Here is a 139,319-nt window from a genome sequence, read left to right as displayed (position 1 = left end):
ATTACAGCAGCCCTTCTGAATTAATTACACCAGCCCTTCTGAATTAATTACAGCAGCCCTTCTGAACAGGAGCCTCGCTGCAGGGGCTTGTTTTGCTTGAAATGTTTAGTTTTTGGTGAGGGTGACAGCACAGCCGTTCCCAAATGCACGCTGAGCAGGAATCTGCAACCTGTAGCCGTTGTTGCCGTTATTATATTATTTGGAAGCCGGGAGCTTCCTGCCCGGAGCATCCCCACGGCCAGGCTGTGAGCAGGGTCTGGCTCGGGCAGGAGACAGTCTGGGGGTGCTGGGGGCTCGAGCTGAGGGTCTCAGGCTCAGAGGCTGGTGAGTGCCCAGCCGCAGGTATCAAATGATGGAGAGATTTTGCTTAGCACCGCTGCCCTGGCACAGCCAGTGGACAGGGATCAAGGAAAAAAATATACGCTTAAATGTACACAGTGATTTTCATCCCCAAATCCTCGCAGACAGACAAAACCATCTGCTGGTGGACTTTGCAGCCAGACTGGGAGAGCCCCTGGGCTGGGCTTGGGACGGGGCCCTTGGCCGGAGCAGACGCGGGGACCCTGAGGCGAGGACCGATGCCACAGCTCGGGGAGGTGACACCAATGGGCAAAGCCACCCAAAGCCACCAGCCCAGGCGGCGAGCGCCGTCCCTCCCCCTTCCTCTCCATTTCCCAAACAATTTCCTCATCAGACCTTTCTGTCTGGAGTTTATTAGTGATTCACAGGCCAAGAGGAAATGGTGAGTTTTGGGTCCTGCTCCGATGGAAGAGGTGGAGGCAGCAGCAGCATTCCCCTTCTGCAGCTCAGCAGCAGACAAATCCCAGAGGAAACACCTGCGGGACGCCAGCTCCCCTCTCCTGGCGGAGCACATCTCCCCACCAGGATCAACCCCTTTGGGGGGAGTTAGGGGAGCAAAGACGAAGGAGGTTTGGCGAGGGGGTCTCTCCCAACAGGGATGCGTGTCCCCAGGCAGAGCTGGGTCCCCATCGCCGGGGGCTTGTCCCTCTGGCAGGAGGTTTGCGCACTGGCCCGTCTCCCCTTCCTCCACATCCTCCTCTTCCTCTCATGGTGCCATCCCAAGGGATGCTCCTCGGGGCTGGGAGCTGCTGGGGGAGCAGGCTCTGAGCTCCAGTCCCGGGGAAAGGGTCTGGCCTCTGCAGGAATCCTGGCTCCTCTGAAATCCAACCCGGCTGCAGATTCCTGGCATTTTTCACCAAACCCAGCGCGTCTGTCGCTGCTTGTGGTTGTGATGGACACAGTTTGGTTTGCAGGTAGATGGTGGGGGTGAGGGCCAGCCCGGGCTCTGGGGCTGCAGGGCAGTGGCGGGGGGGTCGCAGGATCCAGCCCTCTCTGCCCCCTCCCCCGCCTCTGAGTGGTGACTGCCCCAGCAAGACCCCTGAGAAGGCAGGGGATGGGGTGGGATGGTGTGGGATGGGATGGGATGGGACGGGATGGGATGGGACGGGATGGGACGGGATGGGACGGGATGGGATGGGATGGGATGGGATGGGATGGGATGGGATGCCGTGTGGAGGGCACCACAGGACAGGGGTGGGGATGGGGACAGGGATGGGGATGGGATGGGGATAGAATGAGGACGGGGATGTGGATGTGGATGGGGATAGAAAGAGGATGGGAATGGGATGGGGACAGGCATGGGATGGGGATGGGGACAGGGATGAGGATGGGATGGGGATAGGATGGGGATGGGGATGGGGATGGGGATGGGGATGGGGATGGGGATGGGGATGGGGATAGGAAGAGGATGGGGATGGGAGGGTGATGGGATGGGAATGGGGATAGGATGGGGTTGGGATGGATACAGGGATGGGGACAGGGATGGGGGTGGGGTGGGGATGGGGACAGGAATAGGGATGGGGGTGGGGACAGGGATGGGGATGGGGACACGAAAGGCGATGGGAATGGGGACAAGAAAGCAGATGGGGATGGGGATGGGGACAGGGATGAGGATAGGACGGAGCAGTGCCAAGGGACAGGGCTCAGCTTCTGCTTCCCCCCCTTGAGGCCAGTGGCTTTGCTGGCCCCTCTCCGGAGAGGAGTGCCAGCACTTGTACAGCCTGGGGTTGCTTTTCTTTCCCTCAGCCTGCAAAACTGACCAAAATCTATGAAAATAAGACCGTTGTTTTTAAATTTTGTGAGGCCAAGAGGACAAACCCCTTACAGCATCCTCCCCCTCCTGCTCCCTCCATCGGCAGGACCCACCAGCGCTGCTGACATGAGGCTCCTCAGCCCCAGCCCTGCAGCCACGGGGCAGCTCGATGGTCCCAGTGGCTCCTGTTCCCACCAGTAACGTCAGACCCGCGGCCAGGAATGTGACACTGCCACCAGCCCAGAGCCATCAGTCCACAGCATCCCCCATGGCCATGGCTTTGTCCGGCTGTCCCAATGCTCGGTCCCCAGATACTGCATGGAGAGCTGCACCCGCTTGGCCACCGGCTCCCCCGGGCCCCCCCAGTGCCCCCCACCCCCCTTGTATTTACCGGAATGTGTTTACAATTACACGGAATGCCGAGCCACCGGTGGCTGCCGCAGCCGGCCGAGTCAGTGGCGGGGCAGCGCGGGGTTGGAGGTCAGCACGCTGTTTACTTTAATTTCTCTGAGAGCTTTTTGGGAGATTTCCCTCCTCCGTTATTAAACTCAGATGAGCCGCTGGGGAGGTTAGGTCGCATGTGGTTCAGGGCACTTTTTCTTTTGTAATTTTTTTTTTTTCCTTTTTTGCAATGTATCACCCTTAACTCTTTCGGGACGGGTTCCCCCTCTCAGCACCTGGGTCCCGGGCTGAGCCTGCTGGTGGGACAGTGGCTCCTGGGTGAGCAGTGTCCTGGGTGGGCTAGTGCCAGGGTGCTCTTGGCCACGACGGCACCTGGCCAAGCCCGTCCCAGCATCGCTGCGTGGCCGAGCACAGCCCCACCACAGCCATCGCCCGCACCAGGGACCCTGCCCAGCTCCCAGGGTGCGCAGCCAGGCCGGTGCCCAGTGCAGGACAGGGTGGGAGATGGGAACCACTGGGAGCCCAGGGAGAGGAAGAATGTGGAAATCTCCAAAAAAACATTTCATGTCCTTCCAGCACTGCAGCCTCCAGCCCACATGCCTCCCTCCGCACACAGCCCCCCCATGCACCAACACTCGCTTGCTCGGCCAGCCCAAGCGCTGGTGTGCCCGCACTGCGTGTGCAGCAAGTGTGCAGTGCGTGCATGTGGGCATGCAGCGGGTGTGCATGTGCATGCGTTGCACACACATACTGAGCAGAGGTGCTGCAGGTGGAACCTGGGGAGCAGCAATGCCAGCACTCGCCTGCTCCGGCACCCCACAGCTCCCTGGCAAGGCCGCGGGGTGCCTGCCCTCAGGGCAGGAGGAGGCAGCCCCTCCGTGATGCTGAAGGCCCTTTCCCCTCCCTCCGCCATCTGGGTCCCCGCCGGTGGGGCTGGACGTGGCCATGCATGGGTCTGTCCCCCCGTGGGCATTGCAGCCCCCAACCCATTCTGCACCAGGTGTTTGAGCTCCGTGGTGCCACCTTCCTGGCAGAGAGGTCGGGCACTCGCCGCGTCCGTGACACGGGGCTGACGTCACACGGGCACGGGGCCAAGCACGAGGGCTTCTTCTGGGACCAATTTTGTTCAAAGCCCGTGGCACGTTGCATCGGTTAGCGGGACGCACGGCAGATGAGAAGCAGACGGCTGCCTGCCCCATGCACGGGATGAGTGCAGGGAACGGGGAGCCGGTGAAGGGTTTGAAGGATGATTTCCACGACGGCCAGTGCCAGGCTCCCCGTCTCCAGTGTTTCCCTGCAGTGGTGCTGGGTCTCCGCTGGTGTGAGGCCCCAGCAGTCATGGAAGTCCCCTGGGTGCAAGGAGGGGGCTCCCGCAGCCAGGACGCTCAGCTGAGGGGAAGGGGGCTGCATCCCGGCCACCAGGGACCTGCACTGGTGGAGGAATGTGGTGCCAGTGCCATCTGGGGCGGCTCTGTGGGGTCACCCCAGCACCCCGCTCCCCTCCAAGCCCCAAGGTGCACTTGTGTCACCCAGGACACCCAGCTCTGAAACCCCAGCGCATCAGGTCCCGTGCTCAGTCTTCTTAAATGATTTTTAATTTCCTGGAGAGAGAGCTTTTAATTTATTTCTGGAACAAAGTTGGGGAAGGGGAGGGGAAGACGACTCTGAAATCCATCACTAAGCCCCCTTCACTTCCAAACTTTCCCTTTCCCCTTGAGCCTGAAGGGATCAGCCAGCCCTCCCCGTGTCCTTGTGTCCCTGTGTCCCCTCCCTCCTGCACCCCGAGCTGGGGGGGCCCGTAGCCATCCCCACTGGCAGCATCCTCAGGGTGAGGGGCGGCGGGGCCGAGGGAACGGCTGGCTCGCAGGGAGCTGTTTTCCTTGCAAGCAGCAAATCCCTCTGCTCTCCATCCAATACGGATAATCCCAGGGCTGGGGGCACTGGGCTGGACCCAAGCTGCACCGGCGCAAAACCCAACCCCAGCGAGACCAGCCTTGCAAGCACCGCTCCTGGCTCCCTTGGCGCACCTGGCACAGCTGGCATTTTTGGGGGGAACCCCCCCGAATGTGGTGGATGTCCTCACCAGTAAGCTGGAGCCAGCGCAGCAGGTTTGTGACGGGCTCCGGCACATCTGCACCCACCAGCCCCACGGGGTGGGGACGTGTGGCGCCCAGGGGGAGCAAAGCTCGCTCCTGCCCCACCAGCCACACTTCGGTCCAACTTGCCATCTTCTGCTCGTGGCCCCGCCGTGCCGCACAGCTGCTGGGAATGCTGAGCGGGTGAAGCATGGCACGGATGATGCTGCTCCAGCTCAGGCCCACACCGGAGCGACGCACAGCCCAGCCCGGAGCAGCCCAGCCCTCTCTTTGCCCAAACTTTTCCCTTTCCTGCCCATCCACAGGCACCTCCGAGCTGGTTTCTGCCTTTCTTGTGTGACGGGAAAGTTTTGTTTCTTTTGTCTCCGGCTTTCCGAGGAGGAGTGCTGCAGCCCAGTGCCCCAGTTATGCCTCTGGGTCCTGCCCCACCGATTCCTGCATGAGAGAGGTATCCGAGGCTGTCGGAGCGGGAGAGGCTGCCCTGGGGTCCTGCCAGGCAGATGGGGAGTGAAAAGAACTTATTTATCACCTCCTAGCATCATTCCACTGCTCGCAACCCTCGTGAAGTCCCCGGGGAACATCTGCTCTCAGTGTTTCTCCCCTATGTCCCAACTCTGACACTCCAGAGCTTCAGAGAGGGTCTTTGTCCACCCTGAAAGCACCTTCATCCCCTCCGTCCTCCCCCTCGCGGGGGGGCTGGGAGGTGCTGAGCCCTCGGGGGGCTGCGGCTTCTTGGGCTGACACTGGGCTTGTGCCACCTTTGTCCCAGAGCCACCCTGGGATGCTGCCAAGGCCACACCGGCTGGACCCAGGGATGGGACCACTCCCACTCCAGGCACCTCCGTGGGTGACAGGGGCTCTGCGGCACCCCGGCTGCCCCCGCCCCGGCTGCCAGCCCCCCAGCACCCCCACCCCCGACCCCACAAAGCCTCTTTTATCCCCCGAAACACTCGTGGTGCCGCATGTGACGCCCCGCGCCGGGCTGGCGCTGGGGGACACGTTTGATGTCGCTGAGGCGCTTCCTTTCCCAGCACCCGGCTGCGGGGGGGTGAAAGGCCCCTTTGAGGACGTGCCCCCCCGCCCCCAGCCCCCTCGTCCCCACGGGGACCTGCTGAGCCCCACGGGACCGACCGGCAGCGCGGGGGGGGGGGGTCACCGTGCCCGACACCCAGCCGGGCTGCCCGCGGCGGGATGCACGGGCCCCACGGCCCCCCCGCAGCCCACGCACCCTGACACCGGGGGGGATCGCGTGTGCGCGGCGCTGGGCACGGGCCAGCCCCCCCGGCCGGGCAGCGCGGGGCGGCGGCGCCGTCGGAAGTGCGGCCGTGGCGCCTCCCCACGCGGGGCCGCTTCCGCTCCCACCCGCGGCGGCGGCGGGGCCGGGCGGGCGGTGAGTGCGCGCTGCCGGGGGCGGGGGGGATGGGGGGCGCGCTGCCGGGGGCGGGGGGGCCAAGACCGGGAAGGGCTCGCTGCCGGGGGGGTCGGGGGGGGGGGGGCGCCCATCGCGGCACATCGGAGCTGCTGGCTGCCGAGGGGGCGGGCAGGCCCGGGGGTCGCAGCCCCCCCCTGCTCCCCGTTATGTTTCCCGGCGCAGTGCGGGCATGGGGCCCTGCCGCCCCCCACCCCCCACCAGGCAATGTGTGGGGCTGAGGGTGCCCCCCCCCGGGTCTGCGCTCCCCCCCCCCCCAGCACGACCCCACGCGTGTGCGGGGGGGGTGTGGGGCGGGTGATAGCGGGGCTGGTGCTGGGTCCATGCACCCGGCCCCACAAGGGGCTGCATGGTGGGTTGCGGGGGGGCTGCTGGGGCACAGGCCTGCGGGACCCCCCGGCTGTGCACCGGCTTCTCGCCCTCCTCTCCATGCGCCATCCTCATCCTCACCGCTGCAAGCAGCACCTCTGTGTCTGAGCCCTCCTGCCCTGGCCATCAGCACAGCACTGTGGGGTCTGCAGCGGGGGGGATGCGGCCAGGGCTGTTCCCCCCCCCCAACCCCGCTTGTGCACTTTCCCAGCCCTTGCCAGCCGCAGCCCATGTCCCGCGCCCCTCCTGCCTCTTCCTGGGATGCGGCCGGGATGCTCCCTGGGCTTTGCTTCGTGTGAGCCCTGTCAGTGTGTCCTCGCTGGGAGGGGGCTCAGAGATGGGCAGGGAGCATGGGGTTACCCTTCCCATCACTGGTCCCATCTGCTCCCAGTCCTGCAGGGCAGGAAGCAGCCCAGCGGGGTTACTGGTTTGGCCGCTGGTGGAGAGCAGACCCAGGGCCCGCAGCAGGGTGCGTGCGGAGGAGCCCAGGCCGTCTCACCTGCTTAAATACATTTTCTTGCTGTCGGAAAACCAGCTCCTTCTAAGCAAACCTTCCCCAGCCCTGAATACCTCGCACCTACCCCAAGCACCAAGCGTGCGGGTGGGCACCTGCACCCGGCATGGCCCCTAGTGCTCACCGAGGGGCGGCCACATGAGCTGGGGAGGTTTGGGCTGGAGGGGGGGGGCTGCCCTCAGCTTCTGCAGCAGGTGAGAAGTTGCCCCTGGGTGATATTGCCTGGGGACACGCTGAGAGCAGCAGCCGAATGCCGGGAAAGGATGAGCCCGTGACTTGGGTTCGGTAGCTCTAAAGAGAAGCAAATCAATTTTATCCCGCTGCAGCTGGTCGGAGCCCTGGTCGTGCCAGCCCAGGTGCCCCACAGACGCCTTATGGTTCCGTGTCTCTCTTGCAGGCAGGAGAACGGCAAGATGTTCGCCGTCTGCCCACCAAACGCCCCGTTCCGGGGGGGCCCGGTGCTGGGCACGGCCATCCCAGGGGCCGGGCACGGGCAGGATTCCAACTCCAACTTCGTGGGAGAGGTGTGTGACAGCAATGAGAACTGGAGCCAGCCAGCGCCGGGGTCCCCGCCGGAGGAGGGCTCCAGCCGGAGCGAAAACACGACAAATCCATCCGATAATCTGCTGTTATTAATGCAGAGACAGATGGTCCAGGGCCGGCTTAGGGATGCCGCCCCGAGCCTGGGCGCCGCGCGGCCCCATCTCCCCAAGCCGGGGGTCCGCAGCCCCCCCGAGGGAGCGGAGGTCGGTGGGGCGGGGGACCAAAACGCTGCTGCTGAGGAGGCAGCCAGGGGATGCAGCAAGCCCCCGAGCTCCCCTGCGGAGGACAACGGCTATGCCAGCAGCTCCCTCAGCATCGACAGCCCTGACAGCACCTGTGGGAACGCCTGGGACACCCCAGCCTCTGCCCCCATCCCTGGGAGCCCACCACATCCAGGGGCGGCCGAGCCTGAGCCAGGGACCCTCTTCCCGGCGCTGGCGGAGGCCGTGCAGCACCTCCAGGACAAGGAGCGCTTCAAGGAGCAGGAGAAGGAGAAGCACCACATCCAGCTGGTGATGTACCGGCGCCTGGCCCTGCTGCGCTGGATCCATGGCCTCCAACAGAAAGTCGTGGACCAGCAGAACCGGTTGCAGGAGAGTTTCGACACCATCCTGGATAACCGCAAGGAGCTGATCCGCTGCATGCAGCAGGGCCCGGCGTGCCCCACCGCGGCGGCTGCCCCCAGCCCCTGAGCCCAGCCCTCGCCCCCCGGCCGGCACGGGGCTGGCTGGTGGCCTCTCCATGCCACATGCCGGTGCACAGCGCCTGCTGGGCGCCTGGGTGCCCGCTGTCCTTCCCATCTCTCTCCAGCGTAGCCGAGAGTCCCCGAAGCATTCATCTCCATTTTCCCTCTGCATGGGAATTATTTTTCTTCTGCACCTTGTCCTGCCGGTCTGGGGACCATGCGGCATTGGGCTGGGTAAACCTCAGGACCTTGGGGTTTGCCGAGCCCAGGGTGACGAGGCTCAGCTTTTAAATCTAATTTATGATCCTTTGTACGAGCCTGGCTGAACCACATATGAGACCAGGAGGGTCTCGGGACAGCGAAGCTTTTAAATGCACCTGGGCAAAGCCCTTCAGCACAGGCTCGGGCACAGGCACAAACTCGCTTTGTGCCCCGCATCGCACCTACGCCGCTGTGCCGGTACCGAGCCAGCCCGGCCGCTGTTAAACGTGTCTTGTGCTGCCAGTGCGAGCAAGGTGTCCTGAGCCGGACGCACCCCGGTGCACCGAGGCATGTGTAAAAGCTTTGCAGATAAGATCTAAACTCATGCAAGGGAGATGGAGAGAGAGAGAGGGAGGAAAAAAATCATTCTGAAAAGTCACCTCAGAATGCTTAAAAATAACTGTAAGTGTCAACTGGTTGAAAGCCAATATGTGTTTTTTCGATTTAGTATTACAGAAGTTAATTTAGGTTTTTCCGCACAGCCAGTGTGCACATCTGTCTGTCGTGGGAGATGCTTTAACACGGTGCATGATCAGGAAGCTGCTTGCAAACTTGTGCTGCTGCTGTCTATATTAATTTATCATTGGAAAGCAAAGAAAATATTTTTTTTCTAATCTGCATTTTACCCAGTGAGGACTGCATACGGAGTACAAAGCACAGGCTTCTTAAATAGAGATTAAAAAGGAGATGCTGTGTGTGTTTGCTGTATTTTACTAAGTGTTAGTATGACGTGTGCTATTTAACTTGCTGATGTGGAAGGAGCAGCGGCGGGGGCGGTTTGGCTGCACGGGGAGTGCTCAGCCAGGAGGGGACCTGGAATTGTTGTGCAAAGCCAGGCACTAATTTTGTTTCTTGTCTGCAAAGGGAGGGTGGCGAGAGATTTCCAAGCTGCCACGTTGCCCCAGCCAAACTGCATCCTGCGTCGGAGGAGCGGAGCTGAGCGGTGGCCATGACTCTGCCAGGACCCCGCTCTGCTGCCGGGGCGCAGCGGCGGGATGGTGGGATGGCTCAGCCTGGAGCCTGGGCAGGTCCCAGCTTCCACCGACCGCAAGATGCTCCTGCACCACCACAACTGACCACGGCCGAGCCGGCAGTGACCCATGGGGCCAGGGTCTGCCCGAGCATCCTCCTGTCTGGCACTGGGCTCTGCTCCCGCCTGGGGCTGCTGCCGCCGGTAGCTAAAGTGAGGAGATGGGCAAAACTCTGTTTCTGTAAAGGACGTTTGGTGGGGAAGAGTACACGGCTCAAAGCAACCCGTGCCAGGGGCCGGGGGAGTCCAGCAGCATCCCTGCAAGGCTGGGGCTGCCTTGCCGCCCTCCTCGCTCGTGTCCAGCGCCTGCTGCCTGTGTTGTATCCCCGTCGCGTGATCGTGGGCATGTTGCGCACCTCAATAAAAGCCTTGGAGGTGAAAGAGCTGAGCCCCGGGTGGATTTGTTCCTTTATTTCCCTTCACAAGCTCGCCAGGCGCTGGCAGTGCTCGCCGCAGGGTGCTGGAGCGTGGGTGGGCAACAGGGCGAGGGCAGGGGTCTTGGCACCCTCCTGCCACTGCTGCATCCCCGGGCACGCGTGGGCTGCTGATGCGCCGGGCCAGCACCGGCAGTTAATTCACGCTGGGTTTAAAAGCCTTTTCGCTTTTTATAATCTCCAGCACGTTGCCCTCCCTGTGGCCGTGGAGCTGGTGCTGAGGCACAGCAGAGGTGCAGGATTTACCCCCTGCCCTGGCAGAGCGTGGCTGGAAGCGGAGGGACCGGATTGCCCGGGCAGCCCAGCACCCTGCCCTGCGGCCCCGGCTAATCGGGAGGGATGGGGGGGCAGCTCCGGGCAGATGGGGCTGGCAGATAAAAACACCTGAGTATTGACCCAAAGGTGACTTTGCCTCAGGCCTTGCAGCGATTAACCAGAGATGAAAAACCGAAGCTGTAGCAGGCCTTTGAACCTTCCTTCACCTTTCCTCCTCCCCTTCCTCCCTTCCTGCTTCTCCTTTACATCTCTGCATCTGTGGGAACCCAGGGATGCAATAGCCCCTTGTACAGACGCAGGGGCTGGGTTAGCGGTTCCTGACGGGCACAGTGGGCACTTCTGTCTGTCCTGCAGCCGGGAGGTTTGTCCCCAGCCCTGGGTTCCCTGAGACATGTGCCCGTGCTCGACTTTAAGACCCCCTTCCCACCTCAGCCGCTGCCCACAGAGCGCGTGCTGGGGCAGGTTTAGGGGAACACGAGCCTTAACCAGCCCTGCAGAGAGACCCAGCGCTTCTCTGTTTATCTTGGTCGAATGCTTTACACAAATAATTATTTCCAAGGTAAATATTGTGAAAATCCGGATTATTTGCTCAAGAAATGAAAGAATAACTGCGGGAGCAGATCAAAGTGGCGGATCTGCTCGGCAAGCAAGAGGCTTCCTCCGCAGTTATTGGGAGCCCCGACGCTCATGCCCCGAGAGCTGGGTTGAGATGGCCAGTGCTGATTTGCAAAATCAACTTCAGACAGATTTTTACACACACACACACACAACCCCACCCAAGCTCCAGTGCCCAAATGAGATTTGGGAATTAATTAAAAATCTGACCAACTGCAGGGGGAAAACCAATAAAGACACAAAAAGCTGCAAGGCTGAGCCTGGGCCAGCTTGGGGGAGCCAGGGCCCTGCTCAGCCCCCAGGCACACACACCCCGGGAGGCTGCAACTCCACAAACCCAGCCTTGCACCCAGCGCTCAGCTCCCTCTGCAGCTGCGGCCCCAGCCTGGCGCAGGATGGATGCAGTGGGATGATGTGCCCAAGGACCACGGTGGGGGCATCTCCATCCCCAGGGATTCCCAAGCCTCGGTGAATAAGGGGCTGGAATCAGCTCACAGATGGGTAACACGGCTCTTGGTGGCTCAGAGGAGATGCTCTGGCTCCAAACTCTTCCCCCCCGCTGCCCCCAGGTCGGTGGGCAGAGGGAGCATTGCCAGCAGGGTCTGGATCAGGCCATTCTGTGGGGCTGGGAAGGAGTGGGGAGCCATGTCGTTGCTTCCCGGCACAGGGGGAAAAGGAGCTGCAGACCCCAGGGCATGTGAGCTTGGATTTCCGTGCACGACAGACAGGGGCCTTTGTTTTTAAGGTCTCCTCTGAAAGTTTAGTTATTATTATATTAAATCCCTGTAACACTGGACTGGTTTTACTGCACAAAGCAAGATTTGGCAAACGTTGCCTTTCTTTGAAAGTTAAAATAATAGCATTAAAAAAAATCAAGTATTTATGAAGCTTTGGAGGGAAATATTTTACCTTGTAATTTGAATCCAGCCCAACTCCTTCCAGTATTTTGTGGGCTTAAAAAAAAAGTCTTTAAAAATAAAATCAAATTATGTGATAACTGATGCCATGAAAGTACAAAAGAAAATTAATCATCTCAGGCCATTAACATCCAGAGATCCAGACTGGGACACACTTAAAGCATCCTGGGATCTCCTGTTTATTATGTCTCGGAGACTTCCAGATCTCACGTGTTCGGTTTACAGCGGGAAAAGGGCTTTTCTTTGCTCTCGGCGGGCAGGGTGACCCCAGCTGGGGCTGCTCCCCTCACCCTAAACGCTGCACCCAGGCAGCACCCAGCACAGTGAGGGGCTCCGTGCCCCCAGTCCCACCGCCACTGTTCCTTCCCACCACCCCCCAGTGTATGGAGGAGTGAGGCTGCCTGGAGAGATGATCTCAGCCCTTATAGGATCCATATGTGCCACCGTGCCGAGAGCACCTGCTGCTGCCTGGGAGGTCCAGGAGGGTGGTGGGGAGCAGAAAAGCTCTGTCCTTGCTGTGCCCTGGGCACGGCTCAGCTGTCCCACACGTGGGCATGTGAGCCAGGCGGCTGAGAGCCTTTTCCACGCAGCCCCTTATCTGGCACGGAGCAGCATGGATCCTGCAGCATCCTTCAGATGGCCGGGAAGCATGGATGGGGGAGGCAATGGGGAAAAGGGAGGGGGTCCAGGGCCAGGGCAGGGGTCAGAGAGGACCTGTCCTGCCCCTGCCTGGCGAGCATTGCCTGTGGGATGCCCAGACAGGCAGCCAGGAGAGAGCTCTGAGCATGGGATGCCTTTGCTGCTTCTGCCCCTTAGATGCTCCTTGCCCAGCCAGGCTTCGTTCTCTTTCAGCCCCAGGAGAGCAGCACCGAGCAGCGGGCACCCAAGGGCCAGAGGCAGGTCCTGAGGGCTCATGTGTGGCCCCAAGCCTCGTACATCCCTCCTCTTCCAGCAGCATCTGCTGAGACAGACCCCCCCCAGCTGCTGGACGCCCCCCCGCAGCATTTGGGGACTGTCCCAGAGTGATGCCAAAGCCATCCCGCAGCCCTGCACCAGCGATGCCGAAGCCATCCCACAGCCCTGCACCAGTGCTGCCCTGAAGCCGATGTCCTTTCTCCCTCAGTGGGGTGACAAACTGTGTCCGGCATCGGGGTCACATCCTGCACCGCGCTGGATGAGGTGCTCCTGCACCCTGCGAGCCTCTACGCAGTCGATGACCTCTGCAAAAGCTAAATATAAACCCCACAGCACTCAGCTATTCTGTGCCAGCCGAGCCAGGGCGCTGCTGACATTTCAGCTTATTGGGGCAGCAAGTATCACGCTGAGGATGCAGACAACACTGCTCAGCCCTTTCCCTACCCAAGGTGCTCCGGTGCATGACTGAACCAGGATTCACATGATTTTTCAGGCTGTTCTCTGATATTTTGAATGTAATTTAAAATGCATTATGTTGGTGGTATAAATACAGTCACTTCAGCTTCCTGCTTGAAACAGAGTGAAGCAGCACCACCGATGCTGAGAGCTCGGCGTGGAAGGGGGCTGCAGGCAGGTTTGGGAATATTGGGGTCTTTTCCCCCTCACACCTGTACTGCTAATGCATCAGGACATATCACAAAACCCACTGCCCTTCCAGGGCATTTCTAAAACCTCAGGATGCATTAAAACCTGGGCATCGTCCCAGCTGGATGGCGCAGGTCACGCTGCTGCCATGCCCCCATGCACGTGCAGCCGGAGCCCCCACGGTCCCACGGAGCCGAACCGTGCTGGGACACGACCCTCCTCGGGCAGGCAGGCAGCTGCATGCCCTGGTGCAGCCCTGGCTTGGCGTGCGTGTCCTCCTCGCCCTGGCTTGGACGTTTCTTTTTTTCCAGAGCTGTTTCCCACTCGTCCTTTCCAGCAGCAGCGGGATGGGCAAGACCTGGAGTGCTCGGCTCTGCCACGGTATCTGATGAAAACGCAGTTTGAGCCTGCCTTCTTTAATGATTCCCTTTGAAATGTTGTTGCTTCCGCACATCCCCCTTCGGGGTAGAATATTAAGCAAGAGCAACTCGGCTGGAAATTCAGATTGTTTTCGTGTCTGTTTTCATTTACATTTTAATGTCGGAGAAATCTTAGAAATCTGGCTATTTGCGGCATGGCTCCTCAAAAGAAAAGGGGAAAAAATCACCTGCAACTATCTAACCCTTGCCCTCTGCAAACGGCACCAAGAGCTGGGGATTGCTAGCAACTTTCTGCGTAAAAATGCTCTTTTCCCCCTTTTCCTGCCCAGGCAGCAGGGATGTCGGCGGGCAGAAATCGGCTCTCGGGCATCACTGCAGCCGCAGGGGCTTTGCCCAGGTGCGGCACCGCGGCACGGGCATGCCGGGTGCTTTGGGTGCTGGTGAAGGGGCTGCGGTGCCAAGGGGCTGGGTGCTCTTTGTTTGGTATGGCTGGGTGCTGAGGCCGAGGGTGCTGAGGGCTGCTCCAGGAGCTTGCTGCACCCACAGGAGGAGGGGGAAAGGGGTCCAGGATGTGCCCAGGTCTCACCGCCTGCCTTGGGCAGCGGTTGGGGGGATTTTCCCGCAGGGATCCACCCCGTGACAGCAGAGCCCCATCCCGGGAACCGGCTGTGCTCAGCACCTCGCCAAGCCTGTGGCTCTTCGGATGAGGCATGGGGATCCAGGCCTCCCCGAGAAAACAGCTGGGAGTAAAGATCACTAGAAGAGAAGCAATAAACTCTCGGTTATTCTTCTGCCATCGAGGCCAATCAAGCTGCAAAGAGTGCCTCAAGGCCGGTTGTACATCATTATTTCATGGAGCGTTCCCTGCATGATGTAGTGGCTGTCTGGCTGGAGGGAATGCCTTCCTGGTTTTAAGCATCAGCACTGAAATATCTCGAGCCCTGGAACCATCGGTTTGAATCCCAGGAGCCTCGATGCTGCACTTTATTCCTCCAAGGGGATAATAATCCGAGTGCCACGCAAGCTGCCTGTCCACGAGCATTTAATCGAGGGCTTAAAAACAAAGGTTCTGCTTGGATGGCCAAGAAACACCTACCCAGGGCTGGCCACGGTGGTCTGCTGGCTCCTTTTGGCCGGGATGGAGGAGATGGTGCCCCGGGGGCTCCTGCACATCAGGATGGGGCTGGGGGCTGCCAAGGATGGGCTCCAGCTCAGCTGTGACACATGTGGGACTGTGGTGTTGCCGCTGCCACCCCAACACGAACCCCTGGGGCTGTGGACCCTGGGAGCTGGGCTCAGCCCGGCTGGAAGCAGCGGACCCCCGCGGGATGGCCAGGGTGGGCACCCAGATCCCTGGGGGCCGGGGGATGCTGCGTGCAGCTGGGAGCAGGGGAGGGCTCTGGTGGGGGTGGGTGCAGGGAGGCTCCTGGCTTATCTGTGTTTAGATTCAAACCGAAACGCTGGCTCTGAACAAGCCCGGCTTGGCTGTGTTCACGGGCTCTATCTGTGTTTTTCATCTTAGAATCTCCACTTCCCTCTATCCTGCCTTAATTTCTCTGCTCCCTGGACAGGGCCAGGAGGGAGAAGGCAGCTTCCAGTTCCCAGTCATGGATGAAGGCTGCATTTTGCAGTAGAGCAAAACAACACAGAAATGCACTTTTTTTTTTTTTTTTTTTTTTAAGTCCGTCGAGGGCTCAGATCATTTTATTTTGCCTTCCAAAAGTCTCCTTCCACCCCACGGCTCCAGCCCTGCCCTGCAAGTGGCACCATCTGTATTTTCACGTTTGAGTGATGCCGGCGGGAGCAGCGGCTGCTGCCAGCGAGCGGGAGCACACCGTGCCACCGGGCTGTGCCAGGACCCGAGCCCAGTGGATCTGATAACCACGCGGGCCCTTTCATCTGCTGAGCTGCAGGAGATTTTTGTTCTTAAGCCATCCAAAAACTTTCCAGGGTGGGGAAGATCCAAGCTGACTTTCCATCTTTGTTTTTTTCCAGGAGGGCGAGGAGGGGGCTGCAATGCCACACGTCCCAGCAAACCCACTGCAACCCGGTGGATAAGACAGAGGCGCGGAAAGAAATAGAAACTTTTTAAAAATTCATGACAAACGAGGAATACAAAGACGAATTAAGAGAAGCCGGTAGTGCTGGGCTGAGTCTGTTTGGTGTTGATACTGTGCAGAATTAAGCCACACTGGTCTTTCTTGTGGCCAGAGGGTAGGAAAAGGGCTCCCAGTGGAGAGGACCCAGCCCGACGCTGGCGATGCTGAGCGGGGATTGATAACCCGGCGCGGGGGGGGGGTGGCGCGGCTCTGCCGAATGCTGCTCCAGGCTGAAAAGCCTGCATTTATCCCAGCGATAGCAGCCAAGCCAGCGCTGCGGGCCTTGGGGGTAAAAAAGGCTTAAAAACCCATCCTTCATTCATCAGGCAGCTGAGACGGAGGAGGGGGAGGAGGGGAAGACAAAAATAATGGAGAACGAATTAAGAGTTGGGGGAAATGTGGTTGCAGGGGGAGGGTGCTGTGCCCTGGACAAGGGGCTTAGCCCTGCCTGGACCCTTGCCCCCAAAACCAGCAGCAGGCAAGAGCCTGGGTGGGGAGATGCCCACCTCACCCCATTCCCAGGAGGGTGAAACCCAGCTGAGATGTTACTTCCCAATCCATGAATATCCCTCCCCAACCCCTGAGCCACCCGCGCGCACCTCTGCGGATGCTGCTTGGGCAGGGGAGCAGCAACGGGTGCTGTGGTCTGGGGTCCCCTTGCCCAGCATCCCCCTTTCTGTGCCTCGGCGATGCCAGGCAGCCACCGGGAATTTTGCAGGCAGGGGAAGGGGAGGGGGGAAGGTTCACCAGTCACTTCTTGTCGAGCAAATAACGCGATGTGACAGTGAAAGGCTGCTGAGCGCAGCTAAGAGGGGATGCACAACCCTCCTGCACAGAAAGAAACCCGCCATGCAGAGACAATGCTGCCTGGCAGCGGGCAGGCAGGGACCTGCCGGAGCGGCATTGGGGCCATCGGGGTGCACAGGGCAGCGGGGAGGGCTCGGGGGGCTCGGGGCTGGCAATGCTCATCGCTGGGACATGCCGACCTGTTGGGAAGGGGGCTGCACCTCAAAACATCCTGCCTGTGGTGGGGAGGCTGCTGCTGCCCGTGGTGGGCTCTGCCTGCAGCCCCCAGCCCTGTGGGATGCGCTGATGGCAGGGGTGGCTCGCCATGGAAAACTTTCAAAAGGACTCCGTTTGGTTGCGCGTTGGAAGAAACCCAAGTTTTAAAACCTTGAACATTTGATGAAATAGTTCTTGTTGCCTGGCCAAGCCCAGTTCTGAGCCCATCGACCATGACAAGAATCAAAGTTGACGTCTTGCGCAGCATGGGCCAAGGAAACTCACTCGGTACCTTCTCCACCAGCCCCACAATTTCTGACAGCAGCGTCGCTTTTGGGAAAGCATCCATCATCTCTGCAGCTACGAACAAGGCCTGGGGCACATCAGTTATCTTCCTGCACCCCCCAAGGTTCAAAAGGGAGATGACCATGGCAGGTCTAAGAGCAGATGTAGAAATCTCCTTCCCTATTCCTCTTTATGGGATCAGACACCTAAAGTACATTCGGGACCCCAGGGAAGATCCTCTCTGGGTGCCAGGAATGAGCTGCTGGCACCCCATGGTGGTCACCCGATAGCCATGCTGGTCACCCACCCAGGAGCAGAAGTGCCACCACCTCACTTGTCCCCGTTGACAAAGGTGTCTCCTGCCAAGTTGCTTAGTAAGGTCCAAAGCGCTAGGATTGCACTGTGGAAATAATTCAAATTATGCATGCGTGTAATTACAGATATTTTATCCAAACAGGAGGAGCTCAAACATCACCGGGTATCTAGGGAATCATCTTGCTAGATGCAAGCGATGGGAAGCGATGTGGCAGAAGGGGGACAGGATCACCAGCCCTCAGCAGCACGATGCCTGCCCTGCCCGGTGGGACAGTGTGACAATAAGTGTCCGGAGCCTGCGGCACTGTCTTGGGCATCCCAGCCAAGCTAATTCAGGTGGCTGCATCTTGCCTCCTGCAGACAGAGCCTTCATCTGACTCCTCCTCTGCTGTCCCTCCCACGGACATGGTATGTTGTGGTGGGACCAATGTCCAGACAGCAGGTACCCACCGAGGACATCTCGCATCCTCAATGCTTGGAGATGCCATGCTCGTGTCCCATCCTGCTCCCCTGCCGTCTCTTTGTTCTCCTCCCTCTCCTCTCCACCACTCATTTTTCCCTCTCTCCCTCTAACTTTATTATTTAGTTTTATCATTCTTAATATTTCTTATAAAAATTTTTTTTATCATTCTTATTAGAGGATCAGGCGTTCAGATGATGAGGCTCAGCTGAAGAGATGCTGTGAGAAGTGAAGCCATGCTGCTGTGCCCGAGAGTCCTTGTGCCACGCGGTGAGCTGGCGTGCGCCAGGCAGGGCTGCAGCCCCCTCAGCAGCTCATGCCACGAGGCCGTGGCAGCCCCCGGCTGTGGGACCTGGCAGTGGCAGAGGTCAAGTCTGGAGACATCCAGGGACCATGGTGGGAGCCACCAGGAGAGGTCTCGCTCGAAGCTGACCGTGCTCCTCCAGGCCAGCCCTGCTCCGGTTTGGCTCTGCGCAGGTTTTGCATGCCCTGGGCTTAGTTGTTTTAGGGTGGTTTTTTTTTGCTTGGAACCAGCCCAATCCACCAAGTTTTGCATGATTTTTCTGCCTCCCGCTCCAGGCTCTCCAGAAACTCAGCCTCTCAGCTCGTGCCAGACGCTTACCGCCGGCTCCCGGTACTGCCAAAACTGCCCCGGAGGCTTGCTTGGAAGTCACCAGCTCGAAGCCTGGGCACGAGCCTCACCCCGTGCCCCACAGCAGCCCTGTGGCTGCGGGGACAAGGTGGGGACAGAGCCCGGGGCACAGGTTCATCCCTGGTGCTCGGGCGGCCGCGGCGGTGCTGGTGCAGAGCGTGTCGGAGCAGGTTCCCCGCAAGAAAGGTGAAACTTGCAGGGAGCTTCTCTCAAATGAAAGGCAGCCCCTGGAGCAACCTTTCCTCAGGAATTATCCCGCTGATTAATCTCTCCCGAAGTCACTGGTGATAAATGAAGTGATTAAGGGACTGACCTGCCAGTGGGGCTGGATGCTCTCGGAGGGGGTGGGCAGGAAGGGATGCTCTCCCCCCGCCGCATTTTGGGTTCTTTGCAGACCTGGCACCTCTATTCTGGCTGCACCAGCCCTCGCCTGGCTCCTGCACCTCGGAAGGGTGGCCATGGCCACCCGCCATGTGGGGGCTGTCCCCACTCAGGGGGGCTGAGGGGATTTGGGGAGAGGGTGTGGAGCAGACCCCGGGGGGCCAGGGCAGAGGGACAGGGATGCTGCTGCTCTCAGCTGCGTTTGGTGGTCCCTGCCTGTACCAGGGGCTAGTGCGTGTGAAAAGCAGATTTATTTTTGCCTACGTTTCATATTCTTCACGCTCCGCAGCGGGAGACAAAGGATCAGCTCTTCAATGGAGTCCTAAGAATAAACCTTAAACCTCATCAAATCCAATCCGGCAATAAAAATTGCCCGAACAAAAGGCCAGGGACTAAGGGTGGTGGCGGGGGCCTTTTCGCCACGATAACAAGTTTTCACAAGACTGTTTATCCGCACAATTCGGAACGACACTTAAAATCTCTAATCCCAATAGGCATGAAAGTGCTTGTCCTGAGCAAGCAGGTGGATTGTCCCGGAGCGGCCGAGTTGCCAGTGATGCTCGGTGGCCGCCATGGTGCCCATGGGGGTCACGGGGAATGTGCTGAGACGGGGCAGCTGCAGCCTGAATGCTTCTCTTCAACCTCAAAGCCTCGGCTCCCCTCCCCCCCCCACCCCTCTCCATCCCACCCCCTATTCAACCCAGTTTTAAAAGGCAGCAAAATGGTTACAAGGTTTAAAGCAGAGGCGAGCAAAATGCTCCACAATAGGGAGGACAAAGGAGTGCTGCGGGGCTGGTCCCTAATCCAGCACCCATGGCAATGCAGCCCGGACCCTGTGGCTGCGAGGATTAAACCCGCTGCCAAGGGGAGGGTTTAGCGGCAGAGCTGGAGGGGGTGCGGAGGGGTGTCTGTCCTCCCCAGCCCACCAGAAGGGGCTTTCTGCAGCAAGAGCCCTGCAGGGTGGTGGTCCCCTCCCAGGGGCTGGATGCAGGCGGTAGGCTGAAGCAGCGAGGCAAAGTGGGGGGTGGCTGCCCCTCTTTCTCCAGGGGGGCAGCACCCAGTCTCAGGCTGGTGTGGACCCTGTGGGGGCTGGAGGTGGGATGCTGGGAGCCAGCTGAGGATGCAAAACCATTGATGCTCTTGGGCTCAGCAGAGATGCTGAGGGTAAAGCAAAAGCCACCAGGTCCCCAGCAGCCTCTCCAGCTCCAGGGAATAACTGCGGCAGCCTGGGGAACCACAGAGCAGGATCCGGCCCCGGCCACATCCCACAGCTGAGACCTTGCACCCAGAGGCTCTCCCAGCCCATCCTCAGTGGCTGCTGCCCTGTGTTACTGCCCATCTGCAGGCACCCACAGTGAGGCCATCGGTGCCACACAGGAGAAAGAAAAAGCGCAAAGACATGAATGATCTGAAATTCATTTGATTTTCATCACAGAGCTGCACCAAGGGGTGGAAGAAGGTGGTAAGGACACGGCAGACAGTGTGGCTGCAGGGCTGAGTCGTGCCCCAGGGAGTCTTTCAGCACGGTGGGACGGTTTGGGTACGGCTGCCATCTCTGACACAGTTTAATAAATGTCTGTCACCCATCACAGTGGGTCACAGCCCCTGCTGACACCCAACCAGCCTCTAATTGCTTTCCCCAAAGAAATCCTTTATTCCTTCTGGTTTTACACAAACCCCTATAAAGTGTTCATAGCAAATGGCGGCTGCTAAGTTGCCTAACTTGAGTCTTCCAAGTTCATGCCATGAGCCACCAGACCGGCTGGTTTTCCCTCTGTTGCCTCCAAGCTCCCAATTCGGTGCCGCACCGGGAACTGGTGCCAACCACAAGGCTACATTGAGTGGGAACATCCCCTCTGGGACAGGGACGGGGAGATGGACACAACCCCCCCCCCCGAGACCAGCAGTCCTGTGTCCGCTAGGACCAGTGACTCAGGATGCTCCCACGCCATTCCCCCACGCACCCCAGGACCCGCAACCTTGCAGGATCCAGCATGGTCTCAGCTCCTGGTGCAGGCTGCCACCCTTGTTTGAAGAAAAGCTCCTTTCTCCGGGCTTGACATTCACCCCAGCGCCCAAGAGAGGAGCTGTCTCTCCCCGTCACATCAGGCTTCTCCTCTGTCTAAAGTTGGTCTTGAAATTAAGGTAATTATTTTTGCAGTCTCCGCTTCTGCATTGCTGCTCCCACGTTATCTGCCGGAGCAAGGCGCCGTGGCTGCCCGACGCGCGTGGCAGACGGCAGGGGCTGCTAATCCCTTTAGCACCCCAAAACCATCACCAAGACAGTAATGGGGCTTGGGAGAAAACCAAGCTGACATCCCCTTCGCACATGGCGGTGAGGAGCCAAGCATCAGCTCACTGAGAAGCAGGGGGGGCTTGGATTCCGCTCGGGAGCCGTGGGGTGTCAGGGGACACGTTATGGTAGCTGTGAAGGATCCCACCGGCTCCTCACCAGCGCTCAGGGTGGATGAGCCTTAGCGCAACGCCACCGAGCCATGCCTGCAGGTGACAACTGTGGCATTCCGAATGGGCACCACTGCCCAAGCCCTGCAACCCACACCAGCCACAGTCAGGGCACGGTTTGTCCGGGATGGAAAGCACCACTGGGCTCGTGGTCAGCAGATGTCTCAGGGGTGGTTGGGACATCCCAGGGGAAGGATGTTAGAGGAGAGGTGAGGGGTGCAGCCAGGGCTCCGGTGTGCTGTGGTCCCCAGCCACAGCTCCGGCCTGGGATGCTCCAAGGCTCCTGCTCACTGCAAAGAGGCATTTAATTAGTGTCAGTGCCCAAGTCCCACAGCATGCAAACTGCTGCCTCCTCTCCCCAGCGATGGGCTGGAGGCAGGTCAGGGCTTTGGGCTGTTTCCAGATGCAGATTTGCAATCCAAAGGGAAGGACCGAGATCCTGGGAGCGTGCCACACTCACCCTCATCAGTGCAGCGTGGCTTGTTTTTAACCAGCAGGTAGTGGAGGGCGTGGGCAGCGACTCGACCCCTGCACAAAGCTGCCCAAGGTGAGGAAAAAGCTCAGCATAAAAATCTCTTACATGCACAACTGTGGACACTGGAACTGTGTATCAACATGCTCAGCCTGAGCCAGGCCACCCTAAAATAATCCGTGTTTAAAACAACCTCTATGAACCAAAGCAAAAGCAATACCATATTTGGCTAAATTACATATTTTTTTCCTTCCCAAGTTCATGGCAAAATGAAAGTGCTTGAATAAAGCTGGGGGGTTGGGGGGGTGGGGAAAGACAGTGAGTTTGTGCTTTAAATTAGCATTAATTTACAAAGCCCAGGCAGACCTACTAAGCAAATTGTGCCCATTAATATATTAACAACAGATTTTCCCCTACTGCTCCTTTGGGTCCAGAGTGTAAACAGGGGCTGGTGATTAAAGCTTCTTTTTTCTTCTCAGAGCCTCAGTGACAGGCCTGGACCCGGACGGCTGCCTGCTTTCGGGAGGGTGTCAGGGTGACCTCAATAAAGTAGGTGACCACAGCACCTCTAATCCCCTCTTTTAATTGATTACTCTCGCCCAGCCCCCGAGGCCATGAGAACGGGGGGACCCACCCTCTATAGATTAGCACCCTTTAGTTTACAGATCAGCCACTTTTTCAGTCCTTTGCCCTGCAGCAATGCATGAAAATAACACTAATCTCATTAAGGACAGAAGGGAGCCCTTCAAAGTTTATTAATAAAGGGAGCAGACAGGGAGGGAGTCAGGCTCTGGGTCAGATTTCAAAGCCGGAGAAGTGGCAGGAGCTTTCCAAGGGCCAGGTTTTGCCAGGGAAGAGGGGTTTTTGCCACGTTTGGAGGCAGGTCTGGAGGCTGCAGAAGATGCCAGTGGGCAGCGAGGGGCTGGGGCTGGTTCCAAGGAGCGCTGGGGCTTGCTGAGCACCTGGGAAGCCCTGGATGGGGCTGAGCAAGGAAGGGCAGCGCTCCAGCTCTCCGCCAGGCTGGTTTGGCCACTTCCAAGAGATTTTCTTGCATTGCACGGGGCTGTCTTCCTCGCAGCCCCCAGCTGAAGAATTTTTTAAACGATTGCAAGATCTCATCGCCTTGAAAGAGACCTGACAAACAAGACCTTAAGCTTCAAACGCCAGAATGAAGAGGACCCACATTAAAGAACAGATTAAGATTTTTCAAGGTTTAAACAACATTGCGGCCCCAGTTTTGGTGCTTTTATCCCTTTTAGGTAGAATTGTAGAATTCCTCCCATCATTACCTTTGCTGCTGGGTTCTGCTCAGCTTCTGCAGCATCCACCAGTGAGGCCAGCGATGCACGGCCCCCAGCCCCGTACCCCTGGCCTGAGAGGAAGCTGCAGGCTTGGCATGCATCAGCCAGACAGGAAAGCAAAGCTTTGCTCATCTCCGAGCAGGACAGGTCTCTGAGCTTCTCCCTCCATCCACCTTTCCATCAGCAGGAATGGGACGAGCCCCCTGTGAAAAGATGCCCCATAGGATCTGCACCATTTGCCCACTCCTCACCCAGCAAGGGCAGAGCACAGAAGAGCAGCCCACCTTGCAGACACCCCTGGGCTGCAGAGGCAGCTGCCGAGCCCCCCCCCATACAGCAAGGAAGAAGCCCCCAGCTCAGTGGCAAAACCCCTGCCCCTGCTGTGCCTCCTATTTCTGCTCCTTCCCCTCCCGCTGCCCAATTATCACCCTGTTAAACTGCACAGCTGCGGGGACTTTCATCTTCAGACTTCTGCACCGCAGGTTTTAAACCAGCCTCGCACCACCGGTGTTAATGGGAGCTGTAGGATCAGCCACCCTCCGGAGGCTCCGCTCCAGCTTTGCAGAGGGGTGGGCTCCTGGAGGGACAAATCCATCTGCCTAAGCTTTTGCCCGAGCGAGGTATTAATTAGCAGGGAGGAACCCAAAGGATGATCTGAAGCCCCCAGGACCGGAGCAGCATGGTCCCCACGAGCCGATGCTGTGCTGTGCTGGGGAAAGGCTGCCCATCGCTGCAGCCCAAAGTGGGATGGCTCCTGGGGGCTTCGGGGGGCCGCTGGCACCCGGCTCCGGGCTTGCTACGTGCAGCTCGCTTCACCTTCCCCTTCCCTCGCCGTGGGGTGGAAGACAAAATACCTTTGTCAAGTGCTTTCAGATCCAGAGGTTTGAAGATGTATAAAAGTGATGAGCAGGCTGTTAGTGCTCCAGCGGAAGCAGTTTATGAGAGATCACCCAATTTCTTTTAAGCTGCCTGAATCCCCACAACAAAGGCCATGCATTTTTAAAGCATATTCCGCATACAGTGTTCCCAGGCTGAGATGCAGTTAAGGGATGAGCCTTGATTTACTACCTGACTTCAAACAGGAGTGACAGTACAAACGCTTTTGCAGAAGCGGGACCTCGGCATTGCCAGACCTGAACTCTGCAGCCGGGATTTTCCAAGCAGCCTGTGGGTTCAGGGCGCTGGGACCCCCCAGCCACCCCTGCAGAATTCCATCAACCCCAGGGGATTTGCAGAGCCGCAGGGAGGCACCTCACCTGCGAGATGGCTGAACAGAGGGAGGATTTCCTCGAGTGGGGCTGGAGCATCCCGTGCCCAGCCGCTGGCGCTCGGAGCTGCAGGGACCACGGAGCCACCCCAAATCCATGGGGCTAAATCCACTGCTGTGCTACCCCCCCACTGGGCTGGGTCTGGGGTGTAACACCAAGGGCTTGAGGGGCGCTTGGAGGGGGGATGAGACGGAGCAAGAGAGGAGGCAAGGTCCCAGGCTGCGATCCCTCCAGGCCTAACCTAATCACCATCGCTCTGCATTATTACCCTGCCTAACGCGGCATGCTTTTAAATAAAATATGCAAAGATTTCTCAAATTATTTCCCCGGGGCAAGTGCGTTTTCTATCTTCGCTCGTGCATGTTAATCTGAAAAATGCAAATTCTGCACACACCCCCATCTGTTGGGGCTCGGCCATTTATTAACTTTTTTTTTTTATGCAAAATGTTTCTTTCTTTTATATATATTTGAAAAAGCAATGAGTTTTGTTATCTCTGCCCCTATTTTATTTCATTTAGAGAAAACAGGTTTTAATGGATAAAAAAATAATAATAATAATAAAATGGCCCTGAGGTGGCAAGGATTACGACTCACTCAGCACCGGAGTTTTAATCAGAGATTGGTGTTGGGGAGGATTACAGCTATGAGAAGGCTGGGCCTGTTTTAAGAAGAAATGCTAATGTTCAGGGGACGAGATTTACTTATTTACCCGGGCTGACTTTGATACTCCGGGGCTGAGCTGATGGCACATCCCGAGAGGCTGGCAGCCTCCTTGCAGCTGCCTGGACCACTGATGGCACATCCCCGGGCTGCAGCACCATCCCCATCGCCTGCCCGGGAGGGTGACTGGCACTCGCCAGGGGACAGTCCCTGGGGATGGCGGTGCTGCTGGGAGCCAGAGCAGCACCCTCATCTCCACCGTTAGGGCTCCCTGACAAAATCATTAAAAGCATCAAGAAAAAAGGAACCACAGGCAAAAAAAAAAAGGGGGGAAGGAGGACCCCAGTGCGGCGTTTTCCCTGACAAGAACCTGATCTGACAGAGCTCGCCATATGGAGCGTAATTGGCAGCCTCTGCCCAGGAGAAGCCCATAGATAAAGTTGCTCCATGAGGAAACGATGCCCCATCCCTGTGCCTCCGGGTCACGGCGGCCGAGGCTGCGGTGGGGGGCGAGACTGGACCGTGGCTGCGGCACGGCCGCCTTGGGGGACATCAGCCTTCACCTGAGTAATGAGACAAAACCCAGGGAAAACACACATGAAAAGAAAGAGAAACTCTTAGGAAATAAGATCAAAGTCCTGCCTTCAAAAATGTTGTCCTGCAGCTACGAAGAAACCCAGATAGCCCTGACTGCGGCAGCCACGCACAGTGCTGGGCGCAGCACAGGAGCAAGCGCTGGCCATGCAGCCGAGGATGGGCTGGGGGGGACCCCGAGGTCCCAGCACCCAGCCAGGAGGGACAGGACCACCAGGGCTACGCTGGCTTTGCTTTATTTTACTTTAGAGTACTCCTACCCACATTGCTACAGGCCCACAGAGCTTGGGAGCGGTGTGCACGTGGGAAGAAACATGGTGCTGGTCCTCGTGCGAAGGGTGGGCGAGGGCGAGCAGGGTCCACACGGGCCACCGTGTGTGAAGGGTGGGCAGGGTCTGCAGTGACCACCTTTAAAGCAGCTTCTTCCAACAATGCCTGTGCATGCAGCTGCAGGGGCTGCAGGTTAAAATAAGCCCTGAATCTCCTGTTACTTAATTTGCAAGCTGGGGTGGGATGCTCAGTCACCAGAGCCAGTTGTGCAGGTTTTAGCGCAGCTAACCCTGCGTTACACCAGCCACCTGCTTGCTCAAGTATGGAACGGCCAGATTTTATCACGTCCTGTAGAAGAACCCTGGTAGGGACCCACGGCACCAAACCCAGTGTGGACCAAGGCTGCTCCCAGCTGCTCCGTGGTGCCCCAGGACCAGGCAGCATTCCTGGCTTCATCACCTGCACAGCATTTCTGCTCCGGCCGCTTACGGCTCCGGAGGGAGGCAGGGGATGCAGCAGGTGCAGGAGTCTGCCCTGCCTGCCTCCAGCACCTGAAACGCTGCCCATCGCCTGCCTGGTGCCAGCATCTCTCCCTCCTCTGCCGTGGTTAGGGAGCGCTCGGAGCCGGCCCGGTTGGGAACAGGCATTAACTTCTTATGAAGCAGTTTTGAACAGCTCATCCCACATTTGCTGGGACTTTAGGAAGAGCCCTGGCTCCTCCTCTGCCCTCAGAGGGGGACACTGCCCAGGACACTGGGATGGCGGTGGGTCCTTGCCCACTCTCCCACTGGGTGCCCCCAGCTCCCCATCCTGTGCCAGCTGGCCGTGACTTTTCTAAGGGACATTCTTGCGTGGGTTTTTTCTTTTTTTCTCACGGGATGAAGGAGCAGAGGGAAGCTGCTGGCTCGGGATACCTTACACGTGGTATTTAACACAATTTAAGACAATTGTATTAAATACAATTCTATTAAAATAGTTCCCTCTAGACATTTGAAAAAGAAACATTGGATAAAACCCATGGCCAACTGCTTGGACATGATTAGAGTAGGTTTATGCATGGGAAATGGTTACAAAGGAGAACAGAAAAGGAGCTGCCTGGAGCCACTGGGGGAAAAATTCTCCCTTTTGGTAAACTGCAAACAACCTCCAGAACTGAAGCTCTCCCAGGCTCCCTGTGCAACTTCCCGAGGCAGGACCAAGTGATGGAGCAGACGGAGCCCAGCCCCAGCACGGGGTGGTGCGGGATGGGGATGTCCCAGGGGCTCTGCCTGGGCTTGTGTGAGTGCCTGTGGTGTGCCCGGGCAGCTCCGGACGGCGTGGAGTGCCACTGACCTAGGCTGGCTATTGCAAACCCTTTCTGTTTATTAACATGTTCAGCGCACAAATTTATTCTGCAGACAGACACTTATTGCTTGCCTTCAAACAGGGTCTGGCGCAGGGTGATGGATGAGCTGACAGGTTTGCCTCCTCTCGCCGCCGTTTCTGCAGGTCGCCTCTCCAGCCCTTCCTCTGCCGCAGGCCCCACAGCACCCTGCTCCTCCTGCACACCAGCAGCAGCCGGTCCCCAGAGGGGGACAGGGGTCTGGGAGCCACAGCACCAATCCAGCCCGACCCCTGTGACAGGTGTCAGGGTGCTCGGGTCCCCGCTGCGGCGGAGGGAAGCAGCTGGCTGGCCCTTTAAAGCCTTTTTTTCCTCTCTTGTTAAAAGATGTCTGGGAGGGGAGCTGCCAATCTGAAAAATGATCCCTTCTTTTTTCCATTTTCTTCCTTCTCTCCTTCTAGCTTGTGCTCATCTGTTCAGGTGAACCGCAGGCACATTCATTAAATCTCTGTCTTTGACACCTCAGCTGCTTTGGAGCCCTGGGCTGCTCTTTCTCTTTCCTTTCTGTGTTTTTTTTTTTCCTTTCCCCATCTCCAAGCCCGCCTGATCAGCACACTAAAGCAGCGAGAGCGAGCTGCAGAATAGTTAACTAAGCAGAACTTCAGCTGCGAGTTGCTGAGTGGCCCGTTTTGTGGCCCACCGCCGTCCCTGCCCAGGGACCCGGAGCATGTGGCACCACGAGGGGCCACCACGGGCACCAGGGTGGCAAGAAGGGGAGCTGAGTGCAGCGACGGCACAGTCTGCACCCAGCCAGCGCCCCAGGGCCACGGCCGGCAGCCAAGGGCTTGGCTCAGCTGGCTCTGCTTCCCTCTGTCCCACTAAATCCTGTTACTCCCTGCAGGAGCTCCTTCCCTGCTCCCCTGGCCCCCCTGGGCTCCCCGAAGCCACCCGGGGCTCACTGAAGCCCCCTTCGCTCACCCTCCTTCCCCTCGCACACCCACTCCTCGCTTCTTACGTAAATCCCATCCTGCTGGGGAGGCACCGAAACGGCTCATCTTGCTGCAGATTTGCCGCTGGGCCAAGAGGGACAGAGCTCATCCTCATCTCCATCAGCACGGCTGCGGCTGCCTCTGGAGCCATTTCTGATGGCCTCCCTGGCTGAGCGGGGCTGGAGCGCGGAGATAACCCACCCGGCTGCCGCCAGGAATGATTTGGCCTCGGCTGTGCTGGCTGCTGGCCGGGGTCCCTGCCGGCTGCTCGCAGCCCTGGAAAGGCATCGAGCGGCGGAGGTGATGAGATGCTCTCCCACAGCCTTTGCGCGTGGGACAAGGGATGGCTGTAGGCTCGGAGAAAAGGGGCAGGAGCAGAACACATCCCTTTTGGAGAGGCAGAGCCCCAGTGACGAGGAGGGCAGGAGGGCTGGGACTGGACCTGGACACCTCAGGAAGGCACATATCCGAATCCTGGCTCTCCCTGGATGCAGCGCCTTGCACCCAGGGCACACAGGACGATGGCTCTGACCTCCCTGGGATGCAGCACCTTGCACCCAGGGCACAGCAGGACGATGGCTCTGAAGCAGGGACACGTGTCCTCCCGGGCATGGGACCAGCCCAGTGTGGAGGACAGGGACCGAGCAGCGAGCGCAGCTCCGGGAGGCTCAGCGGGGCGAGGCCCAGTAAAGCTGTGAATTCCTGCAGAGTTTTGTTAGCGGGATCAGCGTGCAGCCTGGTGCCCTGCTCTGAATTAATTATCCGCTGACACGATTTCACTTCTTTCCCTTTGTGTTATTTTAATTAACAGAGATCTCCTCCAAGCAAGCCAGCTGTCATGTAAATTGTAAAACTGTCAGCATGTACAGGAACTTAACAGGGATTTTAAGAAAGCCTTGCACAAAGGGATGTGCTACTTTCCCTTTTTGTTTTTTTTTGTTTGTTGTTTCTTTAAAAAATCTGCCACATTTGTAAAGTTAGAAAAAAGTGTGAAGATCAGGGTGGCGCTCCAGATGGAGAAAGCCCAGCTTTTATTTTAGATCCATTTCCTGAGGTAGAGGTGAGGGGCAGAGGTACTGCCCAAATACTTTTGATCGGGATAATTTTCTTGCAGCCACATGGACGTCCCTGCATCCCATCCGCTCCTCCCAGTTCCCTTCCCCACCATCTGAGCGGGCTGCAGGTGGGACAAGACCTACCGTAGGAAGGGCCCAGCATTAAGTGGGGTAAAAGGAAACACCAATGGCTTTGCTATAATTAATCTAGTCTGTGCCCATTGCAGATTCAACCCCATCTGCATTTGTCCTGAGCGTGATGCTGACAGCCAGCTGCTGGGTTGGCACCAGCCCTCTGGTCTCTGCTTCTGCACCCAGTTCTATCTAGGCTTGAGATTTTTAACTATGAGCTGAAATCAGCCAGTTCTTCCTAAGACTGGGCTCTGCAAGCAAGCAAAACCGTGTTAATGGGCCCCATATGTCTTTGGTTAAAAGCCACTTCAGCAGCAAGAGCAGCAGATGCAGAACTGAACGTGTGTGGATGGAGGTACGGCGGGAGTTCATGCGAGGATACTCTCTGGACATCTCATCTCCCCCGAACACAAGCAGAAGCTTGTGGTAACCCTGCAGCGATCAATTAATAAATGTTTAGGCGAAGTCAATGGAGGTTAGCAAGGCCCCAGCTCATCCGGAGGCTCGGAGAGGACAGCGAAAAGCAGAGATGCTCTGGAGCACGGATGGCTCCGGCAGGCGCGCGGGGCAGCAGGACACTGAGTGCAGGAGCCAAGGGGGAGATGTGCAGGGGCAGCCAGGGGTCTCTGCACATCAGTGGGACCTCACAAGGATGTGGGGCAGCAGGGATGTTCACAAAACCTGCCCTCGCCAGAGAAACCCCTCAGGCACCCCCAGGCTGTCTACATTTTAATCCCTGCCTGATTTTAGGTGCAGATCAACAGCCTGGGAAGCGCCTGGCTTTTCTGCAGTGTGGTTTTCTGTGCATGTCTTGTCTCTGTGGGCTATGGACCTGGGATAAGTTTGGATGAGGACTGAGCTACTTAATTCTATTTCCTCCCTTCCTCATCAGAAATTATTTTCATTGTCCTTAAAGAACAAAGCAAAAAGATTTCAAACCACATTTTGGTGAAGAAGGAAGGATTTTCTTTCCCAGCAGCAGCCGGAGATAAAAGCCTCGAGACAGCTGAGAAAGCTGCAGCATTAAAGCCCAAATGCTGAGCTTATCCAGCGAGCACAGCCAGGCTGCAAGGGGTCCAGCATGATGCTGAAGGTTTCGCAACGAGGCCAGTTTCCCAGGGGCTTGGATATGCATATCTCATATGGAGGTTCCCTCCTCAGCCCTGTTTGCCATGCCAGGCATGCTGCCTTGTCCACTGAAACAAATGACCTTGAGCAGAGCTGCGGGTCAATAAAATAATTTGCTAACTGATCCATCTTCTGTGGCAAACAGATGAATCAACTTTGGCTCCCTGGGCTGTTTTATGTACGGATGGGAGAGCCGTGAAGTTAAAATAACGTGTGTGTACACATCCATCTCCATGCAATAAAAGGATGGCTCCAAGTGAATAAATTTGTGTATGCCAGGATGGAAAAAAAGCATCTCTGCATCCTCTGACACTTGACTTTCTGAGGTGGGTGGGCAACCCAGGACAATGTGGCCTCAGCTGCCCTCTCCCTCGGTGGTGCAATGTGCCTCTCCCATCGTGGTGTTTCCCAGCAGCCCTGCTTCCCTGGTGTTCAGTTCAGCCCTTGTCGCTGCCTCGATGCTCCATGAGGAATGGGCCGAAGGCTCCGGTCCCCAGGGCTGGGCTAAAGTTTCAGCCCAGAAAGGTGACTTACAGCACAGAAGGCAGACTCTGCTTTTACTGGTCTCCCGTGCAGCAAAGCACTAAAAGCAATGAAGAAACAGCCATCTCCACCATGGTGACACATCTTCCCGTAGCAATTGGTAGAGGGTGGGAAGGAGCTGGAGCCTGTGGGGGGAATGCAAACCAGCCGGTGCTCCCTGGACCGAGGGCTCGTGCGTGCGCCCGGACTGCATCTGTCTGAGAGCACGGCAAACTGGGGCACTCAGAGGGAGCAGAAAGGCCCTGAGGCAGCCTGTGCTCAGTGAGCCCCTAATCACGGCGAGGCGATTAATGCCCTTCTGCTCCCGTGCATCGCTGCTCTGTTCCCGTGCTCCCCTCGCTCAGCCCTGCTGCCTCGGCAGGTCCCACACCGGTGGGCACCAGGCAATTGGCTTTGCGGGGGATGGCACTCGGTTTTCCTGGTGCCAAAAGCAGGGAAGGAGCTGGCAGCGCAGGGAAAAGGCAGAGCAGAGCCAGGGCTCTGACCCAGGGACTCATCCTTGGCCATGAAATGGTCTATGAATTAACCGTTGTTCCTGGGAGAGAGGGGTTTTGTCACCTTTCTTCCCAGAGGATCCCAGCACTGCCTGTGTCGATCAGTTTTCAGATGAATCTGATGAGCACATCGCCTTTGGTTTTAGGCTGGTGCAAAGAAGGTGGTGTCCAGAAGCAGGAGACAGCCCAAATTTAAACTCAGGAGCTGCCCAAAGAGTTGCATCCCAGGTTCCAGTGCTGAGGCAGACATTGCTGGGATTAAAAATCCCCTGTGCTCTGCTGCTCTAGCTGTTTATTTTCCAAATCCTTTATTAAAATTGCTGGTACAAACGCAATTTTGCAGGAGGCCCCTGCAGCCCCTGCGAGCCACGTAGGGAGTGGGAGGAGAGGTGCTGGTGACCATCCCCTGCGCCAGAAACAAGCCTGGTGCCCAAACTCCTCCTCTGACAGCTGGAGCACAGAGCTGGGAGCAAAAAGGGGGAGTCTCGGCCCCCCCGTGCTGCAGCAGCACTCGCTGATCCCGACACTGCATCCAGCTGCAGGACTGAGCCCTTCCTGGGGGATGCAGGCAGGCTGCATCTCCCCTCTGCTCTCCCACAGCGAGGGGCGAGTTACCTGGCCCCGCTCCCCCTGGCTCTCCCCGCAGGTGACCGAGGTTAGGCACAGCTCAGCCAGGTTAGGCACAGCTCAGTGGCAGCAAATAATAAGTTAGTGAGTGGGAACGAGCAGTTGTTCTTATTGCGGGGGGGCACGAGAGGTCAGGGTTTGCCTGCCCCAGAAGTTAACAAAGCCCGTGCAGCCACCCCCAGGGCTCAGGAGCTGCTTTCGCTGGTCACCAGCAATAAAAGAAAGCTGTTCAGAGGGCTCAGAAAAATGGGGTCCCTTCCACAGGGCCATGGGAAACACCTCGTGTCCTGGCAGCTTCACACCGTGCTCCTCTTCCTCGGCTGGCAGCCCAGGGGCTGTGTGCGCTGCAGAGCTGCACTGGGCAAAGCTGGCTCCGCACTGGGATTGCTGCGGGGCACTTCCTGCGAGCCATTAAAGCAAGTTGGGTAATTAATACCTTCCATGCATGAGGAAAAATGAAAGGCAGGTGGGAGGAGGAGGGGAGGGGAGCAGGGGGGAGGCAGCTCCATTTTGAGGGCAGTCAGGGTGGTTTTCCCTTGGCGTGGTGTTATTCATTTGGAGCTTCCCATGCACCACAGCGTTCACACCTCTTGGACGCGTTGTTAACAGCCAGGTCCCACGCATCACCACGATGCTGTCGGACTGTGTGGGATCCATGCTGCCCTGCCGAAGCAGCTCTCCTCCCTCCTCTTCCTCCTGGAACCATGGCAGGGCAAGCTGGGGCTGCCCCAGGCACCCAGCTCAGCACAAAGCTCCAAACACCTCCAAATCCCCTCCACCGCTGCCTGGCTGCAGAGGGTTACGGGAAAGGCTCCTCAGCATTAAAGAAAGCTCAATTTCAGCACCTTAAATACAGTTTCTTAACAAACAAAATGTTTATTTTCTAAATAAGAATTAAAAAAAAGAATCCCAGCCTCGGGGCATGTAGTGAAATGGCTGCAAGCTCATTGGAGCGTGTGTCCATTACCGTCCCCGCTCCAAACCCCACCACATCCCCAGCGCTTTATTCCGGGAGAGTGACTGACGGATCCTGATCGATGGGTTTTTGGTCTTAAATAAACACATTGGCCCTGGTTAGCCAGGCAAGAGCGAAGTGTCGGCGTCTGGCTGACAGGCAGGGAGAGGGCAAACTTTGCCAAACGGGCATTTCTTTGCAGTGTATTTTCTCTTCTGTCAGCATTGTGGCATGGGAGCCAGGCAAAAGCTGGGATGTGGTGGTTAGGAAGGTTTCAGGACAGGGGTTATTTTGCATTTTTCTCTTTTAACTTGTGTTTTCTGTAGACAGAAAAAGGACTGAGATGGAGTTCAAATATTCAAATAGTATTGTCCTGCTGAAAGCCATCAGGCACCTCACTGTTGACCGATCAGACCATCCAGCAGGGAAAGGTGCTTTGTTGTCGACAGTTGCTGTCAAGAGAAAAGCCCTTTGATAATTTGCTGAGCTATCACAATTCACATCTGCAAGAGCTGCAGAGCTCCAAGAAACCCTGAGATTCTTGGAAATGCAAACCGGAAAATTCTGGCTTTTGCACCAGCATCATGTACTTCTTAAAATCACTGGAAATGGCACTTGAAAGGTGTGTGAACTCAGGCTGCTGCAGGTTCACAAAATACCACTCAGGTAATTTTTTTCTCCCTTTGGGTACCATTTTGTCCAATCCATCAGTTCAATCCATCTCCAACACCCGTTTCTTGCTTTACTGCAGGGTCAGGCATCCACATCAGAATAGCAGCAGATAAAGTTTGCAGCTGCAGCAGCCCTGGCAGTGTCCCCTGCACAAGGGGTGACTGCAGCCGCCACGGACCGTGCTGTGCACCCGTGTTTCCGTGCCTCGTTGCGAGGTGACTCCTTTATCTCTCCATCTCTGACCCCTGCATGCCAGGCAGCCTCCAGCCTGGTCAGAAATGAAGGTGCTCTGACTCGAAGGTCACAAGTTACTGAGCCGAACTGGGAAAGAAATTCCAGGAGAGCAGATTGGGATTGTTTTAATTAAAGGAGAGAGGCAGGGGAAGGGGGGCAAAGAAACACTTGAGCAATCAAACAACGTTTTCCCCTTGTGAAGATGAACAATCTGAGGTAGGATTAAGAAGGCTGAAACTGTCTTTTTAAAGGAATGTAAAAATGTGGATGTTGAATGATTGACAAATAAAGGGCACTCTCCTTTAATTTAAATATGCTCCCAGTTTGTGCAGAATATGTTAATTTATACATTGCCTAAATAGCCAGTAGCTATTGTCTGTAAAACCACATCAGATCAGGGCAGCAGGGCAGTTAATGTACTGGCTAGATGTTATGGCTGGTCAGTGAAGCGATCCGAGCTTCCTTCCACTGGCTCCCAAGCCCTAAATGGAATAGCTGAGCTGTAAAAAACTGCCAGGGGCATAAACTGAAGTTCATTCTGTCAGCCTTCAACAGGACAAGGCTCTCCTTCCCACAAGGACCTGTATGTACCCTTAGACCGAGCCCGGCCCCTGCACCTCGGTGACTCTGGAGCTGTTCCCCTTCTGCTGGGAGCGAGTGGAGGAGCCTCCGGAGCCCTGCAAGCCCCCGTGCCCTCCGCAGGGCTGGTTTCAGAGTCGTGGGGTTCCTACAGCACAGCCCAGGAGCTGGGGGACGCAGAGGCTGTTCACAGCTCTGCAGTGCCTTCCTCTAACCCCGTGCTCCCCCTGTGCCTCAGTTTCCCTACCTGCAGGCTCTCCCAGCCCCTCCAGCCCAGCCCTCCTGGGGCTTTGGTCACACCTTCTCTCTCTCAAGGTCCCACAGCAGCTCTTAGCCTCTCTAAAATGTCCTCCTCCCCTCATGCAACTCCATGCCCCTTGAGGGGGGTCCTCAGCTCGGCTTCCAGAACAGCCTCGGTGGTCCAGCTGTACTTTTAACGCTGTGATTTGACAGCCTCTGTCAAATCCCAAACAAGACCTGGGTGAGACAAACAAGACCTGGGTGTCAAAACCCAAACAAGACCTGGGTGAGACCCATCCCTGACCTGCCTGTACCTCAGCCTTCATGTGTAGCCATGACTTAGTCTGGTCACTAGAGCAATTTTTAATGCAGAAAGGCTTCTAATTAACAGGATTCTGAAGTTAATTAAGACAATCTTTCTCATCTCATTTAGATCTCTCCACGAGTACTCACCAGGGCAATTCTGCTTCCCCGGGCTCCTGGGGAGCCTTTGCTTACCCTGCAGCTCACATTGAGGGACTGTCATGTCTCAGGGCAAGGGTCCGGGATTGCACCCCAAAGGCTGACAGGTCCTGGAACATGTTTGCCTGAAGGGCCAAATGATCAGCGCTGAATCTCAGACTCCCAAGACCCCAGGACTGTCCTGCAGCCTTCCTGGTCCTCTCCTTTCATTTCTGGGACAAACCGACTGGCCTCAATAGATGAATCTTAAGAGGAAACTCGCCTCTTGCCTCCCATGCCAGCCCAGGAAACTGGCAATGTTATGGACTCATCTTGCTTAAGAAAGATTCATCTTCTGCATTCCCGATGCCTTCCCGTAGATCAGTCTGGATTAAGTTTAGAGTGATATGATAAGTAGTAATAATACTGCTGCTTTGCCCCTAATTATTTTCAATATAATTATGTACCCTCAAGAAACCTTTTAAATAGCACACTCTCATCAGCGCTCTGGTCCAAGGGATTCATTTGTTTCAGGAAAGAAATAGTCTTGGGGCTGAATCCTTCATTAATCTTCACTAGAGAGACTCCTACTGAAGTCAGTAGGGTATGTGTGCCCCACTTGAAGATGTGGGGCTATGCCCATCTGGGCAGCTGGCCACCAAAGGAAGATTTTTGCAAGCACCTCAGAATTCAGTTTGTTGGCAGCATAAAGCATTTGGCAAGAAAAAAAGCCTGGAAGTCTGCTGGAAAGTATCAGCGAAAGACTCTGAGTTTCACTGTCTTTTATCAGCTTATCACGCTTTCTTTTCTCATGTTTTAATCCCACAGAAGTGCTGCAGCTCTGATGTGTGAAAGAAAAAGAGAGATTAGATCCCTTGGCTGGGCAGCGCTGAGTGTGAGGCTGTATCCCTGGTATCTGCCTGGGCACGGAGAGGTGCTGAGCTGCCGTTTCAGCTCCTGGTGCTCTCCAAACCGGCTGGGTCTGCTGGTTAGCTGGGTGCCCGGTGGATGTGTGCCTGTGCCGGTGCACCCGTGGGTGGCCTCCGGGGTGCGGCACGCAGACCTGTGCAGGCTTGGGTTCTGGCTGTTGGGATTACACTGCAGCTCTGTGCGAGTGTGAAGGCGGTCAGAGGCAGCTTCCCAAGGCGCACTCTGGGTCTGGGATAACACTTTCCTGGGCCACTACAGACTGTTTGAGCGGGTGCTAAGGGTGCAAACCAAAAATGCGTACCATCGCATTACCGTGGCACCCTGCCCTACCCTGAGATCCAAACTGGGAAGGAACAGCAAGGACCAATGTGGTTGGAAGGGAGGAATTCAATGCATACATTGAATTTATGCAATATATTTTAAGGGGGTCCATTTTTTTTCTGTGCAAATCGACATTTCATTCAGGTTGCTCTCAGGTGGGGTCCTGTCTGTGGCAGCCCAGTGGAATTCCCTGTAAAAGCAAGATGTTCTTAGCTGAATTTTCCACTGTCCCAGTTACCCACTGGCCTCCCATCCCACCAGCAGCATGTTCAGGGGCCGGGATTCCCCAGCCCAAATTCTGTCTTGATGTGCTCCCGCTTTCCCCATTCGAACCTGTGGGATGCTCAGAGCAGAATTCGGTTTGTGGGTTTTAAGCAATTCATGATCTTTTAAAGATTAAAAATCTATATAAATGGATGTTTTCTCATGATCTTTTATTTTATTTACTTGCTGGCACAGTGGTTGAGTCCATTGAGACCTTAATCCTGCAGAGACCCTTCTGTGCTCGATGGGGTGTCCTGAGTGCTCCCGTGGAATCAGGGGGTTATTCCTGGTGTGTGAAGCATCTGCATAAATCAGTGCCAGCTTGGGCCCCTAGACCAGGGAACGGGTACAGTGTCATCACTCAGTCTGGATCCCTGAAACCCTTTTGGGAAAGGGAGGACTTTAGCTGGGAAGAAAAAGCCCAGCCCAGCCCTCTCTGTGCATCTCCACACAACCTTTGTTTCAGACTGTCCCTTCTCTGCACCAAGGTTTGAAAACCAAGGATGATTTTCCAAGGAAGTTACCTCACTGAAATAGTTAATGAGAAATTATACCATCCCCCACCTCTCTCCCCCCAGCTCACCACCCCTCTGAAAAAAAAAATCAGAATAATAATTAAAAGATGCCTAGAAACGCTCTTGGAAGAGCATAAATTCTGAAGATGAAAGTAAATGATTAAAATAATTAAATACTTCAAGTTGACAAGCAGAAGCAGAATCTTGCCAACGGACATTTGTCGGTAATTAGTTAATTAATCCTAACACAAATTATAAGCCATAACAAACCAGTCAGGCTGAACGCAGCCGGCTGTTCAGAATTAAACTTAGAAAAAGAGGGAGTGAGAGAAAGAAGAAAGAAAAGTTTTAAGATTCTTGTGGATCTGATGGAAGATGTTGTGCAGAAGCTGGTATCCCCATGGGAAGAGTGTCAGGGATACAGACTGGTTTTCCAGGGCAGGAGGGCGGCTGCTGGAGCACTCCCCTTCCCTCCGCTCTTGGGGTGCTCCCAGCTGTGCTGCCTGCTCAGCCCTCCGCTATCCCCTCTCAGCTCCTCACCAGCCTGCCCTCAGCATGCGAAGCCCTTCAAGGACCTCTCGGTTCCCTCCTGCAGGGCATCTCTGGAGAGCGCTCAGCCTCCCTGTGCTGCCGGCACCCCAAGCCTGGGATGGGTGCTCACATCCCCCTGCACCCCCTGCGCCTCTGCACTGCTTGGTGGGTAACAACAGTGGTGTCAAAAAGCAAGCACAGAAACCAGCACGCATACTGGGAGAGGGGACTGGCCGGCACTGCTGTCCTGGAGAGTCCCACAAGGCTTTTGGAGGCGATGGATAGAGCAAGGATGAAGATGAGATCCAGGCCAGGCTGCAGAGTGGGATGGGATGTGTGGAGCAGGCAGTATAGAGCAGGATTTGGGATTTCCACCCTTTTTTCTGTGAGTAAACATGGAACAAAGGCTTCCCAGCTCTGTTTCTAGCTCTGCCGCTGATGCCAGTGTGTGACTTGAGGCACATGACTTACACAGCCAGCCAAAGAAACATGCTGGTCTGTGCAGTCGGGGTCCCCTCAGGTCCTCAGGCAGATGGTGGCATTAATCCAGTGGTTTCTGGAGGACAGGCATGGGCCAGCATCTCAGAAGGCCTCTGTCTTGGGGTGCTGGGAGGGGAGCTGCAAGCCAGCTGCCTGTTAGCACCCTGATTTAAACAGTGTTTCTAAGGCAGGCTGAAAAAGCAGGGTTGGTGCTCGGGAGCTGAGTCCAGCCAGGGAAGCTCCGTGCAAGTGACACCAAGCCACATATGTGGTCAGCAGGGACCTGGCGTGAGCCTGATGCGTGCCAAATCGCTGGGAAGATGGGGAAGACAGAGCCACTGCTTTAGCTTGTGCAATGGGAAGAGGTTAATGAGCTGCAGTCTGGTTTCCCACTTCCAGTCACCTTGGCTCAAGTCCAATTTTCAGCCCTAGATTAAGCGAGCCCAGTGATCCACAGGCAAGACATGGTGAATGACAGCTCATATGCGGCAGCGTACCTCTGTATTAACACGTTGAGCTAGGACTGCAGATGCACTGAAGGGCCAGGCTTTGCCCTTCCTCCAGCATGAAAAAGCTCTTGAACAAGCAGGAGTTGATGCTCTTACGGAGAGGACCTGCACATCCCCAGCACGGGGACACCTCTGTGTGATAAACTGGGCCAAATGACAGCTGGCAACGCAGTTTAAGTGATAAATGGGACATATAAGTTGCAAATGGGCTTTTATCAGTAAGGAAAAGAAGCCAGGAAATATTTTAAAAGAATAAAGAGATGCCAGGGAAGCGTGACCTTCCCACAGATTTCAGATTGTCAGAGGAACTGCCAGCGACTGATGTGCCACGTCTGGGTATGCATCATGTGAGTGGAAGTACAAACATGTGAGCACTCATGACCATCTACTGATGTTTTACACGCAGAGGAGAAAGAGATAATCTACAGGACAATAAGAACTAAACACTGAAGAAATGTAAAGTTCATCTTTTTTGGCCAAAATTCTCTGAGATGCGTGTGAAGCAGGTTCCTGTTCGTCATAAAATCTATCCAGAGCTCTGCTTGAAGAGAAAGTTTCATTCCGCATGTGTGTGAGCATGTGTACGCGCGTGTTCTAAGTGTTTTGCATTATGTGAGCTCTGACCTTCAGAGGGGAACAGAAGGAATATTCTCCCCCCTGAGGCTAGAGTTGTCAGTGAAATGTCTGTCTTTCTTAATAATTTCAATCCGGGTGACAGGGGACAGGGCATTTTGCTCTGAACGAACGTACTGTAAAAACTGTCAGATAGAATTTGTCTCAAGAAGCAACATTTCTATCTACTCAGGGTCATAATTACAGGCATCTTATGACCTGTGGAGCAGCACATTTTTCTCAGCTGAAAAAAGGAGTCCTAAAATAGGTGGTTTGGTCTTCTGCAGAGCTTTGGATTAAACCTAAATGGATTCTAATAAGCAATGGTGATCTCTAGCAGAATGCTTTCTTCATTTGTTTGTTGGTTGTTGGTTTTTTTTACATCCAGAACAAACTGTGCACAGAAGTGACGTAGCAGAAAAGAAGGGATATAAATTGCCATTCACTGCGCTGGAGTAATGGCCTATTTTGTCCTATATCCTGTCTCCTAAACTGCCTGCCTCTCTGAATTTCCTCCAAACTGACAGTGCCCAGCGTCTTTGTAATGAACTGAATAAGTAACTAAATGGGTAATTAACCAAATGAGCATGACGATAATTTGATTGTGCTTTCCCCACTTTTAAAGCACAGGAAATAGTATGAAAAGTAATAATTCAGTGACCAGCAGGAATTCAACAGAAGGACAGAGCTAGAGGAGTTGAAGGGGAGCTTTGACTAGATGTTGCTCTCTGTAAATCTCTCACAACACTGCAGAAATCTCTTTGGTTTATTAAACATTTTGTTTTCTCGATTTGTGCCTCCTCAGTGGAGAAAAAAAATATCCAATGACTTGAAGCAACTTTTCTTCTTAGGGTTTAATTTTACAATAAGCAACGCTTATGAGACAGATCTTCCTGCTGGACTCACTGCATAGTTATGGGTCACACACCACTCAAAGCTAGACATTGCATCGGGATCACCACACAGGTTTGCATAATGGAGCTTTTGCAGTGTTAGCCTGCAGTGCCTGTTGCTTCCCTGCCTCGCCAAGAAGGTTTGAGCATCAAATCAAACTGGCACAGGGAACCAAAAGTTACCACAGCAGGAAGCAACTGTGATGCTTGGGGCTGCTGGGGAGGCTCCAGAAACTGGAAAACTGAGAAATAACAGGCCCTGGCCCTGGCCATCCCAGCTGCTTGCAGTGAATATCATCTTGCCCACTGCAAGGAGACAATGATGAGCACTGCAGAATCACTCAGGAAGGAGCATCCTGCTGAGGAGCAGGGCCCCAGCTGGTCTCTGAAACGTTCTCACCTGCAAGATCAATCCTGCCAGAGACACATACAAGTGCTAATCAGCCGATGGCAGATGGCAGGTTACAATCCATTTTCACTTGCACACTCCAATGGATGCCCCGTTCTTGCCATCACAGGTGGAGGGTAAACACTCGGCAATGGACCTGGGACCAGGGAGGCAGAGCAGCCAGCTCGGCCGCTGCCGGCAGCAAGGGGTTTCTGTGGGATGCCTGCAGGACTGACGCTGCCAGCCATTGACATTTCCTGATGAGTTCAGTAAGAATGAGGACTCTTAGGAAGGAGTTTTGCTGGCAGTGGGTGAGAAGGACAAACTCCCTCCACACCAGTCGCAGCTTGGGAAATGCCAGGAGAGGTGAACGAGGCCTCCTGAGTTCAAAGCAATCCCTCTGCAAAGCTGCTGTATGCCTGAAAGTGAGCACTGCTGGGGGATGCTCACAGTCTGCTCTGCATCCCAGGAAAGCCAGGCTCATGATTTAAATACCACTGACAAAACCCCTCCATCCAGGTAGTGCTTAACACCCATCTGTCAAAACAAATGTGAAAGAAAGACTCTGCAACTCTTGCTAGCTGAAACTTCAGCAAGAGCTGTTCTTGGGTGACCCAGAGGCACCTCAGTGGGGGGGAACAGCACCAGGGGCTCCCCATCAGCCTGGGCATGGGAGGAACAACACAAGGTTTGTCCCTGCCCAAACCTAAAGAGAATCTATTTAAGTAGACCATCTTTAAGCCCACAGAAAGCCAGCTCGAGGAGCTCTGTGGAGCCCAGACAGAGAGATTAAGAGCAAAGCTCCATGTAAGCCTTGCAGAGTTCATTTCAGGGTTGTGTGATCCAACTGGCACGCTTCAGCAGCTAGAGAGGCGCTCAGTGAATCAAGACGTTTCTATTCCTATCCAGTCCACTAACCTGCCCTGTGATCTCCTCTAAATCACTTCTCCTCTCTGCGCCTTCATTTCCTGCACCTGAAATAGCAGGAACATGAGGATCCTTTTCTTCTCTGGAAAGCAGTGAGCTCCTAGCAGGAAATCTTGTCTAGGCATTATAGTAACTGTAACATCATCTTTACTAGTACCATATTGAGACAGATGACAGCAAAGGGCAAAAGCCAGTGCAAGCACTAGTCGAACAATCCCTAGAACCAAAACTACCTCCCATACCACAGTCATACATCTACCACAGCCCCACGCCGGCTGGGCTGCCTTGTGAGCTGGGGACAGAGCAGAAAGCTGAGCGCAGATGCTTCAGGCCAGCACTGCCCAGCTTTGGTTTAGCGCGAGGCAGCAGCAAGGCACCCAGGAGGGCTCAGCATCGCTCTTCTGGAAGGGGAACAGGAACTGGGATCACCAAATTACAAGACCGATGTAGAACCTGCGGAGTTTTCCTCATCCTCTGCCACATTTAGGGCACTGTGTCCCCTCTAAGAAGTGTTCTGCTGTTACAAGAGGTGGAAGAGGGAGGAATGCCAGTCATCAGGCAATTAGCCAGTGGCCTAGGAGTTCAGCAAGCAGAGTGCTTGCTCCTGGACAAGCGACCGCAAATGTATCGCAACTTCTCTGCACTGCAGATGTGCTGTCTATGGCAGAGATGCATCTGTACTGCGTGTGAATTCGCACAATCCCTGTGCCCCTGGGTAAAAAAATAGTGGGGAAGAAAAAGAAATGCTGAAAGGTTTACAAAGCTAGCTTGTATCTTCATGGGCACTTGTTTTCCAGCTGTTGAAGCAATGACTTGTCTGCATTTTCTGCTCAGCTCCAGCCGCTCTGCCAGAGCAATCAGCACCTAGTAAAGAGACTGCAATGCTTTCTTCCGTAAGTATCACCTTAAATTAGGAAGTACTGGTCATCCTGCGTCACTGGAGATGAGCAATTATTGCCTAGGCCAGATCCACAGCTGGTGCCAGCCCAAACAGCTCCAGTGGCTGTAACAGCGCCCAGTGGATTTATATTCAGCGCAAAGCTGACTCTGAGCTGTACCGAGGACGCTTTTTACTAACTTTTACTGTTTTATAGGTTTTCCCACATGACTAACTACTTGCCTGCCTTTGTATAGAAAGCATGACAAGCTATTAATCCCTGACACCTTTTCTATCTATTTCTCAGCCCTCCTATTTTTCCCTTTCTCAACCAGTCTGTCCTTGCTGAGTTTCCTTTGTTGCGTGTATCTTTACACTGACTTGTTGGTGTAGAGCAGTCCACAGAGTTATGGCAAGTTACACAATAAATTCAAGCTGATTCCTCCTTTGTGGGTGATCTTTTTTTCCTTTTTTTTCCATTTCAGGGTTCCTTAAATGATCAACCTTCCTTTTTAAGAAGATACCACGCTTCCAGCTAAAGCATACTTTACTTGCTAGAAGCTGTGATGGGTGGATGGGAGGGTGTTCCTCTCACCCTCTGTGTTCCCATTCCTGTTTTGTACCAGCACGCTTCAGCTCCATAACTTATCCGGAACAAGGAAGAAAAGATACTCCCAGGACCACAGAGTCTTTGGCTATCTCTGTATATTGGGGTCCAGCATCTTGGAAGCTGTATATTGTATATCAGGTATCTCAGGACACAGAGGAGTTTTATGTAGGCTGCTTAGCATCCCTGTGCTACTCACAGCTTTTGTTCTTGGAATAACTCCACCAAGGTTGTGTAGCACACACACATATAAATACACATAACTGCAATATTTGCCTTGAAAATAGAATAGGCAAAGGGAAGCTGAATTTTAAGGCAATTTCCCTTAATGGCAGAAAATGCTCCCCAATTTCTGCTGGGCTGAGATGTCCTGCTGTCCTTCTTATACCGATGTACTAACATTAGAAGCACCCTCACCCCAGGAAGAGAGGTAGGTGTGTACTAGATGCACACATGCTTCCTAAACAGGGAAATTCAATCTGTCAAGAAAATTCAATAACAACCTTAACATTTAATTGTACCCTAGGGCCCAATAAAAATCAACAAGGATGGTACTTGTTGATTTTTCGTTAACCTTCTCTTAAAAAGGTCTCAAAATATAAGTTAGACTGGCTGGCTGTATGTACACATGCAATACGTATGGAGATCTATAGGGAAAAATGCATTTAAAACTTCAGATTGGATCCACATTGAAAATACTTAAGCACTGGCACAGAGTTTGGCCATTGTTAGGTAAAACAAACATCCTGTTTTGATTTATGCACGCAGCACTCAATTTAACAAGTGTAGCTACAGGCAATTGGAAAACAGTCAAAATGGTGAATTTGCTGCTTACACTCATTTATACTGTTTCCTGAAGACAATTTGCTGTTGCTTTTTGGCATGTTTAGTATTTTTTAAACCACACAAAGGTTATGCCCAGTTCTCATAATTACACAGTGACTTTCTTGGTATAGGTGCAGTTGGGCGTTTGCCATGTGCTGTAGCATCCAGAGTTTTATCTCCTGGGGCTGCCTCCTTTACGGCAACTGCCGTGAGGTTTTAATGCTTCGGTGGCCCCTTTCGTTAGCGTGGGGCTGGGTCTTTGTGGAGCTGCACTTAGTGAACATATTAGATGGGGCTCAGGCACGGGCAGAGTCTAATCAATAAACCAAGTGCCAGTTGGAGTTACTCTGCTCATCAGGATGGCGCCTCCAGTTAGACAATGTCCAGGCAATTAGAGTACTTGGTTTGTTTCTCTTGTTATTAATTATCTACATTACAGACACACCTGGAAGCTTCTGGGTGTTGCACTGACACCTAAGGCAAGACATTTTTTGCCCTCAGAAATTTAAGTAGATTAAGAGTTGGGGGTGGGGAGAAAGGAATAGTAGAGAACAGCGTTTGCTCATCAGCGGCTGCCAGAACCGCTGTCCAGCCAGGTGATGAAACAGGTCATCCAAGGTCTACACCTGAGCTCACAGACGAGCTCTGAAGCTATCAACTGACAGGGAAATCCTCAGGCACATCTGCGGCTCAGTTTTCCCTTGGTGGCTGGCACGGGCATGTCAGTCAGGGAAAAAATCCTGTATTGGCTCAGTAGGTGAGTCAGGCTAGGGCTTGTCCCTTTGGCTGGGGGGATTCGGCTTGGGGCAGCAGGAGGGATGGCAGGAGGGACTGAATGTACACTCATGGTTACCGGCTGTGGACCGGCAGGCTGTCGCCACAGACCGTGGCAGGAGCTGCAGGAAGGCCGGCGCAGCAGCTCAGGGCTCCCCTCTGCATGCAGCTGGCACTGCTGGCTACTTCTGACACAGGAAGATGGGCAGCGAATCAATCACTCCATCGCTCCTGGAACGATTTCACTGTCTCTTCACAGTTCAGTTCCCTTTAACTAAATAGATCAAGAGGCTGCAGGGGCACCGTGCATTTCCAAAAGAACTTGCGCCCAAGGAGCAGTTACCATACAAGGTGGGTTTAGAGTATTTTTCCGTCTTCTTGGACCTTGAGTGTGAGGCAAAAGTGGGACATGCAGTTATCACCACTCCATTTTCTCAGCTGTGACCCTGCCCTGGAACTGTGCATTTTCATAGCCAAAACGCTTGTGTTTTGGTGAGGAATGGTGCCAGACACTCACTGACAGCATTTTTGCCCCAAACCAAAACCCCAGCACACCCGCCTGACAGGAAATCCAGGTCTACCCGACCGCCCCATCGCCCCCAGAGCCATGAGCACCCCTGTCATGGAGCACGCCAGCGTGCCGGCCCAGGGCAGAGCGCTGTGGGAGCACCCCGGCCGCTCAGCCCCGAGCTCCGTTCCTCACGGACTGCGGTCCCCGGGGGTAGAGGGCTCCATCAGAAGCCCGCAAGGCGCAGACAGGCCAGCCCGTATCCGTGCCCCTCCCAAATGCCGCCCCCCCGGATCGTTAGGGACGGCCCTGCAACTAGGGGCTACAAAATGGGGAAGCGAGGGTACAGCGGCGGCCCGCTCCTCGCCCGGCTGCAGCCATCGCCTCAGGACCCCGCCATCGCCTCGGGACGCCGCCGGGCCACGCCACGTGACCCCTCCCCGCGGCGCGCGGCTCTCGCGAGCGGTGGCGTCATCAGGGCGCGCCGGCGCTTGCGCGGGTTCAGGGGTGGCGGCGCTTCGCTGTGTCACGGCGCGGCCTGAGGGAACGGCGGAGCGCGGCCCGCCATGGAGTACCTCATCGGCATCCAGGGCCCCGACTACGTCCTGGTGGCCGCCGACACGGTGGCGGCCTCTAGCATCGTCCAGATGAAGCACGGTGAGAGGCGAGGCCCGCGCGGCGCGTGTGGCTTCGGCGGGGGGGGGCCGTTAGGCTGTGCCGGCCGTGCGCCCTCCCCTCCCCTGGGCAGGCCCGGCGGGGAGCCCTGGGCTCCGGCCAGAGCTCCCCGTACGCGTTATGGTGCTCAGGGTCTCCGGTTGTGACCGCGGTTGAGGAAAGCCTGTTAAAAGAGCAGTCTTGGTGGCGGTAAACGCTGCTGAATGTCTCAGTTGAGGTTTTATTCGTTGTAGGGGCTCCTGGGCGGGCTCTGCCCCTCAAGAGTGAGGGACCCTCAGAGTCTCAAGGGGCCGGTTGCTCAGAGCAAGGTTTCCGAGCCTGAGCCAGTATAACTGCACTGCGTGGGATTGTCATGTTAACTTACCGGCGCATGTAAGCCTTGGCTGGGTAACTCAAGCCCTGCTCTGTACCGGAATGTGGATGTTAGAAAACTGCACAGGGTTAACGATTGGTGAGCTTAAATGGTTTTGTCTAAGTCACTGGGAAAATGTAGTCAATGGGAAAAAGGAAATACTGGAAGGAAAAGCATCAGTGAAATTTGTAGCACAAGGCATAAGGGCCAAACTGCAATGTTTTTGCTTTCTTTATGTAGTAATACACCTGGGGGATTATCAGGTGTATTACAACTGGGGGGTACCTCTGAAGTTCTCGAAAAAGACTTTTTCAGTCTACTGTTGCAATAACCTGGACTGAAGCTTGTTTACAAGGAGTGGTGATCTTTTCCCATGGATTAGAAGCTCTTTAAAGAAAAGTCTTAGATTGCAGTGTTAATAAACATCCCATAAAATCATGACTGTTATAGCAGTGCTTTTACCTGAAATACTTCAGGTATGTGAAAGTTTAAGTAGCGTGAAAAAGATGGTTGTGAAAGGCGGTGGCACACGCAAAATACAAGTATGATCGCTTTAAACAATGTTTTGTAAGTTAATGTTGGTTCCAAGTAGATTTAATCATAAACTTTAAGGAAATTATGCTTACAACATAGGATTTATTTGTCTTTGGAGGGGGAGAGGAACTCGCAGATTTCAGATACTTGTTTAGAATATTGGCATTTACTAATACTTGCTTTGATTTGTAAATAGATTGCAAAGGCTGATCAATGTCAGCGGCCTTCCGTGAACTCTCAAGACATGCAGCTCCTGGGTACTTCAGTAACTCTTGAAATCCTATTAGAGGATTGTGACACTTTATACCTGTCTTGCAGCAGAGGTTATTCAGCAGCATTGAGTAAACCAAAAGTGAAATTCAGAGGTCGAGGTTTAGTGTTGTTTTGTAGAGCAGTACAGAGAAGTGGTCTGGCTTTCACACCAACAGATACTTGAAATTTTCTGTCTCACAGATACCCGAGTGCCAGTCCGCTCTAATTAGATGAGACTGAGGTGTTAGAGTGGCACAAAATTGTCCTCAATGTTGTCAGAACGACAGTTTGGATTCCCTCAAATACACACAGATGAGGGTTTTTTTAAGCTGCAGTTATGAGTAAAACTGTATCTTGCTGTTCCTTAATTTCCATGTATATCAGTTGGATGTTTATAATTTGAAATCAGTACTTAAATTATTATTATTTTTTTTAACAAAAAGTAATGACAAGCAAAAACTTGTTTCTGAAAGCTTCACTCACCTAAATTGTCAAATGATCCCCTCTTCCTGATATCCAGCACTGTCTCAAAAATTATCAAAGAACTTTGTTCTGGATTTCCTAAGTTTTGCTTCTGATGCAGTATATTTAGGTAAAGCAGAATGGTCACTGAGCAAAACTTATTCGTGAACCCAGGAGGCACCACGTATAATGTTAAACTTTGCACATAGTATTCTGTGTGAAGTTTTAGTCTTTGTCTCTATGTAAGAAAGACCATGTATTTCTGAAGTGCCTCCCTTCCTGAAGGAAGCACTTTGTGCATTTCAGCTTTGTTTGTCTTGGTGATGTGTTTAATGAGTCTTTTGTACTGTGCCACCAACTGAGAAGCTGAATTTTGGAGTTTGCTTAGGAAGAGTTTTGGTAGTGCTCCAGGTCATAATGGAGTTATCCAAGTGTCTTCCTTGCTTCTGAAAGAAGTTATGATGTTATGACACTGGCAGAATAATTTATTTTCTCTTGACTGTGGCTCTTAATGTTATTTTTCTTTGCCTAGACCATGACAAAATGTTTAAGATGAGTGAAAAGATCTTACTCCTGTGTGTTGGGGAGGCTGGAGACACTGTACAGTTTGCAGAATACATCCAGAAAAATGTTCAGCTCTACAAAATGAGAAATGGTGAGTGAAGTAGAACAGTTACTTGCTCAGGGTTTGGAAGCAGAGTTAATGATAGGTATAGTTTACAGCTGAATGTTGGTGCAAAGTGTTGTTTTCAAAACTTCTCTAGCTTTAAGGATTTCTGCATTTTTTTTTTTGTCAAGTAAAGGTGATAATGAAGGTGGCAGGATGAAGAAATAGAGACTGGATTATATAGTATAAGCCAAAAGTTTTATCCAAAGCCCAGCTAAACAGTTTGCAATATAAGTGACACAATAATAGATTTGCTAGTAAAGTATTTCTCTTAATATGTCCATTGCATGACAGTTGTTACCAATTTTCCTGATAACTGGACTGAAATTCAAGCTACGTGCCAGTAGTGTTTTAGGTTTTTTAAGCTATTTAATTTAATGGTCTATGAGCTACCTGGATTTTGAGGGCCCTTTCCATGCTTGTAGTTTTGAGAATAAACTGCAATTAGACAAATGGTGTAACACTTTGTCACTAAAGAATAACTTGTTATTTCAAAATAGAATGGAAAGTCAGAAGGTGAAACATGAATATGGATTTGTACTGTTCTCAAATACACACATTTCTTCTCCAGGTTATGAATTGTCTCCTACTGCAGCTGCAAACTTTACACGACGAAACCTAGCTGACTATCTTCGGAGTCGAGTGAGTAGTAGCTGAAGGATTTTGGCAAAGGCTTACAGGGGAAGATTTCCATTTTGAAGTAATGGAGTCTGATGAAAAAGGTTCCATTTTCAGTGATGAATTAACTTTGATGAAAGGACGTTTTATTAAAATATAACTTGATTTGCTTATTTAAAAACTTATCACATCACTTATCAATAACTGATACAACTATAGTCTTAAAATTCCAGCCTTGGGCTCAATAAACATTTTGTCACAAATACTGCAAACGGCAAAGTGAATTAAGCCTCTTTAACATCGAGATAAGGTTGTCAGTTTTCATGCAAATGCACTGAATCCGTTTAATCTTCTTGGAAAATGATTTCATAGAGCAGAGCTGTTTGATGTACTTAGCAAAACAAGTCCCTTTTGTAAACAGCAACATGAGGCTTTCAGTGAATATCAAATCCAAGTTGGAGCTGTATTTTTGAGTTACTAAACTGCAGTTACTGATTTATTTATTTTTTCCTCACAGTAATTTTTTCAAGGTACAAAAAGACGTCATGAAGGGGCAAATGGATTTTTAAAGACCCAAGGTTAGGAAGCATTTCATTAGCATTCTTCTCGATGTGCTATATGAAAGAAAAGGAGAAATAGGATGTTGAGAATTAAGTTGAACATCTCTGTCAGGGATAGGGCATGGGATAAATTGTGCTGCTATTTTAACAGTATACTGCATAGGCTTGTAATGACGTGGATGACAGCTGCAGGTAGCAAGTTTTCGAGTTACTGAGGTTAGAGCAAGTCAGAACTCAGTGCAGAGTCCTGCCTCAGTCTTGTATGTGAAACGCTGCTCTCCTGGTTTAAATGGCTCCAGCCAACCATGTGGATTAAGCATGGTTGGTAGATGATGGTTGGCAGCGATGCTGCTTGCTTTAGCTTTTGTTTGGATGTGATTTGGAAGGTCTGTGTATGTTTTGTGGAACTCTGTGCAGTTTTTGAGGTCGATGTGAAGGAGTAATGCTGCTTGGTGCCAGGCCCAGATGGCTGTCGGCTGCCTGGTGCTGGTGGCTTGTCTCAAGGGCATCTTGATGACCTGCACAGATGGGGTAGGCGAGGCTGACACTGGATGTCCTGCCCACTTAAGTGGAGGCAGACATATCTTGCATACGATGTAACATACCTCTAACAGGAGTAATTTAAGAGGCTTTTTGGTAAGCTTGGCCAGCAGGATGTGGCTTAGATGTGGCATTGTTGTTGTCTTCCTCTGTGCCATGCCCCTTGAGGCCTGATCCTCCCTGTGAGCCCACGCCTGTCTTCCAGCTCACCTGCTCCAGATGGGTAGCACAGTGGGGAGGACACTGGCAAAGGCAGATGTGTTTATTTACCGGAGACAAAATGTTCTGTTGCAGATGGCAATGCCCTGGAGCAAGTGGCGCACTCTGACACTACTGTCACACTACAGTGATCTCTATACTGTAGGGAGAACTCCCTTTTTTTTTTTTTTTTTCCTTCTTCTTTAAACATAGCACTTAATGATTTGTTTGTGGGATTTGGAGTTTGATGATACAAGCCTTGCCATCAGAATTTTCCCCCATGAATTTTGTTACATTTTCATCATGCTTTGTGGGATACCAGAAGGATTAGCACTAGCTCTCTGTGTCTATTTAAATTGCATATAGGATTCCTGGAGGCTACTAATTTAATTATGTGGATGATAAAAATAAAAAATGAAAAGGTAAAACATGTGACTGCCACCTCTTAGTAGCAGGAAAATAATTTAGAAGTAATAAGTTTAGTAGGGGAAAAGATAGTTTGTTGCTCTGTTGCCACTTACTGTGTGAAGCCACTTCTGTTGCAGAAGGGTAGCAGGTATGTGAAGGGAAGTGGCTAACACTTCTTTTTAGGCATTATACTGTTGGCATGGCCCAGCCCGAAGTAGAGCTTGATCTGCATTGTTATTCACCATCTGGGTTCCTCACTATGTTATCTAGTTTGATTTAATTCATGAACCTTGTAGCTAATGTCATCCAAGTTCCCAATAACCTTGGGGATGAGTGTCGCATAAGGCAGTGCTTCAGAAGTTCTTCTGGTGGAAAGTGTCGAGTGTGGTGACGCTGGCCTTGTAACTTAAGGCCATTATGTTACTGTGCTCTTTTCTTTTACTGCATAGTCAATATGCGGTTCTTCATTACATCGCTTATTTTAAAACCTGGAGTTTATGCTCTAGAGTAGGATCTGAAAAGAATCTTTGTTGATTTCATTTTATATGTTGCAATTGAGGCAAACCTAGAAACTACTTGGGAGCCAACTGGCTTTTGTGCAGGTGAGTGGTGCTGTAGTTCCTCTTCCACTGTTAGTTACTGCAGCATCTCCCTTGATTCACCTGCTGAATCAAGTGCCAGGTTTAGTACGTTTAACATGTACTGAGGTTGTGTGGTGGTGGTAAGGAAAATATCCCCCTGCCCCTCCAAACATGATGGAGTTCATCTTCTTGTTGTGATGCTATGTTTAATTATAGGTGACAGGGTCTGGCCTGAGTCCAAAGAAAGACTAGCAGTTCCTCTGTCCTTGTCCACGCTTGGCAGGATGCTTCCTCACGCCCACCTTTTCCCCCCTTGCTGTGACTTTGGCTTCCGCCAGATGTCACGCCGCTGCCTGTCACCGCCCAGCCTCCCACTGCCAGTCTTGTTGTTGCAGTGTATTTATCACAACTGTTCTCTTCAGCTGTAGATTCTGAAGAATTTCACACATACCTTAATTGCTGTAGGTATTTTAAATCAAACAGCAGAAAGTGCAAAGGTACTTGGGATGAGAAATATTGCCTCTAATAGGAAGGTAAGGGTTTTTTTTGGGGGAAAAAAATTCTATCCTGGAGTGTCAGTCATCCCCTCATTTGGTCACCCTTTAATCACATCAGTCTTCTAAGGAGTTTAGAACCGTTGGCATGGATTTAGTTATGAAAGCCAAGGCTGCCTTTGAAATGGACAAAAGGCTTGAGATGTACAAGGAATACCAGTCCCAGCGTAGAGATAGTCCCACTAAGACAGCACTAGGGTGCTGACTGCAAATTTCTTTTGTAATTGTGGAAGTAATAAATAGATTATGTATATTTTCTAATGTTTAAATCCTGCCTTTCTCAAATAATAGCAAGGCATAGGGGGCACTTTATTTACATTTGAGTTTTAAGAAGTTGTCCCATAGACCATTAGCGGGAGAATTTAAAACTGAAAAACAGATTTGTTTAAGTCTGTATAATACCATTTATTTATGGTTGAGTATCTCGCATATGCCAATGTTGGTAATTCAAAGTCACACAATAATTTGAGTGATCTTGTGTCATGGCTCTTAAATATCAACTTGTGTGATGTTTCAGAATAAATAAATGATGAAATACAGACTAATTAAAAGAATACAGCTGCATGGTAACTTGTTTCCAAATATTCTTGAATGCTTTGAAGATTAAATCGCACAATTTACAGTAATATGTTTGATATATAACTGTAGCCTGCTTTATTCTTTCTTAATATCTGGTGAAAGTAAAAATATGGTATTCTGTGATTCTATTTTTTAGTGCAGATTCACTGTACTTATACTAAAATAAACTTTTTCCTATGGTACAGTTAATGTTTTGGCTTTAGGGTGAAATTGTGTTTGCTTGTTTTAATCTATTGTTAGTTGCATCATTTTTTTTCTTATTTTGTTGCTTTGTTGATTTAGGCTTTCCAGCATTTTAAGAAATACCCTGTTAGTATGATTAATTTAATAAGAAACATTCTTTAGATATGAAAATACTGGAAGTATATAAAAGCTGTTTTAAAAAATATATACAATTCCAACACTTTCTTTTGAGCCTACATTTAAAAATAATACAGTGCATGCATGTTTCATGATCTTATAAAGTACACATCTTGGGAGAAGATGTATAGGGACATCTGCTTTATTTGTTATGGTGGAACCACTAAACTTAAAACATGAAGGAAACTGCTAAGGAGTTGCTAAATTGGCAAGTACAGCACAATAAAAAGTCATGGTTCTGTTAATGCGGTTACATAGTCTTTTTGGATAAGATGTAGATATTTCTCAATCGTATTTGATAGGCTTTTGCTGAAGTCATAAACAAGAATCAGAGAAGACAGCAGCTAAAGCAAAGTAAAATTTGAGAACTTAAGAAAACTGTTTCCAACCAAACAGAAAAGATACTGCTATTGTGATGTTGCAGTATCTTAGTCAGTTTTGAATAGAAATAAGCCAGTTCCTTGGATCTTCATTCACTTGGTTGAGTTAGCCTAATATTAAAGATTAAACTTGGTACATGCAGTAAAAAATCTAACTGCCAATTAACAAGACGGCATAACAGTCTATATAACTGTTTGCACTGTATGTAAGCTTTCATATGTGCTAAACTGGTCTACGGTTAATAGTAGTAGGACTGAGAAAAGAGCATGCTAAATTAACAAAGACGTTCTTATAAACTGCAAAATGTTCACGTTGTGCTTACATGTTGACAGTAAAAATCCACAAGTTTTATGTTGAGATGAAAGAATCTGGTGTGAAAACATAATTAAAATTTTCTTAAGTTTGAATGTGCCTTGAAAGCTTTTTAAAAAAAAAACCAAAAACACAAACCCACAAGTTTTCAGGAGAATCAGAGTTTTATGTTTTTATTTGCTTATGCATTCCGTATTACTAAAAGATCAAATCGGTTTTAGATTGAGACCTGTAATCTCCTGCAGACAGTATTGATGAAGTTACTAGTAGCATTTATGGTAACGAATTGTGAAATCGACTGTGTTGCTGTTCTGTAGGTGGCATGGGGAATTAAGATGCAAAGGTTTGGGTGTGGCTGCCTTAAGGAAAACATCCTTTCTGTTTGCAGACCCCTTACCATGTCAACCTTCTCCTGGCTGGCTATGATGACCACGAGGGTCCTGCCCTTTATTACATGGATTACCTTGCAGCTCTGGCTAAAGCTCCTTTTGCAGCACATGGATATGGTGCATTCCTTACCCTCAGCATCCTTGACCGCTATTACAAGCCAAGTAAGTGGAATCTATGAAGAAGAAAATTCTGTTGCCGATTAATAAATTAAAGGCTTAAACTGAGAGACTGACGTTTGCCGAATCAGATGGTCCAGCACAATTGCTGTGGTGCTACAGATTTGAACTTGACTTTTTGTTGGAATAAATGTAGCTTTAAAGATTGCCTTCTGGTTTTGCTGAAATAGTAATATGAAACTAGTCAACTCCTTAAAGTGTTTTCCTGTTTAAAGCGTAACAGACTGTAAGTGAAGGAAGTTTCAATTTATTCTAAAACTCGACTAGACTTTCCTGGACCATTAGCTGCTAGTGGTCTGTTTTTAATAAATAACATTTTGATAACTTTATCTTCTACTTGCTTCTCTGTTGGCTATGACATGTACATTTTCCCAGAGTATCAATCTTTAGAGGGCAGTCCCACATCCTATTGCTCCATATCTTGGATTTGTGTGTGATACATTAAAAAACATACTAGTGAAAAGATATTCCGAGCAAGACCGTCTTCAGTACTCTGAAGTGGTGGCAATGAAGATTTGTTGGTTTGTTTTACAGTTTTATGCACGTGGCAGCTGTTGATCGTAATTGTTTTACACGTCTCTACCTGTCTAAAGTTTTTAATTTTAGAATTGTAATCCAGTTCTTACACTGCCAAGGAATAAACATGGCCCCACAGCCACATTACAGATGAGGAAACATGCAAAGCTTGGAATATTGTTAATCTGACATCTTTGGCTTTAGTTACAAAACTACTTTACTCCTGTGTGCAAAGCTGAGTTTAATCTCATAGGAGAGATGTTTGCTTTGTAATCCTTTCATCTGTCTCCTGCAAGAAATGTAGCTATAAACTGACAATTTTATTCTAATGGGACTTCTACTTGAACAGTGGATACATGTCTGGAACAAACTCTAGAAGTTGCACAGTTTTGTGTAATGCACAGAGCTTAGCTGTTTTCTAGTCATGTCCCTTGCAAATTACACTGCTCCTTTTTCACCATTCCTTGTGAAAAGAGGAAAAATAGTGAGCTACAATACATTGTCATGGCTTGTCATCCCTATGGAGTGCTGGATTTTATCCTAATGTGTGAGAATAGCAGGGGCATCGCACACGTGCCTTTCCTATTATTAAAACTAATACCCAGCAGGGAACATAGCACTAAAACCAATCTCCGCCTACTGTCACTGACTTGCAGCCGGCTGTGGACAGATGGAGCTGATTTAAAACTGTAATAAACTCGAGGAGAGAGACGGCTGGACTTCTCCGAAGCCCGGTCCCTGGCCATGGGAGGCAAAATTCCGTCATGCTTCCTATTCAGTGTAACAAATCGATTCTCAATGGCTTGTTGCAGTGTGAGTGCTTCGGTGCAGGGCATCCTCAGTACATCTGGAAAGTGTTTTCTGTGAGCTGGGAAGGAGAGTTTTTGGTGCTCAGCTGAAAAGTTGTTTAAATTTAATAAAGTTTCTGTTGAGAGAGATGGCCTCTAATTAAATCAATCTGTGGATGTTTTCCCTTTCAGGTATCACACGTGAGGAAGCTGTGGAGCTCCTAAAAAAATGTCTAGAGGAGGTGAGTTGCCAGACTTAGGCCCTTGTGATCTTGAGAAAGGAATGTTTGTTTGCATTCATTTGCTGATACTTTCCTGTTCCTCTTGTCACATCTTTTTGCTGTTCTTTGCCAGAAGGGGTTATAAATGCACATTGACCAGATGTGGAATAGCTACTGAGGGAAGGGATTTGTGGGCACTTGCATTGTCTTAGCATGGTTCACATCCTTCAGAAAGTAAACTTGAAGCTTAATTGCTTTTCTTTACTTCTGCTTCTTCCATGCTTTGCAAAGACAGTCTTTGACATTTTCCTTTTAAAGTTTCTTCTGAACTGAACACGATGCAAGAATCCTTCCGTTACTTGTATTATACTTAACTAGTACAGACTTCTAAGTGTACTTCTGTTCCAGCTTGTGAAGTGATATGTAACTGAGGTAAAGATTTAACCTTAAAGTTCATGATCAATTTTAGCATAAACATAACCTTTCAGACTCTGGGGCTCTTACTGTAGGAAGATATTCTTTATCCTTGTCTTAAGAGGTTGAATTGAATGTAACTGGGAAGAAACACCTGGGGAAATGTCAGGAAGAAGTACTGTAAAGAGGTTCTGTTTGAATTATCTTTTTGGTACCTGCACTTTGTGCCCTAAATTGTAGCCTGCTCTAGCCTTCCTGCTTAAATGTTTTCCTTGTGAACAGGCTTGTGTATTTTGCATTTGTAGCCTAGGCTTGTCTAATATGGATAGTCTTACAACGGAGAACAAACTTGCGTTAACTGATTCCTGCACAGTGGAAAAATACAGGAACTCTAGTTCCTAGTATTTCAGGTCACTAGAACCAGGATGGAAATTTTGATGTGCAACAGCATATCCCTTAAATTATGCTCTCCTCTTTTATTTAAGCCTTGAATGAATCTCATCTCTTTTTGTCTTTCTGTCTTTTGTTGAACAGCTTCAGAAACGCTTCATCCTAAATCTGGCTTCTTTCAATGCCCGGTTCATTGACAAAGATGGCATCCATGAAGTGGACAATATACCCCTTCCAAAAGCAATGTCCTAACCCCCGAGATCTTTCCTCAGCAGTTTTCTTTTTTGTTCACTTTTGGTTTTTTCTAATAATTTGAAGTACACAAGTCATGTACTGCACTGGGAGATTGAATAAAGATTGACATTTATATAGCCAGTTTTATCTTTTCATTCCACTGATCCTTCCTGAGAGTATTTAAGTAAACTGTTCCACAGCGAAGGTGAAACTTGATTTACTGGTAATGTGTGCATGTTCAGGTTATTTATCTTTCTTTCCTCTTCTGAGATTTTACACCCCCACCCCAAGTTTTCCAATGTGTGGGAAAACTGATAACTTTTATTTTCTGGATGACGCTGTGTGCTGTCATCCACTCTCATAATTAAAGTTCATCAAATGTCAGGCAAGTATTTCATGCTAAACATACAGTGTCTACTTTATTTTTCCAAAGATGTTACCACTGTTTGCTGTATAAAACAATCAGGTTTTCAAAGACTTAATTTGCTTTTGTTTGTTTCAATCTAATCCAAGTGAAAGGTGAAAGAAAAGATTTTTCAAGTAGAATGGATTTTAAGATGCTAGTGTCACTTTTAAGTCACCTGGCCATGATTCTGTTACTAGGAAAGAATATTCGCCTGCTGGCACAGTAGGCTCATAACTACATTAAGTATTTAAAATATAAACTGATGTATCAATTGCATGATTTATCTTAATTGATGTGTCTGTACATTTAGAAGTGCATGAAAGCAGTTGGATGAGAAATAAAACCACAACACTTTTCATAAGTCTTTGAATTACTTTCAGCTAGCTGGAGCTTTGTTTCCATGAGAATAATCACGGATCTGTCTAGGCTCTAGATCATGCTTCCATATAAAAACTCCATTCACAGAACAGCTTCAGAAAATTATCATGTGGCTGATACTTGCAGTCTGCCCATAAATGACTCTTCTGAGAATAATTTTCATGGAGACTGCTTCCCTACTTGAATTTGCATTGAATGAGTTAACCATTTAAAATGCTCTGTTTGGGTGCTTGTTTTATGTTTGAATAAGCTTGGGAAAAGAATCTTGGAAACAGAAGGATGGATACATACAAGACTGTGTGCAGATTTACTTGTGTGGCATGGCATAAGACCTAAGGTCTCAGTTGGGAGAGGTAAGTGACAGACCTAACTCTTTATTTCTCAAAGCATTTTTGTTCTTGCCTCAGGAGTGGGTTTGAGAATGTTAGTCTCTTTCCCACAAAAGCTGTCAGTCATAAAGACCTCAAGTATTCCCATCATATTGAACGGGTGAGAACTGGATTAGAGACTGAGACTTGCTTAATGTCACAGAAGAAATTTGCTGTGTCAGTGCTTTAACTCATCTTGCCTCTTAAGGCTACCCTTGAATCTAATCCGTAACTGAAGTCCCATCAGGCTTTGTAGTTTAATTCTTTACAGAATGAGTTTAATTATCAGGTGGTGGTGTTGTAGCCATGGCTGCAATAGCTTTTATTTAAGGTCGATGGCATATAATTCTCTGAAACATTTTGCTAGTATGTACTGTCTTTTAAAAACATTTTCAAACTTTTTTACACTAGGAAAAGAAGTCCACAGCATGCTTATTTTCTCCTGGCAGGTCACATTTAACCCAAGTAGAGTCTGAGTGTTCCAGTTCTGCGATTGAAATATCACCCCTTCGTGTTGCATTAATGTATTTTTTTAGCTTAATATGCAGTATCTCTAATTTATTTTACCACTGACGTTGAATGTTTTTGCAGGTTTCTTGTCTCTCTTTTCAAAGTCATCATTGCAGAGTGGCTGAGATGATGTGATATTTTTGTCACTGCATATCAAAGTAGCAATGCCTCCTTATTGGAGGTATTTGTTATTTCAGACACCAAAACTGGGGTGTGGTGCTATTAGATTGTGAGTCTGGCAGAGAATCTGCCTGGAGTTTTTATTGGCACCTATTTGCATGCAGGTGATTAATAAACATAAAACAATTATTCCCTTGCAAACACCCTTGTTGGATTCAGGTTGGAGTGGAACATATGTTTTGCCTGAGGGCAGGGCCCAGGATCTGAATCCCCCACTGAGTGCAAGATACAAGGGGTTGCATCAGAAGCCAACAGAGCAGCAACCTCTAGGAATGAATAAATACAGACCTTCATTTCAAACCAGTAGAACAAAAGAATTGGCCCACAATGAGATTGGACTGTAGCTTCTAATGAGGTAGATTCTTTTGAGGTCTTTCCAAGAATTTACACTTTATAAGGGAAGGTGTGATAGTTTTGCTGTGTAACTTTGGATCGTTTTAAAGGTATACAGTGCTGATCTTTACATTCAGAAACATTTGACTTTCATTTTTTGACAGTAATACATGGAATCTGTTTGAAAAACCAATGTTTTAAGTTTTCCATTTGCATTACTTGAGGAGAAAACTTACCTGCTTCAAGTTTAGCCCTAAAGCTTTTGGAAACCATGTTTTCCCTAGAATCCAGGAATCCCTTTTCGAAAGAATTCGCCTTTCCATTTGAAAAGCATCTTAATTTATCACAACAGGCCTCTCATAAGAAATCTGAAAGAATTGAGCACTGCAAGAAAGCACTGCTTTCTACTAATAAGGGTTTTTTTCTTCATATTATAAAAAATTAATGTTGTAAACCAAGGTAACGTATTCCTAGGGCATTGTAGCCACAATAAGCTGTTCTGCTTTGCTTTGGCTGGTAATTCTGACCATATGTTTTACTACCAAAGCCTCAGGGCCTAAAGAGTTAACAAGGCACATTTCTTGTTTTAGGTTTCCTGTTTAAAGATGGTCTCTTCCTGAGCACTGTGAATGTAACAGATCAGTGCACCAGCTCATCTCTTCAAGACCTTGGAGTTTGCTCTGAGATCGGTTTACAAGAGAACAGAGCCACTGTGCCTTAGGTCACGTTACATTGGGAGTGCTTTGCTGAAAGGAGTATGTGAGTGTAGGTGCAGTGCTTATAGTTCTGGGTTGTTTTTTTTTCTTCTTGGTGTTAATTATACCTTTTCATGGAAGAAAATCTGCACTTTTGTTGTAGACTTTCATTCATACTAGAAACACTGGCACAGAGGAGGTCATCGGTACTCAGCTGGCTGGCGTAATTGTACTTGGCACAGGCTTGTAATGTCATCAGGCCAGTTCTGCAGTCCTGACAGTGACCAGATGACTCTAAGGAGTCTCGAGTGATGAAGCTTCTCCCCACATGGGATGGCAAGCAATGGCCAAGCACAGACATGCAATTAAAAATTGAAATGTAGAGGTGAAAGCTACCTCCCCTCTGGCTGTATTCAGCCTTTATGCAGAGCTGCTGGTGGGGGAGAGAGCCCCAAGCTGATTCACCTACATGTTTCCCCAAGATTTCTCCACTCCAAGAAATCCATGACCCCATTCAGTTAAACCAAGAGACACTTCAGCCACAGGTAGGCGATAAGCCTTGGGCAGGGACTACTTTTTCTGTGTAAACCTGAGTGTCCTTAGCAGGTACGTTTGTAGAAATTCATGAGCCAATGTAGAGACTGCACAGCAATCGAACAATCCAAGACAGAGAAATAAAGCATGTTTGGAGCAGTCCTACAGAGTATTCTCAGCAGTCTTTGAGTCTGACTCCTGTTGAAGATGAGGTGATGAAACAGTCGCTGTCAGAAACTACAAAAAAATGGAGCTGTTGCTTTTCAGAGTGAAGATGTAGGAGCAGAGGGTAGAGAGCAGGCTAAGCTTTCCCAAGAATGTGTTTTCATTTGCTCTTACAGAATCATAAAATCATTTAGGTTGGAAAAGATCTTTGAGATCGAGTCCAACTGTTAACCAAGCAGTGCTAAGCCCACCACCAAACCCTGTCCCCAGGTGCCACATCTGCAAGGCTTTTAAGTGCCTCCAGGGATGGTGACTCCACCACTTCCCTGGGCAGCCTGTTCCAGCTCTTGACAACCCTTTTGGTGAAGAAATTTTCCCTAATACCCAATCTAACCCTCCCCTGGCGCAACCTGAGACCATTCCTTGTCCTGTTGTTTTTTTACCTGGGAAAAGGCACCAACCCCGACTCGTTACAACCTCCTTTCACGTAGTTGTAGGGTGCAATAAGGTCTCCCCTGAGCCTCCTTTTCTGCAAGCTAAACTACCCCGCTTCCCTCAGCCGCTCCTCACAGGACTTGTTCTCTAGAACCTTTGTTGGACGTGCTCCTTGTCTAGTTTTGACAGTAGGTTCCTACAAGAAATATTAGTTGATGCCAGGGCTGACATCATGGGTTATGTTCATAGTGCTTAGGATTTGGATGATTCCATTTTCCAATCTGAAGCCAGGAGGGAATATTTTTTTTGTATAAAATAGCTTGACATCTACGGAGGGAAAAACATCTAACTTTGCTACTGTGAAGCACTGTATGTATTGTCTGTAAGGAAAAATAAATTTATCCTACCTGTAAAAAGTTTATCCTTCAAGCCATTTTTAATTCTTTTTTCTTTAAAGGTTTAACCTCATACAGAGTTTCCATGTGTTGTTAGTCTGCCATCAACAGTAATTAAGTGCAGGAAATTTTCATGTGGGCACTGATCAAACTAAACAGACATAAGCTGTTTTAACAGAGTAAAAAAAAAAAAAGGCAAAATGAGAATGGTGGAATTAAAATATGAAACTTCTCTATTTTCCATGCTCTCAACTATGTTGGTTTGAATCTCTGCGTACTCCTGACTTGCTAAGGACTGTGTTAAAAACTAAGTTAGTTGTCTTGAAAATGTAAAGTGACAGTTTAAGTGTTTTGTTTCTGTGCTAATGTGCAATTAGGTAGTTATCCAATAAGCTTATTCATGTAGTCTAACTCGAGACAGCTGTGGAAGGAATAGAGAAAACCCTTTAGTGTTGAGGAACAGTGAGAGAGGAAAGGATGTTTAAAAAGATCTGTTTCAGAACTGCCAGTATGTTCTTTTTCCCCATGTAATGTAGTAAAGCATTAAAGGTTAGCAAGAATTGTGAAAAATTAAATTCTGCTGATCAAATTTATAGAGGTGAAACTAAAATATGGATAGATCTGAATACCAGCAAATGTAGTATAGGTTTGGATCTACAAATTAACTCTAAGGCAACCATACAAGGTGGGGCCAACCTAATAATCTCAAGTGTCTGAAATGGCTGACTTGGCTTAGTGTATTTTAATTTGGGTAAAATACCTTTTGCTTAGTAGAGGCTTCCTTGATGTCATCAAATAGTTCTTGTGTTTATGCACAAACATGAAAATAGTGCAGCTCCTTTAGTTAATGTACAGAAGACAAAGCACGCTCCATCGTGTTTTGTGTCAGTATTTTTAGGATTATTGACAGTATCTTACTATAGTACCACCAAAATGCCCATGGGCTTAAGTGATGCTTGATCTTCTCTTGCTAAATGTTGCACTTGAAATGCAACAGATGCCATTACCCTGCTGCCAGAGCTCTTTGGTTTGGGGGGGAAACCTGTGCGACTCACCAGCCTCTTCCTTCAGCAGAGGGCAGTGATCCTGCACACACACTGCCACCTCCTTGCAAACTTGTTTGGCCTCTTCATCTCTGCAGATCATCTGATGGTCACAGAAACTCCTCGTTGCGGAGAGCGGATTAACACCTAGCACAGCAGTGGCAGATAGGATGTACAAAGTTGAGGTGTTTTCCTCCTTGGAAGATGCACTTTTTATTTTTTACAAGTGTTGGACAGTTGTCCCATGAAAATTATCCATGTTTTCACAAGTAAAGGCTAAGATAGTTAGTGACTCGCCAAAATGACCAAAAAAGAGGAGCTGGAATCTGTCCTTTACTAGTTAGTCCAAACACTAACAAACAGGGATATAAAGTTAAGGTGCATCTTTAATTTTTTTAAGATAATGCCGTTCTCTCTTGCAAAAGTGCTCTTGGTGCTTACTACTATGCTCTTGAAGTGAGGATGCTCACAATATTTTATCAGCAACAGCATGCTGGGGAGGAAAAGCTGCGGCACCGTGTGATACTATTTTCAAAGAACTTTCTGTGATTCCACAGCAAAATTTGCTTAAGAAAAAAAGTCAGTAAAAGTCTGAAATGGCTGTTTGGGAATGTGGAATATTATAAAACATTCATTTGCTCTTACCCAACAAACATATAGTGTGTTGAGGCCATGGCTGAAAGATACCATTATGGTCCTGGGTTTAGCAGAAAATGCACTTGTCCGTATAATTAAAATGTCCACAGTTGGAGTATATGAGAATCGGAAACTTTAAAGTACATAACCAGCCTCTGACATCTGGGAACAGGGAAGACATTTCCTAAGCTGTCAGATCATTTTGTGGGTTTTTGAGTTTTGGTTGTTGTTTTTTTTCCCTTGAACAGCAGTTTCTTGAATCTTTGGAACTTCTATTACTGGGCAAGACCAAGTACAGGATATAAAAAGATCTCCAGGGTTTACTTGTTTCTTATTTTTTTTTCATTTGAAGTAATAAGGTTCAAATCTGTTTCTCCTCTCCTTTTTTATGATCATCCTTAATATCATGTAGCTCAGAGTGGGCACCTTCAAGAAGAAAACTATTAAAATTAGGTTGTAATTTCATTTGTTTTACGGTATTCTTGCAAAGCACGTGAGAAACCTGTCCAAATCGTCACACTTGGGGCTTTGGTCTGGTACATCTGATATTGCTAGGTTTGTGTTATTAGTATTTACCTTAGTGTTTATTGCCCATGCTTTGATGAAACGTCAGGAAGGCTGGTTGTGTGAACACTGCCAGAGGTCAGCTTGCCTTCATCTCAGATGTTTACATAAGCTGGTTAAAGATTTGAGGTTAACCTCTGCTGATGTTTTTAGGAGCTGTAAAGCCATACGTTTTTGGTTTTGGTTTCTATGTTGGCTCCAGAATTTGTGGAGAGCTAAACCAAAAGGTTCTTTATGTTCAAAAGCTGTGAAAAAGTTTATTAACACATGGCATTAATAGGAAAAAAAAAATTACCCCGAACTGAACTGAACAGAGCTATTTTTCCTTGCAGCACTCGGCTGAATTACTCCTTAGCTCAGCAGATTGAAAGGCACTGACGACTTTTTTTAAGAATATTTTAAAACAGGAATGTTCCTGTATGCTTTTTTTTTTTTTAACCTTTTCATCAAAGTCTTTGGACTTTACTGGGTAAGACCCATAGTGTGGATTTTCTAAACTGCCTGTCTTCCTTCCAAATGTTATGAAAGATGCTCCATCGGGTGGAGAGGTTTCCAACCTGTTTTGCCTTGCTCACTTTCCTGGGGACAGCTGGACACTTCTCAGCATGCCTGAAACTTGCCTCTTTGCCTGGTGCCTGCATGGCCATGCCGTGCTGAGGTGGGGATCAGCTTTCCTATCCCGTGTGGATACGCTCGCTCCCATTTTTGGCTCCAGAGAACCGTGCCAAACCTCGTCTTCTTTGCAAAGAGATCCTGAATGGGGCAGAGTTAGAGTTATCTGTGCTAAAAGACTAGTCTGATTTAGCAGGGTAATTAGTGTGTTCTTCTGGAGGCTCCCTGTGATGACCAAATTAGCAGGAAACTCTAAAAGCTATAATATGCTCCTGACATATGACAAGGCTGGGGGAGAGGAAATGAAATGAAAATGGGTCAGGAGTGGGAGGCCTGGGCTGAAGCAATTCCCTGTGGTGCCAGGGTCCATTTAAGAGTCAAAACAGCAGCACATTACAAAGAGGGTGTAAGAAAGGTTGTTTTCGTTGTCCGAACTGAGCAAACTGGCCTTTCCACTCCTCTCCTCAGCAGTGCCTGTAGCGCCTGTAGCACCTGCAGCACAGACGTTAGATGTATTGCCTTCCTAGTTTGAATGCTTTTCTGCCTTTGTTTTCGCAAGGAACCAAGAAGCAGCAAAACAGAACATGGATTGTTAAAGGAGATGTCATTTTATCACTGGAAATAATAAACTTACAAACTATATTTTTGGCTGAAGCAGACTGTTGAAATTAATTTTGGGGTTTTTTTTGTAGTTCCAGCGCTAGACTTGATTTATCTGGGTGTGGATCCCAGCTTTTTCCTAAACTCCCTATGTCTTCCCCTGCAAATCACTTTAACTCTCTGTTTTCTTGAAGATGCATGTCACTCTTTCCTTCGTAATCTTCTCTATGAAAATAGAAATTCTGGGGTAAGATCTCTTTGCACAGGGCCTAATGCAACAAGGATTTGGTGTCTGATGGCACAACGAGGCGCTACTGGAGTGTAAATGTAACCCTCCTGAAACATAGGTACGTGGAGTGGATTGAATGAAATGGTTTCATAGCAAATGCTCCTTTTTGAAAAAAAAAAAATAGTTGTGGCATGCTGAGAAGTAAACCTGTGGGAAAAGAAACATCCCTGGGTGATACAATCAGTGCGGGAAATACAGATAAGTCCTCTGGTTAGAATTCCACGTAGCTGTTGGAGTGAAGTCTCCAAGGCGTGATGAAGCTCTCCTGAACTCCAGAATAAAAGCATGCAGTACTTCAGCCACTGGAGGATAAATAAATCCAAGATGCTATGGCAGAATTAGCTGGAAATTAGCTGAAACTTATCTGTTCTGTGAGATAATAAATAGAATCACGTAGAACACGTAAAATTTTGGGTGTGGACAGAGGAAGATGGTGGTCTGATTGTCATTTTTTGTTGAGTGCAGGTCATTTAGTCGCACCAAGAAAATGCTGCCTCTTGGGGATTCTTTAGCCGGTTTAAGGCTCCTTACAGTGGAAAAACTTGAGGGGAACCCAAGGCACTTCTGTGCAGACAGACGCAGCATCAGGTGAGAGACTGTAGCATCCAGATGCATCTTGACAGGCTGCAGAACTTCTCGACTTGGAGCAATAGCTTGATCTTTCTCTGAGCTCATTTCCCACCCAAAAAATAAGGTGAATTGTCTCCATTTAATAAATCTTTGGCTCTAAACTTTGCTACTAAAATGAAGCTATCCTTATGGGAAACACTTCTCAATTTCAGGGTATAATTTTAGCCTTTTCTCTGCCGAAAAGAATCAAATAAGAAACAGCTGAAGCTGTCGGGATAAAAACATACAAAGGAGCCATCCAGATTAACACTGGCATAAATTTTGCTGCCTGCCTGCCTCAGAGAGGTTGCTGGGATGCTTCAGCACTGCGATTACGGGGCCAAAGGTTTGGTGAATTACAATGTCTGGAATTATTATTGCCGTTTTATTATTATAATAAATAGGAATTTTTATTTCCTATTGAAAATGCAGCCGGTGCTCAGGTGGCCACGGTGGGATTTTTTTGCAATGTAAAGGAGGACGGGCAGGAAGACCAAAATGATGCCTTTTGGCTTGACGTGTTCAGATTCCGTGTAATGGCTGGGGTTAGACTGTTCCTGCCAAAGTCTGTTAGGCTAATTAAGGCTATAGTTGCATGCTGCACATGATGCTGTGCTGTCTGGGCTGCTAGATCAATAACCTCTGAAGTAAGCATTTTGTCAACCTTGCAAATAACATTTGTTTTACTGCCCGAGTTGAAAATGTTATCGGTTTTGGTGTTTTGATTCAGCTGCACTAACAGGAAAAACTTCCTTTGCTCGCTCATGGTGTGGCTCCTCGGGTTCTCTATGTAAAGTTTGGAATTCAATGGACTCTCATATATGAAAGAATGTATTAACTACAGGTCAGCAAAGTCTGTTTATTGCGTTGTTTTAGTATGGAGAGCTATTATTAACCTGTTGCTTTTAAGGTAGCCTGCTTAAAGGTAATTATTTAGTCTATCCAAAGCCGTGCAGATGCCAACGCAGCCTCTGCTTGTTTACGTTAATGATACAGTATAGAGTCACAGTTCAATGTTAACCTCAGTTTACCCTTGGGATAGCTGACTGTTAGGGAATGAAGAGATTTTGGTAGTGTTCTTTTTCTTTTTCACTTGTCAAGGTTTGTCATGTGGTTTCCCTGGACTTGTCATTCATTCAAAATTAATTCAAAAAAGATATTATTTTTTTTTTCAATTCCCCTTTAGGATTGAAATTCCAGAGTGTTCTATAACAAGCACAGAAACCATGAGCCTGAATCTATTTTTACTCTTTGACACAATCCTACGTATTTTCCCACGATAATGTTTGTAATCAGTGTGGGAATTTATACCAGCATTGAGCCCTGAATTGTGTAAAATGCCGTTTGGTTTGGTTTTTGTTTTTTTTTTTTCTCTTAGGATGGAAAGGCAAAGAACGTATCAGGGGATGGCTTTGTTTGACAGTGAGCTGGGAGGGGAACTCCAGTATGAACTTATTACAAACCAGAACTGGCTTGGCACAACCTCTGAAAGCTGTGCTCCTCTCGGGTATCTGGGCCTGCAGAAATGAAGCTTTGGGAATTCGGGGAAGTGTAAGTCTCAATGCTTTTAGAAAGTTGATCCTACACGGCATGTCCATCGTCAGTCTCGAGCATCTGTGCCAGAATCAACAAGTGAATCCAAATCATGACATTTCCTCCCAATTCAAAGGGAATCGGTGGCATCCTGGCTTTTCAGGCACCAGACTGTTCCTCATAAAACATTCCAAAGACTTGCAGTTACCCAAAAAGGAAGACGAGGAGGTAGGTACCTTTCCACCTGATGGACATGGCATGTGATTACTGTAGGCATATCCTGATTCTTTGTCTGCATTGCTCATCGCTGATATGTCTAACAATTCCTTGATATTTAAAAAGTGCCCTAACCAAGTCAGGTTTTCATCATATGATTACACCATGAAATTATATTTCATGCCTGTATATTATAGCATGTGCACATACACTTTCGTCATGTGTGATGACGATCCCATGCACCAGAGGATGTCTACAAATTGAGTTATTTCAGGATAGTTATCCTAAATAACTCCATGTAGGGAAACATGTATTGTAGCACAAAAGCACCTTACTCTCCTTTATCATAATCCATTTTAAACATGGATTATGCTGATGCAGAACAGGGTACTCCTGTTTTGGAATAATTTTAAATAGGAATAGTTTTTGTGCTTTCTGCTCACACCCTGCATTATCCAAAATAGCTTTGAAGTGTAAAGAAGCCTCTAATGTGTCTCTAGTATTTCCATTCTGCTCCCTGGCTCCTCCTTATTCCCTGGCTCTTCCTTTGGGAAGGTCCAGAGCAAACCCAGACCTGCAGAGCCCGTCATTTAGGTCTTTGCTTTCACAAACTTCATACCAAGGGACGCTTCCAATCCAATTCCCAATTTGAATACATCCGTCAGCTTTTGAAGGGAGTGTTTGGATGGAGGCTTCTGACTGAGCCATCCCCACAAATTATATTAGTACATAAAATGTTTCTTTTCATGCTTTTCTGAAAGGGAGAAGGGTTTGTATTTCTAAACCTCTGTGGTCCCTTTTGGGATCGTTTGGGGTTTTTTCTACTGTCATCAGCCTATTCTGCAACCTCCAGAGAAAAGGGATGGGTACAGCTCTGGGAAAGGTCCGATATAACGAGTGCTGTAATGACTCAAACCCGTGTCCATCTGCCTAGTCTCTAGCTGTGATGAGTGGTGGATGTGTAGGGAAGACAGCAAACGCTCTCTAAAATCATCCCTCTTTCATTGTGTCAAAAGCCATTTATGCGTCTGCTTCCTTGAAAAGCCGCAGCTTCTTCCTTGTCTTCTGTTCATTTAATTAAACCTGCTTCCTGACTATTTCATTTGGCGTCCTGCCTGTAGTTTTACTGTCATCTTTCCCTGTTTGTGTTGTTTTCCACACTTCTGTCACATGCTGCTTGTGTCCCGTGCAGGTGGTGCAGCTCTAATCCCTTGGGTTTGCCTCGCACCAAAGTCAGTTCCCACCTGAGATCTCCCTGCCTGCTTTTCTCCAGGGTTTTACCAGCTGGGCTGCCCAGATCTGCGAGTGGCGTTCAAGGTAGAGCGATGGAAGCGCACGGATATCACGCAGCAGAATCTGCTTTCTGGTTTGTTAATCCTTTTTGAACAGTTCCCATCATTTTGTTTATTTCTAAGCTCCCGTGAGTACAAGGTGGCTGTTTTTAGAGGCTTAGCCGTAATAATGCCACAAACATAGCAGCTAATTTGGAGAGCTTAATTGCATATAGATTAGTAGGGTTATTTTATCTGCTAATTTATCACTCGTCGTCTTGATACCATGAGGTCCTTCTGCAGCTCTTCACAGACAGGTTTAGATTTGACTACCCTGAGCAGTTCTGAAACATCTGCAAACACATCATTTCACTATTCATCTTGAGCATCACCACTGGCGCCGGCTGGCTCGGCTGCGATGGCTTGTGAGACCAGAGCATTAACGCCAGCTCCAGTCACACTTGGAGCTCTCTATTTGTGACTGCACAGATCAGTCAAACGTCAGCCATGAAACTGGAGGGTGTAATTTCTTAAATCTATATAGGGTTGTCAAGCAGTGAACAGGCTGCCCAGGGAAGTGGTTGAGTCACTGTCCCTGGAGGTATTTAAAAGACGTGTAGATGTGGCGCTCGGGGACAGGGTTTAGTGGTGGGCTTGGCAGTGACAGGTTAACATTGGACTCGATCTTAAATGTGTTTTCAGCCTCAATAATTCTATGATTCTGTGATGATACAACCACAGGGGCAAAAGCATCCTTGTTCACAAAGACGATGGAGGTGCTTTCTTCAAATAAAAAGAGGTTTATTAAGATAATGAGAATGACATTGTGGTGTGGGTGTTGTACATCTATTGCAGCATTAAGAGAAACAACAGCAAGTACAAAATCCTGCAGAACTTCTATAGTCATTATCATCACAGCCTATCTTGTCCATGCTACAGTTTTGTGTATCCAAAACTTCATTCCCATTTCTAATGGCAGAAAATCCAGAACTTTCATCTTTCAAAAAAAACCCCAAGAACAACAACAAAAAAAAAAAGGCAAAACAAAAAAAACCCAACTCAATTTGATATAAATAACTTGCACTGGACATTTTAAAACTTTCAGATTTTAATTACACATAAATAAATATATACAGATTTGGAACAGTTCAGTTTGGCCTGGTTCAAGTTCTGCTCCTTGTGCTTTATTAATTATAATTAATTTTAGAAACTTGTGTGCTGTTATCTGTAGGTTGTGAAGTTTTAATTAGTCCTGGGTTGAACTTCTCCTGCTTTCTCCCCAGCTGTGACCGCAGCAGTCGGGAAGGCTCTCCTCGTCTGGTTCCTGCCCTGGGAACCATCGGGTGTGCGGTTTGTTCCTCCCCGCGTGGCACGGCTCAGGGCTCCTCAGCCTGGGGGAAAATCCGCCTCGAGTCTCACTTTGAAAACTGTAAACGAAGTCTGAAACCGCTTTAAATCCCAAGCAGTTCTGCTGGCAATTTTTTTTCTTGGCCTGGCTTTAGGACTGGGCTGTAGTTGGGGAAATGGGAAGGTTTCCTGTGTGTTTGCCTGTCAAAACCAGCTGATAAATCCAGGTACAGCCACTGATCCAACTCCCTGCCCTCTGCTGCTCATGCTTCTGGTTCTTGCATTGATGAGGCTTTTGCTCTTTCTTCTTGGTTTTTCAGTTGCAACAAATTCCCGGAGCATGTCAGGATTTCACTATGGGTTTTTAAAAAACGAATCAAAATAAAATTGCACATGACTTGGCTTCCTGCATCCACAATCAAAAAAAAAAAAAAAAAAAAAAAAAAGGCAAAACCCAAGAGCCATCAACCTGGCTTTTTTTTCTCAATCTCACTACGTCCATTAGAGTTGTTTTCTTCTTAAATTCTTTAAATTTTTTTTTGTCTTTTCTTTGTTTGCTTTATGAGTTTCATCCAAGTTCAAATGTAGCAGTTCAGAAAACAGTGCACTGGATCATCTTTCCCCCCCCCAGTGCTATCTATAGTGACCGGGAAAAGCTCCCACCAGGAAGAGGGAGGGAGACAGCACGTTATTTCCGATGCTTCACTTCTTTTTCTGACGCTTTGGAGTCCCCGGCTGCGTGGCCGTTCCCTGTGCTGTTCATGAACATTTTATCCAGCCCCTTAAGGGACTCCACCAGGTAGTTCTGGAAGGCCGTGAGCGCTGCGCAGATGGCTGGGCCCCCAAAGCCGTGGGTTATCAAGCTGAAATGAGTCAAACAGCTCTGGACACCGGGCTCTAAGATGAGGGAGGGGCGGCTGTTCCCCAGCGGTGAGCGATCCTGGGCTATCAAGTCTGCAAACTCTTTGCAGATTTGCCTGAAAGAGAGAGGTTTGTGTTACTAGAAAGGCTGTTGGGAAGCTGCAGGGGTGTAGGTGTGTCTGGGGGTCCTTGCCCTGCTCCCTGCCCGAGCGGCTGCCTCCCTGCCGGGAGTTTTGGGCTCCAGCCCGGGGAAAGCCCCTGGGTGCAGGGTCAGAGCTGGTGCAACTGCTGCTGCTGCTTCCAAGGGGCACGTTGTGGCAATGTCGACGTGCTCCCTGGGCTTAGGTTAACCTCTCCCAGGCAGGAGCAAGCCCTTCAAGCCACGTAGATTATTCACCTTGCTGCATATCTTTCAGGTCTGTGTGCAGCACGGGAGACCATCTCTTCCCCGCAGAAGAGTATGCTTTTGGGGCTAATGCTGCCCTTCTGGGCTGTGGATATCTTAACGCACCAGTGGCTCATTGCCACCTGTACTCACTTGGTAGCCAGCAGCATGTTTTTCCTGGTGTGGAGCTCCGTGGGGTCGGAGTGCTGTCGGCACAGGTACTCTGCCGCCGCCTTGGCTGGGAACTCCGTTTCACACACGTACCCAAAATCCCGAGCCAGGTGAACGGCTTCACCTGTGAGCAGGACAGATTAACAAGCTGTGTCAACACCTGCGTGGAAGGGGGAGCGCTTTCTGTGGCAACTTCAGCCATCTCACTGGTGGGGCTGATTTCTGCTGGGACTGGAGCACTTTCTCAATTGCCACCCAAGAGCTCTCTCCACTCGGTGCAGAGACACCACTATGAGTTTCTTATACTCATCTGTCAGGCAATTAGTCTGCGTAGGTTCAAATGAACCACTGTCAACTCTAAACTGAAGCTGGTTCCTTCTTTTGCCAGCTTTTAAAAAAGCATTAAGATGGTGCTGGTGTTAGAGCAGGATGAGGTGTGACTCTGGGCTGCTGCTCCGAAGGGCAGAACGTCAGAGATGTTTCTCACTTGGGTGCTTCCCTTGCTGCATCTTTCTTTCCCTATTTATTCCAAAATTTCCTGCTTGGCCTCTCCAAATTGAGCTGAGATTTAAACAGGGGCTGGAGGGTGAAAAAGCGACCTTAGTCCCTGACTGCTAGACAAAACGGGGATGTGAGAAACGGGCAGAAGGAAGAGGTTTACATCCTCCCGCAGCGAGCAAGGGCCCTCGGGCTGGACGCGCAGGCAGCGTATCCATCACCCCGTGGAAATGCCCACCCATTGATGGAATTGATCCATCTCCAGGCGTCCCCGTGGAAATAATCAGAGCTGATGGCAATTGATCATGCCCAACACCCAAAATCCCGGTCGGGCAGGCAGAGCTAATTTGACTTGCCCCCCTGCTGCTCATATGTATTAAGCCATCCATCCTAATAGCATTAACCTAGATCCCACCACGGTCTCCCCAGCTCCCGGAGCTCAGTCTGTGAAGCCACATTATGGGGACTGGCCGTGCTTCCCTTATAACATCTCTTCATTTCCTTCTTCAACTCCGTCTCCACTTCATTTCCTCCTCCAAAGGAGCAAGTAAGGTAAACCTAGAGAATCAGAACTGCCGTTGTCTATAGGTTAAAAAACACTCAGAAAGTAATAGCTGCTGAAAAATGGTCATTGTGACACTAAAAAAGGGCTTCGGGACCCCATGGCGAGAGCCCAGGCTGGAGCCAGGATTTATTTCCTCCGTGAGTGTGCGAGAGGCTACACGGCTGATTGTCTCAAAGGCGATTTCGGTGCTGGCTGGGGGAGGTCGCAGACGGAAGGGACAAGGCAGTCGAGCTTTTGAAAGCGGTGTCACAGCCACGCAAGGCAGAGCCCAGGGGAGGAGAGCGCTCGTGGGGCACGGGCCACCGCAGGCAGAGGGGCCGCAGGAGCCTGTCTGATGCACGCTTCTTTCTGAGAGCTTAAGGATGTTCCTGAAGTTGAAATACAGCCCTGCTGCTCTCCTGGGTCCCTGCAGGAGCTGCTCTCACAGAGCAGGTGCCCAAGGGAGGGCAAGTGCCTGGTGTACGTGGCGAGGGCTCCCGAAGGAAGCTGCGTTTCTACCTGCAGCCCCTGTGGTGCTTCCTGGGCTCCCCGTTCTCCTCCATCTATAGGAATGGCAGGGGATCAGCGTAAGAAAAAGTATATCGTTAGCACTCAAATAAACACCCAGTGTTTGTTGGGTTTTCTTAAATGAAAGGATGCTGGGGAGGCAGAGGGGAGAAAACAAATTAAACCAAGACAGCAAATGTCCAAGAAAGAGGGTGCCTGGGGCATAGGGGCACAAGCCAGTTTCTGCGTGCTGAGCAGTGACAATGCAATGGCACCTTCCTCTGGGTGAAGCATCTCCCAGTACCATAACACTTACGTGCAAGAGGAAATTACATCCATCAAGCACACACGGCACCGCTCTGTTATTTACTATGAGCTGGTAAGCAGTAACCAAAACATCAGCAGCCACCTGAAATCAAAATGTACGTTTCTTCCTTCCTTTCTTTCTTTCATTCTTTTCTTTCTTTTCTTTTAATGGAAATCAGCCTTTCATTCAGCACGAACCAACTGCCCTCAGTAACAACCTCCGCCTAATGAAGCGGGTCATTTAATTTGCTGGCAACAATGGAGATGATTTTCTATTCAGAAACTGCAGGCAGCTGCCTCCAACACGCTGGGTACAAACACAATGGATTCCAAAGCTCGGAGGGAGTCAGAGCTGTCATTGCATTTGTTTGCGTCCCGTGCCTTTTTCTCCCAAGAAGCGGTGGGGACATCATCCTTTCCATAGCGCGAGAAGTAGGAGGGGAGCAAATAAACACGCGGCTTTAAGCAGGGGCACCTCACGCATCGAGGCAGGTTGCGCGCTGCCTGCCGCCCGGTTTCCGTAGCTTAGCCCTTAATGCCACGCCCCGAGGACAGCTACTACAAACTTCACCTCCACCTGCAAGACCTCAGAGCTGTGCGGCATCTCCTCCAGGTTTCGCTTGTCCCCTGCCGTCCCAGGGAGGAGGGCAGGACTCCGACACGGGGCACCTCCTTCTCACGGGGGACAAGAGACGGACCTGAGCATGGTGATGGAGCCCGGACAGAACAGGGCGATGCTGGCCGAGGGCGGCACGGTGGGCAGCGCCTGAGTCGCGCCCTGAGTGCACGGTGGTACGGAACAGCTGCTAAATCCTTGGCAGCTTTGTTCAAGCTTTTTTCTGTTTGGTCTCTGTGAACCTAAGCGTTATTAGCGCTAGTTCGCAGGAACCAACGGTACCCTGAGCTATAGCCGCAAGGAAGCTCGCAGCCCCGTTCAGGCTGCGGATGCCTTTTCCCCATGGTCTATGACTGGTCCGACAGAAATGTCTGAGTTTCAGCAGACAGACGTGCTTGGATCAGCACGGAGACTTAGGGATATTTCCAGTCTCACTCGGTGGTGGCTGCTGCATACTTTGGTTTAAGCGTTCTTGTTTGTGGAAAGCTGCAAATGAAAGGGATTGAAGTTTCGGCACTCCCAGCCTCCGTGGGAGTGGAAAGCGACTCTTACCTTCCACGAGGGATGTCAGCAGGGTGACATTGGCAGCTTTGCGCCTTCCTGCAGGTAGATTTAGTCCGATTTTCTCTAACCTTTCCCTTAAACACCGACCCCCGTTTTTTGATTTTGCTCTGAAAAGAGAAAACGAGGGAGGAAAACATGACGATGTAATTAATGTTAAAAGAACTATAACTAATCTCAGTTTAAGCTTTTAGGTTTGCAAGGCAAGAAGAAAAAGCAACAAAAATGCTATTCCCCAATACACCACCCACCCGAATTTCTCCCGTCTGTTATCCTGAGGTGTAAGAGGTGGTGCTGAACACAAAGCTTGCTTCAGCATCACCTCCCATGTTCAGCCCTGTGCTGTCCCAGGGCTCTCAGGAGCAGCTTACCTGCGGAGGACTCCGCCGAGGAGAGAGGCGTTGAGACACTCGGGGGGCGAGAGCCTTCTCTGCACCTCCCCGACGGTCACCTTGTACTTGGAGGTGGAGCTGAGAAGAGAGAGACGGCCAGGCACGGAGCAGAAGACCTCGTTGGGATTTGTCACCCCTCCGATCAGGCCATCTTTGTTCATGGACAGGGTGGAAATGGTGGTGCCATTGGCCTTCGAGGGGATGGGCACTGGGAGACAAGGAAGGAAGAAAGAAGAGGAGATCATGGCTGAGAGAATCCCGAGCCAAGGAAGCTGCTGGGTGACTCTCCTGGCAGCTTTCTAGCCCCCAGCACCCGTCCGCCATCCGCAGACGTCAGCATGGCTGGCTGGGATATCTCAGTTAGTTCCTTATTTTCCTCAATAAAAGAAGAGAGGTGGGGTGATGAAACTAAAGAAAGAAAAAAACAATGGAAGAAACCTGGCCTCTGCTCTGCCTGCTTTCCCACGCCTCCCAGCTCTGCTGTAATTAAACCCAAGGGTTTGGGCTGGTCTGGAAGGCTGAGGACTGGCCGCAGCATCACTGTCTGGACCTGTGACCAGCTTCCCCTCCCCGGCTCCTCTGGGCACCCTGTGGCGGTGGGGTGGCGGGGCGAAGCGCTGGCTCATCATGCTGCCCTGGGTGCCGTTCCTCTCCCGGCTTTGGCACGGGATCACGGCTGCAGCCCAGCTCTGCATCCCACCGGACAGGCTCAACGGGGCTAAGCTGCATCCTTCACACCCTGCGTAAAACCCGGGAGATGCTGGGGTGGCCGGGAGCTGCGTTTGCCCCTGTGTGCCCGCAGGAACCAGGGGAAAGAGCTGCTTTGACTTCAGCTTTGGGATTAGCCCCACAACAAGCCACAGCCCTAAACTTTCCTCATCCCGGGCTTAAAGGAAGCTTGAGAAGATCAAGCCAAATTAATCCAGCACAAACTTCCTTTTACTTAATGGGTAAAAGTCAGTTAACACAAGAGGTCAGACTGCAGCGCCGCATCGGGCCTGTGGCATCGCACCCGGCACGGTGGGCACGGTTTTCCCATACGTCATTCCAGTAAGAAACATTCTTAGACGCAATAAAGGTTTATAGGTTAAAACTGTGGCTGAAACTTGTGCCAAATCTCTTTGGCTTTTATGTTCTGAAATTAATAACCAATTTAACTCTGGAAAAAAAGCAGGTTTTGAAAGAATCCAAAGAGGACTGCAAATGCCATCGCTCCAGATCATGCCGGCGCTGGCACGCCTTGTGGTTCCTTGGTAATGACTGTTCCACAATGCACATTCAGATGGTTCCTGCGAGTAACACAGCAACGAATACCAGGGCGAGATGCAGGTTTTATAAAGGAAATACACATGCCCAAAGTGAAACAGAAAACCCGAAAATTAATTGGGGAGGGTACATAGACTGAACCTATTAGGGGGCGCTTACAATCAGCATATTGTAAATACAGCTCAACAACTTGTTAGCGTGGCAATAAAAAAGTAGCACATGTTACATAAAAATGGGTAATGTTTTAAGACTAAAAGATGAATGGAAAAGAGCTAAGGTACGTGAAGTTTCCTCTCAGCGTGAAACTTGTACAAAGTCAGGGGACTGAAGGGCAGGATGCACTGGTGCCCTGCTGGAGTCAGCAGCTGCGGTGCCGGCATTTGCCAGGACTGGAGCCTGGTTGAGGGATGTTCAGGGAAGAACAAATAGGGGAACATCACCATGAGACGTAGGAAACCAGAGCTATTTCCAGGAAGCAGCAACTTCAAAGCTTTCTTCAACAGTCCCAGAACAGGTTATATTTGTCTCTAGGGGACACCCTTAAAATAAAAAGTCAGAGCATGTTTTACAAACATCCATGCATTGCTGCCAAGGCGTGTGTCACCTCGGGTCCCGGCACCCGGCGGATGTGGGTTCTGCTGCAGCAAGGGCCACCCCCAAACCAGACACCCCTGGAGAGCAGGTGTTGCTTGTAGTACCATATACTTTGTCTGTCCACCAAGAGCTCTGCATAATTTATTTACTTGCATATTTGTGCATGCCTGAGATCATGCGGTGGCGTGCATTCAAGCCGCATGCGTGGCTTGGGACCTGCTTACACACGAGGGACTGGGCAGCCATGCAGGAGAGAGGGGAATCGTGCCTCGCCACACATGCCCGTGACACACGGCGTCTGGGGAAGAGGCAAACACCAGAGCCTACGGAAAACCGGGCTGGAGGTCTGTCCAATGCAAGTCGCCCACGCGCGCCGGCAGCGTGCGGGGCTGGGAAGGCACGGATGGATGCTGATGCACAGCATGGAGACACCACAACACTTTTGAAACACACACTGGCATGATGCTACTGTCAGAAACAAATCCCCTTGAAGGCTGTAACCCAGAGCCTTCCGCTGCCAAGGTTAATGCCGGGGCGGTCAGGTCAGCCCTGCTCCGTGCCACAAGCAAACCGTGCAGGCAGCAGCACCGGGCGCCCGGAACAGAAGGTGAACATTGGCATTGCTCTTCTGCCTCGAGGCCTCAGCCGAGGCCAGAGCCCTGGCACATTCGGCACGTGCCAGCGTGGGACAGGGCCGCCCGTGGCACGGAGAGCTGGCACCCTCAGCGGCGGGGCGCAGGGGGTGCCAAGGGAGGGAGGGAACGGGCGGCTGGCCCAGCATCACGCAGAGGTTAGCGGCAGCGCTGGAAACTGAGCTGGTCTCTTGAGTCCTGTAACAGTGCTTCATCCATTAGACAACGTTGCCTCAATACAAGAACAAACATAGCCACATTCGCCATTAATTATTAATGATTGTTATTTGGCCTCACCTGCTGCTGTTTGCCTGGTCTGATCTGCAGCTTGTTTGCCCATAAACATGCTGCAGGAGGGAGACAAGCTACCATTAAAGCCTGACAGCTTTGTTTCCTTGGCTTTTGGGGAACCAAAATTGTCTCTTGTCATCTGAGTAAACCAAAAGTCCCCCTCGATCTTCAGTTGCTGCTTTCCCGTTCCCGCAAGCAGCAGGTGATCGGAGCACCTGAGCCAGCCTGCAGACAAGAAGGAAGGATGAGACCACCGCGGGTCGGCACAGCACGCAGCCGACAGCCCAGCGCCCCGGCGCGCCAGCACGCCGACCCCCTGCACCCGCTGCCGCCGCGGGCGGGAGCCACGGCACCCTTCCAAACCACGAGGGGTGCATGCAGGCGCTTGGCCCCGCTGGGAAGCACGACGTGCTGCTTCGCACAGCCTCGTGTCCAGGGTTCGGCCCAGCCACGGGGCAAAAACGGGGTTTTCACCAGGAGGTTTCTGAGGACGCGAGTGGGAGGCACTCGGTGCCGCTGTGCCCGAGCGGAGGAGCAGCTGGGCAAGGCACAGACCCCAGCCCCACGCGGCACTTTGCAGCTGGGAATAGAACCGTCACGTGGGTGTCACTGCACTGCTCGTCCCTTCTGAGGTGCCCTGGGTTCAGGCTTGGCACGGGGGCAGGATGACACCTTGCTCTCAGTGAGCTGGTCTCACCCTGCTCATCCCCACGGCATCGGCGTGGGCAGGCTCAGCTCCTGCTCCTGACCGCGGAGGATGGGGTTTGCGGCAGAAACACACCCCAGAGATGCTCATTCACACGGGGAAGGACCGACGCATCACGCAGGCTGACGAGGGAAGGGTTAGATGCTGGTGCCCTGGTGCTCAGCCCCCTCCCTCCAGGCCTGATGAGTGGGACAGGGCTCAGCTGGGCCACCCCACCCCAGGAAGCTGTAAAAGGCAGGGCACAGGCTGCCTCTTCCTCTGCAAGGCTGTGTTTGGGTTGATTCAACAAAGAAAGAGGAACAAGAGGCCACCAGTCTTCTAGCAACAGTTTACAAAACTCCTGGGGAGTTTGCGGTCTTTTTTTCTTATGTCTATCTTTGCTGTCTGCTATTATTATTATTTCCAAATTCATTTCCTAATTCGCACATGAGCTCTGTGAGCTGCGGGATGGATGGGTGAACAGAGGGTGAGCTGGGGAGCCTGGGGCAGTGCTGGGGGAAATCTGTTCCCAAAAGCCAGGAGCTGTAGCCAGACCCACCGGTGCTGGTGGCCTCTGAGCAGGAGCCTTGTAGCAAAGACGCAGCCAAATCTGGTGGAGCGAGAGGGTGAGCATCCGTGTTGTGCTACTGGGAGACGTGTTCAAGCCAGAAAGACTGGCGGGGGGGCTTTTGAGATAATGAGCTGCCACGTGGGTTAGTGTTGCCTGGGGAGCTGGGGACAGCAGGGGAGAGACTGAAGCCCTGGGCATGGTGCTGGTGGGGTGAGACACTGGAGAGAATGGAGATGTGTCTGCATGGGGGAAGGGTCAAAAAAAGACATCTCAGTCTGCTCCCTGAACCCCCTCGGTCGCTGGGGCCTGGTTGCTTCACTTTGTCTCCCTAAAGTTTTTTTGCTCTTTAGTTACCAGGTCCTCCCGAGAGTTTTTTTCCCCATGGGAGGGTTGCTTAGTTCACAGTAATCCTGCTACTTCTAATTCAGAAATCCAAAAGGCTTTGATTGCTGTTGCTGATGCTCGGCTCCTCGCCTAGAGGTGAGCTCGGCTGCAGATTTCGCAAACTAAAGCCCCAGTGAAGCATCTGGACCTGGCGAGCCTCCGCTTGTGGGGATGCTGCAGCTGGGCTGGACGCAGGCAGGCACTGCGGGGCTGCATGGCACACGGGTCAGAGGGATCTGATTTGAAAGGGAAAACTGATGTTGAAACAAGATTATGTGGACAGACCTCAAAGAGCTTCACAGGTTGCTAATCCCCAGCCCGGTGCTGGTTACAGGACCAGCCACTTCAGTCATTAACTCGCTCCCAGTGCCTGTGTGAGCTGGCTCGTTATTGCAGCTGGGGAAAATTGAGGCACAGAACAAGTTAAATGATTTACCAAAGATCAGGTCTGTGGGCATGACCTGAATGCACACGCTCCCGGTCTGTGGGAATGCTTTTCCAAGCAACCTGGGTTTTAACTATTGCCCAAGTGTTAGGAAGCGCGGTATAGAAAACTGATTAAGGATGGCCTCCAGTTTTGTAACTCCAGACTTTCTTTTCAGTGCTGTGAAATAGTTGTTTGCCACAGAGTCGTCTTGTCTCGTGATGCTTTTGTAGTTTGAAGCGGAGAATGGCAGCGTATCAATAATCGGTGTACGGTGCCTCGCTGAACGCGGGAAGGGAAACGATCCTCGTGGCACAACATCACGGGAAGCATTTCCATGGGGCTCGGCATCTCGCTGCTGCCTTGAACGCTGCGAGGCAGGTACCGCTTCCAGTACATTATGTGTTTCATGTGTGCATCAAGCAGCAGCAGCAGCGTGACACAAACTCCCGTGTGAGTCGGTGCTCCGCAGCAGTTACACGTGGCTTTGGCTTCCCTTTGAACCCACGAGGCTTGGGATCTCCCACCAGAGATGCCTTTTTCATGCTGAGTCAGGTCTAGTTTGTCTTTTAAACATACCCTGGGTGTAGCTGTCAGGTGATGAAACTCGCACCACTCTTTTGCTGTGGCGTGAAAACCCCTGATTCAGAGAGAGCAAGCAATTTCAAAACACATCCTGGTTTCAAAGAACACCAAAGGCTTCGTCCCTTGATTTCCCTGAGCTGGAGAGCACCCTGCGTGTGGCTGTGTCCCCGCAGCCGGGGGAGGCTGCAGCCGGCTCCCTGCTCTGCCAGGGAATTGTTTTATGACACTGGGCAGGTCACCCCCTCGGTCTGGGCTTGACTGTCTCCAGCAACAAAATGGAGATAATATCATCCACCTGGGAGGGATGCTGTGATACCCAGTTAAAACTTGCCAAGTGCTCCCTGGATGAAGGATTTCTCCAGGTGAGAAGTCCCTGGGTGGTAAATGTAGCCAGGAGTCAGTCCAGTGCCCAAGCACAGGACATGATGATGGTCCCTGCAGGTGCAGACAGGCATGCCATGGCAAGGCAACCCCTGTCAACACGAGAGCCCGATACCTCCGGCGATGCTGCAGGAGCAATGGGATGCCACAGCCTGGTCTCTGGGAGGGCTTTTCAGGAGATACTGGGCAGAAGCATGAATGAGAAGAAACAACCACCACTGAACTGATGATGGCTCAGTTGTGAGTCTAGTGGATGGAGTAAGGAGCCTGGTGCCTTCGAGCTGCCCCAAGATAAAGCATAAAGCTTCTGACGCTTTTGTTCTGGTTTGCAGAGGCGGGTCCCTCGGCTTTTAGGTTCCAGGTACAAAGAATATGGAGGAAAAGAAACCCGTTCTTCAAAGGCCTTTGCCTAGGAACCTAGAAAGTATCGGAGAATCTCCAGCTTTCCCCCTGAGTTCCAGCCCAGACTGACCCACGGCCCCATGCCTCTGCTGCCTCATGGTCTGGGGTGATGATGCTCCGTCCCTGAGCTCCTGCACTGCCTCTCCCTTCCCCGTCTGCGTTCACAAACATTTCTGTCTGAAACTACCACAATCATTCCTGAAAACAGATGCTTTTACATGTAAATATTCAGTGCAAAATGTATCTGCAGCCTGGGCTCAGGCTCTGTGCGTGGGTGCTGCCAGGAGCTGTGGGATCACCGTGCTTTGGGGGCTGACTGCACACCGTCAGCTTTTGGTTTTAAGGGAAAAAGAGACTTTACCTACAAAAAGACAAAGTACTGACTCATTTCCATATGAGAAATGTGCTACCTGCTTGCAAAATGATTTGTAAGCAGGAAAATTTGTGGTACTTGGAAATGAAATTGCTTATCATGGTGTTATTTGCTCAGTTTCATTTCCAGCTGGAGCTTGGGGTGCTGCAAGGGGGGAAAAAACAAGTCCAGAGGGAACATGCAAATCTCTGCCCGTCTTACAAGTCTGTTTTCTTCTCTCCTTAGATACATTACAGGTAAATCCTCCTCCTCAGCCACGTAGAGTCCCCGGATATTGGAGCTTTTGTTGCAACATCTCTTTCAAAAGTGGGAGTGTGCTAGTTTAGATTGCATTTTAAAGCCGTATCGGTTAATCCTTTTAGGAGACTACCTGGGACAAAGCAATCTCTCATCTTCAGGTACAGCACTGTCTCCAGCCACCCCAAAAGCATCTCAGCCCCCCCCCGGTCCCCATGCATGGCCATGCACCGCTCAGCTTGGCTGCGTCGGGCATTGCTGCGGGCTCAGGGCAGCCCCCCAGTAAAGCTGTGGGAGACCTGAGCTGTGCTGCCCTGCAAGGGGACACCTGGGCAAACCTCTTTCGGCCACTCCTTGCTGAGGTTTTGCTTCCACGATATTGCAAGCCCAGTGATGAAGCCCCCGAGCCCCCCGGGCTGTGTTCCCTGGGTGTCCCCGCAGCTCTGCCCCTCTCCGGGCAGGCAGCGGTGGGGGGTGCTGGCCGGTGGGTGCTTGTGCGTAGCCCCTGGTGAAAGGTGCTCCAGCAAGGCGAGGGATTACTGTTTTCAGGAGGGGCCTTCAGTGAACTAATCTAACCTTCGTTTGAATGTCTCTGATGTAAATTATAAGATGGAGATATATACAGGCAGACGTAGCTGCGTGTGTGTGTAAGCCAGAGGCAGCTGCTCCTACCACCGCTTGAAAAGCCCTTTTTCACCGAGGAGGTGCTGTGGAGTTCAGCTGCTTCGATTTCCTGGTGTTTCAGCAGAGAGGTATTTATTGATGGTCCGAGGAAGGAGGTCAGTGCCATCAGCTATATTTCAAACCTGCAGCCTGTAATTATCCTTTCTTCCCAGAGGGGATTATACAGGTATTTTCTTTATCTTGAATGCACAACCTGAACCGAGTCCCCATGTCAAAGAGCCTCTCTAGGAAACGCTGTAATCGGCTCGGAGGCCTTTTCAAATGGAAGGATGGAAAGAATCTTGTTTTTATCTCTGGGCTTTCCAGATTGCCGAGTCCTGATAGGGAAATGGATCTTGGACCCTCGCGAGAAGAGAGGGAGCAGGGATACAACTCCACAGCCTCAAATTATTCCCATGAGAAAGCTAATCAGGAGAGGTCCCATGCCTATGCAAAGCTCCTGTATTTAACAGTTTGTTTCCCATGCAAATCAATACATTAGGTTACAAACTAAATGTTAAGGTGCCATGTGATATTAATTGCATTTTTCTTTCTGTGCCTCTGTTTTACCCAGCAAAGTATCTGCCACCATGTGTCACCGCAGGTGTCTCCTGGGGGGCTTGGGGACAGATCGATGGGGCAGGAAGGTTCAGCCACCCCAGACCAGCAGACACGATGGCTCGGTGAGAGACAGTACCGGCTTAATACCTTGTGTCTTGGTAGGAATGGCCAATCAATATAATCACAAAATTCACTCAGACCTGCCACAAAAGCACCCTGTGCTCCCTCAGGACTGGGAAGGGGATTAGCAAGTGGTCTGCTCATGTCAGCTCATGCATTTCCCTGCTTTACTGTTTGGGAATGACTCGGCCTCAGATGTGCTGCTTGGTCAGAATAGCTTGTGAAATTTTTTGGAAACCGCTCACAAACAATTTGTTGTGCCTTTCCACACATTTCCCTGCTGTGCTTCATTTTATGGACTGGGCTGTGCTGTCTGGGGAGCCTCTGATGTCGAAGCCTGGACAGTAACCTCAAGAATACCCCACAGGAAAGCAGAAAATATCAGTGATTAAAATGTCCTCCTAACGAGTGAAACCCAAATGCTCGAACCTTTGCCAGAAATGAATGAGAAAGGGTTTGGTTTCTGCTTTTGAATGTTGAAGTGGATTTGCAGGTATTTATTGCACATGGGTTTTGCTTTTTGTGGAAAGAGCCGCTGTGGTGCAGCAGCATCCCCATCCCCTCCTACCGCTGCGCTTCACTCCCACCTCTGCGACTTCATTTGAAAAGTCAGTTTAATGGGGTAATTCAGATTATTTCACTCCCCCTGCTTCAAAATTATTTTTTTTTCCAAATCTGAAGCTAATCCCTTTCCTCTTTACGTTAGGAAAACAACAACTGTTTAAAATTCAGCTCAATTACAAGCTGCTTTGGGTGGACCTACGTAGCTCTGCTTGCTTGGAATTCGCGTGTTTCACAGCACAGAACACGCAGGTGTTGGGAAGGCAAGAACTGGAAGGGGAGGCTGGAGAGCCCGAGGATTTAAGCCAGAGGAACTGGAAACCTGTGCTGCTCCGTGCTGATGCCAAGGAAAGTTTCTCCTCCAAAGTCACCCAGCCTGGCACACCCGCCGCTGCTCTGCCCTGTAGCATTAACCATCACAGGTTTATTCATTTAGCAGCACAAACTCCCATTACATTTTGGCAACCAGTCTATGGGATCTTTATGTGTTTAAACAGTATAATCCATTTTACAGTAACATGCTTGAGAGGTTTTCCCTGTATTCCCTATAGAAGCGCTGAATTTGTGCGGCTTGGATCTACATAATCTAAAAAGGGAGAACAAAGATGCAGTGTCTTCCGTGAGCGGTGGCGGATCCCATGTAAGCCACGGTGATGTTGTTATCAATTTGTTAAAATGTATTTAGATCATTGAAGGGCAAAAGACCCTTCAGCAAAGATTAGACATTAATAATAATAATAGAAAAACACTTCTCCTCGTATAGAACTTGCTGCCAATCCGCAGAGCATGCGGGAGGGTTTTGATCCGAGCTTCAGACCGCAGTAGTGCCGGCGGGTCGGTTCACCTGCTGCTCCGGCATCGCCAGCTCACCCGGGGATCACTGGGGAGAGGTGCTGCTCGCCCACTATCCCACAGACAATACTTTTCCTTGCTCGGGAGATGCCCTGGGCTTCTAACCCCTGCGTATTGGCGGGATGCCGGGCAAAGCAGACGTGTTGCAGCCTGGGCACACACCGGGGAACACCTCTGCGGTGGCACAGGAGCCACCACAGTGAAGGAGCAACGTCCACATCTTCCCCTGGGCAAAACAACCCCTACCAGCCACAGAGAGAGCGTCAGGAGAGCCTGGCCAGCTGTGCGGGGCACATCTGCACACAGGGGACTGCGGCGCAGCTTTTGCAGCATCTACAAGCTCTCTGATGACGTTCCTTCAGTGACTGCCCTCATCTCTCACTAACTCGGATCTTGTGGTCGAAGCAACCCTGCGTACCCTTGGTGGGATGCTCTGCTCGCACCCCGCCAGCCCCGGGACTGCAGCCCCACGGGGCCACCTCGGGGCTCTCAGGGAGCCCTGGGGACATGGCAGCCCCACACAGCCACCTCACTGGGGACACCGCTTGCTCCCTGCGACCTGTTTGACCAGTCCAGAGGGAATAGGGCCTGACCCGCTCCCTCGATTGCTGGCGCCTCGGCACTGGGGTGACTGATGCCAGATAAATGCCTGAGATAGAGGGTGGGGAGCTCGGCCCGGCTGGAATCCCAAGCACGCGCTGCAGGAGCTGCGATGGTTTTTTCGGCTGCAAAGGTGAACCTGCTGACAGCTGCCCTGGCTCCTCAGCTGCTGGCAAGCTGTATTCTGGGACATTTAATAGCAATGGGTAGCTTGGTCTCATTTCTAGCAATTCCTCCTCACTCCCTGGTGCTTCTCTGCTCTTTTCCACCAAGTCACAACACTTTAACCTCTCCCCAACCCAAAGGCGATACCCGGACACAGCAGAGCTGGGTATGGGACAAGGCACAGAGAGGAGAGCTGAGCGTGTAGCAGCTTCAAGCATTATATCCACATTTGCTAATTAGTTCCTCCATTAAGAATTAAAATAAACAAACAAATGGAAGGACAGCAAGAATGAGTAATTCCCTCGGATCACACAGGAAAGGGTGGGATGGTTTAGTGGTTAGGGTGCTAGTCTAGGACTTCAGAGAGCCTCGTTCAGGCTCTTCAAATAATTAAGACAGATTGCAAACGTGTTTTTTTTCTGAGATCACATATCTTGGAATATTACTAAATGGGGGGGAATGGTCTACATTTGCTTCTGCTCTGCTGCAGACGCGGTGTGACCTGGGCTGGAGGCATATGAACAGGTCCCCGTGGGTCTTGCCTGTGTTGGTGCTGCCATGGGTGGGTGCCTGTGGGACCCTGGTGAGTCACACGCTGGCTGTCTGGCACATCTACAGAATTAAGATCTCAGAATTAAGACCTCCCTTGTGGGGCTGATGTGCAGACAAGCACCACAGGGTGCGTGTCACCCAGCTGAGGCTGTTCCTGCTGACCCTGCTGCCAGCCCACCGGCGGACAGCCGTCCCCGTGGAAGCTGGGGCTGTGGCATAGCAGCGATCCGCCGCTCAGAAGGATGGAAGCACGTGCTGTGCTCTTCCCCAGAAGCTTTAATGCCTTTACACAGCTCTTCAAATTACAGAGGGAGCACCAGGGGTGGCTGGGGACAGCACGGCCCCTGGTGACCCCTTTGCCCACGAGTGGGGATGGCTGCAGCCCTGCCCGGCCAGCAGGGTCTGAGCACCGGCCAAACCACCGAGCTGCAAAACTATCCTGCAGCCCCAGAAAAGGAGGTAGAGGTGCTCCACGCCAGCCCATCCCATCCACGGTCCCTCACTCGGAGCCGTCCCATGGAGAAACCTCACCTGGGCTCCATCTCCGGGAGGAGAAGGGCTGTAGTTTTGACTCACAAGCCACATGCCGAATAGCAACCCAAGCTGGCTTTTCTGAACCTACCCTTTAAGAGCTGCTCTTTATTTCTAACAAAGAAAAAAGAATTCATTTAAAAACATCTAATTAAACAGTAAGTCATGACAAGGTACATGAAACTTGGAGATAACACATGCCTGGGAGGCAGTGGGGAGGTTGAGACAAAGCCCAGCGCCTTCACCGGTACCCGCGTGTGTTATCTCACACGAACACACACCTGGTTTTATCCTGGTGCAATTATAGGGCATTAAAAATATAATTTTAATGGAGGAATGGTGATCTGGATGCAGTTCAGAGTAAAAACTTTCTTTTAAGTTGCTCTGTTTGATTAGTAGGTGTTCCTGCCCCACACGCCTGTGTGCGCGAGGGAGAAGTGCCCGGATCGGGCGGTGTGACTGTTCTGATGAACGCTGTATCTCGCGGTGTGTGCGAGGGCTTGTCTGAACTTTGAAGCCTTTGTGAGCAGCGCTAAGACAGCAAAACCTCCAGTCAAGACCCAGCTTGTCCCAGGTGAGCCCCTTTTCCCACTCAGGCACACTACCGCCACAGATAAAGCTGCAGAGAGCCGGGAGGGCTCTGCCGGCCGAGCTCAGCACCATCTGACTGGAGTCCAAGCACCTCCACCCACGTCCGTGGACAGTCTTATAAAAGATGTGTCTTCACAGCCCCAGGTGTTTTACGGGATGACCTCATTTATTACCTTTGCTCGTCACAGGAAATGATGTTTATCTAATCTACTATTCTTTCAGGATGACTTTTTTTTTTTTTTTCCCCTGCCACATCTGGCTTCACGCGGCATTTCTTACAGCTCAATTCCTCGCTGCACCGAAACAAAGGAGAAATGGCACCGCTGCAGCCACGCCAGCACCCCAGTCCCACCGGCAGCCCCACACATGAAGCCCACGGGGAGTTTTTGCTTCCAAACCTGGAGCTCGCGTGCGGTGGCAAGTGGATCTGAGGCTCTCGGTCTTAATCTCCCTCCTCTGCTGCATTCTTTAGTAGTGACAGCTACTTCTTGCAATATTTCTAAATGTGGGCTCGGAGCACTCTGAGGCACAGCTTTCCATCCATCTGTCCAGCATCCAGCCAAACAGGTCCGCATTCCTCAGCAGAAACGCTAGCCCTGCCACTCCGGAGCAGCTGAAAAGCTTCGGATGGAAATTCAAACAAGTCACAAACACAAGGGAGAGCGCAGCGGCCAAATCCTGCTGCCTCAACGTGAAGCCAGGGGAGCTCGATCCCCACTCTCCATGCAGCGCCCGTGTGCCGTGCATGCCTGAGTGCCGGCGTGAACCCACGCGGGCTACACCCTGCTCTGTCTCTACTCCAGGTTGTAAAATGCCACAGCCAAAATTCTTGCCCGTGAGCAGGGTGCGCAGGCCCCTGCGGCTCTCCCCGCTCCTGCTGCTTACAGGGCCCCATCTCTCAGGACCCCAGGCTGCTCCTGTGCCCAGCGTGCCCCCGGGTGCTGGGGAAGGAGATGTGTATTTTTCTTTGTAATAAAAAGGCTCTGGCAGAAGCTTTCCGCTGATCCTGAAAGGATGTCAAAGCAATAAAACCCCTCCTTATTTTATGACCAAGCTGCAGGATTTTTTTTGCTACTGAGCACAGTGGCAAAAACACTGGAGTTCATCGACAGAAAATCCCCCTCTCCTCGCCACACCGAGGGAAGGAGCAGGACCAGCTTGGGGCTTGCTGGGAGTCTCCAGGCATTTCTCTGGTGGGATTCACGTCCAGCCATGAGTAGCTGTCCCAGGAATCCAAACACCAGGGCAGCAGGTGAACAGAGCAGAAAATGCCTGTAGCTGCTGTAGCCTAAAGCAGCCAGAGACCCCGACTAAACTTTTTCAGGGTTCATTTTACCGTTTTCAAGTCAAATATATTCCTGGTCTTATATAAGTGCTTGGGAGGAAAAAAAAAAAAAAAAAAGGGAAAAACCCAACAAGACCGAAACAAATAAAATTAAATAAAAAGATACAGAAACCCATTTCTAAAATACTTGTGAAAAACAGGGAGAACGAACGCACGCATATACAAAGGCTATTCACAGAAGCTCTGCTGTCCTGTCCAAGATTTTATCCATTTAATTCCTAAACTAAATATATCCCCCCTTTGTCACGCCAGTACGGGGGGAAGCTCGTCCTCCCTTTCCCAGCGCTGCCTCCCCCCCCAGCACCCCGGGACCCCAGCCCCAGCCCCACCACCACCTCAGGGCTGGTCACGGGAACAATGACCCGGGGCCAGTCCCGAAAGCACCGGTGGGCACCGAGTCGGGAGCACCTCATTTCAGCCCGGACACCCCCCGCCACGGCGGGACCCCCGGGCCGCCCCCCTCTTCCTCCTCCACTTGCTACATGCGAAGCTACCTGCAGCAAAAGGGGTGTGTGGGGGAGAGAGCTGCTGGCGCGGGACACCCCACCACCCACCCCGTATCAGCCCTCAGATCTCCCCCTAAAATCCCCTGTCGCGATATTAACTGCGGAGAGCCTTGAAGCTTATTGAAGAAGGAAACGGGGAAAAGAGCAAACAGGCGGCTGGGGGCATCGGGAGTCCCCTCCATCTCCCTGCTCCTGCTCCTGCCCCCCCCCCCCCCCCCCCCCCATCTCCTGAACATCCCCCCGGCCCCGGAGCCCCTCCCCGGGGGCTGCTGGCCGCCCGTTTGCTGCTGCTTTGGACGGGGGGTCCCCGCGCTCGGCTGGAATGAAAAGCGCCTCCGAGCACCGGAGTTAAAAGGTGGCTTCAGGGATTTGGGGCAGGTGACTAATATTTTGTTGAACCAGGACAACAGTATCTCGGTAACTAATTAAGGAGAGATTTATCTGTTTTCACATGCACAGATTTATATCAGGTTTCTGTCCGACGGCCATCCCGTCAGGAATTCCGGGATTAATCCTCCCCGGTGCAGTATTTGAGAATCTCGGCGCGATTTATGATAAAACTGCGCTTTTTCCCGTTGACCCTCCCTCCCCACGGGGAGAATCCCCTGCCGTCCATTTGCACACCTCCTGCCTGCAAACCGTTTATTTTTTTATTATTATTATTATTTTATTCGAGTGTAATTCATTCCGGCCTCGGGGTCCGAGGCTTCGCCCTGGGCTCACCGCTCGCCCCCGTTGCGGCAGGGAAGTAAGAACGACGCTGTATTATATATTAAAAATATATATGTGTGAAAAATTTAAATAAAGCAGACTGCAAAGTAATTCATTCGAGCGGAGGGCAGCGGCGCTTGCCGCTCCAACACACCGCCCGGTAGGTCGGGACCCGCACGGCACCGAGCACCGCTCCCCGGGGCCACCGGGGCGACCGGCCCGGCCGGGGGCTGCTCGGGGGGGCCGCCCGTGTCCCCCCCGCCCCCGACAGATGCTTTGAGTTTGTCCATTTCTCAGCTGCTGCGGTAAATGGGGGGGGGTTGGGGTGCCGAGCAGAGATGGGGGCACCCTGGCAAGCGCATCGCTCTCGAACCCCGAGCGCTCTCCCAAAGGTAGTTTGCATCTTTATGCCGAACACAGCAGGGAGGGTGGAAAAAAAAACCCCACCAACAAAACCAAACCAACACCAAAATTAAACAATAATAATTTTAAAAAAAAACAACCAAACAAAAAACAAGAGAACCGGTGGAAAGAGCAAGAGTGGGAAGAGCAGAGGGGCTGCAGACGACTGCAGCCACAAGCCCAACTTTTAGCTGGGTTTTTTTCCTTTTTTTTTTTTTTTAAATAAAAGAGACTAGAGGATCTCTGGCACTAAACAACAACAAATCCTCCCGATGGGAGACGAAAATTTCGAAGGAATGGCGCGTTTTGAAAAAAAGGAAAGGGGGGAAATCAAACCAAAATCAAACCAAAATCAAACCAAAATCCGAACCCACGGCAACTCCAACCCAACTTCCAGACAAATACTGGCATTTCGGCACCCACGGCCGGCGCGCACACACCCCGCAGCTTGTGGCAACCATTTCTCAGGCAAGGATATTTAATGGAACGCCTCTCATGTGTTCTAATTAAAGCTAAAATAATTACGGTCATTAATGCTTCACTGAAAGGCCGCGTGTAATGAAGCTGCGCTCTTGGAATAACAATTTCCACGGAAAGGGGGTCGGAACGCACCGCGGGCGCGGCTCCCTCCTGCGAGTAACGATCGCGATAGGCGATGTCGGCGGGGGAAGAGCGGCACGATCGGGATATTTGTCCCGGGTTGCCGGGGCTGGGCAGCTCCCGGGGCTGCGGCCAGGCAGTGGGAAGCGGCCCCCGGCCGGGAGCGGGGCCGAAGCTCGCTGCGAGCTCCGGGTGCAGCCGGCGACCTAAAACCTCCCGGTTTCGGCGGCGTTTCGCCGGAGCCAGCCCCCCCTCGGCCCCCGGGGCGCTCGGCCTTTCACCCAGCGACCCCGCACCCCGCTGGGCTGGGGGCACCGGGCCTGCCCCCGTTACCCCCTCCCGTTACCCCCCCCCGTCCAGCCCGCACGGGCCGCCGCCGTTTCGTTTGCCGGAGCCCGCACCGGGGAGCTGCGGTTCCACACGCCTTTTCCAGCCACGTATTTTTTCCTTTTGTAAAAACCGGCGGGGAGAAGCCAAGAGTAGCGCTTGAATAGTTCATACGAGTTATGGCCCCGAGCAGCCGCATAAATCGCTCACGTCCCCTCTGCTCCCAGCGATGCCCCGGTGAAGTTTTTATTAGAAAAATATTTTACGGAGTTGAGCTGGTTTAAGCACGGGGCTTTGTCTGGAAGCAGAGGGGCAGTTCAGCAGGTGGAGGAGAATCGGCAGTAAATTAGGAGAGGCGATGGGGGGCACCGGGCGGGGGGCACCGGCCGCCGGGCACCGGCCACCGTGCGGGACCCCTGCCCGCAGCCCCTATTCCCCGCGGCGGCCCCCGGAGGGAGCGCCGGGCCTCCCCGCCCGTCCCCGGGGTAAAGCCCCGGTTCTGGAGCCGCAGACGGGGTCCCCCCGCCGGCCCGGGTTGGTGCCGAGGCGGGGGGCGCGTAGGGGATGCTACCCGGCCGCAGGGACGGGAAGCGCCGCTTCCCACAGCCGCGCCACCGCCTCGCCCCCGTTAACCGTCCCCTTCCCCCCGGTACTAGCCCCGCCGAACGGGCCCGCTTCGCCGTGGGCCAGCGCTTTCCCCGCCCGGGGCGGTGCGGAGCAGTGCGCGGCCCCGGATGCCTCCCCTGCCGTCGGGCGCAGGGCTCCGGCCCGGGGCGGCGGGACCGGGGGGCACCGGGAACTGCCGCCGGGCCCCGCCGGGGCATCCCCGGAGACTTCCGACGCGAACTGTCCGCGGCCGCCGGCGGGGCTGGTTCCCGGGGCTCCCCGATTGCCGGGGCCGCCCGCCCGGGCCCCTCGGTGACCGGTCCCGGGAAGGAGCGGCGGGCCGGGGGCGGGCGGACGCGCTGGCCCGCCGGGACCCGCCGCTTTCGTTTCAGTCCGGCCGGGGACAGCGGCGAGCCCTTCCCGACGGGAGGGGAGCGACCCCGCGGGACGGCTGGCGCGGGGGGAACCCGACGCGGGGGAGCCTCGAGGGCAGAAGAGGGGCGAGGAGCCCGGCCCGGTGCCGCGTCCCGCGGTGCCGCCGCGCTCTTACCTTTCTTGATCACGGACTGATCGAGCAGGTTCATTCCGCCGTCGTCCACGGCCTGAAAGCACCGAAGCAAGAGCCGTCAGCCGGCGGTTCCCGGTGCGGACGGGCACCGGCCGCTCAGGGCGTGGGGACAGCGCGGCCGGAACCCGGTCCACCCGCTGCACCAGGTCACGAGGAATCGTTAGGGCACGGGTAAGTCCCGGTAACGGGGCTCCCGGCCCGGCGGCCCTCCTTGCCCGGGGGTACGGACGCCGCAGGGCCCGTCCCGTCCCGCCCGCAGGGACCCCCTCACTCCCACCCCGGGGCGCACAGGCGGCGGTAGGATCGGTCCCCGGGGTGCTGCTCCCGTCTCCCCCGGACACCCTCCCCAGCCTCCCTCCGTCCCCCGGTACCTGGATGTCCTCGATGCCGTGGTGGCCGAGGCCGTGGAGGCCCAGCGGGCCGTCGGCGAGGCCGTGCCCGCCGTCGGGCAGGCCGTGCAGCAGGCGGGGCACGGCGGGGTACTCGCGGCGGGGGTCGAGCCCCAGGGCGCGGTGGGAGGGCGAGAGCAGCCCCGCGTCGTCCTGCCGGCCGCGCTGCGGGGGCCAGGCGGGCTGCTGGTGCTGGTGCAGGGGGCTGAGCGCCGCGTAGGGGTCCGCCAGGTGCGGGTAGCCGGGCTCCTGGCCCTGCGGGTAGGGCAGCGGCGGCTGCGGGTAGGGCGGAGGGAAGTAGGGCGGCTGGAAGTCGGCGGCGGGCGTGTGGCAGAGCGGCGGCGCCGAGCCGTAGGGCGCCTGGTTGAGCGCGGGCAGCTGCGGCAGGCGGGCCCCGGCCGGTGCCCCGGGCAGCCCCTCGGCGCGGTCCTGCGGCGGCGGAGACAGCGGCGGTGAGGCGGGCGCGGACCCCCGGCCCCGACCCCCCGGCCCCGGCCCGGCCCGGCCCGCCCGCCCGCCCCCGGCCCGCACTCACCATGCCCGGGTAGCTGTGCACTAGCATCTGTGCGGGCCCGCGGCGAGCCCCGGGCGGGCCGGGCCCCGGGGGTGCCCCCGTCTCCGCCCCTCTATCCCGCCGGAGCGGCGTCTCCCATCGCCCGCCCGCTCCTCTGCGCCGGCCCCGACTCCATGCACGCCAGTTATAGCGGCGGGGGCGCGCCCGCCGCGCCGGGAGCGCGCGTCAGAGCGCGGGGCCGGGGACGCGCCGCCCGCTCCCGCGGGGCCCCGACGGCTCCCGACGGCTCCCGACGGCTCCCGACAGCGGCCGTCGGGCGCAGCAGGACGGCGGCGGGAGGCGGCTGGGGCGGGGGGCGAGGGGAGCCCGCCGCCTCCGGGAGCGCGGCCGGTGCCGCTCCCCGCGCCGTCGGGCGGCCCCCCTCCTGTGTCGTGAGGTGTCGCTACCTCTCCCCCCGCCGGTGCCACCCGCGGGTCCCCCCGCCCCGGGCCGCGCCGCCTGAGAGCCCTGTCGAGGGGCGCCCCGGGCCGTGCCGGGGACCGAGCCCCGAGGGCCGGGAGGGCCCGTGTGTGCGGGCGGGCTGCGGGACCGCGGCGATGCTCTACGGTTTGACTTTATTAGCCCGAGCGGGCAGCGGGGGCCCCGGCTGCAGCTGCAACCTCCGCCCGACGGCGGCTGGAGCGGGGCCCGGGGCCGGTCCTGCCGGGAGAGCCCGGGGGTCACCCGGTGGCGCTTCCCCCTCCTCCCCGAGGGGGAGCAGGGAGCCCCAGCCCGGGCCTGGGGGAGAGGGAGAAGTGTCTGGGGGTGCTCCGGGCCTGGCTCCCCCCGCGAGGGGACGGGCGGGAGGGCGGGCGCCGGGCGAGACAGAACCAGGGGAAACCGAGGAGCAATGACAGGCAGCGTGCCTGCCTCCCCGCCCTCCATCCCTCCCTCCTCCATCCCTCCCGCCTCCTCTCCATCCCTCCCTCGCCCTCTGCTTGGGCCCTCCCTCCGGGGCAGGGCGAGGCGGGCCCGCAGCACCGGGCACCGCGCGGGGCGAGGCGGACGGACGGGGCGGCCCTGCCAGCGGCACGGAGGGCTCCTCAGCGACACCCACCCCCCACCCCCCCGGGGGCTGCACACCCGCACGGGCACCCGCACGCTCGCACACCCCACACGCGCACCCCTGGACACCCGTGGCCGCACTGGGGGTGGCCGTGGCCCCGCGGGGTCCCCGCGGTCTCACCGTGCCACCCGCGGGGAGCGGGCTGCCCGCTGCTGCGCAGGAGTTTCCATTGGTGTCAGCGCGGAATTTGTGTGCGAGCGGAGAACAACCCCGTCACCCCCGACTGTAACGCACCGCAATGTGTGATCGACATTAACAAACACAATCCCACATTGCATTTAATTTAATTCCACTCTTCCTGCCCCGAGCTACAGCTCCCTTCATTTTCATTTTTCCTCTGAATTCCCACAACTCAGACCTCTTTGATTTCCAGGTTTAATTAACAATGCTCATTAAATGAATTTTTATTCATTTCTTTTAATATTACCCTGCCACCTGTCTTTAGGAGGCAAGGGCTGATCATTTATTCTAATTTATTTCTATTAAAGATGGCATTTAAGGGAGGGAGGAGGGATGTGCAGAGGTGTAAAGGGCTGATCTATTCAAATCTCTTCATCCCCCTCACATGCTGTTCAAGGACGCTGCTCCTGAAAGTTCTGTATTTATTTTCCACCAGATCCATTTCATTTGCTAGGAAAAATTGGATTGGACATGCTGTATTTTGCAGTTATGTTCCAGTTCATTCTTAACATCCCTTGCTCGTCTAGTCCGTATAATGTCAAGTCTTTATTCATCTGAAAGAGGTGAAACTGTGCAAAATCCAGGCGGGAAGGGCCAGGAGCGGGCCTGGGACTGTGGGGCGAGTGGGATGATGCTCCCTGGAGGCAGCTCAGAGGGAAGCTGTTTTTTCCACCCAAAAATGAGAGAGCCGAGGAAACCTGCAACGCTGACAGACAAAGGGAAGGAAAAACAAAAGGCAAAGCTGCCCCACTGCTACCGAACAGGCCTGGCAAGCTGGGCTGGTGGCAATGTGGTGGGCTGGGGCAGGGGGCCGAGGCAGCCCGAGTCTGGGCTCACCCCCCCCAGCCCAGCCGGTGCCCAGGAAGGGGCCGAGGGATCTCGCAGCAGACAAGAGCGAGCGGCTGTGGCTGGTGCTGGGGGCTGTGCGTGTCCCTGCCGAAGGTGAGCTCTGGCCGCTTCTCTCCTCCGGGCGTGGGGCAGCTCCCCGCAGCTTCTCCACCCTGGCACCCTCCGCCGGGAGCACAGGCAGCACCTTCCAGCCCTGGGGTCCTGGCCAGCAGCACGCTCAGAGCCCTGCAAGCACCTGAACGGTCCTTGCAAGATGCTTGAGACCTGCCCGGATCCCCCCCTGCCCTGTTCCCTCTGTCCAGCTTTGCTAAGAGTGTTCTCATCTGCCCGGTGAGAGCAAAGCAAACCCATGAGTGTCTCATGGGCAGGAGGTGGCCACTAAGCACCAGTGGTGATAATGAGCCATTACTCGCTTTAGCTTGCTGTCCCCCGAGGTCCCAGGTAGTGCCAAGGCCTGTCACACTGGGCACTGCACACACACTGTCCCAGCAGCTGCCTGGTTCTGTTACTGGGTCAGCACGGCCAGAGCATTTGCTGGGGGTCACGCGGACGCGGGGTGCTCAGAGGCAGCTTTCTGCTACTCTTCAGCCTCCCAGTTTAAGGACCACGTGCACATCCAGCTGTGCTGGTGTTTTGCTCTGCCAAACATGTTTTTGCTCTGCCAAACATGCCAAACATGAAGGTCCCCAACACGAGATCTGCCCCCTCACTCCCAGCTACAGGGGGGCGTTCGCTGTTGGTCTGGGACAGGTCTCCACCCCAGGGACCACTTGTGTTTTCACCCAAGCCAGAAATCTCTGAAAAACTGGTTTTGTAACAAAGGTCCCAGTGCTCCTTCCCAGGGAGATCAATGTGTGTGCCGGCTCTTCCAGGAGCGTGTGAGGGGCTTGAGGCAGCAACCTTTGCTTTTGGGGGTCAGCAGCAAAAATACCTGCTGAGCAGGGCAGTACGGGCATGGAAATGAAAGTATGTGAGCGCAGGTCTCTGCGCCAGCCAAAGATGAACTGGTTCTTCTCCAGAAGCCCAGCTCCCACCAACAAACACCTCAGAGAAACATGGGCTGCTCCTATCGTTTCCCACATCCCCTTCCCAGGAAGCCAGGTGGGGAAGGAAGCTCCTTGCTGTGGGGCTGGAGAGCCAGGCAGGGCTTTGGGGAGGACGTGGACCCCATCGAGGGGTGTGCAGGGAACAGGGCAGCCCCCCCCTTGGTGCTCAGGCCTCCCACCCTCACCACCCCTGCTACATCTTGCGGCAAGAGGTTTGTGGGAGGGGGCTGCGCTTGGTTCCTGCAGCGCAGCAGCCAAATAACATCACATGAAATATTTAATTTTATTGCCAGTGCTTTTGGGGTGGTCTGAATAAACACTGTAAGATAATGTATGCCATGGTCAGGTTTGCAATGGCATTATGACATTTAAGCTGTCAAAGCAAAACAGAATGTGCATCTGCTCCTCTGGGGCCTTATCCATCTTGTCCAAGCCACGGTGAATGATCATGTTGTTCCTGGAGCACAGTTTGCTCTGGGTGCTGCTGACTGCAGTCCCACTCTGTGCTGGGATCTCAAAGCGTTGCGGCAGACCGGGGATGCTACGTGATGCCATCATTCACCTTCCCGGCACTAGAGGATTGATGCCTGCAGATGCTGAGTGCCAGCAGCAGAACATGTGGCTGGGCTTGCAAAGCTTGGGAAGGCCGAGGACTTTGAAGCCTTAGCCAGGCTGCTGGGGCACCATCTCTCCTGCACTGGGCTGAGCTGCCCCGGGGTGTGCCGGGGCCTGCAGACTGGCACAAGCAGAGCCAAGGGAGATGTCCACATAGCAGGAGGCCTCCACCAGCCCTGGTGCTATCCCCTCCTGAGCATGCTGTGCTCCCTGTTGTCAGAGCCCTGTGTCTCAGGGAGAGAAACCTGGGTGCTCTGTCCGAGAACGTGTTTGGAAAGTGGTGTCCTGGGACAAGAGAGCAGTGATTTTGCTCAAGGAGCCCCAGCATTTGCACAATGCATCTCCCCTGGTACCCAGCCTGGTAACATTCCAGAGCAAGGCTAGTGTCTTACCCTGTCCTCTGTCAGCTCAGGAGCAGCCAAGAGGAGTGTGTTTGGTGTTATGCAAAGAAACAAGCATATGATGAGCCATCAGGGTCTCTGGGAGGCTCCAGCTCTGGCAAAGCATGGAGGGTCCTTACTACACCTTTGGTAATGTGACTTTCCATTGAAGAGCGTGAGAATGAGGGACAGGTGCTCCTCTGCAAGCACCTGTTGGTGGCCAAACCCCACTGCCCCAGGATGTGGTGAAGGAAAAACTGGAGGACTTCCCTGGGCTCTTGGTTTGCTCCCAGGTAGCCTGCCTGGGAATTAAAGACCAGCAGCCAAAGGCCTCCGGGTCTAGGGCTGCTCTGGTCTTGGACGGGGTCCTGCAGGCCCATGCTGAATCTCCGGTCGGGTGCTGGGGGAGCTCCTACCGCTGCCTGCGGGGCTGAGCAACGGCCAAACCAGCACGGCTAACCGCAGCGAGCCCAGTGCACTGCTGGGGGAGAGAGGAGCTGATACAGGCACCTATCTCTCATTAGCGCTAATGATAACCTTTCATTAATGGGAAGCCCACACCCTTTGACCAGAGGCAGAAGAGCATACAGGACCAGGGATAGTTGAAGGTGAAGCATCTGAGGGCTTGAGTGTTTTTTTTTCTGACACCCTGAAATGTGTTTCTGACTCTTCCAAGGCATTGATGTTTCCCCGCGGTGTAGGGATGAGGTGTTCTTGGCAGGATGGGGAGACTCTCCCAGCCCACGCTCGAGCAGAGCTGTGCTCTTTTCCAAGGCCAGGAGGCTCATTTGCATGTTTGGCTCACACGGCTTTCTTCTGGTAGCACCTGCCTTTGTCCCAACTTGCATTAACTTTTCAGGGCTGAGCTGGAAAGATCAGAAAGATACTTTTCTTGAGCAAGAGCAGACACCTCCTCTCCAGTTGTGTAAGGCGTTTGCTTTCATAAAGCAGCAAGATAAAACTGTGGTGTAAAGCAGGAATACACCCCGACTCAGCCCTCCTGCTGGTACAGCTCCTCACTCGGTTTTTCTTTCAATCGGACGATTCCACAGCCCCCCCAGCAAGGGTTCTGAGGGCAGCCAGGATGAGTGCCTCGGCCTGGCAGCAGAGGCAGTCCCCGGGGAGGCGGCTGCTGCTCCCACAGAGCTCCACGACTGACACCTGGTGGAAAATCCTTCCCGGACCCGCGGCTGCCAGGCAGGAGCTGGGCTCCAGCCGCAGTCATCCTCCCTCAGCCTGACTCCGCACCACCACCCCGTCCCGGCTGCTCTTTTGGGGAGGTTTCACACTCAGGCTCACAGGGTCCTTAGTGGCGGCAGCCCAGGCTGCAAGCAGAACAAGTGATTTACTCGCATTGTACATGTGGCCTTTCTCTTACATAAAGCAAACTACTCGTCCGCGCAGGGGGGCAGCGAGGTGCAATTCACTCATTTCTGCTTTCACAGTCCATCCCCGAAGGCTCCAGGGAGCTTCAAGGCAGGTTGAACCCCTCACCTTGCAAGTGGAAAAGTCCCACTGTACATCTCATCTCTGCAGCAAGAGGGAGCTGAGCCAACACAAATCACCACGGCCGTGCCTCGTGCAGGTGCTTTACAACACAGGCAACAGCAGACCGCGCTGCGAAGGATTTCTAGATGGTACCAGGCGTGGGTGTGAGCCTGGCGCGTGCATCCCACAGCACAGCAAAAGAGCCTCTGTATGTCTTCACATCTCATCTGTGCCACGGTACGGAGAGTTACTCTCACTGCTATCAGTAAATAGTAAAGTTCTTCCTGTTCCTGCCCTTTATAGGCTTCTACATGTAGTAACGGGTTACTTCACTAACAGGTGCAGGCCTCTGACAAAATAAGGTGACATCCTGAAGGGCTTACTGTGATGAAATTGAGAAAGCACGTTAACAGGAGAGGCAGGCAACCTCTCAGGGCCCTGGCAGAAATAAATCCCAACGCTGCAGGAATTTAAAAAACAACACAACAAAAACTGTCTTTAATAAGAAAACAGGCTGGTTTTAAATATTGACAGAGCTCAAGCAGGTGCATGTTGAAATGTTCTGAGGCAGCAACAGCTCTGCACATCAGGTTGTGCACAGTGCAAGTACTGCTGAACTCTGCTGCACCACTCATGTTATAAAGTTTGGTCATTTAAATGTTTTTTAATGGCACCAAAAGGTGCATGAGAAACACTGAACAGTTCTTGTACAGGTGCTTGGCTTCATTTCCCACACCAGGGTGGCTTTGGCTGTTCACTCCTCGGACAGACACTGTTCCAAAGCTGCCATACCGTAAAGGTTGGCCCACTCTCTGCCGTAGTGTGACAGGATGACATCCCTGCATGGCTTGCTGGCTCTGGCCAGCTCTACCAACACACCCTGGAAAGCGGTGATGAGTTCAAAATCCACCGAGGCTGGAGCAACGCGGGTCAGTAACTCAGAGAGGCCTTCCAGCCACCGCGCCTGGAGGATGGCTTGCGGCAGCCAGGGGAAGAGTGGCACGCAGCCGGCCAAGGCCTGCATCCCCAGGAACCAGAGCTCACAGATGTCAGCCCAGGCGCCCGTGTAGGCAGGTGACACGGCTGCGGCCAAGCCGTTGCTACCGGGGTCTGCTTGGGTGGTATGGGCCTGTGATAGGAAGCAAATGGCAGCTCCGAAAAACTCCTTGGCAGACTGCGTCCCCTGAAGAACTGGAAGAAAAAGGAGATTAATGACTTGATACAGAGCTTACTCGGCCAAAGGAAGGATCCTTTGGTGGGTCTGTCTGCAGCAGGGCTTTCGGGGAGATCAGAATAACATCCTCCTGCCCTAAAAATCTCTTAATTCCAGTGCACCTGCCTGCTGAATTTTTGGCATATTCCTTGCCCCTCCAGGTTTTTGATTTCAGCACTTTTTCAATGACAGAAACTGGACCTGTTTCCCTCATAGCAGCTTTCTCCATCCCAACCACCCAGACCCTGGACCCTGCTCACACAGAGCAATGTGCATCTTTGCCAATGGGAACTCTTCTTACCTGCTGAATTTGAAATGATTCTGGCCATCATCAGGCCCAGAGTGGCAATATTCGCTGCTAGAACCAGTTGATCTTTCTGGGGCAGCAGAAGTGGAAGGGACTTTAGCAATGTGTCCATCAAAGAGGCAAAGGTTTTGTCTCGCCTAGAGAGAAAGCAAACCCTGAGACATATTCCCTGAGCAGAGTCAGGAGCACCTGAAAATGTTAAGGTTAAATGCAGCACCAAAAAAAGTAATGTAATTGATGTTGAAAAAGGGATAACCCTTTTTCAGCACAGTGTTTTAAAAGATACTGCAAGCTCATTTCACAATGCACCCTCTTTCCTCCCACTGACAATCTCAAAGCAAGCCCCTGCAGCTCGATTACCTGATGAGGTCTGGTGCAGTCACAACCAAGTTAAGGAAAATCCCACATGCAGTCTGCAGACTCATTTCAGTGCTTGTCAGTGGAGTCAGGGACCCAGACTCAGAGGTCAGCATTGCCCACTGATGGAGGAAGTACTCACACAGCAGGGCTGGCGCCCCTTCCGAGATGAGGATGTCTCGGGGCCTGTCTTCTGCTGTTAAATGGCAAAAGCCAGGCAGCAGAAACCTGGAAAGGGAAGGAAATGGGAAACATGAGGTAGAATGGGGCTAAGCCCTGCATTTACATCCAACAGGAGGGAAAAAAAGCGCCATGGAACTGGCACTTCAAGGAGAATGGAAAACAGAAAAAGATTTGAGCAGCTTTGTGCTAAAATGCATCAAGTCTACGCTTAAAATACACACCTCAGAGCATCCTGGGGTAAGCCAGAGCCCTTGGTGCTGACCAGCTCTGGCTGGGGGAGACTCGCAGCTGGGCTGCCCTCTTTGAAAAGCTTCTTGGCATAATGAACAAGGAAAGGCAAGAGCTCACAGATTTCCTGCTTGAGGGATGATGTCTCTTCTGCCATCCACGCTCCAAGGATTCGAACAGAAGCTAATATTAAAGGATCTTGTAGCTTCTCCTGTTTAACCTGCATGAAGAAGGAAGCAGATAGAAAATGACACATTAGGGCTGTTTTCCTATCAAGCTACTACAGGTACGAAAACCACAGTGGGCAAAGACGCACATTTTGCTCTACACAGCTACAGCCATGAGCTGCTGAGTCCCCATTAAGCGTCCTGGTGAAGAGCTATCAAAGCCTCCCAGAGAAACCCATGAAAACATGCTCTTTACTTGAAAGCCCTGCATTACCTGTCTCAAATAGAATATTACAGCTCCAAATGCCTCCTCCATGATCCTCATGAGTTGCATTTTCTGCACCTCTTCTAGCAGCGGTTTCTCTTCTCTCAAGCACTCCTGGATCCCCATCTCAATAAGGACATAGCAGGCTGTTACCACCTCTTTCTTCCCCTCCACCTCCAAGGGCTCTGGCTCCTCTAGGGTCAGGCGAACCTCCACACAAGCCAAGTTCACTAGCAAGGCCAGGAACTTGCTTCCAGCACTCCCTTCTGGGATCCACTCTGACCCACAGGCCTGCACAAGGCAGGCAGCAAGCTTCAGAGCAGGGTCCCGCTGTGACTGGCTGAGTTTACTGCCCAAGATGTTAGCCAACCCTTTGTAAAGTCTATGGAGGCACTCAGAGCCCTGCGAGTCCTGTGTGAGCGGTGGCGACAGGGGGATGAAGTGAGGCAGAACCTCACACAACTCAAATTTGGTCAAGTCTTCAGCCTTGAGAAAATCATCAGACAGCTTGCTCAGCACGGTCAGGAGGTGTGGAGCGTCTCTCTGCCAGCACTTTGCCTCTGCTACGGCCAACAGCCCCAAGAGCAGTGCCAAAGCACGGTCAGAGCCATAACTGCAATTCATGTAGGCCTGGCACAGGACAGGCACTGTCCCTTTGCTCACCAGCTCCCTGGGGCCTCTGGTAGTGGCCATGACAGCACTCAGGCACTGGTATACATCATCGATCATGGATGTGCTGTCCGGATTGCAGGGGGACACCAGGATGTCATTGAAGGTTGGGATTTTGTTCAGGATCTGGGAGTGACCAGCTAACTCTGGATCAGTGCAGAAACATGCCAAGAGAGTGAGGCCCAGTGCTCGGAAGGTGTGCTCGGGGCAGCCTGCCGGGGGGTGCCCCGAGATGAGCAGCCGATTTGGAAATGTGAATCCAATTGCATCAAAGATCTGGCGACGGGTCTTAGCATCTACTTCTCCAGCTCTGACCGCTTTGGTCACCTGGAAGGCAAACAAGGGGTGAGCGCAGAGCAAGAGGCTTTGCTAAATTGAACAGGACTGAACAGGTAAATAGGAAGCCAAAACAAGATTAGTACAGAGGAGTACAAACTGAGCTGGGCATTTGGCCTGAGTGCTAATCCAGAGGTTTACCTGAGTGTTTCAAGAGTGTGGTGATGCTGCCTAACCCTCTGCACACCCAAACCAAGGCCAGGCACACTCCACTTTGCTGATGGGCACCCCAAGGCGCGAAGCCCCCTGCCCCAAAACCCCCGAGGCCCAAAGCCCCCTGTCTCGAGGCCTCCAAGGCCCTGAAGCCCCCAAGGCCCGCCAGCACAGCGGCAAGCGCCGCTCGGGCACCCGCGTTGCCAGCGGCGGGGTTCGCCCTCCCCGGCCCGTTCCTGAGGCGATGGCGGCCACGGCGTGGGCCGGCGGTGGTTCCCTACCAGCAGCAGGGCTGCGAACTGCTCGCTGTCGTTCCTCGCGTCTCTGAGCACACCGAGGCACCTCTTCAGCGTCGCACTTCTGTCTCCGCAGTCCGAGGCCATGGTCAGGCAGGAGAGGCCGAAGAGCAAGCAGCAAACCCACCACCACCAGCCGCGGTCTCCCGTCCCTTTTACCTCATCAAGGTACCGCTCGTGCAGCCTCGCAGCCAATCCAGGCACCGCTGCCGCGCCGCCGACCAATCGCCTGCCGCCTTGTTGGGCAGCCCCCGAAGCCCCGCCTCCGCGCGGCCTGTAGGCAAATGACCTGTGGCTGCGCGGCTTCCTTCGCCCGCGGGCTGCGGGAGGGCGGCCCCGCCCCGCCCCCCGCTGGGCTGACGTGAGGCGGGACAGCCGGCTCCGGAGCCCCGGCTCCGACCAGGCAGCGCCCGCAGAGCCCCGGTTCCGGGAGGCGGCCGTTCAGCTTCCGGGTGAGGGGTGAGCGGGTGCCCGCCGCTGCCGAGGCGCCGCCGCCATGGCCGCGGGGCAGGAGGCTGCGCTGCCCCGGGGCCCGCCGCGCTGGAGGCCCGGCCTGGCCCCGCCGCCCGCCTGAGGCCGCCGAGGAGCCGCCGAGCTCGCCTCGCCATGCACCCCTGGTACGTACCCGCCGGCGGCCCGGGACGCTCCCTCCTCCTCCCGCCCGGGGCCCTGTCCCGCCCCCGGGGCCCTGAGGGGCTGCGGGGCCTCCGGCCTGGGCGCGTCCCGCCGGCCGGGCCCGCTGCGGGGTGAGCCCGCCCGGCCGGCGACTGCGGCCCGGCCCCGAGTCACGGCGGCGGCGTGGGCCGAGCCGCCCTGGCCCCCGTGGGCAGCCCCGGTGGCGGCGGGGGTACCCGGCCCAGGGGTGGGGGAAGTTTCCTTAAGGACCTGTTGGCTGAGCAGCCGCCCTTTGGCATCTCCCTTCGGGAAGCTTTTCCTCCTGTGTCCGCCCCGTGGGGTGCTGCACGGGCGGCCGCGGGAAATTCCCTCGGGATTTAACAGAGGGTAGGTGTTCAAGCAGCGCCCTGGTAGTCGGGTCTGTAACTATATTCCCTTCTGATTCTTCAGAAAGGGTAGATTTAACTCCTTGTGCCTAATGGTGCTTCATTACTCTTTATAAAAACAAGTAATCTTTACTACTGGTGGAGTAATTAATGTTTTCATATCACATCACCTAGAGCTAAACTGTATTTCGCTAACATATGAGGCTGTAAAAGCCTTTGGCCTTAGAAGGGCTGAGATGGAGCATCACTGCTTTTGTGATCTCTGCCCTGCAGAGCGAAATACGGGGTGAAACAGTTCTTTGACCAGCATTGCTGTGTGCTTGTTTCTCTTTGTTTCTGGCTGGTACCAGCCAGCACCAACTTGCAAGCGATGACATCGCCAGGCAGATGTGTGGGGTTTATCTGTGCCTTCGTTATGCTTGTGGCTGGGTGGCCATTCCCTGCGGGATAGCTGAAACAAATTTCCCAAATGTGTCTTTGGAATACGGTAGTCTGTTATAGTAGATATTTTGCCGCTGAAAGTGGTGGGGTCTGGAGGACAAAATCGCAGGGGTGATGGGAATGGCTGTTGTGGTGACCTGCTGCGCTTCAGCACTGGAAACGTTGATACTACAGATTTCATTTTAGTAACGTATTGATAGTTACTTAGCAGCAGTGGTCTAAGTCACAGCAGGCAGATAAGATGTTCCTTTTCCTCCACAAATGTGCCATGTTCTTCATAGTGTCAACTGGATATGTGCAAGAACGTAGCGATTGCCAGTGGATGTTTTGTGTTTCATATCTTATACATTTCTAGAACCCTGCTGCTGCCCACAAAGGCCATGGAGAAGAGGTTGGAAGCCAAGTTCAGCATTAGCGCCCGATTTCTGTCACGATACTACCTGGGAAAACCTGCAAGGGAGCTGAGAAGTCTGCAGCTGTTCTACCTGTGTGCTTGCCTGTATGCCTTGTGCTCCTCAGCAGGTGATTCTTCTGTTCTCTCTGGGACTGTGTCTATATTTTTTTAATGATATTTTTCCTTCTCACTTGTTTAAAATATTCTGAGAGGGAAGTGAAATTATTTGCTGCTAGACATTGTAGCTGGTTTAAAAAACAATCCCCCACCCTTAATAGTTACTAAATGAGGTGTCAGAAGGGTGGGAGGGATGTGGGGTATGAGGGGGTCCTTTCTTACACTACTGAATTGCTCCGATAACCAGCTGCTATTTTGAGTAACCAAGTGGTCAACAGCAGGGTGTCTGTCCGACAGCTACTGCTGTGCACTGTCGCATGCGGTGCTAGCTTTCAGACACTTGCCTGTATCTCATAAAAAGGCTTTCTCTGAGCTGAGAATCTTTTTTTTCGGAAGGAATAAGTGATAATGTGGAAAACAATTTCATCTAAGGAATACACAAAGCACGTTGGGAAGGCAGGAATGTTGGTTTTAGCACTCAAATGTTTAACAGTCTCCCCAGACGCAGTATGTCAATAATCCGTATTTGCCTACAGGCAACTGTTATGTTTGGTTTCTTATTTCCTGTTCAAACTTGAGTAACCAACCTCCCGCTCAAGTAAATAACCAAGTTAGTGGCTTGTATGGAAATTTTCACCTAATGGATTGCGTGTGTTTTTTCTTTTAGAGTTCAGATTCTGACTTTTGAGAGACTTGTTAAGTTCCTGTGAGTGTTTTGAGGCCACATCTTCACCAGGAGGTGGTATTTTTTCCATGCATGCATGTAGCATTTACCAGATCTAGTTAAGAAAGTTTATGTGCCCTTTTAGTCCCTCTTTGTTCAAGTTGCAGTGAATTACAGGTTTGAGGCAGTGGTGACCTCAGTATATATCAACCCATGTGGCAGCTGCCAGCAGCTTTCTGTTTGCTGGGAGGTTGCTATGCTTTAATGGTAGCAAGATTTGAAAAGGGGGTTGTTTTGGTTTGTTTCTTTGTTACGTGGATGTGTTCTCTAGGCTGCTGCAGCATTTCTATTGTTTCACCAGGCCTTTCTGAACACTTACTGAGTGACAGATTTGATTATGCTAATGAGCTGTTTGACCTTAATGAGCTAATTTAGAACCTGGAAAGAAATACTTGTATTCCTGGTCCTACCAAAGGGTTCTCAGCACTATGTGTTTGGATTGTGTGTTTCCTTATAGAATTGTGTTTCTTGTGTGGTGTTCCCTGTTTTTAGTAATACCTTAGAAGTCTACAGCTGGAGCTGCAAATACTGTGTCACTCTTAGAGGGTGTTCCGGACAGTGCTGTTGTGCTTGAGGGCTGCTTGGGGGAGTTAAAACCATGAAGGCTGATGCATGCGCAGAAATAAGCATAATTATGCGTGACATAGTTATCCTGATGTGGATGCTTTTTCCATTGTAGAGTTTTTTTGTTCTGGTCTTGTTTGTGTCACTGAAGCAGCAAAATTTGTTAAACTGAGGAGGAATTACAGCTGCCTAGAAATTAGCGTGATCATGTGGGGTTATGTAAGAAGACTCTGTTGACATAATTGGTTACATGTGACAGATTTAAAAAGTCTATAGAGTCAAGTCTTTAATCATTAATCTGATATCAGGAGGGATTAACTGCCTGAACAAGTCTGTGAACCTGAATTTATTAATAGAAACTGTTCTTGTCTGTTCCATTCCCCTGCTGTTCAGCAAAGCTGTGAGCTGCATTGCCAGGACAAGGAACTCCTGAGTTCATGGGAAGAGCAGCATTTTTTTTGTACTGGTATACTAGGGAAGAAAAAAAAAAAGACAAAAACAATATTAAGAAGTGACTAAGCATACCCACTGTGCAGATGTCTTGTGATTTGTGTTGTGCTAGGCTGAGTAGGCAGCTGGGGCTTGGGAGGGAGCTCATTCTCAGGGATGTTGCTGCTGACAGGTTTCTCGTGCTTTGCTCTGAAGCTGTTGGCATTGGTGCTGCCAGTGACCAGATTTACTGGTCTGCTGGTCCAACGCAGCCTACAAGTTCCCATGTGAGACTGCTGTATGTGGTTGCATAGGGTCCAGCACATGGAACTGGAAGGGAGCGAACAGGCAGTAAATAAGCAGGAGTTATAACTCTGCTTGTACTCACAGCTGCCTTTTCTCATTTGGTGCAGGGCTGTGTTCACTTACTGCAGGTGCTGCACCAGATTCTGTGGAGGTCTCCATCTGGAAGCCTGCGAATAGCAATGTGCAGCTTCTCATCACAATGATTTGTCTGGCCTGTAGTGTGTTCCTGCAGGAGTTTTGGGAAGGAAGTGTTTTGTGACTAGGCTGGGTGAATTTTCCTGGCAGAAAATCTTTCATCTTTCTAGAGATGAAATGCAAGTGTAGACTGAGGAGCTCTGCTTTCTGCCGTGGCACTTGGAGTTGTCTGAATGTGTGATGCCCACCAAAGACCATGGGACCTGCTTAGGTGAAAGTCAGTATGGTTCTGTGGAAAAAACACACTTAGAATTCTGGGCTGGCGTATTGAGTGAGAGTTGCCTGTTTGCTTCTATTGTTCCTGAAGTTAACTGAGTTTTAAGCAATCAATGTACAGCAATTCAGAAACAACATTGGCTAATTTCAAACAAGTCCTATGTGGCCATTAACAGAGTTCTGGAAACAGAATCTGGCCAAAGTATAATTCAAATCTCTGAGTCTTGATTTAGCAGTAGATTAAAAGAGAAGCAGAATGCTCTCAGCATGGTAGTGTTGTGTCGTGGCTCTGACATACCTAGGAGGTGCTTATGGGGATTCTGGTTTTACATTTAGTGTGAATAGATATAATACTTGTTATCTAGTGATATTTTTCAACAAGGAATACCTTCACTGGGAACACTTTTGTTGTGGTGGACTTGGCAGTACTAGGTTAGTGGTTGGACTTGATGATCTTACAGGTCTTTTCCATCCTAAACAATTCTACGATTCTGTTTGTGCCCTGGTTCTAAGTACTAGAAAGCTGCTGCTGAATTTCACCGAGTTCTGTATCGAGCCTTAATTTGAGTGTTATGTGTGAGCCAGGACTGGCATCTGAGAAGAGATGGATCAGCACTGGTCAAGGAGGAGGGGTTTTGGGGATGTGGGAAGCAGCACATTTCCCTTTTGCACAGGATATGCTTAATCTTTAATAGAAAGTGAATTTTTTAGGCTGAACTGAGTCTGAATGGGTAAGATCCTCATGAAATTGACAGCGACAGTGTAATTCTTCCATTTTTTCCTTGTTTCTCAAAGTCTGGAGTGTGTGTGTACATACACACACCTTTTATGTGTAACCCCCCACCCTGTCCTAATTCAGGCCCATCAGGCTAGTGCCAGGTGCTTGTCCCTGCCTGTGCGCGCTGTTGTGCCAGGGTGACTGTCAGTCCAAGCACTTCGGTGTGTAATGAGGTCAGTTGTTGCCTCGGGCAGACAGGCTGCCCGTCTGCTTGCTCTCGAAGGAAGTGCTGTGTGTTGATGAAGTGTGACAAGGGTGGTGATGATTTTAAAGGTGCTGATGTCAACTTCTCTCTGTTGAATATGCGGAGTTTCATTTACACATTGCAGTTGGGCCTCGCTTGAGTGAAGAGCTTCCCCACGTTCTGCACAGCTGTGGGTTCAGACACCCACAGGGAGAACTGGTCCCCCAGTTTGGTCGCAGATCTTGAGTGCATTCTGTTGCAGCTGATGCTACCTTTCTGGAGTCTCGTCTTCAAACTGCCTTTGCTGAGCTGGCTTCAAAATAAGCTGTAAATAACACTTTTGCTTCTTGTTTCCCAATATCTCAAAGTGGTGCTGTGAGTTCCCTTTTTAGGTTTAAATTCTTGTAGCAAGAGATTCCACCCAAAAGGTACTTGAATACGGCCACTGTCCTTGATCTTAAACAAGTGTCTAATCCATTCTGGGTGAGAAAATCATTGTATGTAGATACCTTTAACGATCAGGAGTACAAAAGCTGTTACATCTACTGTGGTGTTTGGGATAACTGAATTATAACAAAAGATGTCCTTCATCTTCTCCGCTTGCTTTCTTTGGCCATACAAGATTATCCAGTTTCATGCAAGGTTATAGAAGTGCTATGACTTTCCACTTCCTCCTGCACCTGGGGGATGGTGCAGGAGGAAGGACAGTGTCATAGCACTTTTGTGTCACTAACTTTGGGTATTAGTTGTGATTCATAGAGTCAGAGTTCTTTGCCATCTCAGTAGCGTGAGGTAAAGTGCTTTTGTGGCTGTAGTTTAAAGTCCTAAAGTCAAATGCTTCAAGTAGCCTAAACCAGCCAGAGTAGAAGACACTGGCACCTGTCTGTACTGTTCTAGCCTCACAGAGTTTTCCAGGGTTGGTGCTTGAGGAGGCTGAGGTTGACCACTGCTTGTGTGCTCCAGACTTGATCAGAAAAATACATCCCCCTCTGCGCTTCTGTCTGTGTCGTGGTTGATGCTTGGAAAGCTTCCTGCTATGTAAGCCTGCTGTGGCTCAGCAGGGCAGGTGGAGTTGTGCCGGACAGTGGGGACCTTGCATCATTTCTTCCAAGAATCCTAAAACACACTGCAGGGGCATCACCAAATTACGTTTATTTGGTGGGTGAGACATGGAGATCTATGTGGTCTTTCCCCTGTGCCTCAACATACTAAATCTTTAACATGTTTGTCACTTGGAAGTGACAAGGAGAAGTGGGGTGGGAAGTCTTATCAGGGGAGACAGATGGATCAGTAGCCTCTGCATCCATGCTTATTAATTTGTCTAGTTACCACTGCAGTAAACATTGATATAAAGCAACATGAAGCCTGTATTCATACAGAGTTACGGGAACAGTAATGTTACTGAACTTTTCTTTATGTGCTGTCAAGAAAGGGGGAGCAAGGTACAATAGTTTAAATTCAGGCTATTTTAATGGAGAAAAAGTTTCCCATTTGTGTTGTGTTCAAAAACCCTGTTCTTGACAGGCAGGGAGCCAGATCTAGAGCACATTCTTCAGCTGCACTACTCGGAGGCCAGTGACATAGCTCGTAAAGTAATCTTCCAGTGACCTATTATCCCTTGGATGCTGAACACAGCACAGTGTAACAGTCCCATAGGTCATTAGTCTATTTTTAGGGAATCCTTAATCTGCAGAGCTCTGAATTTTGGAAGCCTTTAATCCATTGATCCCTGCAAGCACTCTTAATTTTTCATGCTAAGAAAAAAAAAAATCAATATGCAAAGCAGTTATTGCTTTACTGCTCATCTGAGATCTGAAGTAATTTAACTCTTTACAAAAAGAGCTTGACACGATTTCTGTTATAGAAAGCATTACAGTGGAGCGGGTGGCAAGGACAGGCCTTGCAGTCCCCTGTTCTAGAAGGTGTAACAACTTCTCAAGCGGAGCAGTTTCAGTGACTGACCTCAAACATCAGCATGGAAGAGGAAAAAAATGCCTTTGTACTATGAACCAAGCCAGTGTCACTGTTTCCAGAGTTCTCCTTCAAAGCAGACTATGGGCAGAGAGGCAGTGGTGGTTATTGGTTAGATTAAGAAATGACTCTGGATTCCTGGGTTTGATTTCTGGCTCTTAACCTGCTGCGTAACCTCAGCCTCACTGGGCAGCCTGTGCCTTAGTCTTCTCTGAAACAGGAACATTCTCTTTTCACTTCTTTTGTGGTACATGGCTTTAGCTCAGTTACTAAAAAGGGTTGTGGTCCCTTTGGTAGGAGGTGCAGATTGTTGCTTGAAGTCTTGTGTAAGTACTGGATACTGAGGCCAGGTATAGATTCTGAGAGGTCTCCATTTCATTGTCCTGTGCCCTCTCCCCTGCATTAATCCTGTGCCCTAAATTCATCTTCACAATAGTGATGAGGATCTGTTGTCCAGTGCTTTAAAGGATTGAGAGTTGCTTTATTTGTCTTGCCTCCTCTTTCCCAGATGCAAACTGGAACAGATCTAAATGTGAGCCGGGGAAGATCCTGTTTGGTAGCCGTTTGAGATCGTGGGAAGATCACAATTTACAGCTTCTGGAAGGATATCATACTGTACAGTCCTGTCAGACTGCTTGCTGCCAGAGCCCCACCTGTGATGCCTTTTGGTTCTTAGAAAACATGTGCATCCAGGTGAACTGCACTATGCCTGGCATGTGTCAGGCAAACAGGACTGGCTTTTCTGACTCTGTTTTGGTATTTTTAAAGAAATCGAAAAGCACAGAGCACTTAAAGTTTCAAATGGAAGGTGACATGAAGACCTGTTTTCATAAGTGGTTGGACTGGGGCATCCCTGTGCAGAGGAAAAAGAGGCTGCGGAGGTCATTCCAGAAGTGGAGCTTGGCAGGTAACAGCGTGGAACTCCTGAAAAGGGATACAGCAGCGAGCCCCAGTCCTGAGGGTGCAGCCAGAGCATCAAACAGCAAGTCTAGAAGCAGCCGAAGTGAAGCAGAGCGCTTAAATGATGAAGTACTGAGGCACTTGGTGGCAGACAGGCCTGTTCCTGAAGGCCATCCAAATCAAAAGAAAGACTCTCTGAAAAACGGACAAAATCCAAGAGAGCAGAAAACCAAAAGCCCATTTCCTCCTAAAAGCAATAATGTGAACAGATCAAGCGACGCAGACGGTGTTGGCTTGCTACAGGTAAGTATGATTGCTGGGGCTGAAATGGGGCTGCCTTGGACAGCTGTCACTCTCCTGCTCCATCTTGCTTTATGTAGACTTTGACTTAAAACTGCTTAAGTGATAGAATACCTTTCTGGCTGCCTGTTTTCAGCCTCCTGTCAACAAGGCAAGGCCAAGGGTTGGGGGTTTTGTTTGTTTTTTGGGGGGTGGAAGGCTTTCCCCCTTCTTCCTAGCTGGGATAAACTGTCTTTGGGAAGCTGAGGGGAGGTGGAGGTCATGATCATGCTTATCTTGCATAATCACAGAGCGTGGTTGCCAGATGAGAAGGAAAGGTGAGATGTGATGTCAGTGGGAAGCGTCTGGGAGTTGAAAACTGTTACCTGTAAAAGTACTTTTTTTAGATCCCCAAAATAAAATGTTTTCCTTTGAATGCTGAATTGAGGCAGTTAATATGTTATTTTATAGACTCACGCATTGAGTTTCCAGTGTACTTTCACATCAACCAGCTTGCTTGAGTTGGCATCTTAAATGCCAACTTTTTTTCTTCTGTTTTTGAAGACTGCTACAGTTTCTCAAATCCACAAAAGCTTATATTGGCATTGGTTGAATGAAGCCAGTTTGGTCTCTGCTCCAAACACGTGCAGTGTTAAGCTAGTAAATCTAGATGTTATAGAGAAATTGGCACATTTGAATTGTTAAATTATGTTTGCATTTTTAAACCTGCAAATAGTTTTTTGAGCCTTATCATACAAAAAAAGCCTGTGCACTCATGATGGTGAAATAGAATTCTGCTTTGTGAAACTGTTCCTTAAATACATTTTACCATGTTTCTAGGATTTGGCACTGTTGAAGCCTGATGCCTGTCTCTGTAGTTACGTTCTTGTTCTGGAAACCTGGCTGAATTTCTCTCCCTTGTATTCAAATCTTAGTTCCAGGTAGGGCTGTGACTGGTCTGAGCCACCACCCTGCAGAGCAGGATGTGGAGAGCAGCCAAGGGACACTGCTGAGAGCTCCAGGGCAGCACAAGTGGCGTGTGAAATCATGCACTAAAACTTTACAAATGTTTGATTTTTCCAGAACCCCACAGCATTTAGGGCTGACTCAAGATCTCAGCTTTCTCTCTCCCCTGCAGTACTAGAGCATTTCCACCCAGCCTGTTCTTTCCTCCTCCTCATACTTGAGCTTTACACAGTGACCCCATTCTCTCAGTTGTTATGCATGCAGCATCTGGGGAGACTTCTTTGCAGCCAGTCTTTAATGTCTTCTGTTGCTCTTGGGTAATAGTTGTTATCTCCCTGCTTGTTCAGTTTGCAGTGCTGCATTCTGAGTTGTCATGTTATTACTGTTCAGTGCCTGTCCAGTAAACTGGATTTTTAAATAAAAAAATCATTCAAATAAAAAAAAAATCAATCAAAAATATTGAATTACACTGATTAATCAGGTTCTGAATATTGCTGAGTATCCAGGATTTCCCATCTTCAGGAAGCAGTCCCAATGTCATTACCGTGCGCTGTTGGATGTATGCTGGGGAAGTTTTTCTTCTTACTGGTTTCTGCTAGTAAGAATGGTGGCATCTCTTGACAAAATGCAGGTTCATCAAAATACAAACTTATTACTAAACTATATTGGCTGTGGTGGAATTCCTGGAAGTCACATTTTTGAAGTTTAGGAAAGTTTTTGAGGAGGAGAAAGAATTAAAAAATCCACCTTAACAGGAGTATTGAGCTGAAGCTGGTTCTACCCAGCCCTGGGCTAATTCCTTGATTATTGAACCATCCAACTTTCACCTGCAAAATATAAGGCAAGCTATGCAGCTGTCCTTGCATTTCTGATCTGAGAGCAGTTTAATTTAGGCCAAGGATATAACATTCAAGGCTGTGTACTTGGGACATGGCCAACCTTTGCAGGAGGGAGATGCTAAAGCAGGGAGTTTTACAAGTTGGGTTGGTTGTGGGCCAATATAAGTAAAGTTACACACATGCTGAAATCAGTAGAATTTCGCCTGGGCTAGATTTAGTCCAGTAATGGAGCACATGGCTTCAGCAGGTGAATGCTGTGCATTTAATGTTGTGATTGCTAAGAAGGTTTGGCAGGTGGGGAGAAGACTGCATGCGAAGTAGTTCATACCTGGGAGCTTCAAGCATCTGAAGTGGGAAAGGACATCTGAGGTCAAAGTGGCTCTTAATTCCTCTCTGAAAGGGGAGGAAGAAAGTAATGTGCATATTCTCATCTTCTATTGATGAGCATTAAGTGTGTGGAAGGCAGATCTTTTCCTTTGCTCCTAGGGACTCGAGGAGAAGTGACAGTTTTAGGAAAACATTGCCTCACTGAGTTCTAATTTTCCTCTTGCAGTTCCAGTAGCTCCATAGCCATCTGCAATGTCATTCACTAATGTGCAGCTAGCATTACTTTGCGGTCTTGCTGTATCCATGCTATGGAGCCAGGGATGGGTGAAGGAGAGTGTACCAGGATAAACCACAGTGCACCCTGCTCATCAGCCCTTAGCTAAGGAAGAGAAATTTCTGCTTTTCCATTAGAGTGAGTGACGCTTTCCAGGCACCATTTTTTTTTTACTGCCTCGTAGAAATACCTGTCAGTTTTAAAATATAGCAATGCATTTAATAGCCAAGCAGAGAAGTATTTAAGCGCAGCACTGCTGTTGAGAAGGGCTGCTGCAGCACTGCAGCAACTCTGCAGTCAGACTGGAAAAGACTGCAGCCTTTAAAGTGGATTTGTTACAACAGAGCCAGAAAGCTCATTCCCGCACTCACAATTCTGGCTACCGTTAGCCCTAGCCAGCCCGGGGTTTGACTCTTGCTGTCATGCTTACTGCTAGTGCTGGGTGCTTTTTACCCCATGAGGCAGGAAGAAAGGTCAGCACTAACTCTGTAATGGTTTGTGACATTGTGTCTTAAGGGTCTTCACAGACATGGCACCTAGTGCAAACAACTAAGGACACAATCTAAGCTGAAAAGAGCCTATTTTGTAAATTCAGACCAGGCTTAGCAAAGTAAGGCCCATTTAGATTAAAAAATAAAATTCCAGAACACAGGTGTATTTTTCTTTCCAGTAACTTAGGTTTTAGTGCAGCTTCCGATGCATATAGCTGCTCTGGTTCCATCTTAGAGGTGTAGGAGACTCAGACAAGGAGACCAGGTCACTTGTCCCAGGCCAAAGGCAGTTAGGGATCAGAATGAAAAGTGTCAGACACTCCTATGTTCACTCAGGCCAATGTGCCACTTCTCTCTATTATCTAAGCTAATATGATGGGACAGTTGGCAAACTAGTTCTAGTCTCTTCCTCATTTATCCCCAAGAAGGAAGTCTTCTGTTCTTTGCTTTAAAGAATTCAGGGTTACAGAGTAAAGATAAGAAATGTCTCGGCTTGCAAGCATTAGAGGCATTTTTGACTGTTATGTTGCCGCAGGCAAAGCTTATCTAATTCAAGCTCTCTGCAGACATTTGGCTGTCAAGTCATCCTGAAGACTTCTGGGAGGAAAAGGATCTCTTAACTGTAAAGGGTTTTTTTTTTTTTAGGCATTAAAAAGCAAGTCAAGGAAGCATCTGGCTTGCTGAAAATATTACCAAGCAAAGTAGAGACTTGGCTGTTGTGCCCGGTGGGTGGGTGCTGGTCTCCTGTGTGTTGTGACAACTGTTCTTGTGACCCATCTGCGTTGATTCTTGCTAAGCAAAAGGTGGTTTCCCATAGTGGTGTGAAGTCACAGAGACTTTCTGCTCCTGTGCTTTTCCTAAAGAGTCTGTCTCAAGTGTCTGAGTTCCTGTCTGGCTGTTCCCTTCTTGTTGTGGCAGCATTTCTAACTTTATCTTACTTGCCTACTTGGTAGAAGGGACTCAGTACCCTGAGCTGACCAGAGTTATGAATTGGTGTAAGGTGATACTTCTTGGGACAGCCAGCTGTGCTGAGGCCACCAATAAAGAACAGCACAGAGCAGTGTGCCAGATATTGCCTGCATTTTGTTCCAAAGAATCTGTAGTTTTGTGGAAGATGAGGGAAGCCCATCAAGAAGTAAGCAAATAGAGAAAAACTTGTGTCTGTAACACGAACAAATGATTCTTTGGTCCATAAAGCTCAGATGTTCATCAAACATGTACATGAATTGAGATGCTTTAAATTCTATGACTGAGGGAAAGTTAGCTGAGATACAGGGAAGGGAAACTATTTACCCAAGACTGCAAAAAAATGTGCATGGAGGCCTTCAATGCCTTCATTGCTACTCTTGGCTTGGCTGGCTGTTCAGTACGTGCAGCACAGTGTTATTTTTGCAACTGGCATTTAGTGTTTTCTGAAGCCCAGCCCACTTACTGACCATGATGTTGCCCACCATGGTCTAGAGCACTTTTCCAGTTCCTGTTTTCTGGACTGAATGCCATCAGCATGGTATAAAAGCTTGAGAATATTTCCTTCAATATGAGCTTTTGGTCAGCTTCTCTACTGGGGAGCAGCGGTGGGCAATTCAGCTCTAAAACACTTTCCAAGTCAAAGATGGTAAATTGCTCCATTTTAAATATTTAGCAGATGTTCTCAAAATAGCGTTAGTTCAATGAAGTGTGCTACACACATGTACGTCATAGTGGAAGGTAAATTGTCAAGTATTGCCTGGCAGGCTAAGAACTGGAATGGGGCTAGGTACTGTCAAAGGAATTTTCTGATGAAAGAAAGGAAATTGTTCCGGCCACTTCGATTATTTTCAATAAAGTGGCTCATCCTGTGTGGATGCAAGCAAACTTTCTGCCCGCAAGCTCAGCTCTCTGCCCCAGCAGCATCTCCTGTGGCATGCACGCAGGGAACTGTTTGTGTCAGGTCATCTTGCTTTGAAGAGTGTTTCTGAAATAAATTTCCTCTTGCTGCAGTGATTCGATTATTACAGAAAAATGCCATTGCAATCCTCCTGCTTTGTGCTTGCCAGTTGCACAGCTTTAGAAAAAGGAATGCATGGCCAAAATCAATGACCCAAACAAACCCCAGTTCCTGGGCCCTGTTTTTTTGCTTCTGCCTTATCCCTCCTCTCCATTCCTTTAGCTCTACTCACTGCAACTTTGAACCTAGATCTCCTGTCGTGTTTGCCACATCAACAGCTGTGGTACTGAAGATGCTGTAGTTAAATCTATGGTCTTAACAGGTGTTCGACTGAGCTAGCAGTGGCCTGTCTGCTGTGGAGGAAGAACATGAAGAAACAATTTAGAAGAGAGAAGAGGAAGCAGGAAAACAACCTGCTTCTGGGAAAAACAAGCCAGGGACTTTTCAGCCTCCCTAACTGGAGGAGGAGAAGCGTAACTTACACAATAAAACAAAACTGATATTCAGTGTTGAAGTCAAACTGAGACAACTTTTTCCTTTACAGATCAACACAGGAATATCTGCACCAGAACCATTGGTGTTGGCTACATTCTCCAGTCCTGTAGCACAGGGCTTGCCAGCCACAGAGAAGATTGAGAAGCCTGGGCAGTCAGATGATGCTTTGGTACATCCTCACTCCTCAGATGTGTTGCCCACAGTCAGCCCCGTGCTGGCCAAAAACACAACAAAGATGCAGACAGCTACTTCTGTGCCAAGTGGGGTTCCCACAAATGGCAGTGTTTCTACAGTCCAGACCAACACTGCTGCATCACCAACTACTACTGCCACCACACCCGGTGAGAATGTGCAGTGCTCCAGCAAATGTCACCTAGTCAGGTTTTCGTGACAAGCCATTGCAGCATTGCAAAGTAGGAGATAATTTGAGAAATTATGGTACCTTTGAGAAGTGCTGAGGTACATGCTTCAGTGCATGTGCCGGTTGGACCCCATAAACTCATGAGGTCTGAGAATGTGACTTTGGCATCATAAATCTGCATGTGGCCATTTGATCTATTTTCAGGAACGGCTTGAAAGTAATGGTGATATCTTAATTCCGAAAGTGAAAGTTGAGATGTGGTATAAGGCATAGTCTTGTGAAGCGTTCTTTCATTTTGTCAGTCTTGATGCACTGCTATCTGTCAAATTGAGCAGGAATCTTAGTGTCTGCTCAAAATGGGGTGTAGCTGATTCTTTTCTCTTTTGTCCCTGAAATGTCAGTGCACAGTTCAGCCATGGATAACAGCATACTTGGCCGTTAGGCTATGCTTTGCTTTGCAGCAAAATGATGTTTCTGTTCACACTGGCATTTCTTAAAACAAACTATTCAATATATATAAAAGCCAAAATGCACTGTGGACAGCTCTGTTAACTCACCCAGGCCGTTAGCTCACTCTGTAAGGATGTGTACATACAGTGAATGGTGTGCACTAGTTGTGTGATACCTCAGAATTTAGTTAATCCAGTTTGCTGAAGTATTCACAGCTGAATTTTCTTTTGAATTTAGGGTTCCTTTCCCTTACAAGGGAACAAATGGAAAGTGTAAAGGAAATTATGCATCCAAAGACAGTTTTGGCAGGAAGCTTATTGGATGCTTGTGCTAACAAGTTAGCATTCTTTTTAAGGGCTTACCCCAGCTACAACTGGAAAAATACGTTTTAAACCTCTTCAGTGGCTTGTGCTGGAAAAGCAATATAACCAGGGCCTCCTTGTTTTGCTAAACAATACAAAGATGATGTGAAGGGTAGTTTTTCTAAGTGGGGTTTTTGTTTTTCATCTGTTTGGTTTTGGGTTTTTTTCCCTACTGAGATCAGATTTCTTTTTGCCTTGGAACTCCTTGCAGCTGAAAGACTGATGGAGTTATAATATCCCAAGATCTGGAGCAATTTGGGGTGGGGGGCAGGGGGGAAGAATTTGATGAATTTGTTTTCTTTTAGTTAATTGGTTAACTCTAGTAGTTAATAAACAGATGGAAGAAAGGCTAAATGTTTAATGACATTTTCCCTGTCTTTGTAACTTGTTTTTTTTGTGTGTGTATTTCCAAAACATTATCTTTGACAGGGTCAAACTAGGGTAAAGCAACTCTAGTTCTTGTTTTCTATGCATAATTCCCAGGCCCAAGAATAAAAAGACAAAAATAAAGTAAGTGGGAAGGGAAGAGGAGGATGAGGAGGCCAAGTGGTACTTCTAAGAAATGTGGTCAGCTTTCTGGTTACCTTAATGCTAATAACAAGCAGAAAAAAAAAATGTCACCAGCCGTAGTTTTCAAGTCTGTCCTGGAGTCGTTAAAAAGAAACTACCTGTCAATTTATTCAAAATGGAATGGCAAGAAAATTCTTAAGCAGGGGTTGAAAAGAAAATACAAATAAAAGTAACAGGTTTGTATTTTGAGTTTCCCTACTCAATGTGATAGCTATGCAGGTTTTTTTAAAAAAATCTCTTAGCCCTCAAGCAGTTTTTCAAAAAAGAAATACCATGGATTCTTCGTATATTTGTGAAGATCTGGAATTGCAGTTTGGTAAATAGCAGTGTTTGTCTTGCTGTGCCATGAGACTGCAGCTGGGTTTTCTGCTGAAACCTGTCGGGTAAAACCCTTCCCATCCTGCTGGACCTAAGTGAATAGATTGCCCTGCACAGGGCCCGAGGTCACATTTCAGCTCTTTAGAAAAAAGGAGCAGGAGCAGCACAGTATCTGCAAAGAGAGAGAGGTGACTGAGTAACTTTGGGCTTGTCTTAAAACTTGTAAAACCCCATTAGTGCTTTTGCATTAACAATGAGAGCGAAACCTGAAATAGGAGCTATATTGAGTGACAGGATGTTTACAAATTACAGCTGTTTGTAGCTGGGTTTTATTCCATAGCCTCTGAAACCAAGGTGGTTTTTATGTATATATTTAATTTTTTCCCTGTTCCTCTTTCAATTCTGTGTTTCTCCCTCTCAGTTATGAAGGAGCTGGTAGTTTCTGCTGGAGACAGCGTCGAAGTGACCCTGCCAAAGAATGAAGTTCAGCTGAATGCGTTTGTGCTTCCTGAACCACCACCTCGTAAGGCTTCCTGGGAATTCTGCTAAGGGCTTCTGACGGTGAAATGGCAAAAAGGCATTATATACGGCATTAAATAAGGAAACGTCTTTTGTCAGAGAACACTTTCCTGTATAAATTTTTCATCCTGTGCTGTTAGTTCATGCTGCCTTGCACAGAAAATAGCAAGACACAAAAAAACATTGGAAGTGGTACAAAGTCATTAGATTTGGGAGATGGCATGTTCTCAGAGTGGTATGTGAGGAAGCAGTGGATCTTCAGCATCTATTTGTGGTATTTGCTGATAGGTGACAAGCTGTCTTAGCAAGTGATCTCTCATTTGGTGGATTGAAATCTGATTTGGAGGGTTGACATGCTGAGGAACACATTTCTATGCATTCCTCGTTTCATCATGCAAATTGTTCTCGGGTATTGTAAAGTTCTCATCTATAGCTCTGTCCACAATGGCAGTGGGATTCTGCAGAGGAGAGGCAAGTGTTACGTGTTGTGCAGCAACAGGAATAGATGCATTCCTGTTCAAACACTGGCATTATGTTGTGTCTGCAGGATTTGAGGGTGTGGTAAGACTTTTCTCTATTACTGTCCTGGAGCTGTGATTGTTCCAAAGCTCTTTAATGCCCTAGAGGCTGAAAGATGGGTTTTGGCTCCAGAATAAATGTGTTTACATGCACAGATGGTCTCTTTTCCTGGGTATATTCCCAAAAAGCTGCAGCCCAAACTCCAAGCTGTCTCATTTCTCCATAGTGCAGTAGAATATGCCTTGTAAATGTTTAATACCTTTGCTTTTCCCTAGCATGGCGGAAAGGCAGTCTTTTAAAAACAAATGTCTGGAATTTGGTTTTTTTTGTTGTTTTTTTTTTTTTTAAAAAGGAACCACTTATTCCTATGAGTGGGAATTGATTACTCATCCAAAAGACTACAGTGGAGAAATGGAAGGGAAGCACTCCCAGACCCTGAAGTTATCCAAGGTAAAGGTTCTTCTGCTTTGTATCCTGTTGTGTTAAATGCCAAGTGGAGAAGATGGGAACCCTGGCAGCTGGGAAAGACTTGTATGTGATTTCAGGATGAATAGGAAATTGCGTGATGGGCAGGCAGCCAACGTTTGACTGCAAGCCCTCTTCTAAGTCTCTTATAAAAGGGAGATTGATCTGGCATGAGGGAAAGAAGAAACTGATTTCAGGATCTAAAAGCTGCCTACAAGCAGTGTGTCAAGCCATACAAATGGCACTATTTAACATTTAACAAAGGGTTGTGAATATTTCTGCTGCTGAAACAGTGTGGTGGTCTGTTCAGGTCTGAAGCCTTGTACTACCCACTGATAAAGGGATGTCTGAGATTCCATTAACGAGGCCTGTGGAATACCTTGTAGCATGTCCCTGGCTGCTGCTTTTAGACAAGCTCCAACAGCAAAAGTGTTGCCAGTTTCTGCACTTGGGGATTCTTAACAAGGAAATAGCTTTAGATATTGTGTGACTATACAGTGCTTTATTTATGAGACATGCCTCTGAGCATCTTGGATTCTGCTAAACTTGGGGAAAAAATCTACAGACTGTAGTCATGATATCAGCCAGAGAAAAACCCTTCAAAAGGAGCATGTCTGTCCTTGTCAGGGTTTCAGCCTTTTGGATGTCATGATTGTTGGCCAGCACCTAGTCCTTCATCCTCCCACTTTCATTCAACAGTGAATGATGAAGGCGTGACTGCCTGACTCACGTAATCTAGAAGGAAGAGAATAAACACTTTTCTTTGTAAAAACACACAAGAAGAGATTTTCTTCTCTTACATGCAGCCTTTCTCATCTCAAATGCAATCTGCTAGTACAGATTCCTGTAGCCAGACAACCTGAACTAATCTCTGTTATCTCTCTTGTGTTTGTCTATTGTTGCTAGAAAATAAAGCTTGTCTGACAATTCTGTGGCACCTGTGGTAGAAAGAAATAGTAGTCTTTGGTTTCTGCACAGCCATTATAAGCTGAAAGAGAGGCAACAGCGTTTTGGTGTGGAAAGCATCCTTTGCTGTGTATGCATAGGTTGAAGCATAATGTGCTACTGTGCCAAAGCTACAAAGCCAAAACTTGACCTTCTAATAGCTCCTGATAAGGTGCTGCTACCCTGAAGGTAAATAATCTTTTGTGTTCACTTCCAGCTTACTGTTGGTCTGTATGAATTCAAAGTCGTCGTCGATGGGGAAAATGCACGTGGAGAGGGTTATGTGAATGTAACAGTGAATCCAAGTGAGTTGGTAGAATTGTATCTTTTCTTAACTTCATCTGTCTCTGACAAACCACGATACCTGTATCATGGTGTTCTGCTTATTTAACTGGATGCTGGTTTAACGCAGTGAAAATGTATTGTGCTGTGAACTCAGTATATATGTATGTGTATCAAGTCATCTCCCGGGCTGTGAAACTATTGCTAATATGCATAGCTATTTCTGCTATACTGCACACAGGCCAACCAGTCAATAAAAAAGCTGGAATACTGATATGAAAGTGCCTAGCAAATGCCTTGCCCTGGAAGGCCACTGCTTCAACAAAAACTAACTGTAACCTGATAAAAAGCTTATAGCAGCAGGAGCAAATAATGAAGGGAAGCTGGAGCTTTGAAGCTCCTTTGGAGGATCTTTTTTTCCCTGTCCAGTAAAGAATATAATTCCCAACCAAAGGCAGATAAAATCAAATCTCATTCCTTACGGTGAGATGTGGTTTGCAGATGAGCTGGTGTAGATAACAATAGCTTGTGCTGACTGTCTCACCAGGTGTCACTTTTTAGGTGGCCTCTGTAAAGAGGCAACCACAGGTTCTGCATCTCCTTTTACGCAAAAAACCTACCTTTATTTTGCACACTTCAGCAAGACTTTTTCAACAGCCTTTGTGGGCGAAGAAGTGCTCTTGCACTCCCTAAATTAGCAAGAGTGTGTGGCTGGCCTTCTGCATGCTGTTGCTGATCATTTCCTTATAAGCAGTGAATCTGCAGCTGGCAGCATGCATTAAAATCATTCATTTTTCAGAGCAGCGGCCAAACTTTGGCAAGAAGCTCTAGGTGCTGCACTTTTAGAATGGTCTGTGCTTGAATGTTTGACCCAGTATGGGAGAACTGATGCAGTGCAGCCATTTCCAGAGTACTAGCATGGTGGCAGTTCACCTCTTTGCTTTTCTAAGTCCCTTTTGTTAACGTGGTTTCCCTGAACTGGTTGTTGGTTGTGCAGTTCTGTGCAGTTAGTCTGATAGGTGGCTGTCTTGGAGCTGTGTGGCACAGCAGTTCCACACTTTGGACTCCTCTCCTGGACTCATTGACTGTAGAACTGAAGGGATAGATGGGGCTGGGGAGAGAAAAGACGATGTGCAGTATGTATTCTGCTTGCTACTTCTGGTGCACAAAGGCAGGGTAGTTTTGCAGAGTTGCTTGGCCGGAGCTTTTTGTTGTGATCTGCCTGTAGATATCATTGTAACAGCTCGGTTATTGTTGCAGAGCCTCGGGTGAATCAGCCTCCTGTTGCCATCGTGTCCCCACAGTTCCAGGAGATTTCACTGCCAACCATTTCAACTGTTATTGATGGCAGCCGTGAGTACCTGCAGTTTTAAATGCAGTAGTCTAGCAAGCCTGGTTTCTGTGTGTTTGGTTCTGGGATGACTTTTTGGATAAAGTTTTAGCTGTGACACTGTCAAACACTTTAGTGAAAAGAATCAGCCACTCTTGCCAGGAGAGGGGAATATGCACGTGAAAGTATCTCTTCATGTTTCCTTTTGAGGGGCACTGGCTTGAGCCAACGTCCTAAAAAAGGAAAAGTTCTAGAGGCTGCTGGTTAGAATAAAAAAAATTACTGTCAGTCAAAATTATTGGCCTCTTGCGTTAAGCTTCAGACATATTAGTTACCTAACACACCACCTTTACTGAGCCTGGCCTGCACCAGAGCTTTTCAGGAATTTCTCCAAGGATGTTCAGGTTGTCTTATCCCCACCTATATTATGATATTAGTGGTTTGATTGGGGTTTTTTTGTCTTCCCTGCCCCAGCACACATATAAACCTGGGATTAAGGGTGCTTGAGTATACCTGTGAAAGAGGGTAGAGGAGAGCATGCAGTTTGGGCATCTGGGCTTGGACCAAAGATGTCTTTGCCCATATAAGCCCAGTGCTGAAGTAGGGGACTGAACGTTTGGGGTTGGTGAAGCAGCATTTTCCAATTCCTTGTATGCGTGTTTTCTTCCATAATTGAAACAGAAAGCACCGATGATGATAAAATCGTCAGCTATCACTGGGAAGAACTGAAGGGTCCTTTGCGGGAGGAGAAGGTTTCTAGCGATACTGCCATATTGACACTGACCAACCTGGTACCCGGGAATTACACATTCAGGTAGGTTATACCTGGAAGAGTTGATCCTTTCTTATCCCTTAAGAGTAAAATATACGAGATTCCTGAGGTGTTAGTCTGTTTGGAAAAAAAAAACAACAAACAAACAAAAAACCACAAAGAAAAAAACCACACAAAACGCAGCAGAGAGGGAACTTAATTTTGTGATGTGCTCTCTCCACTCCTAGGCTTCTAGGTAGTTTCATAGCTTCTGGCTTCAGAAGAGATAAGCCTGTCCAGCTACTTTTTATTCTTAAACTGTAGCACTAGTTTAAGGCAGTGGCAGAAGGGAACAAATGGTCTGCCAGCGCTACAAAATGTCTCTTGAAATGTCAAATCTAAACTGTTTGGGTAAAGGCTTAAGCAGAAATGCAGTCTTTAAATCCAGTTTTTTAAATGCAATATATTTGTCCCAGATAAGTGAATGAGGCCTAATGGTTTTATGCACATACCTGAGTAATAGTAGCCGATTTTACTTGCATGTGTATTCTGTGTTTTTCCTTTGGTCTGCATTTTGGTGTGATGCCCACACGCTGCATCAGCAGATCTATTTAAAATAAAATAAACCTGAGGATCTATAACTGAGCATTGTTTTCCTTTGAAGCAGTTGGTATATGAACTAATCAGATCAATATTCAGATCTAGATTTAGCAAAATACCAGTTCTGTTTTGTGGTAGTAGCCTACCTGAGGAGGCATACTGTGTTCAAGCTACGTGTGGATTAGTAATGAGCTTCTGTGTCCGTGTTAATGAGTGTCTTCTGTTGGGCGTCAGCGTTATATTCAGGGAGGGCTTTTCCATCACAACTGTGTGTGAAAGCTGGTGATCTTTCACTAGCACAGTTTTATTTTGGAACTAGTAGGTAGATCTCAAGTGAGAGATGGATGTGACTTGAATTTCTTGCATTGCTTTGAGGCTGATAATTGGGCGTTTCGGGGAAGTTTCTATTTGGAAAAAGCACAGTTGCCTCAAACTATAGGTGGGGTTTTTTTTTCACTCCTGAAAAAAATTACTATTCTGTCCTTGTGTCTTAAGTTTCTGACTCTTCTTTTGCATTCCAGGTAACTCCAGCCAGTGTTTTGTATTCAGCTTTCATAATCATGACTCTTCACTACTTTCACTTTTTTTTTTTTTCCTCCCTTTTCAGTCTAACAGTAGTGGACTCAGACGGTGCCAGCAACTCCACCACTGCAAACCTGACTGTGAACAAAGCAGTGGATTATCCTCCAGTGGCAAATGCGGGCCCAAACCAAGTCATCACTCTGCCTCAGAACTCCATCACCCTCTACGGGAACCAGAGCACTGACGATCACAGCATTGTCAGCTACGAGTGGCTGCTCAGCCCAAACAGCAAAGGGAAGGTGATGGAGATGCAGGTCAGTGCAGGTCTCTGGTACTTAACCTGGATTACTCACTAGCTGGCTTTTTTTCTCTAATTAAACCATTTTTAACTGACTGTTAGCACACGTCTCTTACAATCCTACAGAGCAAGCATGTGATGATTAAATATATACTTAACCCTTATGAAAGTTGTGTTGGCTTAGTGACTGAGCTGGTGCACCAGTCTAGCCACATGTTTTCATTGGCATCCCGTTTCCTTTCTTGAGCAATGCAGTTTTAAATACTGCTGAAGAGGACTGAGAGACATAGGAACTTGTTGGCTTTGGATTCTGATGTCCCATACGACAGGTCTCAGCACAACTTGATCACAGCCGTGTATCTCACTTTAACCGATGTGGCTGCTAGGGGACTGTGTTCTTTCTGAGCTCAGTTGCTGACTTCTCAGAACATGGGTGATGGCTAAATCAATGGTGGTATAAATAGGGATGTTTAAGTGCTATCAGCAGGTGTGGAAGCCAGACTATGTGATCTTTTAGGTAACTATCAGTCAGGACGGCATTTAGATGCACAGGATAACTCATTCTGTCAGGTCATGCATTTCCTAAGCTGGACAAATGCAATGAGCTGGATCTTTTGAGTTGAACCCTGGAGTCTAAACTTTGCTGATACTGGCCAGACACTCCTCAGTCCTAAACAGTAAAAGCTGGAATTTGTTTCCATGTCATCATTTTTCTTCTAAATATTATTACTCCTGTCAAGTTTATGGAATAAGAAAGTCCACGAATTGGGTTCACAATGTGTATGATTTGCACAGTGCTCCCCAGAGGTTTTGCTCAAACTGCTAACTACTGAATCTCAAAAGATCTTAACACCTATATGGCATTACTGTTGTTACATTCCACAGCAGTGTCCTTGTTGCTGTGCATAAATGTAGCTCTAAGTGCATTGCATGCTTAAGTGGCACAGGCTTCTGGCCCTGTAGCAGGAGTTAGTAATAAGCCCCTCGAATCTGCTGATAATAGTTGTTTTAGAAGCAGAGTCTTCTGGTCTATCATCATCTACATAAGGATTCTTTTTAAAATCTGAATATGTTTTCTTAAAGGGCGTGAGGACACCAGTCTTACAGCTCTCTGCAATGCAAGAAGGTGATTACACTTACCAGCTAATAGTGACAGATTCTGCTGGGCACCAGTCCACTGCAGAGGTCACTGTGATAGTCCAGCCAGGTAAGCTGCCTTTAGCTGCTTTTGCCACTTCCATTCCAGGGGTTAGAGGTGAGCGTCAGTCTGCCAACAGATCGTTGTCAATTGTTGTCAATAGATCTTACGGTAGCTTGGTGCTGCTTTCAGAAAAAAAGCTGCTCTAATTTAGGACCATTCTTGGCTGGTGTATTGCTAGTAAATGAACAAAAGAAAGTTCCTAGGAATATTGCCTTTCTAGGCTGTTCTCTTATTTTATACAATGTAGTCTAATTGATGTTATCCCACCATAATGGCAGGATTTTATTTGTAAGCAGCTGTCTCTGCTCACGGTGCTAGGTTGTGTGACAGGAGCAGGAAAGGTGGAGTAGTACTTGGAGAAGGAGAGCAAAAATCAGAACTCCTAGATTTCATTCTCATTTTACTGCAGATGTGTGAATGAAACACTGGGCTGAACTTTTTAACTGCTTTCAGTGTCACTTTCTCAGAGTACAAGATTGAGATAGGGGGCAAGAAATATACTAGGGATCATGGAGAAAATTCTCAATACTGGGGTCTTAAGCTTCACCTTTTATGGCATGCATATGAAAAATATTGCATCCTTTTCCAGAGAACAATAAGCCGCCAAAGGCGGATGCTGGTCCAGATAAAGAATTAACTCTTCCTGTGGACAGCACCACTCTAGATGGCAGCAAGAGCACAGATGACCAGAAGATAGTCTCCTTTCTTTGGGAAAAAACACGGTGCGTATCATCTTCCAGACTGTTCTTATGCAAGTATCTGGGTCGTTCATTTAAACCAAGACACACCCACGCATACCTCCCTCATGTCAAATCCTGGTCACGTTGGGCCTGACAAGCTTTACCAGTGACTAGAATGAGACAAGGATTTATGTTTAGTTGGAGAGAGGTGGAGTTGTGTTTGAGCATTAGAAGTAGCTCTGCTTTCATCTCCAGGCCCGATTCCCATTCTCAGCATGGTTGTGGCTTGTAAAGGAGACCATGTTCGGTTCACAGCAGCGTAATGTGGTCTTGGTCTTATGAAGAGACTGACTCTTGTAATCAAACAACAGCAGGGCCTTCTAACTCGATGCTCTTGCAGTTTGTTTGAATGAGGTAGCATTCTTCTCTTCTCATTGTCATGCTTCCTTTCAGACTCTAGATTCCCTGAAGTGCTTTAGGGAATTCAGGAAAAAGCCTATGAGCAACTTGCAGTAGCTTTTTCTGTTTGCTAATGCGAATTCTGTGCAAAGCTCTTAGAAATGAAGGAACTATTTTTGCTCTATACCTTTTCTTAAAGAAATTGGCTTATTGTGCAGTTCATGAGCCAATTTTGCTGAAAGTACTACTTAAATGCTGGTATTGGTGCTCCTCTCATTTAAAAACAACCAAAACACTAAACCACTGGAAATGGTTTTGTTCTGATTGCTGCACTTATTCTTTTGATTATCTTGCTGTAACTGGAGAAAATAATTTTGCTTTTTATCATGGACTCTGTATTTCCAGGCAGCTGTCTGTTTGTGTCCCCATAAGCTCTGCGTGAGCCTTCTGTGTGTTTGTGTGAGTTTGGTGTGAGCCTAGCTCCCGTGGTCTGTGCAAAGTTTAAAGTGATCCTCTTGTGCTTTGGTTAGGGGCCCAGATGGTGTCAAGCTGGAGAATGCCAACAGCAGCATTGCCACTGTAAGAGGCCTTCAGGTTGGGACATACGAGTTTACTCTGACAGTTAAAGATGAGAGGAACTTGCAGAGCCAAAGCTCAGTTAACGTCATTGTCAAGGAAGGTACGTCCAGCCGTGAGCAGAGCTGGGTGAGGCACGGGTTGTCTCTGAGCAATTCAGCAAAACCTGTGTTCAGGGGCACAACAGGAGTAAGGAATGGGTGAAAATAACGTGGGTAGCACTGAAATGGCCTTAAGTCAGGGATTTACCCTTTTCTGGAGAAACAGTGTCTTCAGCTGAGTCCTGGGGTACGCAATTCCCCCTCTCTTCCCCCCGGGCTAGATAGATCTCTACTGTAACCCAGAAATCCCTAATGCAGTATTTTTTTGATTGGGCGTTATCAGATTTTTCTCCAACTGCTTTCTTCTCTGTTCGCTTAGAGATAAACAAGCCACCAGTTGCAAAGATTGCTGGTAATGTTGTCATCACCTTGCCCACAAATACAGCTGAGTTGGATGGATTGAAGTCCTCTGATGATAAGGGAATTGTCAGCTACTTGTGGACCCGGGATGAGGGGAGCCCTGCAGCTGGGGTGAGGTTTCTTGCGTTTAAATGGCAATTGCAGCATCACAAAAGTCAGTGCAAGGTAGCATTGACAGCTCCAGAGGAAATGTAAAGCTCATTGTTGCACCTTGTAGTGATATCCTTAAATATAATGATCTGTCATGCTAGTTTGATCCTTTGTTTGCTGATCCTTCCTTTTTTTTTTGCTCTGCCTTCCAGGAAGTCTTGAATAATTCAGACCATCATCCTGTCCTTCTCCTGTCCAATCTAGTAGAAGGGACGTACACATTCCACCTCAGAGTAACAGATGCCAAAGGAGAGAGTGATGTGGAAAGGACCACAGTGGAAGTCAAACCTGGTGAGTCTGTACCGGGTTTCGTGCTGTACCACGTAGTGCACTAGCAAGCCCTCTGTTTGTCTGGGTAAAGTGTACTGAGGTCAAAATGTGTAGTCTAGTCCAGCTCCAAACTGTAAAAGTCAAAAGTTTTGCTGGATGTGATGGTATTTTCATTTGGTTCATGGGGACTGGCTCTTGCTGCTTGCTGTTACCTGTGGAAGTCAGACTTTTATCCCTTCCTGCAGTGTGTTTCTGTAATGTGTTCAAAGCAGAAACATTCTGGAAAAATACTAGAAACCTAACTTGTACCCAGACGGTCAAATAGAAGTTATAAAGATTTTTATTACCTACATTCTCACTAGATCCTAGGAAAAACAACCTTGTGGAGATAATTCTGGATGTTAATGTCAGCCAGCTGACTGAGAGGCAGAAGGGTATGTTCATCCGACAAATTGGTGTTCTGCTGGGCGTCCTCGACTCGGACATTACTGTGCAGAAGATCCAGCCATACACTGAGCAAAGGTAGGGTCTGTCTGTGAGCGTACGTGGAGGGGGATTGCTTGAGGGTTTAGTAAACCAAGGGCTGTTTTCTCTTAGGAAGCAGAATGGACAACCAAAACACATGGGGATGTTGCTTAACATTGATATTCCTGCTCGCTTGGGTCAGAGGTGTGTTGCCAGGCAGGTCCTGGGTGTCCTCCCCTCTGGAGGTGGTCCAGTGTCCTCTGAAACCGTTTGCTGCTGCTAATGTCTTTGTCCTCCAAATCTGTAAAGTAAGAGCTAATCTTACTTGTTTTTGAAAATTGTGAAGACTGAGGGACGTTTTACACCAGCAGTTTATAACTGGAGAAATAACGTGGCTTGATAGAGGAGTGGTGTGGTGTGGTGAAATGCTGGTGCCCCACCAGAGGTGATGGTGTAGTGATCCCTGCATGCCAACTTTGTAGTTTCACATTAGCTTTACTGCCTACATGACTGCTTCAACTTAACGCAAAATAAAATGCTGAAAACCAATTTAAGTTTTTTGTTTGAAGAGATAAGGAAAACTTGGGTTTGACTGCTGTTTAGCTTAAAATAAACTACAGCTGGTCTCTTCTAAACAAGTGGAGGTTTGCTTATAGGCAGGGCTGTAGGCCAGGGTCGTGTTGCCTGCCTGGACAGTGTTGCTCAGCTCCAAGTACCAGCAAGTCACACAAGGGTTAGTTCAGCCCAGCTGGATCCTGGCCATGCTCCTTTGGCATGAAAGGACCAGATCAAGTTCAGCTTTCCGCTCTGTACAAATGGCTGGTCTGGGAAATTCACTGTTCTGCAGAAAACTTCAGCAACTGGCGCTATAGCGTTGTCACAGCAACTGCTGCACACAGCTCCGTACCAACAGCAGTCCATCGTTACTGTAGGTGTGTTTGAGGATGCCTGAACATGCATGTGAGTGGCATGGCAATGAGCTTATCAAGGGCAGAGTGGTAATCTGTTGAAATATGTGCAATATTGCACTTAATTTTTACTAGAAGTGGAGTAGTTTTAAGGTAGATAAAGCACTGAAAAAGCTTTAAGGGATATGATTGAAGTCATGCAGCAAATCAGCAATAAATCTGCAGTTATACTTTACACTTTCCTGAGTTCAGTAATGTATAGATTCCTTCGTGTCCATGTTGCCTGCTGTAGCAGTAAAATCAGAATTCATTGTCCGTGCAAACCTAAGGAGCTCAGAACAGAAGAGCTAGCACTTTCAGTTGTAATGTACCTTTCCATCTCTGCCACGGCCAGGCCGGGTGCCACTGTTCCTCATGGAGTAAGGCAAGTCAGGGATTCTTGTAATTAATGTTTTGTCTGTTTATATGTTTGTTAACTAGACAGAAGAGTGGGCAGTGTTATAAAAGAGCAGAGATTATTTTCTGGCAGACGGCTTAAAGATCCCATTTTTGCCTCAACTATCAAAGTAACTTGTACTGTTTAAAAAACATCTTTTACCCCCAGCTGCTGTGTTGGTTTTTCCCCCCCCCCCCATACTTTGAGGGCTTCATTAATATCCTGTTGACTCGTAGGTGGTGATAAATTACTCGCTGGTGGTAATAAATCTGAAACATCCATGCATCCTTCTGTGAATCTGAAGGATACACAGGGCTCTGCAAGGCTAGCAAGCCTAGGGGAGCAAGTTCTTCTATCATAAAGTTAATGCCATAAAAGATGCAGAATACAGTAATCCTCTACACCTGTGCTTTTTTCTGGCTATAACACTTCTTGCATTTAAACTAAGCTTTGCAAAAGACTCTGAACCTTCACTGTGTTCTCTGATGCGGGAGCTCCGTGCTGAGCGGTTAAATGAGCCCCAAGTCTGGCATGTAGTAAGGTCTTAGGATCCCACAGGGAAGGAGGGAGGAGACTGTGAAAATGGCAGGACCTTAAAGTATGGGGGTGTGCATGCTTAGCATGAAAATGCAAAGATGTGCTTGATGAGCAAACCATTAGCAAACTCAAGAACAGTCCAGCCCTAGCGTTGAAAATATGGGTGGATCAGATGTTCTGAAGGGTTTTCTACTGTGTGACCAGGTCCGTTACTGCTTTCAAGATGGAACCAGATATCTAGTCCCCAAATAAATTTGGGATTCTGAATAAGCCTCTCTAATGGCAGACTGGGGAGAATGGTTCTCTACCTGATGTTTGGAGAAGCAACAGATAATAATTTTTGTCTGACTTGCAGCACGAAGATGGTGTTTTTTGTACAGAACCAGCCTCCCCATCAGATATTCAAAGGACGAGAGGTGGCCTGGACGTTAAAAAATGAACTACGGAAACAACAGTCAGACTTCCTCATCTTCCGGGCATTAGAAATTAACACAGTCAGTAAGTAAGAGTTTACAATAAGTAAGTACAAAAACTGTGGTACATGCTAACATCTTTTCCCTTTTCAGATGCCTGCCAGAATAAGGACTTTCACATGTGCTAAAAACACCTGCGTGTACACACACATACACTCACTCCAGTAGCTTTCCTAAGTTAGGAAATGAGAAACACAAAAATAAGTCTGTTAGACTATACATTAATCAGTTATTTACCAATTGATTCTGTCTATTTGCTGTTCAACCGCTTATAAATGGTTACCTGTAATGTTGCTAGGAAGATAAGAATTGACAAAATCAAAAGCAGATACATACTTGCAAAACGAAAATATAATGTTAATGAAAGACAGCCAATGAAATGTGTGTCATACTGAAAACAATAAAACTGCAGATCTTGGTAGCTGTGAATAGTCATTTCCTCTGCAGCACATAACCTCACTCTAAAGGAAATGTTTCCCTTCTATCTTTTATTTTACAACTTTATATTAGCACTGTTTTTCTTTTACGAACTCCATCCTGTGTGGATCATTGGCTGATCAGTAGATATTTTAAACTAGAATTATGTAAAGTAATTATTTTCATGGCTTCTTGATCTTATGATTTCATGGCCTTCAGAAGCCACTTTTCAGTTGTTTGGTCCCTTTTAAAGGATCTACTTGTTTCTTGTCTGTCTCACAGGCTGGGTTTGAATTTGAAAATCAAAACCTTTTTTTAAAAACATGTGCTTAACACACAGACAAATTCCGTAACTTTGATGTCAAAGTCATGATTTATTAGGTAGAATTTTCTTAGCATGTTATGTGTGTTATATTAGCAAAGTGGAAATTTTGAGTTTGGCATGAGGCCTGGGTGCTTATGCTTGCACTTCTTGCTGCTTGCAATTATGGCTAAGCTACGAATGAACTACAGAGCAACTAGATTCAAGTTAGAGCCTACAGGGTTGGCTGTTTTGAACTATATTGTGTGTGTATATATATATTTATATATATATATATAAAACTATATTTTTGCCTCATGTGCAAGTCATTTAGTTCACCTGGCTGTTTTTTTTTGGTCCCTAGCATGTCAGCTGAACTGCTCTGAGCATGGACGCTGTGACTCCTTCACCAAGCGTTGCATCTGTGATCCCTTCTGGATGGAGAACTTCATCAGGGTGCAGATGGGGGATGGCGAAAGCAACTGTGGTACGTGCAGCCTCCCTGGGATTGTTTGTTTGGAAAGCAAACAGTGTTTGAAACCCAGGGTAGGCAGAGTAACAGGTACCTGCTTTCTCCCGGTATCTCTGACTTGAAGCTCACACAAGGAGATAGTCCCTGCCCTGGTCTCACTACACGTACCTTCTAGGCAGGTGGTATTTGATGGGGAAGCAACTCCTCTTTAGATCCTTTTGGTGAACACTCACTAAGTGTTGAGTCCGTTTGTAATGTATAAATGCCACCTCTTTTCTGTCGTGCCCCTACAGAGGCTTTCCTGCCACAGGAAAGCAAATTGTATAAATTGGCACACACTGAAAAATGCCCTTGTGCGGCGAGTCCGCACGCTGGATCTCAAGCCTCTGGCTTCCGTAGGTGAGTTAGCGGTACTGTCAGTGATGGCTGCGAGCCTCTGATTCTGCAGAGAGGGTCAGGCCTTTCTCTTTCTTTCCCAACAATAGTCATCTAAAGCGCACACTGTCAACTGTATGAGGTGCCAAAACATCTTTATCTCTGGGGTGTTTTGCTTTCAGAGTGGAGTGTGCTGTATGTGATCATTGCATCTTTCGTCATTGTGGTTGCCTTTGGAATCTTATCCTGGATGGTGATCTGCTGTTGCAAGAGGTGGGACTGAGGCCATAACCCCCACTGTATCAGTGCTTCAGAGCCAAGTAGCTGCTTTAAGAGGTGAAAGATAAACCCGTCGTCCCAGCAGGTCATCTGCTTAGCCCTGGGATGTTAGTGTTTGTCACTTAGTGTTTCAGGTGAAACATTGAAGTCCTAGAACTTTGGGTTCAGTTAAGAAGCAAGATTTGGATTAACCTATAAAAGTGCAACTAAAGCAATGCTTTTAATGTTTTGCTTTATGATATGAACATAATCTGAAATAAGCAAGTACTCTAGCTTTGAAGATCAGAGTTGTTTTTTCTTCTGGCTTCTTTAGAAAGGACCTGCCTCTTAATTCCTTTTCTTCCCCTTTAGACGAAAAGGAAAATCCAAAAGAAAAAGCAAATACAAGATTTTGGATGCAACGGATCAAGAAAGCCTGGAGTTAAAACCAAATCCCAAAGCAGGTAAAACATGAGAGGGAAGAGCTCATATTTCCAGAATGCTGACTAAAGAACAGTCTTCCTCAGTGGACTTAAAATCACAGAGTGAAACAAACATGATAGTAGGCACTGACAGAAAAGTCTCAGAAGATCTAAGAGCTTGTTTCAGGTCTGTGTGCAGGGTATTTAGTAACTTAGATCTAGAGGTTTAGAAACTGGGGCTGGAACTGGCCTGGGCCTGATGTCTCCACCTTGTATCACAGTAGTAGTAAGTGGATGTATGTAAGCTGGGCAGGTTTGCCTGATCCAGGAAGCCCAAAACTGGGTCTTGACTAAACTTCTCTTGTTCTGAAGTTTTCTGCTGGGTTCTGGTAGCTTGCTGCTTGCCATTATGCAATTCCTTGCCCGTGCTTTGCAGCAAAGCATGAACTCAGTGTCACTAAGCGTCTCACTAAACTGATTGACTTTGGCCAGTAAGCAAAGGGACATCTGAAAGCAACCTGAAAATACTCACGGACTGGAGAGAGTGATGTTTATTTCCGCCCCCCTACTCTCCCACCCCAAATGACTTGTTCATAAATTTATTCATTCTTGCCCTTGTGAGCATCAGGCTCGAAGTTTCATGTTTTAGCTAATGCTCTAATTTCTCCAGGAAGTAGACACCTTAGGAGGGGGACCCATGAAGTCCTTGGTGCTCCGTGTGGCTACAAGCCTGTTGGCTTGTTCCGGAAAGGCAATCATTTGTCTTCAGTGTTCTTAGCCAGCATTTTCCTGCCCGCATTGCTGTCCTCGAGAGTGCTTGTCAGGTGTTTTGCAAAGATCATTGGGTTATTTCAGGCAGGAGCATTTTTGCTGCGATTGTATCAGATACCTGACCCGAGCTGTGGTCACCTGCTGACTGTCCAGGAAAGGAGGGAAATGTGGGAAAGTACGTGCAAAGCGCAGCCCCGCCGAATGCTGGGGAGCACTTCAGCCGCTGAAATACGTGTCTGAAATGAGTGTGCATCCTGGTTTTGTTTAGAGGAGGAGTTATTTTAACTGTGCATGGAGAACAGTCCCTGATCCTTGTTTGCTAGTGGAAGATAACTGCTCATCCTAGTATTATCCCATTTAATGGTTTTCCAGCAAAGTGAACAGTGCCCAGCAGCAGCATTGGAGGGCCTTGCAGCGACAGAGCTAATCAGGCGATTCCCCCGAGAACTGGGCTGTCCCAACTGCACAAGTACGGATACCCTTGAAGAAAAACTGGATGTTTTCTCCTCCCTCAGCACCCAACTCTGCTTTAATCTGGCCATCTGTCACCTCGCACAGAAGAGCCCCACTCTTAAATAAAGGGCTCATTGTTCTGCAGTCTAGCAAATGTGCCTCAACCATTTGCTGTCTGGTAACTAAACTCATCGTGCTTCTTCTGAGGCTGGCTGCTGACTAAAGTCTTTTTTTCCCTGCTAGATATGTCCAGGGAGCATTCTGCTAACAGAGGAAATGTTGCATTTCTCCATTAAGGCAAAGCTAAATTTAAATATTTCCTCTGCTGACAATATCAGTAAAAGTCTCTCTCCTGTCCTTGCACATTAATCTAAATTCAGCCCGCTAATTTATCGCTCTTCCTTTGCAGGCAAGAGAAGCAGAGATGAGAGTAGGGAGAGTAGTAAGTGCGGTGATCTCTCACCCACCTGCGTATTCTCTTTACTATAGCCGTTAAGCCCTCAGAGTTTTTTAGGCAGTGCCCTGAGCAAGGTCAGGGAGACAAAGCTCCCACGTGTACTCACAGCCCCTTCTGGTAACATAGTTTTGCTTTCCTACCTGTTTGTTGTGCTTTGCACTATCTTGAAGAGTCGTCGTGACCTCTGTCACAATCTGAAACAGGATCGCTTTGGCATTTGAGGGAATAAGTGACACACACAGGAAAGTCTGATTAGGCTGCTCCTTCGACATGACAGGAAAAGGAGACTTAGAGGGAATGGAGTAAGGCGAGGTTGTTGACCAGTATGAAAAGTATTTTTAACCTGGGAATCTCTCTCCTTCAAAGGCAGCAGACAGAAAGCCCAGGTCCTCAACACTAGTCTGATGCATTCAGAGTCTGAACTGGACAGCGATGAAGCAATCTTCACGTGGCCTGACCGTGAAAAAGGGAAGCTGCTCCGTAGCCAGAACGGCTCCTTGCGCAATGGACAAGTGATGCTCAAACCCAAGAACCAGAGGGAGGAAATTCTATAGCTGCCCTCAGGCGGCCGTGTGCTGGAGTTCAGTGGGAAAGGCCACTCCCATCCCTATCCTACAAGGGCCTTCGGAGGCCAGTTTGATTAGGACAACGCTGCTAACTCATTTCACAGAAAATAACTTTGTTTTTGTGGGTTTCTTTTCATTCAGTTAAAACTGGTTGTACTTGAATTTGAACTTCAAGGGAAATCAAAGGGAGGAGAAGGCAACTGTGAACCCTGGGCAAAGCGTTGGAAAAGGACAGAGCCGGCATCTGGAGAGCAGGAGAGAACCACTTGGAGCAACTGTGAATGTACAGGACCCTCCTAGCCCACCCCAGACTGCAGTGGAGGAAACACCCATGGACTTGCAGCTCAATTGCCTTGGGAGCTCCTCGGAGAAGGAAGGTCAAGACTGTGCTCAGGGCCCCCTCCAGGCTCCAGTAGCCTACCACAGGCTACTTTTGCTGTCCAGCAGCTTTCTTCTCTCTTACTCCCACCTTCCCTAATGGTTTAAGCACTATTTTAATTTAGACTTGTCCTTTCACATGCACTTGGCTGCTTTTGGAGTGTAGAGGAGAGGAAATCTAAACACTATGGGCACGCTTCATCAGCTTGCAGGTAGGAGAGGGTTTTGTAGCTGTTGTAAATTACTATCAGGCTGCTCTTGTTTGGGAGTGTTGATGACAAGGTGCCTGTTCAGATGTGGAAAGCTGACCTGCCTGTGGTAACTGGCTGGGGCTAGGAGACCCCCTCCTGCAGCAAGCTGTTCTGGGTACCAGAGCTGGGAGGGGACACCCACCTTTGGTACCTGTCTAATGTCTGGCTTAATTCCAAAGCTGTGAGATGTTCAGTGGCCCCAGCACCTTCTCTTGGTCACTAAGCCGTCCGTGAGTCTGGACGTTAACCATATCTCGGCTACAAAACACTATGTATAGTGGGGTTTGGTTTGGTTATTTGTTGGTTTGTTTTGGGTTTTTTTTTCCTTAAAATTTGCACAGCCCAGGCAAATGGGGGTTGCTATCTTCAGTTCCCAGCAGCCGGCTGCTGCTTCTTCTGGCTTGCAGCTTAGCGGCCTCATGTTGTTACGGCTGAAGAGCGCTGCGTGCTCCTGACGCGGCGTGAAGCATGCACTTGGTGTCCTTTAGTAGGTGGAAAAGGGAACTGCTGTTACCCGAGGGCATCGTGTGGGCAGTGCCAGCAGCAAGCAGCTGCGTGTCTGCTGCCTGCGCGCTGGGAGGCAGGTGTGTGGCAGGCCGACCCTGTACCTGCTCCTTCATCTCACTGTGCTGCTTGCAGCAGTTGCACCCCTGTCCTCGAGCAAAAATCAGCTTCTTGCCGGCATGAAGGATGCCACTGCTCCTCTGTGGATGGATGAGCAGTTTATTGCCTTTCTTTGTGTTTAATTTAAAAAAACTGGAAACTTGTTTCATTGGCGCTTTTATTTTTTTGAGCTATGAAAGCCAAAAGGCTTTAACTTCCTTGGTTGTATTTATATTGCTGCACTACTGATTTGTGTTGAGCTAGATGAAGATTAAACACTATTGAATGCGAGGGAATGTTCCCTCGCTGAATGTAGTCATGGCTGCTGCTAAGTTTATTTGTCTGGGCAATCGGCTGTCCTCCTCGGGCACCAGCACCGGGGCTGGCTGCTCTCCCGAGTACGGAGGCATTAGCCTCCTGCCCTCCCAACTCCTCCTCGCTTGCCTGCGTCATGGCACGGGCCACCCTCTGCCTTGTCTGTTGGTGTTCTGAGCTTCTTCTTTCTTCTCCTTCCCGGGCTGCTCCTGCACCCGCTCTCCCAACAGCTCCTTCCCTCCGAGCCCGCCTGGGACCACACACGGGGACAGCTGACACTGGGATGCTCCCAGTGCTGGGAGCTGTGTTGTGGCTGGACATGTAACTCCTGGGCGATGCCATGCCACCCTCTGCTGTGTTTCGGTACGTTTGGCTGTAAGCGGAACAAACGATGAGAAAAGGAGGTTTTGGAGCTGCAGGGATTGACCAGATGTGGTCCTGAGGGTGTGCCTGAAAGCAGTCTGGGCTGTTCAGGGAGAGCTGTACTCTCACCGATCCTGGTCCTTGGGGCTTGTGTTTTTTGAGCCTCTTGCTCTTTCCCGTCCCGGGGAAGTTGCCCCTGTGGTGGATCAGGGCTGGGTGCGATGGTTCATCCCTCGGGTGTTGCTGCAGAGATCAGCACCCCTCACAGAGAGGCAGAGTGCGCTTTGAAGCCAGCCTGGCTTCTGGCTACGGGAGAGGGAATTAAAAACCACGCAGCTGCTCCCACCACCACCTCTGTTTAGCTGAGGTTATTTTCTTCATCCTTATATTTCACTGTGGGGTAACAAACACTTGGGCTGGGGTGTTGTCGTCAGCTGGCAGCACTGCCCGCCAAGGCTGGGTTTTGCGGGGGGCTGTGGTGTTCCCCCTGTGCCGAGCGGCTGGGTTGAGAGGGTTTCTCGCTCGTTAGTCATTTGTCATCACCGAGTGCAGGTTTGTGACAGAGCGTGGCGCGAGCTTCCGTTAGTTTTCTGGCTCCCATTAGTATTCCCTGGCTGTGCAGCTCCTCGTGTTAACCCTCGGTGCCGCTGAGCCCTCGCCGGGCTGCAAGAAACCGGGACACGCAGCAACTGCACCCCGGCCTCGCGGGAGCACGAGGGCCTGCGAGGCTGGGGGAGGCGAGGAGACCCTCCCAGGCCAGAGGAGGTACCTTTTGGCCCAGTGTAGGAGCCCCCTGACCCATGGGACGGGGCAGGCTCTCTGCTTTAGCGCACCCTTAATGCAGAGCTCTCCCGCGGTGTGCGCACACGGAGCAAAGGCGGTGTTTGGAAATCCCTTGCCACCCTCTGCTCCTCCCCTGTGGCATCGCTAATGTCGCTGCTGGTTTGTTGCCTGAGCACCGTGAGCGGGGCTGACCTTGCTCCGGCAGGTTTCTGCATTGCTATGCATTATGATTTCACAATTAGAGACACTGGCTACAAGTTACCCAGGTGTGGGAGTTAAAAGCTGAGACATCTGTTAGATGAACCATCAGCTTCACTTGATTTTTGTCTTCTTTAACATATTCGAACACTGGTTAAGATGTTTGAGGCAAATGTTGCATTCTAGTTTTAAAATAGTTTGCTCTGAAATGTTTTCTTCATTCTTCTGTGTAGCGGGGGCTGCCCAACCTGTTTGAACTTTTGGTTTAACAATGTTTGTTGATTGCAGTGTTACTTGGATCAAGACTAAAAGTAATTTTTTTAAACAAAATGTTTCTTGCAAATAAACAGGGAAGATGTTTTGCTGCTGCTCAGCTTGCTTCTTTCTCCAGTTTCAGGTGTGGGATGGTTCCTACCAGGACCGCCGTGCTTTTTGCGTAAGAACTGGAAGTGCTCCCTCGTTCTTCTTCCCTGGTGCCCGGCAGCGGGGTCTCGGTGGGCGCTGCTGGGACAGGGACCACCTTCGCTCCAGCCGCTGTAGCGTGCGGTGGGGCTCTGCTGCCAGCGCAGCTCACGGGGCTGCCAAGAGCTTTCTTGACAGTCGGCCAAGTCTGCTCCTCGCTCGGCGACCAGTGCAGCAACCTCGACATGTGGGAGGCTGTGCTGTGCGTAGGGAGCAGGAGCTGCCGAGCCTCGTGCTACGGGCCTTGCGCTTGCGTTTTGACCCCTGGTTTGTTTGTAGACTCCTGCTTTAGCACAGCCATAATTAGCCTCTCCTGTTTGAAGTGAACTTTCAGCCGAAGCCCCCAGCAGCTCTTGCCCCTGCTGTCCTGCAGCCTCGCGCTGTCCCTGACAGCCAAGGCAGTGCTGGTTTCACTGGAAAGCAGAACGGCAGCAGCGGTGGGGCTCCAGCTGCACCCAGACCTGGGGTAAAACTGTACCTCCTGCTGCAGCAGAGGAACGTTTGTTAATTAGTGGAGTCCTTGAAGGAGATGAAGGCGGCCACCCAGCTGTCGCTGTGGCTGGCTGCTATAGGGAACATGGTTTAGCACCACGGCAGCCAGAAGGGACCTGGTGGCACCGTGGGACACGGGATTTTTCAGAGG

The 139,319-nt window shown here is 50.2% G+C and overlaps 5 protein-coding genes and 1 long non-coding RNA gene across 8 annotated transcripts; 4 read left to right on the top strand and 2 right to left on the bottom strand.

Moving 5' to 3' along the window:
• Positions 1–5,887: 5,887 nt before the first annotated feature.
• Positions 5,888–9,830, top strand: C3H1orf216 (chromosome 3 C1orf216 homolog). The gene is made up of 2 exons (XM_037381977.1): positions 5,888–6,001; positions 7,321–9,830. The coding sequence occupies exon 2, from the start codon at positions 7,337–7,339 to the stop codon at positions 8,156–8,158; it is 822 nt and encodes a 273-aa protein (XP_037237874.1). The 5' UTR covers positions 5,888–6,001; positions 7,321–7,336; the 3' UTR covers positions 8,159–9,830.
• A 35,868-nt stretch (positions 9,831–45,698) lies between these two features.
• Positions 45,699–56,520, top strand: PSMB2 (proteasome 20S subunit beta 2). Its single transcript, XM_037380625.1, has 6 exons — positions 45,699–45,874; positions 48,025–48,147; positions 48,731–48,801; positions 53,639–53,801; positions 55,313–55,362; positions 56,290–56,520. Exons 1-6 carry the CDS (start codon positions 45,784–45,786, stop codon positions 56,395–56,397), a joined length of 606 nt encoding a protein of 201 aa, XP_037236522.1. The 5' UTR covers positions 45,699–45,783; the 3' UTR covers positions 56,398–56,520.
• Positions 56,521–66,326: 9,806 nt separating this feature from the next.
• On the top strand, positions 66,327–69,188 carry LOC119144809. The gene is made up of 2 exons (XR_005103221.1): positions 66,327–66,892; positions 68,073–69,188. It is a non-coding gene; the product is annotated as an uncharacterized LOC119144809 (long non-coding RNA).
• Positions 69,189–69,985: 797 nt separating this feature from the next.
• Positions 69,986–92,488, bottom strand: TFAP2E (transcription factor AP-2 epsilon). Of its 2 annotated transcripts, XM_037382035.1 has the most exons (8): positions 92,350–92,488; positions 91,797–92,243; positions 91,408–91,459; positions 77,129–77,347; positions 74,319–74,547; positions 73,939–74,057; positions 70,898–71,039; positions 69,986–70,475 (listed from the first exon to the last, which is right to left on the bottom strand). In XM_037382035.1, exons 1-8 carry the CDS (start codon positions 92,374–92,376, stop codon positions 70,187–70,189), a joined length of 1,524 nt encoding a protein of 507 aa, XP_037237932.1. In that variant the 5' UTR covers positions 92,377–92,488; the 3' UTR covers positions 69,986–70,186. The 2 variants fall into 2 exon arrangements, with proteins under 2 accessions (XP_037237932.1, XP_037237933.1); XM_037382036.1 differs by lacking the exon at positions 77,129–77,347.
• Positions 92,489–98,460: 5,972 nt separating this feature from the next.
• Positions 98,461–102,389, bottom strand: NCDN (neurochondrin). Its single transcript, XM_037379181.1, has 6 exons — positions 102,151–102,389; positions 100,721–101,707; positions 100,273–100,499; positions 99,872–100,096; positions 99,506–99,648; positions 98,461–99,182 (listed from the first exon to the last, which is right to left on the bottom strand). Exons 1-6 carry the CDS (start codon positions 102,250–102,252, stop codon positions 98,746–98,748), a joined length of 2,121 nt encoding a protein of 706 aa, XP_037235078.1. The 5' UTR covers positions 102,253–102,389; the 3' UTR covers positions 98,461–98,745.
• Positions 102,390–102,617: 228 nt separating this feature from the next.
• On the top strand, positions 102,618–136,870 carry KIAA0319L (KIAA0319 like). Of its 2 annotated transcripts, XM_037379179.1 has the most exons (21): positions 102,620–102,782; positions 103,963–104,129; positions 109,994–110,688; positions 116,033–116,324; positions 118,466–118,567; positions 119,435–119,532; positions 120,710–120,797; positions 122,035–122,127; positions 122,786–122,918; positions 124,063–124,291; positions 125,359–125,482; positions 126,066–126,198; positions 127,086–127,234; positions 127,552–127,703; positions 127,895–128,033; positions 128,375–128,534; positions 130,714–130,856; positions 131,914–132,036; positions 132,579–132,669; positions 133,027–133,118; positions 135,124–136,870. In XM_037379179.1, exons 2-21 carry the CDS (start codon positions 103,988–103,990, stop codon positions 135,309–135,311), a joined length of 3,366 nt encoding a protein of 1,121 aa, XP_037235076.1. In that variant the 5' UTR covers positions 102,620–102,782; positions 103,963–103,987; the 3' UTR covers positions 135,312–136,870. The 2 variants fall into 2 exon arrangements, with proteins under 2 accessions (XP_037235077.1, XP_037235076.1); XM_037379180.1 differs by lacking the exon at positions 132,579–132,669 and having other exon boundaries at positions 102,618–102,782; positions 135,124–135,236.
• Positions 136,871–139,319: the final 2,449 nt, after the last annotated feature.

The sequence above is a fragment of the Falco rusticolus genome, chromosome 3 (genome assembly GCF_015220075.1).
Source record: "Falco rusticolus isolate bFalRus1 chromosome 3, bFalRus1.pri, whole genome shotgun sequence".
Taxonomy (NCBI): Eukaryota; Metazoa; Chordata; class Aves; order Falconiformes; family Falconidae; genus Falco; species Falco rusticolus.
The sequence above is the reverse complement of the archived record's forward strand: the minus strand, read 5'-3'. Positions and strand labels throughout refer to the sequence as shown.

What these genes read in the sequence shown, in the direction of transcription:
- C3H1orf216 (XM_037381977.1), top strand. Translation starts at nt 7,337, where the DNA reads ATGTTCGCCGTCTGCCCACCAAACGCCCCGTTCCGGGGGGGCCCGGTG.
- PSMB2 (XM_037380625.1), top strand. Translation starts at nt 45,784, where the DNA reads ATGGAGTACCTCATCGGCATCCAGGGCCCCGACTACGTCCTGGTGGCC. An exon ending in CATCGTCCAGATGAAGCACG is followed by an intron (nt 45,875 to 48,024) that starts GTGAGAGGCGAG and finishes TTCTTTGCCTAG; the next exon opens with ACCATGACAAAATGTTTAAG. An exon ending in GCTCTACAAAATGAGAAATG is followed by an intron (nt 48,148 to 48,730) that starts GTGAGTGAAGTA and finishes TTTCTTCTCCAG; the next exon opens with GTTATGAATTGTCTCCTACT.
- TFAP2E (XM_037382035.1), bottom strand. Translation starts at nt 92,376, where the DNA reads ATGCTAGTGCACAGCTACCCGGGCATG. An exon ending in TGCACAGCTACCCGGGCATG is followed by an intron (nt 92,244 to 92,349) that starts GTGAGTGCGGGC and finishes CCGCCGCCGCAG; the next exon opens with GACCGCGCCGAGGGGCTGCC. An exon ending in GCTGACATCCCTCGTGGAAG is followed by an intron (nt 71,040 to 73,938) that starts GTAAGAGTCGCT and finishes TCCTGCTCACAG; the next exon opens with GTGAAGCCGTTCACCTGGCT.
- NCDN (XM_037379181.1), bottom strand. Translation starts at nt 102,252, where the DNA reads ATGGCCTCGGACTGCGGAGACAGAAGTGCGACGCTGAAGAGGTGCCTC. An exon ending in TAATATTCTATTTGAGACAG is followed by an intron (nt 100,500 to 100,720) that starts GTAATGCAGGGC and finishes TTCTTCATGCAG; the next exon opens with GTTAAACAGGAGAAGCTACA. An exon ending in AATCATTTCAAATTCAGCAG is followed by an intron (nt 99,183 to 99,505) that starts GTAAGAAGAGTT and finishes TTTTTCTTCCAG; the next exon opens with TTCTTCAGGGGACGCAGTCT.
- KIAA0319L (XM_037379179.1), top strand. Translation starts at nt 103,988, where the DNA reads ATGGAGAAGAGGTTGGAAGCCAAGTTCAGCATTAGCGCCCGATTTCTG. An exon ending in CACAGTGGAAGTCAAACCTG is followed by an intron (nt 128,034 to 128,374) that starts GTGAGTCTGTAC and finishes CATTCTCACTAG; the next exon opens with ATCCTAGGAAAAACAACCTT. An exon ending in ATTAGAAATTAACACAGTCA is followed by an intron (nt 130,857 to 131,913) that starts GTAAGTAAGAGT and finishes TTTGGTCCCTAG; the next exon opens with CATGTCAGCTGAACTGCTCT.